At 49.8% G+C, this 123830-nt stretch overlaps 10 protein-coding genes and 4 long non-coding RNA genes across 37 annotated transcripts; 10 read left to right on the top strand and 4 right to left on the bottom strand.

The window, feature by feature from the left end:
• Positions 1 to 5126: 5126 nt before the first annotated feature.
• Positions 5127 to 10779, top strand: LOC308184009 (keratin, type II cytoskeletal 79-like). The gene is made up of 8 exons (XM_080570675.1): positions 5127 to 6100; positions 7143 to 7360; positions 8025 to 8085; positions 8391 to 8486; positions 8833 to 8997; positions 9098 to 9223; positions 9926 to 9954; positions 10639 to 10779. The coding sequence occupies exons 1-8, from the start codon at positions 5540 to 5542 to the stop codon at positions 10646 to 10648; spliced, it is 1266 nt and encodes a 421-aa protein (XP_080426801.1). The 5' UTR covers positions 5127 to 5539; the 3' UTR covers positions 10649 to 10779.
• A 662-nt stretch (positions 10780 to 11441) lies between these two features.
• LOC308183988 (uncharacterized protein) lies at positions 11442 to 18519 on the top strand. Of its 19 annotated transcripts, XM_080570601.1 has the most exons (9): positions 11442 to 12216; positions 12466 to 12615; positions 13330 to 13401; positions 13519 to 13632; positions 13888 to 14403; positions 14536 to 14703; positions 14833 to 15195; positions 15319 to 15783; positions 17560 to 18360. In XM_080570601.1, the coding sequence occupies exons 1-9, from the start codon at positions 11590 to 11592 to the stop codon at positions 18226 to 18228; spliced, it is 3144 nt and encodes a 1047-aa protein (XP_080426727.1). In that variant the 5' UTR covers positions 11442 to 11589; the 3' UTR covers positions 18229 to 18360. The 19 variants fall into 19 exon arrangements, 17 of the variants coding, with proteins under 17 accessions (XP_080426727.1, XP_080426741.1, XP_080426736.1 ...); XR_013942542.1 differs by lacking the exons at positions 13330 to 13401; positions 13519 to 13632 and adding an exon at positions 18403 to 18519 and having other exon boundaries at positions 12466 to 12924; positions 17560 to 18279; XM_080570615.1 differs by lacking the exons at positions 13330 to 13401; positions 13519 to 13632 and having other exon boundaries at positions 12466 to 12924; positions 14833 to 14967; positions 15088 to 15195.
• Positions 18520 to 19574: 1055 nt separating this feature from the next.
• Positions 19575 to 31019, bottom strand: LOC308184028. The gene is made up of 3 exons (XR_013942557.1): positions 30914 to 31019; positions 20949 to 22485; positions 19575 to 20815 (listed from the first exon to the last, which is right to left on the bottom strand). It is a non-coding gene; the product is annotated as an uncharacterized lncRNA (long non-coding RNA).
• On the top strand, positions 22981 to 30587 carry LOC308184010 (keratin, type II cytoskeletal 71-like). Its single transcript, XM_080570676.1, has 10 exons — positions 22981 to 23024; positions 23246 to 23393; positions 24035 to 24246; positions 24426 to 24486; positions 24772 to 24867; positions 25154 to 25318; positions 25590 to 25715; positions 26396 to 26616; positions 26746 to 26774; positions 30520 to 30587. The coding sequence occupies exons 1-10, from the start codon at positions 22996 to 22998 to the stop codon at positions 30570 to 30572; spliced, it is 1140 nt and encodes a 379-aa protein (XP_080426802.1). The 5' UTR covers positions 22981 to 22995; the 3' UTR covers positions 30573 to 30587.
• Positions 30867 to 39406, top strand: LOC308183998 (keratin, type II cytoskeletal 4-like). Of its 3 annotated transcripts, none has more exons than XM_080570653.1 (10): positions 30867 to 30936; positions 31015 to 33549; positions 34368 to 34582; positions 34885 to 34945; positions 35603 to 35698; positions 36293 to 36457; positions 36543 to 36668; positions 37053 to 37273; positions 37599 to 37627; positions 38145 to 39406. In XM_080570653.1, exons 2-10 carry the CDS (start codon positions 33091 to 33093, stop codon positions 38621 to 38623), a joined length of 1851 nt encoding a protein of 616 aa, XP_080426779.1. In that variant the 5' UTR covers positions 30867 to 30936; positions 31015 to 33090; the 3' UTR covers positions 38624 to 39406. The 3 variants fall into 3 exon arrangements, with proteins under 3 accessions (XP_080426779.1, XP_080426781.1, XP_080426780.1); XM_080570655.1 differs by lacking the exon at positions 30867 to 30936 and having other exon boundaries at positions 32298 to 32424; positions 33045 to 33549; XM_080570654.1 differs by lacking the exon at positions 30867 to 30936 and having other exon boundaries at positions 32300 to 32424; positions 33048 to 33549.
• A 153-nt stretch (positions 39407 to 39559) lies between these two features.
• LOC308184025 lies at positions 39560 to 76134 on the bottom strand. Of its 3 annotated transcripts, none has more exons than XR_013942552.1 (5): positions 74549 to 76134; positions 60158 to 60260; positions 42575 to 42802; positions 41135 to 41245; positions 39560 to 40410 (listed from the first exon to the last, which is right to left on the bottom strand). It is a non-coding gene; the product is annotated as an uncharacterized lncRNA (long non-coding RNA). The 3 variants fall into 3 exon arrangements; XR_013942553.1 differs by having other exon boundaries at positions 42575 to 42805; XR_013942554.1 differs by lacking the exons at positions 39560 to 40410; positions 41135 to 41245; positions 42575 to 42802; positions 60158 to 60260 and adding exons at positions 68163 to 68300; positions 69862 to 69885.
• Positions 52409 to 58961, bottom strand: LOC308184027. Its single transcript, XR_013942556.1, has 2 exons — positions 58842 to 58961; positions 52409 to 57565 (listed from the first exon to the last, which is right to left on the bottom strand). It is a non-coding gene; the product is annotated as an uncharacterized lncRNA (long non-coding RNA).
• On the top strand, positions 52563 to 59988 carry LOC308183993 (keratin, type II cytoskeletal 74-like; the record flags this gene model as incomplete). The annotated part of the gene is made up of 9 exons (XM_080570633.1): positions 52563 to 53225; positions 54370 to 54584; positions 55720 to 55780; positions 56105 to 56200; positions 56918 to 57082; positions 57524 to 57649; positions 58063 to 58283; positions 58759 to 58787; positions 58896 to 59988. The coding sequence occupies 9 exons, from the start codon at positions 52563 to 52565 to the stop codon at positions 59288 to 59290; spliced, it is 1971 nt and encodes a 656-aa protein (XP_080426759.1). The 3' UTR covers positions 59291 to 59988.
• On the top strand, positions 60269 to 69883 carry LOC308184021 (keratin, type II cytoskeletal cochleal-like). The gene is made up of 9 exons (XM_080570697.1): positions 60269 to 64395; positions 65206 to 65426; positions 65917 to 65977; positions 66323 to 66418; positions 66536 to 66700; positions 66831 to 66956; positions 67270 to 67490; positions 67611 to 67645; positions 67890 to 69883. Exons 1-9 carry the CDS (start codon positions 63748 to 63750, stop codon positions 68408 to 68410), a joined length of 2094 nt encoding a protein of 697 aa, XP_080426823.1. The 5' UTR covers positions 60269 to 63747; the 3' UTR covers positions 68411 to 69883.
• On the top strand, positions 72903 to 79993 carry LOC308183999 (keratin, type II cytoskeletal cochleal-like). Its single transcript, XM_080570656.1, has 9 exons — positions 72903 to 73608; positions 74193 to 74407; positions 76142 to 76202; positions 76730 to 76825; positions 77120 to 77284; positions 77722 to 77847; positions 78272 to 78492; positions 78850 to 78884; positions 79010 to 79993. Exons 1-9 carry the CDS (start codon positions 73024 to 73026, stop codon positions 79318 to 79320), a joined length of 1815 nt encoding a protein of 604 aa, XP_080426782.1. The 5' UTR covers positions 72903 to 73023; the 3' UTR covers positions 79321 to 79993.
• Positions 79994 to 86041: 6048 nt separating this feature from the next.
• LOC308183956 (uncharacterized protein) lies at positions 86042 to 99461 on the top strand. The gene is made up of 18 exons (XM_080570564.1): positions 86042 to 87242; positions 88255 to 88469; positions 89033 to 89093; positions 89288 to 89383; positions 89631 to 89795; positions 90030 to 90155; positions 90394 to 90614; positions 90897 to 90928; positions 91037 to 91228; positions 95409 to 96016; positions 96476 to 96690; positions 96994 to 97054; positions 97178 to 97273; positions 97547 to 97711; positions 97914 to 98039; positions 98408 to 98628; positions 98901 to 98935; positions 99041 to 99461. The coding sequence occupies exons 1-18, from the start codon at positions 86733 to 86735 to the stop codon at positions 99256 to 99258; spliced, it is 3363 nt and encodes a 1120-aa protein (XP_080426690.1). The 5' UTR covers positions 86042 to 86732; the 3' UTR covers positions 99259 to 99461.
• Positions 99462 to 99858: 397 nt separating this feature from the next.
• Positions 99859 to 113532, top strand: LOC308184005 (keratin, type II cytoskeletal 75-like). 2 transcript variants are annotated; one of them, XM_080570669.1, is made up of 9 exons: positions 99864 to 101669; positions 102083 to 102291; positions 104802 to 104862; positions 105438 to 105533; positions 105725 to 105889; positions 106239 to 106364; positions 106490 to 106710; positions 107303 to 107337; positions 107765 to 108991. In XM_080570669.1, the coding sequence occupies exons 1-9, from the start codon at positions 101283 to 101285 to the stop codon at positions 107962 to 107964; spliced, it is 1500 nt and encodes a 499-aa protein (XP_080426795.1). In that variant the 5' UTR covers positions 99864 to 101282; the 3' UTR covers positions 107965 to 108991. The 2 variants fall into 2 exon arrangements, with proteins under 2 accessions (XP_080426796.1, XP_080426795.1); XM_080570670.1 differs by lacking the exons at positions 107303 to 107337; positions 107765 to 108991 and adding an exon at positions 113243 to 113532 and having other exon boundaries at positions 99859 to 101669; positions 106490 to 106724.
• LOC308184029 lies at positions 109125 to 113160 on the bottom strand. Its single transcript, XR_013942558.1, has 3 exons — positions 113099 to 113160; positions 111413 to 111519; positions 109125 to 109783 (listed from the first exon to the last, which is right to left on the bottom strand). It is a non-coding gene; the product is annotated as an uncharacterized lncRNA (long non-coding RNA).
• A 1794-nt stretch (positions 113533 to 115326) lies between the features above and the next one.
• Positions 115327 to 118886, top strand: LOC308183957 (keratin, type II cuticular Hb4-like; the record flags this gene model as incomplete). The annotated part of the gene is made up of 7 exons (XM_080570565.1): positions 115327 to 115779; positions 116296 to 116504; positions 116995 to 117055; positions 117320 to 117415; positions 117684 to 117848; positions 117994 to 118119; positions 118519 to 118886. The coding sequence occupies 7 exons, from the start codon at positions 115327 to 115329 to the stop codon at positions 118741 to 118743; spliced, it is 1335 nt and encodes a 444-aa protein (XP_080426691.1). The 3' UTR covers positions 118744 to 118886.
• Positions 118887 to 123830: the final 4944 nt, after the last annotated feature.

Raw genomic sequence — 123830 nt, forward strand, 5'->3', positions numbered from 1 at the left:
CCTTGCCTCATCTTTAGAGGGCTTGACGTGTGTCTAGATTCAGCTGAAGCTGGAGCTGGTCTTTGTTCCAGGCACAGACCTCGTGCTGGTCCTGGGGGTCCCCAGAACAGCCCGCCTCCCTCCTCCCCCAAAAAGCACTCTCTGAAGTCCCTCCAGTAAGGCATTTGTGTTGTCTGCGCCTCCGCAGGTGCTGGAAACCTGCTGGAGCAGAAGCTGGGCTGGCAGCCAAGGAGCCAAGCCCGTCAGCTGGCCTGGATCGCTCCCTTCTTGCCTCTCCAGTCAAGTCCAGCTCCTTGCAGACACAGAAAAGGGAACGAAAGGGCCCCCGTGGCAGGTATTTCTCCCGTGATGGGGGGACGGCAGTGTTAGAGGTTCTCAGCCGGGAGGGTGCTTTGGTTGTATGGCAAATTTCTGGTGAAAACGTTGTTTGTTGGGAAAAGAGAGGCCAGATCCCCTCCGCCACCTCTGCTGCCGTGCACAAAGTCACCGTGGTCCAATGTTTCCTGGCACCCCGCAGCCTCAGTGTCAAACCCAGGGCTCAGAAGGTGCCGATGCTGGGGAAGGAGCAAATCGAGACCTCAGCAAAACCCTTGCCTCTTGTTGGCAAGGTGGGAGCCGTGACTTTTCCCTTGTGAAGACTCATGGTGGGCTGTGGCAGCCTGCGGCAGGTCGCCAGGTCCTTTTTCTGGGCATGGGGGGTATTTCGTGGTGGGGCTGTGATGGGTGGTAGCACCAGGCTAGCAGAGCATCAGCAGTAAGTGCAGCGGGGTGCTTCAGGCCTGGGGCATCCTCTGGCCATGCTGAGGACTCAGTGAATTGCACTGAGCTGTGCAATTCATAGCTCTGAGAGGATTTCAAAGCAGAGACTGTGGCAGGTGCCACTAGAGGGCTCAGAAAAGACATTAAGTGCATTGTAGAAAACATACGTACACACACATCTCAGTTACTCCTTACTGCCCAGAGTTAGCTGCCCATCTCCCTGCAATGTGCAGCAGGAGAAAGCCAAAATGGCTGGGGCTTGGGAGGTGAGCCGTTCAGTGACAATGTGTGAACGGAGAAGAAAGCAGGAGAGGATGCTTCCTGGGAAGCTCCTCTTGATAAAGGACAGCTCTGAGCAGCAGCTCAGCATGGCAAGATTAGACAAAATAGGGACAAAGCAGACAAAATGCCTTTAGAGCTGGGCATCACAAGGTGCTTACACTACGTGACCTTTTGATGGAGCCTTCCCTTGCTGGGCTTAGGTCTAGTCTAAGAAGAACCAAAATTCTGGTGCTTGGTGTTGCTTTGCCTGTTCTCCACCTGTGTTGTTGTCCTGTGGGTGCTGTTATTGCTCCCGCAGAGCTAATGACAGCAATTGAGGTTCCAATAACTCAAAAGAGTGATTTACTCAATTGATCAAAGTCTGACCTTGATTAGACTAATTATCAGCTCTAACCACTCGGGAGGCCAGCCCAGGTGGGACGTAGGCATGATGGTGTGGGTGTGGTGACCTTCCCAGCTGTAATGACACTCCGCACAACGAAGGCAACACTGGGACCCACTTCTTTTACCGGCTGCTAATCACATTGTTTACTGGATTCTGAACATCTGCCAGAATTATTTCCAGCTGTTTCAACTTCCTACTGGGGTGGGAAGGATGTTATTAAAATTGCTCCCATCACAAGCAGTGCCTTTGGGTGCTTGCTGTGACTCTTTCAGCATGTTCTCTCCCTCTGCTCTCTGACCAGGAGAACTGTTGATCCCCCGCCCAGCTGGGCAGGACAGGTCCACTGAGCAGATTTCCAGCATTTTCTGGGTTTCCTTGGATTTTATGAGAGTCCTGCCAGGCATGGCATGGGGTCATGGCTCAGACTGGGCTCACTTTGGCTGCTCACCCTGGGGAGCTGCTGGAAGCCAGCCCCAAGACTGGGGGGCTGTGACTTCTGGGGGGCTGCTCCTGTGTGTGCTGAGTGCTGGTGTTAGCTCTAGTAGCTCTCTGTCCTTATTCCTATTGTGGATTCAGACTATGAAGCTGCCCTTATCTTTTTCCTTTATTTGTGCCATGGATGCCTTTTACATTGGTATTTTCCTACTGAGGAGCAGCTGCACACAGAAAGAAGTCATGTTTTCTCATGGCACTTGGCACATTTAACCTAGAGTTCAACCCAAGTTTCCTCCTCATGCCCATTTTTCCTTTTATTTTTTTTTATTTTTTTTTATTCTGCAGCTCATCTCTATTTCTCCTGAAACCCTTTGGAGATTTCATCTCTGCAAGGCTCCAGCACAGCGCGCCCCAGCTCCAGGGCATCAGAGTGGCCCTGTGCTACCTCCTCATGAGTGCAGCTGCATAAAATAAAGTAATGAAAGCAACAAACCTCTGCCTCATCCACTCACTGCAGTTAGTAACAGCAATAGAAAAAACTGCTTCATTCTTTTCACACATTGTGTTAAGTTGGTACTTTCACATTCCTTGTAGGGGAAGTAAGAGATTAAGAGATATTATAATTAAGATTAGTATTTTCTGAATAGATCATTTAATATTATAGGTGGTTAAAATTAAGTTATAGACTTGTTTACCTTCCTGTTACCCTGGAATAATTAGTCATTAGTCACTTGTTAACGGGTCTGCAAGGCGAAGCAATGCTGCATGTGTACCAGAAGAATACCTGCTGGTCCAGACCTGAGGCTAAAAGGGAGCCCTAGCGCTGCCCACCCTGTGCAAAGTTGCTCCTGCAGGTGAGAGGAGGTAGGGAAGTGACACGGAGAGGCTCCATCCCGCAGAGCTTTGGCTTTTTTGGAGCCGAGCACCCATTCTGAAGCCATGGGGAGGGATGATGCTCCTGGAGCCCTTGGCCTGGCTGACACTGTCCTCGTGAGCCGAACGTTGGTTCCAGCCTCCTACAGGCTGGTGCCCTGGTGTCTTGGTCTCCACCCAATCTCATTTGCTGGCCTTCTTCAGCCTAAAAGGTAACTGCCCACGTGCCAGTGGAGATGCAGGGCTGTCCCCGAGCTGTCGTGGTCCCCAGGTTGCTTCTGTGCATTCGCACCATGGAGCAGCTCCCGGTGGGGAGGCCAACGGCAGGCACGGCACCTGGTTCCTGCCCATCTGCCCACTGAGTTTGCGCTGTTGGGCTCCATCGTCTCCCACCCTGGTTCTGCGCAACGGAACCGGTGTGTTTCCACAAAGCACTTCTGTTTACTGAGGCAAATGAGTGTTTTCCCCAGAAAAACCATTCCTGGCCTGCAGGAACCGGTGCCAGCCTCCGTCAGTCTCAAAGCCCTTCCACCTTAGGGGGCACCCAGACCTCTCCAACTTTCCTCTCCAGGAAGCTTCGCAACCTTGGTGTGCTGGGCTGGCAATTTGCCTGGCTCTGCACTTGCCCTGATGTGGGGCCCTTTTGCTTCTCCTCCTCCTCCTCTTCCTCCCTTCCAGTCTCTTTGTGGCTGTCATTGGTGCTGACAATGGAAGGTGGGGGAAAACAAAAGTCTGTGGGATGAGAGGCATTTTTATAGGTGTGCCTATGCGACCCCAGTCCCATTTCCTGGGTGTCTGAGGGCCCTACTTACACAGGTATTTAGGCAATCAGTGATCAAGATCTGCAATTTCAGTCCTGTGTATGAACGTCTATCTCTTCCATCTGCACCGCTATTAAATTTAAGTACTGTATTTATTAATGGACTACTGTACCACACTGCTGTGTGTCCAGCGGCTGCCAACTTCCTTGCAGTGCTCATTGGACATGGCTTGTAAAGGGCATTGGTTTGTGTCCCTAGGTGACCAGAAGATTTTTGCACGGTTTTCTTCCCTGCCCTATTTTAGCCATTTAAGCTTTCTATTTTGAGTGGATTAGACGGTCCTGTGCAAGTGTAGATCCATTCCCTTGAGCGCAAGAAGCAGCCTAGGCAGTAAATTAGATGCCTTTTGGATACCATTTTAATTTGCTTCAACCCCCCACCCAAAGAACCAGGGGGACTTGCGTGGCCCCTAAAGGACCCCACTCCCTGACAGACTCAATGTTGGCCACCCCCATGGGAAGGACGTGTTGGGCCTGTGGTCCTTGTGGTGCATGTGTGGTGGGACCTCTCCTGCTGTTTCTTTCTGGTCCATGTTTGCTGGGACCTCTTTTACTGTTTCTTTTTGGTCCACATGTGTCTTGCTGTTCCCTGTGAAGTGTCAGAGCTACTCGGAGGCGTCTGAGAGCGATGCCAACTGGCTGCAGGGCGCAGGAGGCATCTCCTTCCTCCGCAGGATGCACGAGCATCTCTGAGCCCGGATGCGTCGCTGCTTCTGCAGCCAGCTCAGCAGGTCCAGGCGTGGCTGGGGCCACTGTGCCAAGGTTGATTCGTGCCAAGGCTGATTTGTGTTGAGGCTGAGCCATGCCGAGGCTGAGCTGTTTTGAGGCCGTGCAGTGCCAGCACCGTCCCAGCAGCAGCCCAGTTTATGTGGCACACGGGGCAGGATGGCTGCTACTCCTGTGGGGTTTGCAGGGTGCTGGTGCCTCATAGAGCAGTGCAGAGCTTGTGTGTGCTCCAGCAGCCACGTGGTTTGCTTCATGCGGGGAGCTGGTGCATGAGTTTAGGGCACTGGTTTTTATGCAGCACTTCCTTGCGAGGTGCCTGTGGTGGTTTGGTGCAGCTGGCAGCAAATCTGGCATTGTGCTAATCCCCTCCTGAGCCTAACGATGCCCTGAGATCTCAGCCCACCCACTCGTAGGTACATCAGCTCTCCCTACAAGCCTCCCATTCAGGGGGTTCTGAGTCTCTTCCCAAGGGACCCAGGGTGAGGGCTGCAAAGCCCTGGCCACGTAACACACGCACCTGGGGAGCTCGGCCCAGCACCCTTGGGAAGAAGTGCATCCTCTCGAGGCGCAGCCCAGCACATCCGAAAGCTGTGCGAGGGACCAGGGAGAGGAGCTTGCCCCATGGAAATTGTTCCACCAGTGGTTCTGGGGATGCGGGATTGGACTTTGGTTGCTTTTCTGAGATATTAGTCAAAGCTGGAGGCTTTCAGTGGTGTCAGCAGCAGGATGCAGCCTGCTTTGTGTAGCACATGCTTCGGGTGATGGCACGAAGCAAGGTGGGTCGCCCCCAGCCCAAGTCACTATGAGGACAATACCAAGACATCGCATCTCATAAAATGAAGTGCCCAAAGAGGTGGGGAAATTCAAGAGAGGACAAACCATGGTAATGCATATGGATAACTGTGCGAGTTGTAATTAATGATGGAGGGCAGGCTAATGAGATAAGGAAATCTCATCTGAGCAAAGCTCATGAGTCAAGCAGGATTTGGAGAGTTTCACAATTCCTCCACTGGTGTGTGGTGTTTACTCCGTCCCCTATTCAAGCACCCATTAATTGCTGCATGATGAACCAATCCAATAACAATATTAACAGACCTGCTAATTACCACGGAATGGAGGCTAACTCCTCCAGATCATATAAAGGAGAACTTCTGTCACCCCCAGCAGAGGAGCTGAGGATCCTTCACTCGTTTCTCCTCCCGTTTTGCACTGTCCCCACCTGCTCTCTCGTCTTGTCCTAACACTCCGAAAGCAACGACATGAGCCACCAGTTCTCCAGATTTGGGGATGGGTACTTCAGCTCTTCTTCTGCTCACTGTGGCACACTGGGGAGCGGGAGGAGCGCGGCTGCCATGAGCCATTGGGAAGGCGACAGAGAAGAGAGATGGGGTGGGTATGGGTATGGCAGCAGGAGTCTCCACAGCCTCGGAGGGTTTAGGAACATTTCTCCCAGTGGAGGCTATGGAGAAGAAGGAGGATATGGCAGGTGCCTGGGGTTCGGTGGTGGGAGATATCTTGATAGGGGCTTTGGAAGAAGAGGGTATTTTGTGGGAGATTTTCACGGTGGTGGTAGTGTGTACAGAGGAGGACCAGGCGGAGGGGCACGTGGTGGATGTCTTGGCCTTGCCTTTAGCGAGCAAGGGGCTGGACGGAGCTTTGGGCACGCTGGTGTCAGCAGAGGCATCGAGGAGGTCCATGTCAACACCAGCCTGCTGAGGCCGATACAAGTACAAGTTGACCCCGAGTTCCAGAGGATGCGGTCAGATGAGAAAGAGCAGATTAAGACTCTCAACAACAAATTTGCATCATTCATCGATAAGGTAAGTCCCTGTTCTTTTTGGACTTCTTATCCAGGATAGAGGGAATAGCAGGGGTGCTTCAGTGCCCACGAGACATGGGGACACACCTGATTCGGGCATCTGATCCCCCTTTACATTGCATCCTCTGCCCCAAAAATATCAGCATTGGCTGGATTCCCTTACGCTGGTGTGAAGTTGTTAATAGCTTGCTATAAATGCTGCTGCATGAATCACATTTAGCCCTGGGATAAGTATCTCTAAGTCGTCTTTTGTGGCAAGACAATAACAAACTGCTGGGATGTCACCGACATCATAACTCATTTCCTTTTAGAGGAAAAGGGTACGTGCATGGCTAGTCGTGTCCTGGGGCTTGAGAATTGTTTGTGCTAGCAAGAGAAATGGGTGGTGGACTTGGACATCCTTGGTATGTTCTGTTTCTTTTTCCCAAGCAAAGCAAAAGTCACATTTCTACCAACCACAAAGCAGAAAGTGACTCCTTTGCTTGGAGACCTGAGACTCTTCCCAGTGGCCGATGGCTCCCACGTTGTTCTTCACCTTTCTTTGTGTTATGCCCAATGCTTCCGCCTCTACGTGCAGTCTTATCTTCCCAGCCATTCCTACTCACAGGCACGGGAGAAAAACATCCAGAAAAACACTTCCACCCACACGGACCTGGCATGTGCCTCTGTTTGGGTGTTCACATGTGTCTCTGCACGGTGTGGAAGCTGGTGTTATTTGTCCCACGTGAAGACATAAGGGCTTCCTGTATCACCTTACAGAAACTCGTTGGTTACACCCAGCTATTTTAAGCATGCTTAGTGCTGAAAAAATGGGAGCACCTTTGACTCTTTTTTTTGGAACCTTCTGGATGTCAGCTCCCAGCTCACAACCTTTTTTGCTGTCCCTTTAGTTTTCCAAAAATGCCAGCTCTGCACGGTGTAGGTCTTTCTGACCTCCTTCTCTAAGGCGAGAGATATTTATGGAGTGGTCCTATGTGGTCTGGGAAGGGGCTGGCTCTTCTCGCCCATATGTTGCTGCCAAGCTCCTCTGCTTTGCCTTCCAGGTTCAATGTCTTGAGCGGCAGAACCAGGCCCTGATGACCAAGTGGGAACTTCTGCAGCAGCAGAGCTCCAACCCGGAGGAGAGAAGGAACATTGCCACGTTCTTCCAGTCGTACATCAGCAACCTGCAGAGGCAGCTAGAGATGCTCCAGAGCCAGAAGGAGCAGCTGGATCCAGAAGCCTATAATATGCTTCAGCTTGTTGAAGACTACAAAAAGAGGTGAATAGTCTCAAGACTGGGAAAAGGCAGACTGTAGAGCTGGGATTTTCCAAAGTGGTGATAATTGTGCTCTGGGATGGCACGGCTTAGCTTCTTGCCTTCAAGCGGTTTGCAGCCGTTGTAGCACTACTCTGCGGCAGGTTCACTGTGGGACGCTGAAGCTGGAAGAGCAAACCGGATCCAGTGGGGATAGAACCCAGTGCAGTGACAGGAAAAATCTGTGGATTTATTGTTTTGGTACTCCTTCATGCCCTGCCTCCCCCAGGCAGCGAGCAGCCCTGGATTCCTCACCCCTGCTTCCCTGGCAGGGGTTTGGTAAACCTGGAGGCAGGAGGAGGAGGGACAGAGCTGAGACGGGGGGCAAGTCGAGAAGAGTCGCTTCTTCTGGCTCAGCAGCATCCAAGAGACGTAACACTTTTCTACATGAAACGAGTTCAGAGTCACAAGGGCATTGTAGCTGATCTATAGCATGTTCTGTCTGCTGATGTAGCTTATGCCTTTGCAGAGGGTTTGCCATTGGTTTTGCAGCTGCTAGAAATTAAATGAAGTTAAACGAAAGCTTGACACATTCACTGTTTGGGCGATTCCCTTTGCTTTCTGAGCCACTTAACTGAAAAATTAAGACAGGCGATGAGCTACATATTTCTTTTCTCTGCTGCGACAGATTCGAGGATGAAATCAACAAGCGCACGTCCAAGGAAGAGGAGTTTGTGGAGCTTAAAAAGGTGAAGTAATGCGGGACATTGAGTTAACTTAAAGCCTCAGAAATAAAACAGCAACTGGATGGTTGCTAAGGTTTGCAAAAGTGGGGGTTTTGCCTAACTGAACTCCTCTAACTGGAGTAATCTAAAACCTGATCTTTTCACTGCAAGCAGGGAGAGAAATTTCCAAATGAAAGCTGAGATTCTCAGGCCATTATCTGACTCCGGGAATGAGGGCTTAATTAAATATTATCAAGTCTTGCAAGAATTGCATTTCGGTGGAGAGTTTGCCATCAAAGACACATAACGGTCTGTGGATTTCCTTGCAGGAGCTGGACAGTGCCTACATGGGGAAGATGGAGTTTGAAGTTCGGGTGGAAATACTGAAGCAGGAGCTTGAGTTCCTCAGATGCTTGCATGATGCTGTGAGTATGCCTCTGGTTAAAAACTTCCCCTCGGGTCAGGAAGCACACGCATCTTTGGAGGCTCCAGGAAAATTCTCCCTTGTGTGTATGGTGGTGTTGCAGAGTGGGTCATCCTTGGCCTTGCATCTAATAAAATTGGTTTTTATCTGTGAGTGAGGAAGGGGGCTGGTGTGTCATGAAGGCTGGAAGAGACACTTGACAATTACAGCTGGTGGTGGAGCGATAGGACCTGGGGTGTGCAGGGGAATTCTGTTGGTAGCTGTCCTGAGGTCCCGTTTCGTTCCTCCTAACAGGGCCTGAACTGCTCAGTTGGCTGTTGAAATCCTAAATCTTGTTTTCCTTGCAGGAGCTGTCCCAGCTGCAAACAGTAGCTGGCAACACCAACGTTGTTCTGTCCATGGACAACAACAGGGAGCTGAACATGGATGGTGTCATTGAGGAAGTCAGGCAGGAGTATGAGGCAATTGCTCAGAAAAGCAAAGCTGAAGTAGATGCCATGTACCAAGGCAGGGTGAGTAGGCATCACCGAGGCAGAGAGATAAGTCTGTGCCTGGCTTGGGGTTCATTGGCCCAGAAACTAAAAATTCTGTTCTCTTCTTGCTGCACATCAGTACCAGGACCTTCAGAACATGTGGGTAAATCAACGGGAGCAACTGAGGAACAGTTACCAGGAAATCCAGGAACTTACCAGGCAGATCCAAAGACTCCAACCGGAAATTGAAATCATAAGGAAAAAGGTAAAGCTGATACTTTCCAACAAGACTAAACTATTCAGGTTATTCTTACACGGGGACTAAGCGCAGCCTGCCCTGCACTCAGCCCAGTGCAGCCTGTCCTTTGGAGGCAAACCTAGAGATGATATTTGCTCTTCAAACTGAAGCAGATTTAGATTTTGGTTGTCTACACTGGGTTGTAATTTGAGTTGATTAACCCAGTCAGGTGTTGTATTGTTTGAGTTCTGTCACTGAGGTGGGAAAGCTGGAAAATCCCTGTTCTGTTGGAGGGCTACAGATGCATTCTATCTGTGCCCTCCACAGAATGCTGGACATGAAGAAGCCATTAAGGATGCTGAGCAGCATGGGAGCTCTGCTGTCAGAGACGGCCAGAAAAAGCTTCAGGATCTGGAGAATGCCCTGCAGCAGGCCAAAGATGACCTGGCTCGAATTCTTCATGATTATCAGGAGCTCCTGAATGTGAAATTGGCCCTAGATATTGAAATTGCCATGTACAGGTCACTGCTTGAGGAGGAGGAGACCAGGTAGGTACAGGTTATTCCCCCTGGGTGGGAGCAGCCGTGCTGTGCACTGTCCCATCCTCTCACCCATCACTTAGAAGAATTGCTACCTTGAAGGGGTGAGATTTTTCAGCCTAGTGATAGAGCCTAGGCTTACTTTTATATTTATTGGCTGCATCGTCTTAATGCTGCTTTTCATCCACAGGATACAAGAAGGCGCACCAGCCACAATCTGTAAGTATCTTGAGGTTTTGCTTTGCTTTCTTAAGGGCACTGTTATCATTCTGCTGTCAGCAGCACCTAACACCTAGCACCAGAACAACCCCATGTGCTTCTAGATTAGTTTCCTAGGGAAACAAAGTAAATGGTACTCCCTTCTGAGAGGGTGTGTGCATACATGTGTATACGCATTTATATGCTAATGTATGTGTCAATCTTGATCTACTAAATTTTGAACTTAACAGTTAAATTGAACCAAATCTCTAGGAAGTGGGAAATATATCACTTAGTCAGAATGTCCATATGGTGCCTGTCAGAACTAAATGAAAAAAAAGTCCTCAGATCTATGGAAATAGGAGCTAAAGGAGAGACTGACAAGTGCTTTTCTTCCTAAAAGAAAAGGCTGCACTGTATGTTCACCTGCAGTGTAAGACACAGATCATGTAAAACATAGGCTGGTCAAGCCATAAGACCCAGAACCAGATGAGGCAAAATTTCATTACTATATTGCTAAACGAAGAACCTTCCTGACAATACTAACTGATACCATTATTAGTACTAGAGAAGCTCTGGTGACAGCCATAAAAAAAAATATATATACATATGCACATTATATATATATATACATATATGTATATTAATTTTGCTTATAATGGTTACCACTAAAAAATAAGGTGGATATGCTTTCATTCCTTGCAGGTATTGTTAAACACACTACAAGTTCTGCTGGTGGCTTTGAAAGAAACTCTGGGGATGTGAAAACAGGGAAGGGAGGGATGAACTCTGGTGGTAGAATAAACTCTGGAAGGAAAGGGTCAATGTCAGAAAAGGGAGGAGTGGGTGCAAGCTCAGGACCTGGGGGTGTAAACTATGGCAGTGGAGGGTCCATCTGTGGCGGAGGAGGGGGAGGAGGCTCTGCCTCTGGAGGAAGCTCTGGAGGTGGTGGGTCGAAATATGGAGGCTCTGGAAGCTCAGCTCATGGTGGGTCAAGCTATGGCAGTGGAGGGTCCATCTGTGGAGGAGGAGGAGGAGGCTCTGGAGTGCGAGGAAGCTCTGGAGGTGGTGGGTCGAAGTATGGGAGCTCTGGAAGCTCAGGTCATGGTGGATCGAGCTATGGCAGTGGAGGGCCCATCTGTAAAGGAGGAGGGTCTGGGTCTGGAGTAGGGGGGAGCTCCGGAGGTGGTGGATCCAAGTACGGGAGCTCTGGAAGCTCAGGTCATGGTGGATCGAGCTATGGCAGTGGAGGGCCCATCTGTAAAGGAGGAAAGTCTGGGTCTGGAGTAGGGGGAAGCTCCGGAGGTGGTGGATCCAAGTACGGGAGCTCTGGAAGTTCAGGACATGGTGGATCAAGCTATGGCAGTGGAAGGTCGATATGTGGAGGAGGAGGAGGAGGCGGCACTGGAGGAAGCTATGGAGGTGGTGAGTCTATGACTGGAGGCTCCGGAAGCTCAGGTCATGGTGGATCGAGCTATGGAAGTGGAGGGTCCATCTGTGGAGGAGGAGGAGTATCTGGAGTCAGCAGTGGCAGGAGAGAGTCCATGTCGGGCAAAGGTGGAAGCTCAGGTCACGGTGGATCGAGCTATGGCAGTGGAGGGTCCATCTGTAGTGGAGAAGGAGGAGGAGGCTCTGAGTCTGGCACAGTAGGAAGTTATGGAGGTGGTGGGTCTATTTCTGGAGGCTCTGGAAGCTCAGGTCATGATGGATCAAGCTATGGCAGTGGAGGGTCCATCTGTGGAGGAGGAGGAGGAGGAGGAGGCTCTGGCTCTGGAGGCAGCAGTGGCAGGAGGGGGTCCATTTCTGGAGGCTCTGGAAGCTCAGGTCATGGTGGATCGAGCTATGGCAGTGGAGGGTCCATCTGTGGAGGAGGAGGAGGAGGCTCTGGCTCAGGTGGCAGCAGTGGCAGGAGGGGGTCTATCTCTGGAGGCTCTGGAAGCCCAAGTCATGGTGGATCGAGCTATGGCAGTGGAGGGTCCATCTGTGGAGGAGGAGGAGGCTCTGGAGGCAGCAGTGGCAAGAGGGGGTCCATTTCTGGAGGCTCTGGAAGCTCAAGTCATGGCGGATCGAGCTGTGGCAGTGGAGGGTCCATCTGTGGAGGAGGAGGAGGAGGCTCTGGAGGCAGCAGTGGCAGGAGAGGGTCCATTTCTGGAGGCTCTGGAAGCTCAGGTCATGGTGGATCGAGCTATGGCAGTGGAGGGTCCATCTGTGGAGGAGGAGGCTCTGGCTCTGGAGGCAGCAGTGGCAGAAGGGGGTCCATTTCTGGAGGCTCTGGAAGCTCAGGTCATGGTGGATCGAGCTATGGCAGTGGAGGGTCCATCTGTGGAGGAGGAGGAGGAGGCGGCTCTGGTTCTGCCATAGGAGGAAGTTATGGAGGTGGTGGGTCTACGTCTGGAGGCTCTGGAAGCTCAGGTCATGGTGGATCAAGCTATGGCAGTGGAGGGTCCATCTGTCGAGGAGGAGGAGGAGGCTCTGGCTCTGGAGGCAGCAGTGGCAGGAGAGGTTCCATTTCTGGAGACTCTGGAAGCTCAGGTCATGGTGGATCAAGCTATGGCAGTGGAGGGTCCATCTGTGGAGGAAGCTCTGGCTCAGGTGGCAGCAGTTGCAGGAGGGGGTCCATTTCTGGAGGCTCTGGAAGCCCAAGCCATGGTGGATCGAGCTATGGCAGTGGAGGGTCCATCTGTGGAGGAGGAGGCTCTGGCTCTGGAGGCAGCAGTGGCAGGAGAGGGTCCATTTCTGGAGGCTCTGGAAGCTCAGGTCATGGTGGATCGAGCTATGGCAGTGGAGGGTCCATCTGTGGAGGAGGAGGAGGAGGAGGAGGCTCTGGAGGCAGCAGTGGCAGGAGAGGGTCCATTTCTGGAGGCTCTGGAAGCTCAGGTCATGGTGGATCGAGCTATGGAAGTGGAGGGTCCATCTGTGGAGGAGGAGGCTCTGGGTCTGGAGGCAGCAGTGGCAGGAGAGGTTCCATTTCTGCAGGCTCTGGGAGCGCAGGTCATGGTGGATCAAGCTATGGCAGTGGAGGGTCCGTCTGTGGAGGAGGAGGAGGCTCTGGGTGTGGCATAGGAGGAAGTTCTGGAGGTGGTGGGTCTATGTCTGGAGGCTCTGGAAGCTCAGGTCATGGTGGGTCGAGCTATGGCAGTGGAGGGTCCATCTGTAGTGGAGAAGGAGGAGGAGGCTCTGGCTCTGGAGGGAGCAGTGGCAGGAGGGGGTCCATGTCGGGCGAAGGTGGAAGCTCCGGTCATGGTGGATCGAGCTATGGCAGTGGAGGGTCCGTCTGTGGAGGAGGAGGCTCTGGAGGCAGCAGTGGCAGGGGAGGGTCCATTTCTGGAGGCTCTGGAAGCTCCGGTCATGGTGGATCAAGTTATGGCAGTGGAGGGTCCATCTGTGGAGGAGGAGGAGGAGGAGGCTCTGGCTCAGGTGGCAGCAGTGGCAGGAGGGGGTCTATCTCTGGAGGCTCTGGAAGCCCAAGTCATGGTGGATCGAGCTGTGGCAGTGGAGGGTCAATCTGTGGAGGAGAAGGAGGAGGAGGCTCTGGTGGCTGCAGTGGCAGGAGAGGGTCCATTTCTGGAGGCTCTGGAAGCTCAGGTCATGGTGGATCGAGCTGTGGCAGTGGAGGGTCCATCTGTGGAGGAGGAGGCTCTGGCTCTGGAGGCAGCAGTGGCAGGAGGGGGTCCATTTCTCGAGGCTCTGGAAGCTCAGGTCATGGTGGATCGAGCTATGGCAGTGGAGGGTCCATCTGTGGAGGAGGAGGAGGCGGCTCTGGTTCTGCCATAGGAGGAAGTTCTGGAGGTGGTGGGTCTATCTCTGGAGGTTCTGGAAGCTCAAGTCATGGTGGATCGTGCTATGGCAGTGGAGGGTCTATCTGTGGAGGAGGAGGAGGAGGCGGCTCTGGTTCTGCCATAGGAGGAAGTTCTGGAGGTGGTGGGTCTATGTCTGGAGGCTCTGGAAGCTCAGGTCATGGTGGATCGAGCTATGGCAGTGGAGGGTCCATCTGTGGAGGAGGAGGAGGAGGCTCTGGCTCTGGAGGGAGCAGTGGCAGGAGGGGGTCCATGTCGGGCGAAGGTGGAAGCTCCGGTCATGGTGGATCGAGCTATGGCAGTGGAGGGTCCATCTGTGGAGGAGGAGGCTCTGGAGGCAGCACTGGCAGGAGAGGGTCCATTTCTGGAGGCTCTGGAAGCTCCGGTCATGGTGGATCAAGTTATGGCAGTGGAGGGTCCATCTGTGGAGGAGGAGGAGGAGGCTCAGGCTCAGGTGGCAGCAGTGGCAGGAGGGGGTCTATCTCTGGAGGCTCTGGAAGCCCAAGTCATGGTGGATCAAGCTATGGCAGTGGAGGGTCCATCTGTGAAGGAGGAGGAGGCTCTGGAGGCAGCAGTGGCAGGAGGGGGTCCATTTCTGGAGGCTCTGGAAGCCCAAGTCATGGTGGATCGAGCTATGGCAGTGGAGGGTCCATCTGTGGAGGAGGAGGAGGCGGCTCTGGCTCTGGTTCTGCCATAGGAGGAAGTTCTGGAGTTGGTGGGTCTATCTCTGGAGGCTCTGGTAGCTCAGGACATGGTGGGTCGAGCTATGGCAGTGGAGGGTCCATCTGTGGAGGAGGAGGAGGAGGCTCTGGCTCTGGAGGCAGCAGTGGCAGGAGAGGGTCCATTTCTGGAGGTTCTGGAATCTCAGGTCATGGTGGATCGAGCTATGGCAGTGGAGGGTCCATCTGTGGGGGAGGAGGAGGATGCTCTGGCTCAGGTGGCAGCAGTGGCAGGAGGGGGTCTATCTCTGGAGGTTCTGGAAGCTCAAGTCATGGTGGATCGAGCTATGGCAGTGGAGGGTCGATCTGTGGAGGAGGAGGAGGAGGCGGCTCTGGTTCTGCCATAGGAGGAAGTTATGGAGGTGGTGGGTCTATGTCTGGAGGCTCCGGAAGCTCAGGTCATGGTGGATCGAGCTATGGCATTGGAGGGTCCATCTGTGGTGGAGGAGGAGGAGGCTCTGGCTCTGGAGGCAGCAGTGGCAGGAGGGGGTCCATTTCTGGAGGCTCTGGAAGCTCAGGTCATGGTGGATCGAGCTATGGCAGTGGAGGGTCCATCTGTGGAGGAGGAGGAGGCGGCTCTGGCTCTGGAGGCAGCAGTGGTAGGAGACGGTCCATGTCGGGCGAAGGTGGATGCTCAGGTCATGGTGGATCGAGCTATGGCAGTGGAGGGTCCATCTGTGGAGGTGGAGGCTATGAAGGCAGCAGTGGCAGGAGAGGGTCCATTTCTGGAGGCTCTGGGAGCGCAGGTCATGGTGGATCAAGCTATGGCAGTGGAGGGTCCATCTGTGGAGGAGGAGGAGGCTCTGGGTGTGGCATAGGAGGAAGTTCTGGAGGTGGTGGGTCTATGTCTGGAGGCTCTGGAAGCTCAGGTCATGGTGGATCGAGCTATGGCAGTGGAGGGTCCATCTGTGGAGGAGGAGGAGGAGGCTCTGGCTCTGGAGGGAGCAGTGGCAGGAGGGGGTCCATGTCGGGCGAAGGTGGAAGCTCCGGTCATGGTGGATCGAGCTATGGCAGTGGAGGGTCCGTCTGTGGAGGAGGAGGCTCTGGAGGCAGCACTGGCAGGAGAGGGTCCATTTCTGGAGGCTCTGGAAGCTCCGGTCATGGTGGATCAAGTTATGGCAGTGGAGGGTCCATCTGTGGAGGAGGAGGAGGAGGCTATGGCTCCGGTGGCAGCAGTGGCAGGAGGGGGTCCATTTCTGGAGGCTCTGGAAGCCCAAGTCATGGTGGATCTAGCTATGGCAGTGGAGGGTCAATCTGTGGAGGAGAAGGAGGAGGAGGCTCTGGTGGCTGCAGTGGCAGGAGAGGGTCCATTTCTGGAGGCTCTGGAAGCTCAGGTCATGGTGGATCGAGCTGTGGCAGTGGAGGGTCCATCTGTGGAGGAGGAGGCTCTGGCTCTGGAGGCAGCAGTGGCAGGAGGGGGTCGATTTCTGGAGGCTCTGGAAGCTCAGGTCATGGTGGATCGAGCTATGGCAGTGGAGGGTCCATCTGTGGAGGAGGAGGAGGAGGCGGCTCTGGTTCTGCCATAGGAGGAAGTTCTGGAGGTGGTGGGTCTATGTCTGGAGGCTCCGGAAGCTCAGGTCATGGTGGATCGAGCTATGGCAGTGGAGGGTCCATCTGTGGAGGAGGAGGAGGAGGCTCTGGCTCTGGAGGCAGCAGTGGCAGGAGAGGGTCCATTTCTGGAGGTTCTGGAATCTCAGGTCATGGTGGATCGAGCTATGGCAGTGGAGGGTCCATCTGTGGAGGAGGAGGAGGAGGCTCTGGCTCAGGTGGCAGCAGTGGCAGGAGGGGGTCTATCTCTGGAGGTTCTGGAAGCTCAAGTCATGGTGGATCGAGGTATGGCAGTGGAGGGTCTATCTGTGGAGGAGGAATAGGAGGCGGCTCTGGTTCTGCCATAGGAGGAAGTTATGGAGGTGGTGGGTCTATGTCTGGAGGCTCTGGAAGCTCAGGTCATGGTGGATCGAGCTATGGCATTGGAGGGTCCATCTGTGGAGGAGGAGGAGGAGGCTCTGGCTCTGGAGGCAGCAGTGGCAGGAGAGGGTCCATTTCTGGAGGTTCTGGAATCTCAGGTCATGGTGGATCGAGCTATGGAAGTGGAGGGTCCATCTGTGGAGGAGGAGGAGGAGGAGGCTCTAGAGGCAGCAGTGGTAGGAGAGGGTCCATGTCGGGCGAAGGTGGAAGCTCCGGTCATGGTGGATCGAGCTATGGCAGTGGAAGGTCCATCTGTGGAGGTGGAGGCTATGAAGGCAGCAGTGGTAGGAGAGGGTCCATGTCTGGAGGCTCTGGAAGCTCAGGTCATGGTGGATCGAGCTATGGCAGTGGAGGGTCCATCTGTGGAGGAAGCTCTGGCTCAGGTGGCAGCAGTGGCAGGAGAGGGTCCATTTCTGGAGGCTCTGGAAGCTCAGGTCATGGTGGATCGAGCTATGGCAGTGGAGGGTCCATCTGTGGAGGAGGAGGCTCTGGGTCTGGAGGCAGCAGTGGCAGGAGGGGGTCTATTTCTGCAGGCTCTGGAAGCTCAGGTCATGGTGGATCGAGCTATGGCAGTGGAGGGTCCGTCTGTGGAGGAGGCTCTGGAGGCAGCAGTGGCAGGAGAGGGTCCATTTCTGGAGGCTCTGGAAGCTCAGGTCATGGTGGATCAAGTTATGGCAGTGGAGGGTCCATCTGTGGAGGAGGAGGAGGAGGAGGCTCTGGGTCCGGCATAGGAGGAAGCTATGGAGGTGGTGGGTCTATGTCTGGAGGCTCCGGAAGCTCAGGTCATGGTGGATCGAGCTATGGCAGTGGAGGGTCCATCTGTGGAGGAGGAGGAGGAGGCTCTGGGTCCGGCATAGGAGGAAGCTATGGAGGTGGTGGGTCTATTTCTGCAGGCTCTGGGAGCCCAAGTCATGGTGGATCGAGCTATGGCAGTGGAGGGTCCATCTGTGGAGGAGGAGGAGGCTCTGGAGGCAGCAGTGGCAGGAGGGGGTCCATTTCTGGAGGCTCCGGAAGCTCAGCTCATGGTGGATCGAGCTATGGCAGTGGAGGGTCCATCTGTGGAGGAGGAGGAGGAGGCGGCTCTGGCTCTGGAGGCATCAGTGGCAGGAGAGGGTCCATGTCGGGCGAAGGTGGAAGCTCAGGTCATGGTGGATCGAGCTATGGCAGTGGAGGGTCCATCTGTGGAGGAGGAGGAGGAGGAGGAAGCTCTGGAGGCAGCAGTGGTAGGAGAGGGTCCATTTCTGGAGGCTCTGGAAGCTCAGGACATGGTGGATCGAGCTATGGCAGTGGAGGGTCCATCTGTGGAGGAGGAGGAGGAGGCTCAGGCTCAGGTGGCAGCAGTAGCAGGAGGGGGTCTATTTCTGCAGGCTCTGGGAGCCCAAGTCATGGTGGATCGAGCTATGGCAGTGGAGGGTCCATCTGTGGAGGAGGAGGAGGCTCTGGAGGCAGCAGTGGCAGGAGGGGGTCCATTTCTGGAGGCTCTGGAAGCTCAGCTCATGGTGGATCGAGCTATGGCAGTGGAGGGTCCATCTGTGGAGGAGGAGGAGGAGGCGGCTCTGGCTCTGGAGGCATCAGTGGCAGGAGAGGGTCCATGTCGGGCGAAGGTGGAAGCTCAGGTCATGGTGGATCGAGCTATGGCAGTGGAGGGTCCATCTGTGGAGGAGGAGGAGAAGGAGGCTCTGGAGGCAGCAGTGGCAGGAGAGGATCCATTTCTGGAGGATCTGGAAGCTCAGGTCATGGTGGATCGAGCTATGGCAGTGGAGGGTCCATCTGTGGAGGAGGAGGAGGCGGCGGCTCTGGTTCTGCCATAGGAGGAAGTTATGGAGGTGGTGGGTCTATGTCTGGAGGCTCTGGAAGCTCAGGTCATGGTGGATTGAGCTATGGCAGTGGAGGGTCCATCTGTGGAGGAGGAGGAGGAGGCGGCTCTGGCTCTGGAGGCAGCAGTGGCAGGAGAGGGTCCATGTCAGGCGAAGGTGGAAGCTCAGGTCATGGTGGATCGAGCTATGGCAGTGGAGGGTCCATCTGTGGAGGAGGAGGAGGAGGAGGAAGCTCTGGAGGCAGCAGTGGTAGGAGAGGGTCCATTTCTGGAGGCTCCGGAAGCTCAGGACATGGTGGATCGAGCTATGGCAGTGGAGGGTCCATCTGTGGAGGAGGAGGAGGAGGCTCAGGCTCAGGTGGCAGCAGTGGCAGGAGGGGGTCCATTTCTGGAGGCTCTGGAAGCTCAGGTCATGGTGGATCGAGCTATGGCAGTGGAGGGTCCATCTGTGGAGGAGGAGGAGGCTCTGGAGGCAGCAGTGGCAGGAGGGGGTCCATTTCTGGGGGCTCTGGAAGCTCAGCTCATGGTGGATCGAGCTATGGCAGTGGAGGGTCCATCTGTGGAGGAGGAGGAGGAGGCGGCTCTGGCTCTGGAGGCATCAGTGGCAGGAGAGGGTCCATGTCGGGCGAAGGTGGAAGCTCAGGTCATGGTGGATCGAGCTATGGCAGTGGAGGGTCCATCTGTGGAGGAGGAGGAGGAGGAGGAAGCTCTGGAGGCAGCAGTGGTAGGAGAGGGTCCATTTCTGGAGGATCTGGAAGCTCAGGTCATGGTGGATCGAGCTATGGCAGTGGAGGGTCCATCTGTGGAGGAGGAGGAGGCGGCGGCTCTGGTTCTGCCATAGGAGGAAGTTATGGAGGTGGTGGGTCTATGTCTGGAGGCTCTGGAAGCTCAGGTCATGGTGGATTGAGCTATGGCAGTGGAGGGTCCATCTGTGGAGGAGGAGGAGGCTCTGGCTCTGGAGGCAGCAGTGGCAGGAGAGGGTCCATGTCGGGCGAAGGTGGAAGCTCCGGTCATGGTGGATCGAGCTATGGCAGTGGAGGGTTGATCTGTGGACGAGGAGGAGAAGTGTCTGGCTGTGGTTCTGGAGGAAGTATTGGTAGGAGAGGGTCCATGTCTGTATGTTGTGGAAGCTCAGCCTCTGGTTCTTGTACGTTTGCTGTTGGGGAAGGGTCTCCTTGTGAGGGATCCAGCTCTTGGGGTTCCTTCAGTTCCGTCTTTGAAGGGTACAGCTCTTCTGCTCTGGGGTCAAGGTCTGGGGGCGTCTCTGATTCTGGCCGAGTTGGGTCTGGCTTTGGATGTGGGAGCTGCTCCGGGGAGGAGGAATACCAGTGAGGCATTTTGGGTTGTGGCAGACTTGAACCATTTGGTCCTGAGGATGGGACTGGGAATGGGACTGATGGAGGGTGTGCTCACAGGGGGGGATGCTTGTCTGCCTGGGGATTTGGTCAGGGACCCACCCTTCTTCCAGAGATCCCTACCACAGAAACATCTGCATGCAAAAATCTGCAATGGCATTGCCTCTTTTTTGGAGGCAGTGGTGCCTTTCCTGCCCAGCACCCCGTCACCGCTGGTCCAGCCACGTCACCCGCAGCCCTGGGCACTCTTCTCCCTGCACCCCCATGTGCCGAATGCTCCAACCTGCCCACTGTGCATGGGCTCACCTCTGTTTTACGACTGTATCGCGATGGTTGCTATCGTTTCTGTAGACTTTCTTTGTATTGCTCTGAGGCCTTCCACTGAGGCCGTTTGGGACCTTTTTCTTTGGCAACTAAAAGCTTGAAACCCTCCCTGGTGTGTGTGTGTTGGTCTGTTCAGGGCATACCCTGACGTGCACGAGAGGTGCAAACCTGGGGGTACAAACTCGTAGGAAATCTCACCTTCTGGCACGGTTGAGGACCTTGTTGTCCCCATGCCTTCTAAATATTGCCCTCTACAGGTGCGAGCCAGCTCCTGCTAGCTGGGAGCGTTGGACTGGGTGCGAACGGGCTCACGCCACCAGGAGCATCACCACGGCCGGGTGGAGATGCTCAGGGTGCGCTCGATGCCACCACCTGGTGGGAGAAAGGAGCTGGGCCAAGGCCGTGCGGAGCTGGCCCTCGGGCACCATCCTGGGTGAGGGAGATTCGGACTCCAGCCCTCTGCCGTGCAGAGGTGGCAGGAACAAAAAGTTCCCTCCCTTGCTTTACTTTGGCAAAAAGCTGTGACATTAGGCATGGCACCATTGTAGCACCACAAGAATTATGGGCCTCCTGTTCTCGCTGCTGGGCCTCTTTCCAAAATTCTTGGCGGTTAGAGGATCGATGAGCTGTGGTTGCCCTGGTAGCTGTTCCCCTTGCTACTTCCTCAGTGCTCACAAACACGTACAGCCCCCTCTGCTCAGAGGCAAACGAAGTGCCAGCAGCCAGATGGAAGTGGGCAGATCTGGTGGGTTTTAAACCCAGAGTGCCCCCATGAGCAGATGGTGTGCACAAGTACTGCCTCTGGTGGCATCTTCTGCCGTCTGGGGACCCAGGGCCATCGGGGACACCGGGACTGGGGGTCAAAGGTGAGGCTGGTCCAGACAGAGGAACCTTTTCCTACATCTGGGAGTACACAAAAAACCGAGTTCGTGAGTTTTGCTCATCAAAGCATATGCAGGGGAAGAAAACTTTCCAAAGCAGAAGCCGTAACCCCGTAGGCTCCAAACACAGCGAGGGAGCAGGACCCAGCACTCACCCTGCCTGCCTGGAAGGCTCAGCCTTTCCTTGCTGGGTGGAGCGGGCGAGCTTGCCACCCGGGAGGTGTGGGAGGACACGGGTGTCCCAATGCCCACCCATGGGTGCAGCAACGGGCTTCGGTGGGAAACTGGGGAGGGCTGGGCTGGAAGCACAAAATGGGTGCAGAGCACCCGGTGCAGCTCCGGGCCAAGCGTCCTCCTTGTGGGCTCCGATCCTGCTCTTCCAGCTGGGGTTGCCACAGACTCTGTCTGCATTTAAGCGGGCGGTGAGGCACCCTGGGCTTCAATCACTGCTGCTCCTTGGCATGTGGGTGTAATTGATAGTGCTGTCAAGAACCTGCAGTTAAGCCGGTTGTCTTTCCAGCTACTGCATACCATCGATTGTCTCTCTTGCTGGGCTAAGGGCAAACTGTTCCAGTGCAGAGCATTTGCAAATAATGAGGTACGAGAAAACCTTGGGCACCAGCCGCTCCTGCAGCCAGAATACCAGCAAGGTTTCTGGTAACCCGTTTTGCTTTTCATCAGCCTTCTTGCGAAAGATGGTGAAAAAACCCTCCAATGAAACCAGGAAGTGAGAAAATAATTAAAAAAAAAAAATCCCTGCAAAGCCCAGGGAAGAAATGAGCAATTGAAATGCTTTTTTTTTTTTTTTTTTTTTTTCAATTGAAACATATAAACATTTAATTGCCAAAAAAAAGGCCAACTAAAAGTTACGGATTAAGATGGCATAATAGCAGGGGAAAACCTTTTCTTTCAAGCCTTCTGAAATGAAACCATTTGCCTTTCTGTTTTGAAAGAGGCTTTGGAAAGGAGCCACAAGGACAGAGAGGTAATCCTGGCCCCACCTCTGAGGCATTGTGAGGCTCTCAGCAAATATATTAAACGTATCAGCCTTTTCTTTCCCAGCTGTCAAGCAACTCTAATAAATCATTTTTATTTGCCTTGAGGTATCCTGAGAGTTTTAATTACAAGCTCAAATATAAAGGATAGTAACAGAGAGCAGCCATACAGCAGCCCTATTAATAAGGTGCATGTTTTTGCCTGGTACTGGTTGCTGGTGCATTCGTAGTCTTCACACCAGGGCTAAGCCTACTGCTGTTACCAATTAAATGGTTAACGAGCACCCAGCTAACAGCTTTGTGGCTAAGCCTCCTATCTAGGGTCTTTGTCATCTTCAAGGAAGTCTCGTTTTTTTTGTGTCTTTCATAAAATCCAGGCTGAAAACTTAATGAGAAGATAGAGCTGCTCTAATTTATGCTTCCAAAAGCTGGGCGTCTAAGCCTGAGCTTGTCAGCTTAGACTTTTGTTGGAGTCGATGAAGAAGAGAGAGGCTGCTGGTGAGGAGCCTCAGCACAGGGATGGTGTCCGGAGGGCTGTTTGTAAAAAGAAATATTTCACCCTTCTGTACCAATTGGTGCGTCACATCCACGCTGTGTTTCCCAGCTTCCAGGTGCGGGGCTGCCTGCGGCTGTGGCTGGTGGACACGTGCTGTCTTTGCTCTTGGGTGAGAAGCCTCAGAGACTCCCAAGGGAGTGACTGGGGAAATAATAGATAATGCAAGAATCAGTTTTGATTTGCTGTTCAACAGAACATTCCTCTACAGGGTTTCTTTGACAGAGTGGGAGATACTCTTAAGGGTACGTCCCTCTCGCTAAGCTGTAATTAATGGAAGGAAGGAGGACAAGCTGAAAAAAGAATCCTTATAAAACCCAAGACACAGTGTCCTCCAAGCTTGGAATGCAAGCAAAGCAATTCAAAACCAGCAAAATTCCATAGGATTTCACAAATGTTCAGTGTTATGCATTGTTTTGCATATTTAGACCTACGAATTGCCGCCAGGCAAGGCAAACCCCATGAAAACCCCAAATTATTCATCTGCATCAACCAAGCCCCGCTTCTGGGATGTATATAAAGGAGGCTCTCAGGGGTGTCAGAGCAGAGGGGCCCCTTTTTAGCTGCTCTCTTCCAGCAGCCCCACATCCCTGATCCTGTCCCTGGTCACGTCTGCCAGCATGAGCCAGCAGCTGTTAGCTGGGAGGTGTCTTCATGGGAGGAATTTCTCAGCATCTTCAGCTGTGAGTGGTGTGAGCCACTGCCAGAGCAGCACCTTCTCCTCTGCTGCACCACTGGGCAGAGGGCACGGAGCCTGGAGCAGCCAAAGCCTCCGTGACGTGGGGGGCTGGAAGTGGATTTCTGCTGGCCACAGCCTGGCACGGGCAGGCTGTGGAGGGTGGGGGTGCAGGGGTGTATACTCCTGCAGTGAAAGGGGGGGTCAGGGGAGTGCCTTCATCTGCAGAAGTGAAGGTATTCATGTGGTGCATGTCAACGAGAGCCTGCTGCAGCCTCTTGATGTGAAGATTGACCCCGAAATGCAGCACATCCGAAGGCAGGAGCGAGAGCAGCTGAAGAGCCTCAACAACCAGTTCGCCTGCTTGATTGACAAGGTGAGAGCTGAGGCAAGATTAAAGGAATGATGGGCTTTAAGTATAAAGGAACCCTTTTTTGTGTTCAGGTCTTTGATTCCTCTCCTTTTTCTGTCCCATTACATGGCCCTGATGCTGGTTTAACATGCATGGCTCCAGCACCGTGAGATGCAAGTGCAGATCTAGCTGATAATGTTATTTTAACTTGATTGTTTATGCGTTGACAAGCTGAAGCTGTATGCATTATTAATAGCTGAAGGGAGCTGTTGTTCCAAGGTACCTTGCTGCGCTTCTGCACTCTTGCCCTCTCTGTGCAGGTAGACCTTGTAAAGCTGCATTGTTGACAGCCAAAAGATGGTTTCTGCTACCAGCCAGTTGGCCTGCAGAGGTGTTTAAATAGCCCATGGTTTCTGTAGCAGCCACAAAGGCTGCGGGGCTTCCTTGGAGACTGGGAAAGCAGCACGCCCCGTTTGCTCTCATATTCTTGGGTTATGAAGGTTGCAATGCTCCCCTTTTGTCCTCTTGTCCCCTTTGAACCATAATGAGCCCCTGGAGCATTAACTTGAAAGAGAAGCTGCCTTGTTCCCCCCACCTTCATTGGGTCCCTGTATGATGCACCAAAGTAGGTGCCCAACGAGGGTGGCTTTGCCTTCTGAATGCAGGTGCAGCGTCTGGAGCAGCGGAACAGGCTGCTGGCCACCAAATGGGACCTCCTCCAAAAGCAGGTCCTGCCATCCCAGAAGAACTTCAGGCAGGTCTTCGACAACTTCATCTGCAGCCTACAGAGGCGGCTGGACTCGCTGCTCCATGAGAGGGAGAGGATGGAGCCTGACCTGAACAACACGGAGAAGCTTGTTGAAGAGTTCAAATGCAAGTAAGTTCACAGGGCAGGGAGCTAGACAGATTTTCTAATGGACTTTTACTTTTGTACATATCGACAGACTTCACTCTAACAAAAGGCTGAGGTCCAAAGGCACCCTGAGCCCTAAATACCCAGGAAAGGTCTCCAGCACCAGCATGACCCAGCAACCAGTCCCTTCTGTTCCCCAACAGATACGAGCAGGAAGCAAGCAGACGCACAGCTGCTGAGAATGAGTTCGTGTTACTGAAGAAGGTAAGGAATTGGGATGAATGGAAGCATTGGATTCAGACATCTGAGAAGTTTCCTCTGCTCTGGCATAATATTTTGAGGATGTTGTAAGTCACTGGACAGTTATGGCTGCAGAGTATTGCCAGGGAACATAAGAACTCAGCAATATTCTATAAGCCTCTGGCACCCCTCAGAGGTGAACAATTACATCTCCTAAACAAAATTTCCTGTGCTAAAAACTCAGTGAAGTTACCTTAGGTCTCCACGTAGCCACCATTTTGACTTCTAAATGGCTGGGAACTCTTTTAGGATGCGGACTGTGTCTATCTGACCAAGGCAAAGCTGGAAGCAAAGCTGGAAACCCTAAAGCAGGAGAGAGAGTTCCGGAAGTGTGTGTCGGCTCAGGTATGGATGCTCCTCTCCCATTCTTGTTGATGGCAGCTATTCTTACCAGCCTCTCCTTGTCTACACTGATTTAGTCCCAATTAAATCAATCCATCAGGGTCACTCTGAGAGGCAGTGGGAATAAGGAAGATCTCCAAAAGCCCCAAACCTTCAAGCTGCATGCATGACCAACTCTAGCCACAACTCAAGGGCTGTGGCTCAAGACAATCTCTCAGGGGTGGTGGTACGGCCACTGGGCTGCGAGATAGGAAACCCAGTGCTGACAGCCACTTCATACGGCTTCTAGGAAATTGCTGAGCTGGAGACAAGCCTCTGTGATAACTCCATTGTTGTGAAAATGGACAGCAGCCGAGGTCTGGACATGGAAGGCATCCTCAGGAGTGTTGAGTGCTGGTATGAGGATGCAGCTCAGAAAAGCAAGACAGAGTTGGATGCATTGTACAGAACAAGGGTAAGTTGCAGCAAACAGTAACATATCCTTCATGTAGCTGCCAGAAGGCAGCAGTTCAGATGCAAGGACTTCTTTCATTCTGTCTTGACTATGTAACTTATGGACCTACTTTTCTGCTAAACTTGGTGAAGTCCCCAAGTCGGGAGAACATCCCCAAAGCAAAAGCATTAGGACTTCTCTAAAGTTAGTTTACTTTGGAAACAGAGGCAAGGCTCCTATGTTGCCTACACTACCCGTATTGATTGCCAGCTCTGTCTTTTCTTCCTGTCAGTACCAAGAGCTTGAGGAGGCAAAGAGGAGTCATTGCAATCAACTCAAGTCCCACCAGCAACAGATTGAAGAGCTGAGTTTTGTGATCCAGAGATGGCAGTGTGACCTTGAAAACGTGAAGAAGCAGGTATCATGGGCCATATTTACTCATTGAATCTCCTAGATGGGAGATCCCAAGTCTGGTTTTCTACTTCTCTTGCATTTATTTTGTCTTTACCGAAGAGCAGTGCCTCACGCTGGTCCCACTGCTCTAGAGAAGATCTTACCCCTGTGGAGCAGGGAAAAAGGGTTATCTGCTTTGCTGCCCTGTTTTCTGGTGGATCATTTTGATTATTGAAAAAAAAATTGTGCCGTATTAGATCATTGGATTTACTATGGCACACAGACAATTGCTCCAGCAAGAATTCTGGCAGGAGACAATGCTTCTGACACAGGTTCAAAGCATCCAGTAAGTAGGGTAGAATTATGAGTCACCAGTAATTCACCACCCATAGGAACTGGTATAATTTTCAGACCATCTGATTCATTATATATTTTATAACGGGAAGTAATGGAAAACCTTAATTATCAGTTCCAATTAGAACTATTAGAAGTAGTAGTATCCTCAAAACAAGGCTTAACACAGCCTCACAGTACAGAGATATACTCTGTAGTGTTTCAAAACTGAGATTTGATTTTGGAAATATTTGCCTTTCCTAAAAGCAACATTGATACTTCATTTCAAAAGAAGACAGAATTTCTCTTTTAAAGGAAAATATGGAAAAAGATTGGGCAGGGAAAGTGAGGAATTCTGTGCCTCCAATACAGGTATTCTCTCTGCAAACATCAGTTAGGGATACTGAGCAGCGCAGGGACTGTGCCCTGAAGGATGCGCAGAAGAAACACACGGAGCTGCAGAACGCCCTCCAGAAGGCCAAGAACAAGCTGGCTTCCATGCTGCGGGGTTACCAGGAGCTGCTGAACGTCAAGCTGGCCCTGGACATTGAGATCGCGACCTATAAGACTTTACTGGAGGGTGAAGAGAGCAGGTGGGTACCTCTGCAACAGTATGCGTGTAGTGCTCAGTCTCGGGACACTTCAGCAGAGACACGGAGACTGGAAAATGCTAGAAATGCTAGTTATATGATGAATAACCTTATGACTTTCTTCCCCTTCAGGATATGCATTTGGAGCCCCGTGAGAGTGTGTAAGTAAGCTTGAAGTTTTCTGTTTTCCTTATGACATTAAAAAAGCCAGTGCTGGTTTGCAGGGGGAGCAGGGAGGCTGCACTATCCCCATGGGAATCGCTCCCCGAGTGATTCAGCCTGTGTTTTCCCACAACAGTGATCACCACACCTTGCAACAGCTCCTCTGGCTGCAAAGCCAGCCTGGGCTGTGGACCTGGTCCACAGTGCAGAAGACGCGGGTCCTTCTGTGGTGCCAGGAGAGCATCCCAGCCGGGAGATGCTGCAGCCTGCCATGGGGGGTTCACCTCGAGAAGCGCCGCCAACTCAGCAGGGAGGTGCTGGGTCCCTGGTGCTACCAGTTGTGGCTGCTTCCCCAGGAGTAGCTCTGGATGTGGGGGCCATTCGTGCCAGAGCTTGGCCCCCATGGGTGCTGGTGGGCTCTGCAAAGGGGCTGGCAGATGGTGTGGGGAGAGCTGCGGAGCTGCACAGAGCTCGGGAAACCCGACTTGCTCACAAGCGGTGCACTGGCCAGGGAAGGGGATCCCAATTGGGCCTCTGTGCCCCGGGAATACCTGCATCTGAGCACCCACTCTGCCAGGCAGGATAAGCAGGAGGCAAGAGCTAAAGCAGAAAAACGCAGCCCTGCTCCACCCGCAGCAGCAAAATGTCCCCCACCCCACCCTACACGAGGGGAAGAGGCATCCTGGGTAGAAAAACATCAGGAAACCACATCAGAGGAACTCCACCAGGATCGCATCAAAAAAGAGATGCTTAACACATATTCTTCTTGCTCTATGCTGCTTCTTTAAAGGTCTGGAGGTTGGGTTGGGGCACTTGTCATGTTATCACTCAATTCCCACTTCCCACCAGCCTTATCTTCCCTTTTTTTCATGATTAAGCCTTTGCTTTCTATGAAACAAGTTGAGATATTTAATTCCAAACCCTTTCCCTAACATGCCTCTGGAAGTTTTCCTGGAAATGAGCCCGTAGGACTCTCCGTTTCATCAAAGTCTGCCCGACTTAATTTTAGGCAAGTTGGCGGAGTTGTGCTGGTGACGCAGGGTCATGGAGAGGAGGGGCAGGACTTCAGGGGCTCTTTGTTCGCTGTCTTGGAGCTGCTGGGTCATCCATATGCAGGCAGGCAAGTCATAAAGGAAATCTCAATTAAAAAAAAAGGATACATTTCACCTTCTGTAGTCAGCAAAGAGTAATTGCATTGCTTGTGCTTCTATTAGCTTCCTTCCTTAGCGTCCTGACAGGCGGTCTGCACTTTGACATCTGCATGAATTACAGCACCCTCGCTTGTATCTTGGTGACTACAGAGCTCTGCACTTTTTGCTCTTTTTTTCCAATAAAGTGCATGGAGATGAATGTGTTGCTGCTTGGGTTTTAGTGTTTTTGAAGACTACAGAAAAGCCCCGTTCAGGCGTATCTGTTGATGAGAAGCCTTAACAGCTAAGCTGAGGTAGCAGGGCTGCCCAGAGAGTGTTGTGCAGCACCAAATTTGCTTGGTGTAATTTATTGAAACCTTTTAAAGTCAGCTTATTTATGCCAATTTGCAGCAAATTTGGCTCCTGCCCAATGCTATTCAATGGGTGTTACAAGATTCACAGAGAACTCATCTCAGTTGCTTTGCATTTTTATAGCATGTCTACTACAGAGGTGTGATGATAAAACACATTTAATAGCTGTTCAAAAGCTTCTGCAATAGGGTCATTATAGGAAAGAACTCAGGAATATGCTTGGTTGCTTTTTTCAGCATCATTTTGAAGATCCTATGACTACCAGTTTAGGATTTCAGAACTGATCAGAGGGAGACATTTTATTGTTCGCTTGAGCAGATTAAAAAAGAAGCCAACAAATTAGTGCCATAAACCAACCACAAAGGACTAAACTGTTTTGCAATTGAACTGATGAAAGCTAACTAGCAGAGCAAAGAAACGAACCATGTAGGTGCCAGCCAGCCAGATAAGTGTTTTACAAAAGGGGGAATCCAGAGGGAAGTTCTTTCCTATCGGAAGCCATTATCGTGATTCAGAACTGGAAGCACTGTCTCTCCCTCCGTAATTCCCGTGTGATAAGATGCCCTTTCCCAATCATGTACAAAGAGAACAATCAGGAGCACAAAAGAAAACAGTCACAATCTTTAATGAAGAAAACCACAGGAAAGATTTGACAACAAAAGAAAATGGAGCAGCTGTAAATATTCATAAGAGGGGTTTAAGTATCTCAAAAAGGTTATGGTGTTTCCACTGAAAATAGATGATTCTGCCACAAGAGAAGAGTAAGTCAGGGAGATGACACAGAATTAGCGTTGCTTTCTCACCTCCAGCCTCCCCCCTCACCATTTCAAGATGCTGGCTGATCTGATAAGTTAATTTAGGAAGTGCTTTTCTTTAAAGCTGTGACCAGTCTCTCTGAACATCAGTGCTTCATGAATCAGCCAGGCGCTTCGTCAGGAATTCAGCAGCACATCACAAAGCTACATGAATCAAGTCGAACAAGGGCTTGGGCACTGGTGCCTTAGCATAACAAAAGGCAGAGGTATCTCCTGCCACCTGAACACGCTTCCCAGGAGGATCTGGCCCACCTTCTGTGGGCAATTCCTTCCTCTGCAGGGCTCACGGAATCCCTTCCGCCCAAGCAAACAGCTTCAATGGTAAGGGAGAAGAGTTCCTCCAGCTTTACAGGGAGGCTGCCATAGCCTAGTAATAGCCACAATGTTTTCCTTTCCTTTTCTGATTTTATTGCTTTAACAGGCAGTGTGATTCCATCCCATTCAAGGGCCTGGGTTCCCATACATCCCACACTTATTTCCACTGTGCAGTTCTGTGGGAGGAAGATATCAGTGTGGAAAAAGATCAAACCAATCCTTTGCTTTGTTGCGAGCCTCAGATTTACAGGTGCTAATCACCATGCAGAGATATGACATACGCGTACAGCAGGAACCGAGCAGATCTAGAGAGCGTGTGATGTTGTGTACTCTCATTAAGGCTTCAAAGGTGCTGAAGAAATTCGGCGCCCAAAGGGTGGGACTAATTTCGCCTAACTTTAACCATCCAGAAGTTGGGCGCCTGGTCTGGTTGTCTGGTTGTCTAGACTGCCTCTGGTAGTCAATAAAGAGCAAGGCAAGTGCCTCCAGAGGCTGCTTCCTCCCACCTATCCTAGCTGCCTATTTTAGGATGTGATGAATCACTGTCTGGAGATGCCTATCTCATTACATTAGCCATAGAGGGAGTCTCAAAGATGAAATTAGAATACACGGCCAGTTTGATGGCTGAAGCTGGGAGGGAGGCAAATCCAGGCCCAGTGTTTGATGAATTTTATGAGGAACATCCTTTGAAAATCCCAGCCTTGGCTTCTAACATAGAGCAGACAGAGGCTAATGAGAGGAAAAAATACATTACCACACTGAATTCTCATGGATGACCTTGGATTTAGGATACAAGAGAATGAGGATGCACTAACCAAGTCAATTCTTTAACACCTTGTGAATGTAGTGGACAGGAGTCTATATAGTCCATGAAGCTGTGCGTGTGTAAAAATGCATATTATGACCAAATCTTATGCCTATCAAATGCTGTTATTGCCATTGTCCTATCTGAATGCAAGGAGTTTTCTATGGCTGTCTAATTACAGAGATGGAGCATGGTTCTTTGAGACTATCGCATAAAATATATTTTAAGAGCTAGTTGAGATTCATCTCCAGAGGCAACAAACAAATTAGTGAACTTCACATGTTCTCATAATGAATTCCATTTTCAGCAGCACATACAGGGAGAAGAACGCTGACAAAGGGAGAGATTGCAAGTCGTTAAAATGATTCATTCAACCCCTCATCAAAATATTTTTCTTCTTTCCTTCCTCTGTCCCCCCTTCTCCCTCAAAAAAGATGTAAGTATGATGAATTACCTTTTTTTAAAAAATGCAGTTTTTGCTTCTCCCATTTGCCATGTCCTTACTCACAACAAGTTGTTGGTTCCTGAGATCTTATGTGCCAACAGATGAAACACTCGGTGTTCCTTGGAAAGACTTAGAAGACATTAAGTGAACCTCCTGCAATGCTGCCTTCTCACCGTGGTTCACGAGCAACAGCAAGAGTTTGGCTAACACAGAAATTTTGCCCAGTACTGGACAACTTATGGCCAAAATCTCTTACCTTGCATGAAGCGGGCAGCTCTGGTGAGACGTTTTGGAAGTGGGGCTGATGCAGTGCGGTTGGTTTGCAGACGTTTAATTGCAGTCTGTGATATGTTCCAGGTGTCTCTCACGCAGCCGACGTGTATAATGGGGTGCAGAAAGGGAGCGGCGGCACAGCAGCTCCCAGCCCGACTTCTGATTCAGGACGCAGCCTTCCCATGTAGAATGCGTGGTAGCTCTAGCTGAGTGAAAGAGCTAAAACAATTGCCTTTTGTACTGTTCTTTGGATTCAAATGTGCATTTCAGTTCCGATCAACCTTTGTTTAGAATTTAAAGGATCATGGAAGTTGCAAGCTTTAGCTTGAAGTCTCTCGTATTTGCCAGTGGTATGTTTTAACTGATATTGCCGATTGTGCTGGCAACCCAGCATGAACTGTGAGCCTAAAATATTACAGACAAAGGTGTAATCTGAAAGTCATGCTATAAATATGTTGAATTATTCCAGTTGTATAAGGCAAGAGCATCAGTTTACGCAACTAATTTACACCACCAGACCCTCAAACTCATGTAAGTTGCAATTACGCATTCAATTAATAGCCTCGTGAATCTCAGCATTGTAGTCACGTCCTATGGCTTTCTGAGTTTCGATGCGTGTATCCTTTTCAGAGAGCTTGATATTAGAAGGCTTAACATTTTAAGGAGGTTTAGCATTGGTTTTGTGATTTGCAATGAAAATGCCTTCAAACGGGTTAAAGAGGGTGAGGGAACATGGCTACTGTCTGCCTCCAGATACCCTCACGTCTATAGGCAGCAGCAGCCTTCTCGGAGCACAGATCCCCTTCAGTGAGGAAGGGCTGAGGGCTATCAGTTGCATGCATGGTAATGTCTTGTCTCCCAAGGGCTTTATGCCCAAAGAGCTGGAAAAGCCCGATTGCTCTGACTTTCTGAGGTTCAGTTTGTTGAAGGCCCAGAGATGGTTGTTTCAGTGTCTCACCTCCCTGGGCTGGTGATTAGGAGAGAGGGATTCTCTGGCCAATGTGAGTCAAAACCATCTCAGGTGCCCGTCTAATCTACTCATTAAGGCTTCCTCTGTTGATGGAGAAAGACCAATGCCTGTGGAGAGTGAATCACCCTGGTTCCCCCAGACACCGGCCCAGGGGCTGTTGTCTCTCTCTGAGTGCATCCCCATTGAGTCAAGGACGTGCCTGGCAAAGTCACCCAACCTTCAGCTGTTGCTTCTTGAATGTGGTGGATCTCACTAGCCTGAAACGCGCAGCCAATCCTTTTTTGCTACCTGCAGGGACTGCCAGAAGATGAAGCAAAAGGTCTCTGACGTCCAGATGGGTAGGAACTTCTATATAGCGAGGGACAAAGTTTTAACCGTGTCAAATGGACCTCAGGTTAAGAATTTGCAGCACTGCTTGAGTGAAAAACGTCACTGGGATGTCACAGAACATAAATCTAGTGACCAACTGAAAGGTGCCTCAGTTTCTGGATGAATCTGCTCTGTTTTGATGGTGTTTTGTAATGGTAAGTGAAGGTTGGTGTGAAATGCTGCAAGGGAAGGTTTTTTTGGGGGGGCACTCTGAGTCATTGCATATGAATCCAGACCCATAACTCAGTAAATTTATCAGTGTTTCAGGCATCATAGCACAACTTCCATCGTTTTTCCACAGCTGCTTTCTTTTGTGATGTTATTACTTTTCCGTACCCAAAATGAGCCTGGTGAGAGAAAAAAGGAGAGATTGTGAAATTAACCCCCCAAACTGCAAGTCTGCAAAATATGCCATCATACACAAAACCCCATGAGACACAAAACCCCAAACGACACACTGCAAATAAATCACAAAGAGTTTCTTCAAAAATGTTTGCTAAACTATAATTAGCGTAAGTTAGGGGAGCACTTCAAACCGTAATGTATTCTAAGCCAACTTGCAAACAGAGCACTTTTAGATTCCTTTTTATTTCCTCAGTAGTTAGTATTTGCTGGGCTGTTTTGCATTTTGAGGAGCATTCATTGCTGCCAGGCAAACCAAACCCTCAAGCGCTTTAAATTAATGTCCTGATCCTATCAAGGCCAGCTTCCCAAATATATATAAGGGGTAGTGTCAAGGTGTCACTGCAGCGGGATCTCCGTTCCTCTCCTGCAGCAGAGCTTCCCCCGAACCTCCACATTCTGCCTCCACGGGAGCCACGATGAGCAGACAGGCGCCCACGGTGAGATCCGTGCTGGGACGGAGAGGTTTCAGCTCAGCCTCGGAGATCTGCGGCCGAAGCTTCGCCGCCTCCGCCTGCCAGCCCGCCCGCTGCGGGGCTGGTGCCTACAGCAGCAGGAGCGTCTGCAACCTGGGTGGAAGCAGGAGAATTTCCTACGTGAACGGGGTCTGTGGTACTGGATGTTTCGGAGACTTCGGCTTCGGAGGTGTAGGCTACGGTGGTGTCGGAGGAAGGGTCGGCCTTTGCGGCCCCAGGGGATACAGCATCATCAGAGGCTACCCCGATCGCAAGGCTGACGGCATCCAAGGCATCTGCATCGATGAGCGGCTTCTGAAGCCCCTCTGCGTTGGGGTCGACCCACTGGAGCACGAAATACGCTGCCAGGAGAAGGAGCAGATAAAGACCCTCAACACCCAGTTTGCCTGCTTCATCGACAAGGTGAGTGCAAGGCTGCTCCCTACCCACGTTTCTTGGTGAAAAAAAGGGAAAACAACCCAACCCCTCCCCAAAACGCCAGTCCTGCCTGTGCCCTGTGCTGCTGAGCTGGGTCCATGCAAGGGTCCAGATCCCACTGAGCCGTATTTGTTCAGACCGGGATCTCCACTGCTGGAGAAGGGCTCACTGCAGCCTGAGTATTTGCTGGGGTCTGCACCCTGTCTGTGGCAGCACTGGACTTCCCTGCAGTTGTCCCCTCTCTGGATGGCCTCAGTCCAAGGCTGATTTCTTGTTGCAGCCTTGTTCTGTCTCAGAAGTTAGAGCTCAGATGGGCTCATCTTTCTGCCCCATGTTAGACTTTCTATTCCCCTTTTGTCTTTACATGGAGTGCCTGTTCCAAAACCGTTCCTGAAGGTAGAGAAAGCTGATCTCGATTCAGGCATCCAAATGTTAGATGTTTAAGGCTGAGCTGCCACGGTAGGATCCCTCTGTAGGGGGGACAAACAGGTCCCTCCAGCTGGGGACGTTGTCTCGTCCTATGGCACATCAGAGGCAGCTTCTGGAGGAGCTTCATTGGCAGTCATCGGTGAGAAACAGAGTTAGCAGAGATTCAGACATGTGACTTCTAGATTCCTAAATAGGGGCTAGATTTCATGATAATTTCATGAATATTATGGCGTATTGCCCCACGCTTTCCTAAAGTCCTATTCATATGCCTGCAGGACCAGCTCTGGTTTCAAAGTGGGAGCAGACAGCTAAATCAGGTGTTGGTTATTGCCTTCCCTTCTTTCTTTGAAGAACTGCTACTTTTTGGCCCTCAGGTCCGCTTCCTGGAGCAGCAGAACAAGGTGCTGGAGACCAAATGGGGCCTCCTGCAGCAGTACGTGCTACCAAAGAAAGGGAAGAACCTCGAGCTGTACTTTGAGAACTACATCTGCGACCTGCGGAAGCGCCTGGACTGCTTGCTGTGCGAAAAGCAAAAGCTGGGCAGCGAAGAGTGTGCCACGAGCCAACTGGTGGAGGAGTTCAAGTGCAAGTAAGGGCCCTCGGGTCTCCTGCTGCTGCTGGCGCTGCTCTCCTGCAGGCAACCGCTCCCAGCCCAGCAGCGCAGCCCCTTCAGGGATGGCGCATTCTTCTGCCTCGCTTGCAGGCTCTTTGCATTGGTAATGTCATGACGAGGCTTCCGATCTCTGGTCGGTCTAATGCTCGGTTTCCAGACACTGCTCTTACAGTGCCTGATGGCAGTCTCTGGGCAAGTGAAGGCTGTTATTGCTCGTGATGGCTGCTGTCTGTTTGAGTGTTGCTTGCCTCAGCCTTTTTCTTCTCCTTTTTCAACAGATATGAAGAGGAAATCAACAGGCGTACAACTGTAGAGAACGAGTTTGTAGCACTCAAAAAGGTGAGAAGCTCAAAATAAATGGAACGTTATACCTCTAACGGGCTTATTTGGTGTAAAGCTTGGCTGCAATAGTGCACTGCTAGCAAATGCCTGGCAAGAGTGAGCAGGAAGAGGGAGGCCTGTAAAGAAGCACAGTCAGAAACAGAGACAATGGGAGTAGAAAGCAAGAATAATATACCCTCAAAGTCCACATCATCAGCACTAATGCAATAGTTTTCTTAGCCCAAACATATTCTCAAGTTGTCACGGGAGGGTGTATTCATGGAAGGGGTCAGAGCGGGAGAGGCCGCACTGGCACACTTGATGTTGAAGAGGCTGGTTATTTCCTGACAGTCTCTTCACATCCTTTATACTTGGACATCAGAAAAGGAGAAATCATTTGAACAATATTAAAAATTATGTTTATGTACTCATTAGTCAATTCTGAGTTTGTAGCTAAGACCTAAGTAATAAATAAACTAATTCCTGTAAGTCATGTTGGAATGGCTTTGTTTTCCTTGAGGAGACACTGGGGCATCTTGACTCATCCTCTCACACCTTTCTGCTCTTGAGATCTTGTTGAAACATGCATCTGTTTTATTGGCGCTGCCTCTGTCTTCTCTGAACTTCCCCAATGTTTCAGTGAGATCGGGCTGGAGCACATCTCATCTCTTTCAGGACGCAGACTGTATCTTCTTGAACAAGGAAGAGCTGGAGGTGAAGGTGGATCTGCTTAGAAGGCAATTGGAGCTGCTGAAATGTGTGTTCGAGGAGGTGAGTTCCTTTGGTCTGCCCCAGAGACGGTGCTGTGTCACCCTTTGGGTACCCCCAACTTCTATAGCTTCCAGTCTCTCTTGGACTGCTCTCGTCCCAAGCCCTGAATACTTGAAACACGGATCTACAAGGTCGATGTAATATTAGCATGATTATGTTGGAGGTAGGGTGGCTCCCCCTCTCTTAATGCAGCTCCAGGTATGAATTGGCTGTCCTAACTCTACCTCTGAGAAAAGAGATGCGTCTGTCTCGTTACTCCGGATTGCAGCTGGCTGATTAGAGCTCAAGAAACTCCCAAATTAATCCTGTCATTAACATCACTAAAGCAGCCGAAGATGACAGGATACCAGGGGTTAAGTCACCTGCATTCCTTGCCCTTGATGTGGACAGAATTACTGCAGGTCAGCACGTAGGTCAGCAGCTGACGTGCTCATCCAGCAGGGAGGATTTTCTGCTGAGCTAACTGGAGGGACATTTCTTGACTCGTGCCTGTAGCTGGGCAGTGTGGCTCTTTGTTCCAGCCCTCCCTCACTCCAAAGTCTGAGTACTGCCAACAGCTAACATTGCTAACAGCTGCCATTCCCCACCGTGTAGGAACGAGCTCAGGTAGATCGCCAGTTATGCGACACCTCGGTCATTGTGAAAATGGACAACAACCGAGACCTGGACATGGAAAGCATCATTAAGAATGTGGAGTGCTGGTACCAAGAAATAGCCCAGAAGAGCAAAGAAGAAGTGGATGCCTTCTACCAAACCCGGGTGAGTACAAAGCAACCTGGGTGTCTGACAGCAACTCAGGGGGCTGCAGATCAGAAATGGCAACTGTCCTGGTTTTGTTTTCCAGTTTCAGGAGCTTCAGGATAAAAGGGGCAAGTATTGCGACGATCTGCAGAGCAACAAGTGTGAGATTTCGGAACTAACCCGGATGATACAGAAGTTGCAGTGTGAGCTGGAGAATGTGAAGAAGCAGGTAGGTGAGGCCCGGAGGTGCTGTTGGCAGGAAGGGCAATGCCTTGGAGGACAGATGAGACACGAGGGAAGATGATGCATTGGCCTTCAGTAGTCTTAAGACCTGCTCTAGGCTAAGTCCCAAATCCAGCCTTCAGTGGTGACCAGCACTGAAATGAAACAGTGAGAAATTTGGGGGCCAAGCAGTCTTTTTAAAGAGGGCGTTGTTTTAGTCATGCACTGTACAACGTAGTATAAAAATAGACTGAGGGAAGAAACCCCCCAGGGAAGCTGTTGTCTTTCCCTGTTTGCAATTGGAAGAGCTGATTAATCCAAGTGCAGATTAACCAAGGATTAGGAAGCACAGCCCCAAACACACCTACACTGTCATCCTCTCCTCTGACAGGTCTCCTGCCTGCAAACTTCCATCTGTGATGTTGAGCAGCGCGGGGACTGTGCCCTGAAAGATGCACGGGAGAAGCATGTTGAGCTGCAGAACGCCCTCCAGAAGGCCAAGGATGAGCTGGCTTGCATGCTGCGGGATTACCAGGAGCTGCTGAATGTCAAACTGGCCCTGGACATTGAGATTGCAACCTATAAGACTTTACTGGAGGGTGAAGAGAGCAGGTGGGTGGCCGAGGGTTTGTCCTTTTCCTCCTTGATTTTGGAGCTACAGGCCAGATGATTCCAGCTCCTAAGTGAAGTTAGCAGCTCCAGGATCCTCCCAGCTCACAGAAACTGGGGGCTGGAGAGATGGCTGGAGGCCATACAGGCCACCCTTGTGCCAGCAAAAACAGTTCCTGTCCTAGGGATAGTCAGACGTGTTGCAACAAGGGATTAGGAGACAAGTGGGTTGGATGTGTGGTTGGAAGTTATGAGTAACGTCAAGTTTCTAGATGTGCATGCAACTGGTTAATGGGATAACATGCATTTCTCTTCTTTCCCCTAACAGAATATGTGTGGGGAACCCGGTGAGCGTGTGTAAGTAACCTGAAGATTTACAGCCTTGAGGGTTTCTCACGGTAGGAAGGGCACTTTATGGAACAGCAATGTCTGTCTGTCCTGGCTCCCTCCTCCTTTGTCTCCCTTTTCCAGTCCAGCCCAGGCTGTCAGGGAAAAGCTTTTGTCCCAGAAACCTCAAATGCCTCTGAATTTCCAGAAAATCATCATTTGGATGGAGGGGGGGAAGGTCAAATTCATGCCCCTTTTCTACTCTTGGAGGTGACAGCAAGCTGTCCTGGCCGGCCCAGCAGGCAACGGGCTGGCGTGCGTTGGGTCTGGGTGAGAACAAGCCTCCAGCTTGGAAAGAAGCGTGGGAGGCAGGAGGATCTGCGAGGGTTGTGCGGGGACCTGGGGGAGGAGGAGGAAGGAGCAGGGGCTCAGGCTGGTCGGATCAGTGCAGCAGCAATCAGGTTTGGTCGGTTCTGTCCCTCACGAAGTGACTTGCCTGTGAGCGTCTTCCAGCTCCAAATAATTAATCCCACGGGCTATCTTGCAGCTGTGGTCAGCAGCGGCTACAATATCCCTGAAGACTGCGGGATGCTGGCTGCGAACGCAGCCGCGTGTGGCTACGGCTCCCTGGGGAGGCGGTCCGGACGCCACAGCTCCCAGAACGGAGGGTTCAGCTCCCGGAGCGCCGGGATCCATCCCAAGAGAGTCATGAGCTCGGTGGCGAAGCAGTGCGTCCCAGAGGTGTACTGCCAAGCCGGGGGCGTCAGCTGCAAAAACGGGGGATTCAGCTCCCGGAGCGGCGGGTACCCAGCCCGCACCGTCATCAGCACGGGAAACCCGGGCTTGGATGCCAGGATCGGGGCTTGCCAAGCTGGTGGTGTGGTCAGCTTTGGAAACCAAGGCTGTGTCATCAGGCAGCTGGGGGGCTCCCCGGTCGTTGTTGCAAATGGCCCCGAAGTTGTGGGGTGCAACAATGGCGTGGTGGGAAATTTCGGGGTTGTCAGAGACCCCTGTGTTGTTCCATAGGGACATCCACAGGGGTGGCGCAGCCAGGACCATCAGAGCACAGTTCCTATCACTGAGATGATGCAGAATTGTTTCTCTGCCCACAAATAGCACCATTGTCACCAAGTCCATTCCCAAACTCATTAGCATCAGACATATACCCCATCAGGTAACATTTTCAAAGTCCCCAACCCTAAAGTCACATCTAGCAAGCTTCTCCAGCAGGTGCTCAACATGGTGTTGTTTCCCTGAGTTTATACTGCCTAGGTTAGTGCAGCTTTTAGGTTTTGTTTGTTCCACTGCCTTCCCTCCCTGGCTTTCCCATAACGAGCAGATTCATTAGTGATGTTCTTCCTTACAAGACACCTCTTCTTCTTACAGCACCTCCCAAAGCATTTCAGAAAAGAGGATGATGGTTTAACTTTCCCAGGAGGCACTGCAAAGCGCACGTTCCTTTTCTCGTCAAAAAATAAACCCTGAGCTGCAAATCTGAGCTTAAATTTTAAACTGGGCAATTGCAACTTTCAAAGCACCTGCTATTTACACTGCAGCCATAGGCTTTTTGTGGAATTTGCTTACAGATGAATACGTAGTACTTTCATTTGCTTCTGCATGTTAGGGGTGGCTAGTTCAAAGCGTGCTGATTTTTAGAAGAGCTCACCCCCATCCCCACCCCTTAAACACCAAGGAAGTTCCAAGGCTTCTGAGTCTGACATCTTTTACTCACGTAAACTGAGCTTCCTTCACTGACTGCTCGAAATTCCCAGCTTTCCACTGTGCCTTCAATAAACTGCATTGAAAGTACATGTTTTGTCCCTGAATTTTTCCATAGCTGGTGTTTAATGAAAGTACACAGTGGGGGAAGAAGTGCTCTTTTGCTGCCTATGTGTCCACGGGCAGAGAAAGGGCCAAAAAGATCTTTGGATTCTCTGCAGAGAGCTTGGGGTGTGGTGGGACTCAGATGCCAGGAGTCCAGTGGTGTTTATTCTAGTTACCCCCTTAATGACGTCGCCCTTAGGTATTTTATAGCCCAAGGTGCCCTTTGCTTAAGTACCAACTGATCTCAAAGCTTGCCAGAATCCCCCCAAATGCTTCTGAGCATTGCACAGCCTCCTGCATGACAAGGGTGCCAGCCCGAAGCTTCACTCCCCACCGAGACCTCCTCTTGCTTGGTCCTCCCAGGTCACCGCATGGAACGAGGACAGATGCCCATGCTGACCTTGTCCTATGTGGGCTCAGTAGGACTGCAATCAGGGCTGTGCTCTGCCAGATCCGTATCTATTCCAGATATAAACTACCTCTGCTCTGATGGCACTAGGGCTGGCAAAGGGTGACGCTGCCCCATATGGTTCAGAGGCAAAGGGATGAGTTCTAAACTCTCTTGGCCATAACGGGGTGGATCGACTTTGTCTCAGTTCTGAAGTCTCCCACGCAGAGCTCATGTGAGCTGGTTGCTGGGGGCTCATTTCATGGAAAGAAACCAACATTTCCATTGGGTGATTCATCTGACCAAACACAGACGCCTAATTTAGCATGAAATGCATCAAGCGCTAGACTCTACTGACTGCATCAATTAGCTCTCTCCTGGCTCTACAGGCAGCCCGGGGCAGGGATATTAGCGCAAATGGAGACATCGCCATGCAAGACGCCTGCATACACTCAGACGAATACACCCTGCCTGTCATCCCCAGGATTTGCAGACACTATTATCACACTGAATTTCTTCCTGTCTCCAGCACATGAAGAATTACAGGTCACACGGCGCCACTGATCTCTGCGCTCTCATGGGGCACAATTCTAATAGCAACCTAAAAAAAAAAAAAAAAAAAAAAAAAAAAAAGCAAATATTAAAAGACTGATGCAAAGAAAAAAGATAAGTGCCTTTGGGGAAGGGCATGAGCTGTCATTTCCTTGCTAAAAGTGGAAAACGTCTCATCTAAGCTTGGCCACCTGTCAGACCCAGGTTAGGTGGGATGGACAGCCCTCCATCCGAGCCCCAATCTCTAGCGAGGAAACCCAGTTTGGTGGTTTATCTGAAGTGGCTAAAATTAGATGAGACAGAGCCCACCTCATCAGCTAGTTTTGCATCTGAGCATAATGCATTCACCACTGCGTGCCTGTAAATGCAATTTGGAAGGAAGGCCCGCCCAATGCCTCAAGCCCCTGCCAAGATGTGAGGCAGCTCCAGGGTCCTCCTTGGGGCACTTGCGATCCACAGCCAGAGCAACTCTGCTCAGCCTTCTTTTGGAGGCTGAGTGGAGGCCACCACGTTGTCCAGGGCTTTCCCGTCCTGGCCATGACAGTGATGAGACCAAGGTTTGGCATCCCCTGACAGCAAGGCCAAGGAAGAGGCAAGAGCTTGGGATATGGGGGAGCAAAGGGAAGCATCCCCCCCACTGCACCTCTCTCTGGCTTCAGGGGTGAACAGGAGCCTAAACCTGTTCAAAACCCTGACGTCAGCCAGGGTGACTTCTCCCACCTCAACCAAGGAAGCAGTAGGCGACTGCCTAATTGCAGCAGGAGAATAATTACCTTTTAGTGGACTGAATAATAGCGAGAAGAAAGGAAGGTGATACTGCCTCTTCCAGAAGTCGGGAAACACCGCTCCCCCTCGTGTTTGAGCCAACACCCAGGTGTTCTCAGCTATAATTTCAGAAAACCAAAGAGGAAAATGAAGGCTGCATTTATTTTTTTTCTGTGTGGCTATGGCTGAATGGGTTAGCTGTAAAGATTTTGTCACAGTAACAAAGGGGAAAGGTTCATCTCAAATGGTTTGCAAACTATTCATTAAGCCGTATATTACAAGCTTTGAGAGGCTGGGAACATTTCCAGATAAGTGATTACTATTTTTCCTTCCTACTCTTTTTTGTGACTATTTGTTTTAAGAATCGAAAAAACGTTCCCATTTTGAATCATGGCAAAATAGAAAAACCCACATAATTATATTTGTGAACTTTTGCCAGCTATACAGTTTCATTGCAAAAATTTCAAAGGACTGTTTTGACTATTTTTCAAAAAAAGATTTTTGCTCTTTTTCTAATTGAAGTTATCTAAAACAAACTGCTGTTTCAGGCTGGGCATCTGGATTTTCTGTCATGTAAATATACCCAGAGAAGGCATTCTAATAACTGGAAAAAGCTTCTGTTCAGTTCTTTTAGCAGTTAATAACTTAAAAATGCCATTCCGTAAATTTCATCTTGTGAAATGTTTTGGTTTTGGTGTTTTGCCTGACCAATACAAGCACTCTAATCCAAAGCTTACCACAGTCAAGGAGACGAAGAAGAAAGTGGGAAGAAGCAAAGCCTCTGGGCTAAGAGCATGGTTCAGGTCCCCTCCAACACCCACAGGAACAGACAGGCAGCGTGGAGGGTGTTGTGCCCCCTCCAAAAAATGATCCTGGCCTTGGCCTACAGCAATTTGAAGGCAGGGTTGACTCCATTCTTGCATCATGCAAACTCCTTCAAATGTCTCATCCCACTTTATAACCAGCATTTTCCATTTCTACTAACCTGGGCAGGGTGGACCTCTTCTGACATAAATTAATCTTCAAAAAAAGACGGCCCTACCCCACTGACCTGCTCACCCTGAACCTCATTTATAGCCCCCGAAGGGTGACTCACGCCTCCCAGGGCAGCTCTGCGATAAATACATCCAGATAAGAACGTGGGAAGAGGAGGAAGAGGTGGGTCTGTTACGGGAACAGACCAAGGGAGAAAGTCATCCCCACGGTGCCCGTGTCAGGCTGCACAGCCCCGCAGCACCAGGCGGACGAGGTGGCACAACCACAGCAGACAACTCAAAAAACACACTTTGCAGCAAATATTTGAGCAGGAAAACTGAGCGCCAGGCGTTACACAAGGAAGTCCTCCAGACCAAGCTTGTTAGTCAAGCATTTTCACTTGCTTACTATTCTGCATGTGCATGTGATAGCAACTGTAATGTTTTTTCATGTCATAACCAAACATTGCTTACCTCTAGCCAAACCAAACCACGCAGGTTCAAAGCCATTTATCTCGTCCAACTGTGCCCAATGTAAGGGCTGTTTTCAAAGCATGCCACCGGCTGGGCTCTTTCCCTTCCTGCTCTGCCCTTTGCCCACAAGCAAGATGACGTTTTCTTCTCTCCTTGCCTGGAACGAGCTGAAGATGCAGCCCTGGAGGTCCAGCACTGAACAATGGGTCTTTGTTTCTGCCTTTTCTGCTGCTGGTGAGATAAAGGGACTTCAAACTCATGCAGCAACAGTAGCAACAGCAACAAGTATATAAGTGAAAGATATAATATACAATACAATACAACACAATACAATACTATAAAATAAAATAAAATAAAATAAAATAAAATAAAATAAAATAAAATAAAATAAAATAAAATAAAATAAAATAAAATATAAAATAAAATAAAATAAAATAAAATAAAACAAAATAAATATTCAATAGCTTTTCTGAAATAAGAGCTCTCCTTTGGTCTCCGTTCAAGTCTATGGAGGTCTCAGTGGTGGACAACACATGGGCTGCAGAAGGTGTGGGAGCATCACAGGATTGGCTTTAAAGATCCCAGAGGTTGTAGGGACCCTGGTGAGTGCAGAAAATTTGGATTTTATAGCTGTGGAGGAGCCTGCAGGGTGAGTCACAGTGAGGGTGATCCTGTAGGTCCCATGAGAACAGCCAATGCACCAGTGTAGATGAAAGTTCCCAGTATTGGAGAAGCTTCAGTGCCAAATGAGAGGACTATGAAACACGCAGCTAAAGAAACCTCAGCAGCCAATCCGCCTGCTACGCTGATAAGGTGGGAGCAGGAATTTTGCTTTATTCTGTTGTGAATACCTTACACAGCCAAACTGGGAAGTCCCCAGCCACATCAGAAAGAAATGGTTTGAAATATCTCACTTCAAAAAAAACAGTTGACTTGTGTAATTTCACCTTTTTATCCCAGGTGTGAAAAAAACAATGTTTACACAGCTCAGAATTTCCTTGGGGGATAGAAGTTGCGTTTTTGTGGTCTGACAAAGCAGACGCAGATTTATTGCATTTTTTAACCATTACTGAGGGAATCATTATCAGGGATCATTTGCATTTTTTTTTTTTTTTATTTTTTTGCTTCAGTTACCCAATTTTCACACAAGAGGTTTCCTTTCTCTTTTCTGCACCAAATGGGATGGCCTAGCTGTCTTCCTGATACGTTGCTTTCTCTTCTTTAATGAACATGCCACTGCCTATAATTATTACTACGTTATTATTACTGCTAGCACACGGGGCTGGCTGCCATGGGGTGCCTCGTGGCTGCACACACGGGAAATCCAAGGCCGTGCTTTCAGCCCCAGGAAGCGGATAGACACTTTGCGCAGCAGGTGGGAACAAACGATACCCAAAGAGCCTGCCACAAAGCAGATTGTGGATAAATACAGGTAAGAAATTAGCCAGTAATTAGTCCCTCCTGTGAACACTCATTCCTCACAGCCAGACGGCTCCACAATCCACACTATATTCAAAAGCAAGTTGTTTCTTGTGATGTGGTCAGTGTTACTAACAGGAGGGAGAGGAAGCTGGAAGTCAGAGATGTCGCTTGGAAAGGGATGGCTCAGGGTGGCAGTGAGATGTCCTGGGCCACGCTCAGCCCGGGGCTGGAGGATCCCCCAGCTCCGCGGGTGCAAGCAGTGCAGGGCCCTGCCGGGCTTTTTCCTGCCTCTGCTTAATCAAACTGCTTTCCTTTTAAGCTGCTGTTGATAGAAAACAGTTCATTTTCTTTTACTTCAGCTCAGCAGTACCAGAGCAATGTGAATGGTGACCCTTTCTGCTTGGTGGCTGAACCAAACTCCCAGGTGTGTTTTCACCTGGCTGCCCCAAACTGTGTTTTGCTGCCTTTGGTCAGGATTTCTCTTCTACCACCCATGAGATGCAAACAGCAAATGAGGAAATTCTCAGAGGCAGGGACTGTTTGTGGTGGAGCAGTGTGAAGAAGGAGAATACGCAGTCATGTACGAGGCTGTTCCTTTTTCCTCCTGAAGTGTATTCAGGCCAGAGCAGCACAATAATATCTCCTTGCTATCAGCACACCAGCATTGCTCTCGTTATTAATTTATCTTATTAGGAGGCCAGATAATGCTTAAAAATTACTGCAGTCTCTTCAGGAGATCTGCTCATCTCCAAACACAGGCCAACAAGAGGTTGAGCTTTCCTTCTCCACTTTTTTGGTGTCACTGAGGCAGCCGGAGGAAGCTCCTAACCTCAGGCACCTCCGCCTGCAAGCCCAATTAAAGGAAGCACAGGGAAATGAAGGTTTCATCCATCCTGGAAACATCCTCATCTTTAGCACGGCCCGGTTTGGCATAGATAGAATTGGGTTTCAGAGCTGGAACGGCTACATATCCAAACTAGGCACTCACAGGGCTTGTGTTGCATGTGGGAACCAAAATCCCACAGACGTTCTCCAGGGCTCGGGTGGGTCGAGGCGCTGCCCACGCGCTGCGGTGGGGAATCCTCCGTCTCCACCCAGCGCTCGCTGGCTGTGCTCCAGTTCAGCAGGTTGGTTTTTATCCTTTTTCTGGATTAAAGGCAGCTCGGTCTGTTCCTCAGCAGTGAGTCACTCCAGGTTGGACTTCAGTTGCAGGAAGAGGACTCACATTATACAATTAGTTCTGCATTTCCCCAAAAGTGATGCAAATAAGGGGGAATTGCTCCGGACTGCAACTTTTTGCAAACCTTTGGGCACAAGCTTCACAACACCTCCATCACTGTGGAAATGGACAAGTGATGGGAGATGGGCACCATAAGAAACGCCAGCACTGAGCAGGGCTCAGAGCAGAGCGGACAAAGGGCTTTGCACCATGCACGAAGGACACACCAGCTACCAAATATCAGCACACAAGCATGACTGACAGCGCTGGAGGAGCCCAGATGTCGACCTTGGATAGGTCCTTAAATCCTGCCAGATTTCTTGAAATGAGCTATTTTGCACAGCAGAAGACAAATTAGCACTGCTATTATTCCTGGGCAGTGACAGGTTGAAAATGCAAAGACAGCAGATAGGTGGAAGGGTAAAGCATGGAAATATTTTGCATTCAAGGGTGCTTTTTCAGCTCTGGGGTGAAGGCAAGGGGACTCGGCATACCTGAGGAGCAGGGCCTGACCACTCAGCACCCGAGACCTCCGGCGCTGGAGACGAGCCCATGCAGTGCCCTGCAGCGCTCGGCTGGTGGCAGTGATGAAGGGCGCGGGTGGGAAGGAGGTGCTGAAGCTCAGCAGAGCAACAGGCAATTATGCCAAACCCAGTAGCCATCTCATAAGCAACTGCTTCTCTTTATCATATACTCTTGGAATAACTTGAAAGAAAGCCACTGGGAAGGGGGATGACGTTTTGGGGACAGTCCGCCTCTGGTGTTTGTCAATCCATAATTGAAATGAGGACAAGGAAGCCACAGTTGTCACGCTCAGTAATTAGAGGGAAAGTTGAGCCACCCGTCCATCCTCTGCCAGGTGGCCTGTCTGCAGACAGGTATTTGCGATGCTGAGCAGCATGGTGACAGTGCTTGCAAAACTGCCCAGGGGAGAAACACCAACTGCTCTCTGCAGGAAGCCAAGGAGGAGCTGGGAGGCCAGGTGTGCAATTACTGGGATGTCCTGAGCACCAAGCTAGCTTCTGGTCATTGAGATTTCCACACGCAAGCCATTTCTGGATGGAGAACAAGAGAGACAGGTGCTAAACACTCCCTGGTATCACACACAGCGCCCAGCAGGTGGATTACCCCATAGGATATTCAAGGAGAAAAAGCAACCACATAATAACAAGAACAAAGAGGATAACAAGGCAACACACCAATGCATGGACGTGGCTTCAAGAAATTACACTGGAGTTCCCCAAATGAATCTTCCTCAGTGTGTGCAACCCCACTGAGCTCAGGAGGCGCCTGGGTGCCTGATTCATGCAGTATTGTGGGGCACAGAGTCAGCCTGGCTGTGAAATGCAACCTGAACTTCTCAGGTCCCACTCCATGCAGCTTCTTCTGAAAGCAGCAGGTTCACCTTAATAATGTGTTTCCTTTTATCCTCCAACAGAGAATGGCCAGGGTGTCCCTTTGGCACAGCCAAATAAAACGTGATTCACAGCAAGGCTTGCTCTTTTCCATTTTTCTCTGCTTTTTCTAGCTTTCTTTTCCAGTTACTTAATGCTGGGTTTTCTTGCAGTGCAGGTTCCCAAGTGCAGGGCAGTGGTCGGTGACAGATGCCCAGCTGGATTTCCAACTCAGTATGGACACGTGGAAGAAACCGCTTCCTAGAGCAGGAGATTTCAGTGAAGAGGTTTAGGAACCCATCCCAGAAGCAGACTGAATCAAAGCATGGCTTTGCCTCTCTGAAGGCACGGTGACCTGGCTCACCGAGGACGTAGCTGCGAGCTCAGCTTTGGCAGGAAGGGATTGCCAGTCCAGAGCGATAATCACTACCGTTGCTTGTCTTTATCTCCCTGGATGTGTGGTTTGCTAGCAATTCAAAGCGCTCATCTCTGGAAATGGAGGTTATGAGCCCGTAGGCTGCTCAGTGGGGAAATGAAGGCTGTGGTGTCCAATGCTGCAGCTGGCTGCTCTGCGGGGCAGAGCGCTGCAGCTTCAGGTACTCCTGGAGCAGGTGATGCTGAGCACTAGGGCAGTGATGAATAGAAGCTGGCTGCGGATTCCTCTAGGACAAATACTTCTCTTTATCATGCTTAGCCCAGTGGAGACAACCATAATACAGAGCTTATGCACCCAGCCACCATCTCTGGAATGACACATTGTGAGTTTTTTGCATGCTGGTGGCAAAATGAATCACAAAAGTGACTCTAACCATTCATTAAGATAATAGGTACATCTTCTAGAAACTATACCTTCTGTAATCTCCTTAATCTGAGTGTCCATCTGGAAGGCTTTATGAATAGCTGGGTGCTTGTAAACACAGCATTGTTGTTCCTCCTGGTTCATATTTCTCCTTTTATTCTGCTGAGGCTGGCAGCCACGCAGGAACACAACCTCTGCTCCCGGATCATGCCCCTGTGGCCCTGAAAAGCGTGACTCCAAGTTTTTGTGCTGGTGACTTTAGAAAACAATCTTTTGCTTGATAATACCAAGCTCTCTCATTGACTATTCATGGAGTCCATGCCTCTAGCTCCAGCTCGGTGACTTGTGAGTTCAGGTAAGAGGTCTCCCATGCCAAAAGCGTGTTGCTTCTTCCACGTTATCTCACCAGCCACATCATTCTTACCAGGCCATCGAGGGGGTTTGCTCTCTGCTGAACATGCTCCATGTCCCTCCCTGTAGAGCGATGCCTCCTGATTCGACACAGCACACAGAGATCGCACTGCTGATAAAAGCCTTGTCTTTTCTGCCGTGCTGCCAGTAAGCTGCACGCAATGTTTCTGTATCGGCTGTATTTCATTTTTCTGAAGAAACCTGTCTGTAAGTTTGCAAAATTAACTCTACTACATTAACCACACACACTGAACAGCTACCTTCTATGGTCATTATAGTCTATGTGCGCACACAGATTTACAGAGCTATTGATGGGAACTAGTTGAAATTCCATGGCTGGATTTCCCTCCTCCCACACCCTCCCCTTTCACTCAGCTGCTGGAGGGCATCTCTGGAGTCCCTGGTTGGCTCCGTGCGTGAAGGAACATGCTTTCTAGTTAGAAAAGTTGGTATCGTAGAAGAGACAACTGTCCCATGACACAGCAGGGCAGCATTTCCAACCCCAGCACAGCTGGTTTTCACCAGGAAGGCCCACCTTTCCCCAGAAGAACACTTTTGGTGCCAAACTCACGCCCTGCTCTTGGCATGCGGTTGCTCTCCCTCTGCAGGGGCAATTCCCAATGCTACTCCTGGCTGGTGCGCTTTCATCATGACCCTGCCATACCAATTCCACCCCATTACTCAGAGTCCTAATGATCCACCGGGCCCTGAGTGTTAGCACAAGGTTGGTTAGATGATGCAAAAGGGCCTCACGAATTCCTATGCAAAAGAGGAAAGTTACAAAGGAAGAGGGTGGACACCCGTGGTGTTTGGTACAAAACCTATTTGTCTCTTACAAAATTAAATGGTAAATAAGAACTATGAAGGAGAGTTTCTCAGCTTAGGTCACCCGGTAGCACCATCAAAACGGAGATTTTCAAAATCCATACAGGCTGCTGTGTGCTGCTGCTGGCTGGCTGTTGAGTCGCTGCTGCAACATTTCCAGCAAACACCCAGAAGTCACACAAGCCGTGTCTGACAACTGCGTCCTGTGCCCAGGTTTCCCACCACGTAAACAAAAACTTGCCCAGCACATGCTGAAGTTGGCCCGAACCAACCACCTGCTCTGCCCAGCAGGTTGCTCTCCATGGGGTCAGACATCACCCTTGGGAGCAATGCTCTCTTTTGCTTTGCTTGCTGCCACAAGACCCCAGCATCTTCCGAGCAACACCAGTGACACAGGTGTTTATCACTGCTCATGTCCTCTTTCCAGCAGAAAGGCTGCAGAAGGAAGGTAAAGGTTTTGGAAAGTTTCTATTTGGCAGCATGGCAAATAAAGATGGTGCACATGGACAATGACCACCATTGGCCTGCAAAGTATCTCCGGAATTACCTTGTCCATCTTTTTGCAGCAAAAATGCTATGCAATGGCCAGGGAAAAGCTAGGCTGAGGGCAAATAGCTGTTGCAGAGCAAGGTCAGGAGGATTGCTCCGATGCCCGGTGGCGATGGAAGATGCTCAGACCATTGCCTCTACCCGGGTCCCCACAAATCCACTGCCTGCTTTGATGTGGGAGCAGAATCAAGCTGCAGTTAAGTGAATGGGAACAGCCATCTTCGGAGGACTGGACCCATGAAACCAGAGGGAGATGTCCCAGGGGCCTCATTAGCCACCTTAATGGTGACTTCAATGTCCCTTTCGCAGGGAGCCACAAAAACTGCCCAGCTTGAAGGCAGGGAGGGAGGGCACCAGCTGACAACACTGAGAGCATGGCCCAGCCCTGCCGGCCCCATTTTATCAGGAAAGGGTCTTAAAAAATTTGTTTTCTCACTGGTGTAAAGCAAGCTTGGATGGCTGGGTCGTTACAGCTGGAATCACACCAGGAGGTTGGAAAACCCCTTAGGCTCTCCTTACCCACACGGATGGCTTAACAGATCCCATTTTAGCAAGGCACTTAAACAGAACTAATTTATCCTAATGCTGGGTACATGTAAATCTCAAAGCCTTCAGTGTTATGGAAGCCACCACAGTTCAAGGCATGTTTAGGGCCGAGGACCTCAGGGGTTTCCCCTGTGTAAATTTAGGTGTAAGATGCTGCTTTAAAGCCTTGCTGAATCCCATCAGCCTGAAAACTGCGGTTTCGTCTCTGCCTTGTATCTTTACATGCATCTTTTTTTGTTTAGGCGGGTTAGTCCCTCCCTGCAGCCCCTCCAATGTCACCAGACCCACACTCAGCCAGGACAAAGCATGCAGACGAGGGGGAAAAAAAAAGTCTCTGCGAAGACAGCATTTGCATCCGATTTCAGCTAGTGCTTGTGCGTGTGTGTGGCCGATGGAATGAAGGCGATTGCAATCCTGCTCTTCAGAAGACCAAATCACATCAGAGCGCTTCCTCCTTTGAAGTTTATGTAACCGGTGCTCAGGGCTTCCACCATGTGACTGCGCAGCAGCTTTGTGAAAGCTCAGCAGCTGCAAACCACAAGCACTGCCCCGAACCGTCTCTCTCTGATGTGCAAGGCTGGGCACCTGGAAGCAGCCACTTCTTAGGGTGCGAGGAGGAGCTGAGGGTTGGAGCGCAGGTTTGGTGCTTTCCATCCGTGGGGAAGCAGCCTGGCAGCTCCTCGTGTGCAGGGAAGGATCTCAGGGCTGGCAGCTGGGGGAGGAAGGTGGATGGTTGTCCCACGAGCGGCATTTTCCCTGCTTTCCAACAAGACCGGGAGCACCGAGGGTCCATAGCTCTCAAACAGCGTGCACATCTCCATGCAGCACAATGCGCCCTGCGGAGGATCCGAACCGGATCCAAGTTTCTCACAGCTGGAAAAACTGGCAAGTCGCTGCCCTCCGGGATTAAGGGCCCCGTCTTTCTTGCTGTGCAAAGAAGCCGGAGCCTCCCTCTGCACTCCTGCTGGATGGAGAGCTCCAAGCAGTGGCGGCACCCCAGTACCTCCGTCAGCACCCCAATGCCCCACCTCTGCCCCGCTGCAGCATCACCCAGCCAGCGTTCGGGGCATGCAAGACGCAAACCCCTTGTACCAGGGGCTTGATGGCCCGACTTCTGCCTATTTTGCAGCTTGCCCATGGTTATGCCCACCTAAGGTCACTTTGCATAGACCTACCTATGGCCAAGTGATGCTTTAGCCCAGCCACGGGTGCCCTGTTTCCAGGCAGTGCTCCAGGTTTGGCTTCAGACCACACACCCAGTTCCCTCCACAATGCTTTCACCAAAACTTCAGCACAAAATATGTTTATGAAATAATTCCCCTTTTCACTTACTAGCAAGAGGTTCAGGTGCTTGGATTACCTTGGGCTGAATGACATGAAGACTGCAGTGCCCAAAAAGCTCATCTGCTTTCTCCAACTCATTCAATCTCATGAATGAAATTACATCTCATTGCAAGACTTGAATCCTAGTATACTCAGACCAATACAGCAATGACGGAACTAGTACACGATTAAAAGTTCATATGGTATTTTATAGTTCATTTCAACACCTCCAAGACCTGTAAATAAATAGGAAGACCTTTACCCGGGGAGACCCTACAAATATTATAAAACCAACCTATTGCTTTTGTGTTATTTTTCATTCAAGAAAATCCGTTTCAAGTTTCCAATACCATTGCCTAGGAATCCTCCCAGAACCAGATAACTTTGTCCTAGCAAAGATGCAAAACCTTCTGAAGGCAAGCTATGCAATCACTTGTGATTCTGTGATTAGACCCCTTTGTTAAGGCAAAAAAAAAGCACTTTATTTGTTTCCAAGCAAATTCAAAAATCTTTTAAAGAATTTTAATTAAGAAGGTATGGTTCCTTCTCATTAACAGATATTACTAGAATAATTTAACGTCGAATAGGTGTGTCACAGGAATAAGAGGAAAAAAGTTCACTCCGGCTAACATTTCTTAACCTGTTTGTAACACTTCGCTTCACTTCTTTGTTGCATCTCCAGCTATCGCTTGCGTGAATTCGCCGTGCGCGCCACTCACATCACACCCAGATACTAAACAAAATTATCCCCTTCCCTACGCACATAATTCGGCAATAAACACTCTGCAGCGAAGCATTTCCCAGAAATGCTGCATTTCTGTTCCATGTATTCTAAGGGGCACATCCCAGCCCAGCTGGACCAGTGCCCCAACTTCATGAACCCCATTCCCTGGAGCATCCCCCCCCGAATTCAGCCTCGGCACCATCCCGCGCGTGCTCCACCGGTATGGCCACCGCCAGCCCCACGCGGCTCCGCTCCTCTTATTTGCTTGCCAGCACACGGGGCTTCAACCAAGTCGTCTGCGAGAGCCACAGCCATACCCACGGCAGGAAGAAACAAATGCTTACACGAACGCTCCCAACAGCGTCAGCGCCGCGCTGGGACAGATCCGCCTTCCTGCTCCCCGCCGTTGCTCAAGAGCCTGCCCTGAGCTGGCGAGAGACCCTGGAAGAGGCGGCATCGCCGCGACATTTTGCAGGAGGTCCCGAAACATAATTAAACGCTGTGGTGAAACCGAACCGTAAACAAGCCATGAATAAAAACTCCTTGAATTATTTTGCTAAACTATAATTACACAATAAGGAAGCAGATTAATTAAGTAAAATATAAGTCCTGAAACTGAAGCTTGCAAGCAAAGCAGTTTATTTTAATTTCCACATTATTTCATATGAGATAGAAGTGTTTGCTGTGGGTTTAAAATGTTGGAAGCCATTCCTTGCTGCCAGGCAGACCAAACCCAGTGGATAAATTAAATTTTTGCATCTCAGGCACCTCCTGAAATGTATATAAGGAGACGGGCCATGCCTCAGAGAAGCCAAAGGAGAGCTCCTTCCTGCACCCTCTGCTCCTCTCTCGCTCCGCTGCGTCGCTGTGTCCGCTCCCCGGCCGCCATGAGTCGGCAGTGCTACACCTCCAGCTCCCTCCTGGGCAGACGGGGCTTCTCCTCCGCCTCCGCTGTCTGCGGCCTCGGCAGGGCCAACAGCAGCTCGGCCTCCGTCTGCCAGCCGGCAGGACGGCGGTGCGGGATCGGTGGCTTCAGCAGCCGGAGCGTCTGCGACCTGGGGAGAGGGCAAAGGATTTCCTTCGGCGGCAGCTGCCGCAGCGGGGTCTATGGCGGCGCCGGCGTGGGACGTTGCGGCGTGGCTTACGGCGGAGGCCGCTTTGGCGTGGGCACGGTCGTGGGGTTTGGTAACTGCGGAGGCTACGGGGGCCTGGGCAGCTTCAGAGGCCTTGGGGACGGCGTGGCGATCGGAGGCTACGGTGGCGGCATCAGCATCGGCCTCGGCGGAGGCCGCTCAGAGGGGATTCGGGGCGTCAGCATCCACCCGGAGCTCCTCAAGCCCCTCTGTGTGGGGGTCGACCCTGAGGAGTGCCAAGTGCGGACCCACGAGAAAGAGCAGATCAAGAACCTCAACAACCAGTTCGCCTGCTTCATCGACAAGGTGAGCCCCCACTCTCCGGGCTGTCTCTAGGGACAAGCCAGCGGCTGCTTTGCCCGGCGCCCCCGTGTCTTGCAATGGCTCTGGTAGACCACGCTCCCGATGTGGAGACTGCTTGGATGTAAGCCTTGCCCCAAGGCAACCGCAGCGGTATCTGACCTCCCGGTGGTCACCAGCCTGCTAAATAGCTAGAGCAGGAGCAGCTCCAACAGTAAGCCAAAGCCTGGGAGAGGAGGGACGGAGACGCTGAAATGGTCTTGAAGGTTGTTTCCAGCCAATATGATGCTGTGCTTCTAGGACGTGTCATCTTCAGTTCCTATCCTACTTCTATAAACTCCAGGGGACTTTTATTTTTTTACAGTTCACTTCATCTCACAGAAGTAGAAAGATAGATATTTTGGTAAAATGAGATGAACAACTTTATTTTTTCTGTCCCTCCACTCTGTGGGCGAAAGAGTTTGGTGATTTCCTAAACAAATGTAATTTCTCGTTGTTACCTTAGCTAAGCCTAAGGGTTTTTCATTGCTGTTTAGAGATGCATTATAGAAAATGATTTTTCAAAGAGCAGAGGAACCTTTGCTCCATCTGATCTTGATTTTCTTTGTGAGCTGTTCTGCAGCTGAAACAACCAAGCCCATGTAAGAGGAGCCACCCTACTTCCTCCCATTGAAAATGACTTATTCATGATACATAAAGGTTCCCAAGTACTAGAGAGCTCTTTAATCTAGAAGTGAAAGGCATGATAAGTATCCGTGGTTAGAGCTTAAATCAGATACATTCAAATGAGCTCCTGGATGGTGCTTTTAGCACCAGGAAAGACTCATTACTGTAATCAGCCCATCAGAGGAGGCAGATGATCCTCCTCCAGCCAGTTGTCACAGGGAGGAGGCAGAGTTTGGCTGAAGCTTGCTTTGGTCAGAGATGATCGGGCTCAACACAGAGCGAATGCACGGATGTCGTTCAGCCTCAGGAGTCCTGGGTGGCACCGGGCTTAACTGAGAGAAGATGCTCTTCTCACTCAGGCTGCTGAGAAATCAGCGCTTAACCTTTGGCATTTTTATTTTTTCCTCCTGGAAGTGGAGGGACCTGAAGTGCCTTTGCCCAGGACGAGAGGGGTGGATGACTCTTGCATCTCTTCCTTCCCCAGGTCCGGCTGCTGGAGCAGCAGAACAAAGTGCTGACCACCAAGTGGGAGCTGCTGCAGCAGTACGTCCTGCCGGCCTCCAGGAGAAACCTGGAGCCTGTTTTCGAGAATTTCATCTGCAACCTGAGGAAGCAGCTGGAGTGTGTGCTGGGGGAGCGAGAGAGGCTGGAAAATGAGGAGCGGTGCCTGAGGGACCTGGTGCAAGAGTACAAGTGCAAGTAAGTAGCATGCAGAGAGAAGATGGAGGCGGGGGTGTTGGCTGGACTGGAGCAGACTTTTGGAGCGTGAAGCCAATGCAGCAGCAGCAGCAGACAGCTCAAAAACTGGAGTACAGGGAGGGAGCAAGGCAGGGCACACCAGCACTGGGCTGGATTCTGTGCTGGGGTCCCACTGCTGCATCTCAGGTGCAGGTGATGCACTGGGAGAGCCCCCCCTGCAGTATTTCCTTAGGGTGAGGGACAGGGAACCTCTTTTCCTCTCCCTAGCACTCCTGCACGCCCCTGTGTTTACTGTATCAAATCTCCCACATCATCTGTGGCTCCCTCAAATCTCCTGCCTCTGGTGCCATCCATTCCCACAGATCCCTCAGCCCATTTGTCTTCACTCCACACTTTATCCACATCGTCTCCACTGGGGTTCATTCCCTCTTCCCAGAGGAAATGTGGGAATTGTTTTTTTTAATCTGAGATGCAGATGTTCCTTAATAGTTCCCTGTGTGCTACACTAAGCTGTGAACCAGGACATACAGTGGCTGGTGATGCACAACAAGCATATAAGAGTAGTCTTCTCCAAAGACCTTACAGACAAGTGTCTCAGACGTTTTCTCTCACTGAGACACCACCAAGGAGGTCAGACTCATCTTGTGAAAGTTCTTCCAGGTCCCAATTACTTGGTCATTACACACCGGCTTTCCTTTTCATGGCACCTAGGAGTTTCACAGGTTGCTCAAGCTCCTGACCTCCCTTGGGGCATTTTGGCCACAGTCTCCCCATAAAGCTCAGAGCAGAGTCCTGGATGCTTCCAAAAAACCTCACACGCAGCAGCAGGGCTAGAAGCAGCAAAGCAAGCCTTCAGCTTGGTACATGGTTTGGCATTTCTAGTGGTTTGGCCTGATTTACTGCCATCTCACACCAGCCACCGATACTGCTGGCGTGGGCTATTTAAAACTGCTGAATAAAGCTCAGCACAGAGGAAAAAAAATAACAACAAAGCAAAACTCTAATAGGAAGTACAAAGCAAATAGGGAGAGGCCCTGGTTTCAGTCATGCTTCCCATGCTCTGTGCTGGCTGCTTCAGTGGTGGGGATGGGACCACCGGGACTCAGCAGCCCACCCCTCTCCTTTCCTCCTGCAGATATGAAGATGAGATCAACAAGCGCACGGCTGCTGAGAACGAATTTGTGGTGCTGAAGAAGGTGAGCTGTGCTATGGACAACACCAGCGAGCTCAGCTGAGGGTGGCTGGCGTGTTTGCAGAACCCGGGTGTGGGGCCAAGGAGTGAAATGGAAAGCCACGGCACCATGGCACTGCCTGAACCCTCGCTGTGTAGCCCCAAAATTGAGGCGACCCCCCTGGGTCACCTGAAGAACCATGCCAGGTTGTAAGCTCACATAAAACAAAGCCAGGCAGCCTTAGGGGCTGGCCGTGGGGAGGCTTCTCCAAATCTAACAGAGAAAAGGGGCTTTGCCACAGCTGTTTTTCCTTCACCTCTTTTCACCAAATCCGCGGTGTCTCTCCAGGATGTGGACTGTCTCTACCTGACCAAGGAGGAGCTGGAGGTGAGGGTGGGTCTCCTGAGGCAGCAGCTGGAGTTCCTGAAGTGCATCTACGCTGAGGTAAGAGCACGCTCATTTACTGCAGCAGACTCAACACGGGGAAAGGTGTCTTTTCTGAAAATCCTACAGGTGCATCCAAAAAATCTATATCTCTTTATATGTTTGGTAGCAATGCTGTTACATACGCTTTGGGCAGGCACAGGGTGGATTTGGTGGTCTCCTGACTGCAAAGGGAGGACTTTTGCATGAAAAAAGCCCCTAAAATTCTCATCCAAACCATGCCTGGAGCCATGGAAACATCTCACTCTTGAAAACACAGATATTTTTAGCATTAACTTTTTTAGCTTCTTAAGTCAAAATATATTGGCGAAAGTAACGCTTTTGTCTAAAACATTCCTAACAGAACACACAGGGGACACCGTGTTTGCTTTCCACCTTTTCTAACCAAACACTTCCCGGGAGTCTGCAGTGCCCAAAGCACTCACCTGGAGGGATGCACAGCCCACAGAACTGCTGACGCAGCTGGCAACACTGGGCTGCATCCAAGCGAGTTGCTCCACCAGGGCTCCCCACTCTCCTTGGGGAATTACATGCAGCAATCCCATATTGTGCCAACAACAGGTCCCAGCTGCCAGCTCTTGCTGGAAACCAGCCAGCCGTCTGGAGGACCCCATGCCCCAGCTGGGTATTCATGGGACAACCTTCCCCAGCCATACATTTTCTCTCCAGACCCCCCCCACCCTTTGCTGGGTCACTGACCTGTGATGGATCTTGCAGGAGAGAGCTCAGCTGGATTGCCAGCTGTGTGACACCTCGGTCATCGTGCAAATGGACAACAGCCGTGACCTGGACATGGAGGGCATCATCAAAAGTGTTGAGTGCTGCTATGAGGAGATTGCCCAGAAGAGCAAGGCTGAAGTGGAGGCTTTCTACCAAACCAGAGTGAGTATCCACACCACCGGCACAGATGACAATGAAATCCCCTGGCCAACAAAACCCCGAGGACCGTTTCTGTCCTCCGTGAACCAACTTAAACCCACCCCACAGTGTGCGCGCACTCTAGTTTGCTCAAGAGAATCATGCCAAAAGAAAACCCCCCAAACCACCTAAAAAATGTGTTTTACAAATTCTCCATCAAAACAGAACCTAGCAGATCATGATGCTGCTTCAGAGAGCTCTCCTCTGTGCACACCCATCAGGAACACCATCCCCTTCCCAAAGGGCAAGTGCTCAGGGCCCACACGAGGCTGTCGCCTTGTCCAGGCTGAGGTCATGTCTGGGTGCTTCCCTGGAGCACCAGCGTTGGTGCAGCTCCGGAGCATCCCCATCTTCCCTGGAAGGGGCGATTTGGGTGCTTAACATCACCGTCTTCCCGCACAATAGCTGGAGGAGCTCCACAGCAGCCGTGGCAAGTTCTGTGATGACCTGAGAAACAACCAGAGCGAGATAGCTGAGCTGAACAGGATGATCCAGAAGCTGCAGTGCGAGTCGGATAACGTGAAGAAACAGGTAGGACAAAGGGCTGAACGCTGCATGGGAGGCGAGGTGTGCATCAAAGGGCTTCGTCCTCACCAGCTCCTAGCCTGAAAGGCTGCACAGAACCCCCTGCCCCCGCCAGAGTTTGCATTTGTAGCTTCTCATCTCGAGGCTGAAGGTAGGCAAGGAGGCAGATTTATTTCCACCTAGCAGAAGCCACTTATCTTGGCTACAGCAGAAATGATGTTGGCTGCGTGCTTCCTACGGGGTGCAGCCAACACATCCCTTCCCTGTCATCGCAAAGAGCTTGGCCATAGCAGGGGTCCAGCCAAAATCTAGTCTCTCTGGCAGTTCCTAACTGAGAAACAAAGGGGATCAATGTGCAACCCTGTGGAGATGCTCTCCATGTCACAGCCGAGCACCCTCTCATCTGTCACTGTTCACAGATCGCAGCGCTGCAGACAGCCATCTGCGACGCTGAGCAGCGGGGTGACTGTGCCCTCAAGGACGCCCGGCAGAAGCTGATCGACCTGCAGACTGCACTGCAGCAGGCCAAGGACAAGATGGCATGCTTGCTGAGGGACTACCAGGAGCTGCTGAACGTCAAGCTGGCCCTGGACATTGAGATTGCCACTTACAGGACGCTGCTGGAAGGAGAAGAGAGCAGGTAGGCGCCTCCTCAGCTGCAGCTTGCAGCAATACCTGGCGAAACCCAGCAGGGGAGGAATGAGAAATGCTGGGTGGCTGCGGCTCCCCATGGGTGCAGAGCAGAACAACGTCCTTTTTCTCTCCCCATGAGTGCAGGGAGGAACAGAATCCCTTTTCTCTCCCCATGGGTGCAGAGGGGAGCATTGCTCCCTCCTAATCCTCCCAAGGCAGCTGGATCACAGCACACCAGGCATGCCATTCGGATCCCCCTTTTGCAGGACAAATGGATAGGGATGGGATATTCAGACATCCACAGGATTTAGGGGTCCAACCCCACAGTCGTTCAGTGGGCAATAGGGACACCTGGGTGCACAGAAAAGCTGAAAGACTTGCAGGGTTTCTAAGAAAGCAATGACTGGGTGGCATCTCCATTTGCTCATGTGTTTGGGGAGCATTTCCCTAGGCACATCTTTGAGATATTTCTTTTCTGACAGGATATGCACTGGCAACCCGGTGAGCGTAGGTAAGCCAACAAAGCATCCCCTGCCTTCCCCTCTAAGCTTGTAAATTTCCTTACGAGCCGGGCTTGAGCTGCTCCGGGAGTGACGCGGGACCTGTTTTTCTCTCGCAGCTGTGGTCAGCGGCGGTGGCACGGTCGGGGAGTGCCGATCCCTATCTGGAATCGGAGGCAAATGCGCCGTCAAGACGGGAGGAGCCGGCGCGGGCTTGGGGGTGGTCTCCTCCTTCGGCGTCAGCAACGCCGGCTTTAGCACCCGCAGCGTGGACTGTCTCCCTCGGGTGGGGGGCGGCTTCGGGGCCAGGAGCGCGGTCAGCTGCGTGGGGCGGGAGGTGATCACCGGTGCCGAGGGGGTGCAGTGCGCTCCCGGCGTGGCCAACCTGGGGAACGTGGTGTGTGCCGGCGTGGAGCAGTGCAGCCCGGGAGCCGTCATCATCCCCGGCCCGGGGGTGTGCGGCGCCGGGAGCAGGTACAGCACAGCCGTGCGCGTGGTCAGAACAACCCGGTAGAGGTCCGGAAGGGCGACGCCGCAGCGCATTTTAAAATAATCAGCATTTCTGCAATAAAACAGTATTCCCCTTCCTCCTGACAGCTGAAGCACACAACCGCACGCTGCCCACACACACGCAATTAGGTTGGTAGCTCTGCCGAAAACGGTTTGCATGATCACAACCCACCTTCTCTTTCACAGTCCTCCGGGGGGGAACCGACCCCCCGAGGCCTCAGCCAGGTGAGATTTTCATTTCAGACGGGCTAGAGCTGTCTGCTTGCATCGTCCTGGCTCTTCTCTGCTCGACCCCTTTTCCACAGGGATTTTCTTTCCCTAACTCAGCTATTGCAAAAGGATTAAAAATTTGGTCATCCTGATTTCAGAAAGAGAAGCCACATCTTAAATTGTCCGAGATGGAGCTGCAGCTATTATTTTAGCTTCTTTAATGACACCAGAAAATCCAATTTTTCCTGTTTACGAGAGGGTTGGTAATGGTTATGTAAATTGGTCCAAGTTGCTACACCAGGTTTGGTAGAGCAGATTTTAATTACACACCGACGAGCACCTTATATTTCTGTAGTTAAATGCATGCGTTGTTTTTCCTGTGTGTGTACTAGATAGACGGATTTAACGCTTTTAATGTGTAAGTGAACAGTTGATTATCCTTCGCTTACTCCAAACTTTCAGCTGTACCTTCAATAAACTACATGCATAATTCATGCTCTGCTTCATGGGTTTTATTTCCCTCCCTGCCCTTATAAAAGCAGGGATGTTTTCTCAAACATGAACCTCTGCATGGGTGGGGATTGTAGCTCACAAGACATGGAGCTTTAACAAAGTTTTCAGAGAGTTTGTCTGCTCTCCTTCCTGATGCACTTTTGCATACCTTTATTCCATCCAGAGACGAGCGTGGTCACAGGGAAGTCTGGAAGCTCAGCATTAACCAGGGAATGTAACCTCTCATGGGATGTGCAGCTCCCTTGGGATCTCTGGAGGCAGAACAAAAAGCAGCCAGGCCCTCATTTAAAGCAATCAGTGAGAACGAGCTCAGATGGAAGCAAAAAAAACCAAACCAAACCAAAACAAAAAACCCTCTCGCAAGAGTAGGTTAATTTTCAAATGAAACAAAACTCTGCCTTTCCAAAATACAGCACCAGGCCCTCTCTCCTCGAACACCCACCTTCTCGCAAACACCCAAGCCTACACAAACATCAGGGCCATGGGCTGTAGACAGGTGTCACCCACTGACACCAAGGAGGGCAGAGCCCTCGCCCACCCTTAGGTGAGGTCAGGTTGCCCCACCCTTCTTCTGCATGAGGGTCCACAGTTTCCAAGGTGTGGGGACCCACAGGAAGGTCTCCGCATCACGGCTGAAAAGGGTTCACTGTGGTGGCTCTCACCACAGCTGGATGCACAGCTGCATACCAAGAAAACCATCCGTCCCCGACGGCTGCTTCCCTCCCACAGCTCACCCGGGCACCACCAAAAGCCTCTGAGACATCTTCGCTCTGAATTGCCCTTTGGAGAAATCTGTCTCTCCTCTCCCAGTCTCGAAGCAGTGCAGGGTGTGGGCAGGTTAATTTACCCCCTGAAACATGGACTGAGGAGTGGGTGTTGCAATTTATTTCCCGACTTCCCGCTCCGCTTCCTAGACTTCGCAGCTGACTCACAGCTCGTCTGCCCCATCCGACCACGTCTCGCTCCCTGATGGAGGAGCTCAGCCATCCTGCTGGGCTCAGCCTGCCCATGCCAGCACGAAGGGGATGCACCCACCGCCGGTTCCTACCAGCTGAGCATCCACCCCAGCTGCTCTCGTGGTGGGTTTGGGCTCCCTGCATCTGCAGGACTTTTCGGACAGAAAGCACAAAGCTTTATGGGGTGTGGTCTCCTTGGAGCAGATTGCTAATTATGTTTTAACAAACAACATGGCTTAGCAGCACTGTCTGGGTTGGTGGGTGGTGAAATCCAAATAGATCATCCCTTGCCGAGAAGGCAAAACCCACCCACCTAACAAGGATGTCTTCCGAAACGGTTATCTTCAGCTTTTCTCTCTCATTATATATGACTCGGACCTCATCTCATTTGTATGTAAATAACAAGCTGAAACACCCACCAAGAAGCTGCTGGTGCCCTAACAGCTCATAACTTAATCTGATCACCTCCCTGCAAAACAGTGAGTGCACACCAATAACCAGATGGCTCCCCAGGGTACCAAAGTGGCCCAGCAGCTCTTGCATTTCTGGGAGAATACCTTTAATCGTCCCTGCCTTTCTCAACCTCCCAGAATTGCAAAACTCATGATTTTTGCCACCTGCCTGGAGACATTCAAGTAGAACAGGTTGTTTTGGAGAAAAAAAAAGGCCAGCAGTCCAGATTGAGGACATTTTGGGGGTGGTTGGGGCTAAATCCGGCTCAGTGTCATTTGGGACGTGCACCTCTGCTGTTTGGTGGAGACTCGCAGAGCTGATCCAAATGGACAGATGTGAAAAGCCACATCTGTCCCTGGGTACAGAGCCCACAAACGCCAGCTCCTGCACACAATAAACAAGCCCAGTAAAGAACTGGTGCATCTCCCCCAGCCTCGCATACCTTGTGGACAGCAGGCTGAAGGAAGACAAGTGTGGGAGCCTAAAATGACAATTCCCTCTTTCTTCTGGCAGCCCCACCCTTAATGCCATTATATTCATTCACCTCTAATATCTGATCAGAACCCGTTTGTCAGCTTCAGGACAATCTGCCCTTACTGGGGTCAAGAAAGCATGAAGACAATCTCATTTTCCCATCGCACCCGGGCTTTGAATTTTATGCAAATAATGAAGATGTTCACGAATTTCAGTTAACATCCCAGGCAGCTTCAGCCCAACATTTTTCCAGAGAGAAGCGAGATGATGTGCACCAACCAGGAATTTCACACTGCAATGGGAAATTCAGTTTGAGTGACCCAACTCTCCTGGTTTGAGCCTGACTGGCAGCATTTCTCCAGGGATCATCAGACATTTGATCTTCTGTAGTCGGTAGGACACGAAGCACCTGCTTAATTTTTCTTCCAGAGATGCCAGTGGGACTTTAGCTCATACTTAATGGTTTTGTGCCACAGAGGCACATGAGTATATTTCAAAGGGCATGCGGAGTCCTGTCCTGCAAACATGGAGACAGATGTTTAAGTCCCAGTCATGCGCACAGCACGGGCAATGCCAGCAGGAGAACAATGTGCTGAAAACAAACAGAATTCTTAAACACGAAGAATAAAATACTGTAAACATTGCAGTTCCACACAGACTGAGAGGCCAGAAAATGCCACCACACCCTATTGACTTTGCTCTTTTTCCCAAGGATTTCAGGAAGTAAAATCAACAGAATTTGTGGGAGTATTTTTCATGCTGGTTAAATCTTTGCTTTTAGCTGCATTTTGAATAGAAAGGTTCAAAGATTTCAAAAAGAAATCGCACCTGTAAAGAGCTAGAAATTCAAGACTGATTGCACCCTAATGTTAAACATGCAAATAATACAATTCCACAAAGCTGGGCAAAATATTTTTTTCAGAAAATCTGCCTCTTTCATTGAAATGTTTTTTAGATCAAGATGGAAATATATCAGCCACATCATCAGATGACTGGAGGCAGTGCAAGGGCCGCCTCTGGGTGGGATGCAGTTGTCCTCTGGAGATGCCAATATGTCTAGAAAGGCAGCCTAGAAAACCTGCCATAGACTAAACACCTAATATTAAATAGTCAAAATTCGAGATGACACCTAAATATAGTGTCTCAGAGGCAAATCATGGATCAGGGCCTCTCTGTGATTGGTACTGAGTCAGCTCAAAAGATGGTCTCTGCCCAACAAGTGTGAACAGTCAAGGGCAACTGGATAAATCAGAGCCCTGAACAAGATGTCAGGCTTCATGAACATCACACCTGCACTTTGCCTTTGGGCAAAGAAATGAAATATTTTTCATTCAGATGAAATCTCTTTGTTCAGTTTTAGCTATTTTAGTTTTACTATGTTTCATTCAAGTTACTTCAGAGGAGCCTGCACTAAGCTCCACGCTGATCTACTACATCTTGTAAGTAGGGTAGGAGTATCAGGGTAGCTATTTTTCACCCTTTTTTGTTTCATTTATTTTGCTTTGCAGAAAGGAAATTAAATAATGCACCTCTGCAAGCACACAGCAGCTTTGCACTAGGGCTGAGCAATTCCTGCCAGAAATCACAGTTAGATAACTCTTCTAGCTGAGCAGATTCAGGCTGGCTCCAAGAGGTGTGTTTGAGTGCAATCACCGTTTAACAAGTTTCAAGAAGACAGCTGGCTGCTTGGCACGTCAAAACCATGAAGGCACTAAATTGATCTCTGGACTTCCATGCAACCAAGCCCAGATCCCCAGAGGGATAAAAAGGGCATCCCGCACCCCCTTCCATCAGAGAGCTGCACTCTCCCAGCTTGCTGCTTTGTGCCTGTGCCGGGCCGTGATCTCCTGCTGCGATGAACCGGCAGACGTACAGCATGAGAGCCGGCGGTGGAGGCAGATCTTACAGCGCTGCCTCAGCTGTCATTCCCAGTGGCAACAGGGCTGGCTTCAGTTCGATGTCTGTCGCACGATCTGGAGGAGGTGGAGGAGGTTTTGGAAGGCTCATTGGAGGAGGTGGTGGTGGCGGTGGGTTCGGCAGCAGGAGCCTCTACAACCTTGGTGGTACCAAGAGGATATCCATCGGGGTTGGAAGCAGCTACAGGACTGTTTTCGGGGGTGGAGCCGGTGGTGGCGGTGGACTTGGTGGCGGCGGAGCTGGTGGTGGTTTTGGACTTGGTCTCGGTGGTGGAGGTGGTGGATATAGCTTGGGTGGAGGTGCTGGTGGGCTTGGCTTTGGTGGGGGACAGGGAGGTGGTGGAGGGTTTGGCTTTGGTGGAGCAGGGGGCCTGGGAGGACTTGGCGGAGGGCTGGGTGGCGGCAGGAGTCCGGCAGGATTTGGTGGTGGCCCACCGGGAGTCGGTACCATCCAAGAAGTGACAGTCAACCAGAGTCTCCTGGCACCCCTGAACCTGGAGATTGATCCGAACATCCAGCAGGTGCGGAAAGACGAGAAGGAGCAAATCAAGACCCTCAACAACAAATTTGCTTCTTTCATTGACAAGGTGAGATTTCATCAAGCACCGCGGACCTGTGCTAGGGAGCAAGACAGTCTTGTATCTACAAAAATATAGCTTCAGAAATCTTCAGTCTAGTGCATATTTCCTATCTGCATGTTTTTAATAAAGTAATCAAAAAAGAACCTACTTCTAAACAGTTACAAGGCAGAAAGCTAGACATTGAAAACTAGTAACGAGGATTCAGGTTTTGTGCCTGAGAAATAAGATATATTATCTCAAATTAGAGTAAGCCAGTTGCTTAAGCTAGCTGTCTTTGCGAGGTATCACAGCAGAGGTGCTGCCTCTTTTGTCCAGCTTTATTGTCTGAAAGCTAAGGTCCTTCTTATATAGACTCAACATAAGTCCTTTCTCAGCTTTTCTTTCTCTAAATACCTTATATGTAGTACACATGAGCAAGAGAAAAGGCAATTAAGTACCTGTCTTTTAACCTGTAGTACTCAGATATTAGCATTAATTAAGGAAGATAAATATCACTTGCGAAGAAGGAAAAAAACGAAGGATGTTAAAGAAAGCAAGTGACAAAAGAGCTGAACCCACATTTTCTAATGATTACTCATTGGCTTCCTGAATTAAATTGTCTCTAATTAGAATTGTCCACCAGTGGCAAATTTGCTTAGCTACTGAATGGGCAAACATAGCGCTGGATAATCTGGATGATATTCACAGCTGGATTTAACACTCCTGGTTTGGGATTCACTTGGTTTGTGCTATTCATCAGTCCCAGTTACTGTCCCTTGGCCATCAGCACACTCACAGGCTTCTTATGCTAACCTTCTTCTGCTTCCCAATGCTCAGGTCCGCTTCCTGGAGCAGCAGAACAAGGTGCTTGAGACCAAATGGACCCTCCTGCAGGACCAGGGTCAAAAAACCAGTGCAGGCAAAAACAACCTGGACCCACTCTTCGAGGCTTACATCAACAACCTGAAAAAGCAGCTGGCCAACCTGCTCAACGAGAGAGGACGCATGGATGGGGAGCTGAAGAACATGCAAGACCTTGTTGAGGATTTCAAGAACAAGTGAGTGCCTGTTCAGTGGCACATCCAGGCAGCCTGGGGTGAAATGGGATGCAAATGGTTCAGTTTAGCATTAGGCAGTAGGATTCGTCTCACTTAAACCTAGCTTTCTCAAGGACAAACACCTAGCCTGAGATATTCATCAAACTTTCTATGAGAAAGGGAAAAAAAGGATCTCCAGTCTGTGCTCTAGTCCATAACACGGCACCTGATGAATCTCCCTCTAATAAACAGCTCTCATGAGGGACCTCTCCCTGCAAAGCCCCTGCCTTCTGGCACAACAGGAGAAAAATGGTCCATCAATTTTTTCCAATCAGAAAATGCAGGCTCAGCCAGGACATGACAACTTGTGATGAGACTTGCAAAGGAAAATCCTCTGTAACTGCTTTACTTAAAATGTCACACCCAGCCCAAATAATCTTGCAGTCCTCCCTGTACAACTTTTCTGTTTATTGAGACATGATCCAGCACACCTTTCCCTTTACCCCTCTAGATATGAAGAGGAAATCAACCGACGCACAGCAGCAGAGAATGAATTTGTGGTGCTGAAGAAGGTGGGTGAGACAGGAGTTCTAACGGATGCTGAGCATTGCGTAGGCTGGGAGAGCTCTAAAGGGTGGGAGATCTCATGAAGCTGCATCCTTGTCCTTTAAAAGCTGACAGTTGGGTTATGGTTTTGGGGGAAAGGAATGAAGGGGGTTGAAAGAGGATGGAAGTAAATTCTTGTCCCACAACATACACACAGTCGCCTGGGCTGAACAGACCACATAGAAATAAAGATGCTTGGCAGTGCCAGGAATCCCAGGTCCCAAGCCCATCTCTGGGCTTGGTCAGTCCTTGGCTGAGCTAAAGAAGAGGTACCAGGTGCTGCAGATGGGCCCATAGTTGTTCTTTTCCAGGATGTGGATGCTGCTTACATGAATAAGGTGGAGCTGGAGGCCAAGGTGGATGCGCTGACCGATGAACTCAACTTCCTTCGAGCCCTCTATGATGCGGTACAAACACCCCCCTCCCCTGATTTCTGTCCTGCTGCCACCCTGGGCAGTGACTGCCATTCCGTGGCATGTGAAGAGGTAAGTACAGCTGCCACGGGACCATGTGCTTCCCCACAGGAGCTGGCTCAGCTCAGCGCACAAGTGTCCGACACCGCTGTCATTCTGTCAATGGACAACAACCGGGACCTGGACCTCAGCAGCATCATAGCCGAAGTCAAATCTCAGTACGAAGACATTGCCAACAGGAGCCGGGCTGAGGCAGAGGCTTGGTACCAAACCAAGGTGAGCAGAACCATGGATGCCGTGGATGTATTTCTGGGAAAAGTCACTGCTGTCCCTGTGTGAGGCTGTTTAAGCCACCTCTTGCCCACTTGGAGGGCTCAGACTATTCACTCTTCCTCCTGAACCTCAGTATGAAGAGCTGCAGGCCACAGCTGGGAAGCATGGGGATGATCTGCGCAACACGAAGGGGGAAATCTCTGAGCTCAACCGGCTCATCCAGAGGATCCGGGCAGAGATAGAGAACACGAGGAACCAGGTAGGAATGGCAAAAGATGCCCATGGAGCCCTGTTCTGTGATCCCTTAGCAGCTCTCTGCTGTCTGCCACCATGCTGCTGATTGGAGAGACATCAGCAACTGCAGAGCATGAGGTACCGGAAAGGGTACTGCACCACACACAAAATCATCCTTGTAGGCTGGCATTTCAACTCCAGCAATGTTAAATATGGTAGAATGACCTCAGTCTTAACCATTGCTCATAAACACCCTGGCCAGAACGGTTTTCTTCCTTGGCTGAGTCTTACCCAAAGAGACAAGCAGCACTCAGGAGTTCCAATCCCTCCCCTTGCAGTGTGCCACGCTGCAAACGGCCATCGGAGACTCTGAGGAGCGTGGGGAGCTGGCCCTCAAGGATGCCAAGGCAAAGATAACAGAGCTGGAAGATGCCCTACAGAAAGCCAAAGCCGACATGGCCCGGCAGCTGCGCGAGTACCAGGAGCTGATGAACGTCAAGCTGGCCCTGGACATCGAGATCGCGACCTACAGGAAGCTGCTGGAGGGCGAGGAGAGCAGGTGGGAACAAAATCCCTGCAGAAGGAATAGTGAATGTCACTGTTCCCCTGCCAGCAGGTTGGTTCCCCCACCTGCTTCTGTACTTTGTCTCTGACCTCCCCTTTGTCTGCCCTCCAACAGGCTGAGCGGCGAGGGACTCAACCCCATCAGCTACTGTAAGTATCACTGTGCTCATTTTCCCTTGGGGCCACTGGGAGCAGAACATTTGAGCAACCCTGGGAAAAGGGAGGTTTTACCCAATTGCTCCATGTAAGACATTCAGAGCCTACCAGAACCATTAGCGTGTGGGGACAGAAGTTGGGTTCAAGTCCCATGGGTCCAAGTCCCAATGATGGTGCTTCCTGCAACTGGGGGGTTGCCAGAGCAGATGTTCAACCCTCTGGTTGTATTTTCCTGCAGCGGTGATCAGCTCCAGCTCTGGACCAGCTGGTGGAGGTGGCCTGGGAGGAGGATTTGGTGGACTGAGCCTAAGTGGAGGAGGCGGCGGAAGCGGTTTTGGTCTTGGAGGAGGCGGTGGAAGCGGTTTTGGTCTTGGAGGAGGTGGTGGAAGTGGTTTTGGTCTTGGAGGAGGTGGTGGAAGCAGCTTTGGCCTTGGAGGAGGTGGTGGAAGCAGTTTTGGTCTTGGAGGAGGCAGTGGCCGTGGAGGCTACAGCTTTGGAAATGGAGGAGGACTTGGACTCGGCGGTGGTGGTGGTCTCGGAGGTGGATTTGGAGGAGGCAGCAGTCTCGGCATCTCTAGCGGTCTTGGCTACGGAGGAGGTGGTAGCGGCGGCAGCAGTGGGCTGAGCACTGGAGGGGGGAATTTCAGCTCTGGAAGTGCAAAAGGCACCAACCCAGGTGTGAAAATCGTCTCCAAAACCTCCTCCAGCAAAAAGAGCATAAAAAGCCAAAGCCTGAAGAATGCTATGCAGCCTGAGTAAAACCAACACCGGACCCTCCCTGAAACCATCGCTTCTGCCTTGCTCCCGCATCGCCCCTGCACACCACCACCCCTCCATCTGCTCTGCCCTGGCTCCTCGCACCATAGTTCTTAAGCATTTGGGTCCCACCTCAAGAAAAACAGCGGAGCACGAGCTAACCAGATCTCTCAAAATACCTGGAACAGGTTTAAAAGACAAACACGGGTCTAAGTGATTTTCTGAATTGGGAATTGTCTTTTGGGGGTTTGGTTTGTTTTTTAATGAGTCTGAGCAGTTTGTAATTGCAGCTAGTTGACAGCCATCAGCCAACACAGATCAAAAAGCGGTGCAGATGCAATAACTGGGGTTTTTAGCTTGGTTTTGCATTCACGGTTCTGGCCTGCAGAAGACCGGGGACAGGCTGGGACCTTGGCTTCAATCCAGCCTGCTTTGCCCTCCCTGCTGGGATGAACCAAACTCACCCCTTCAAGTTAAGCAACTTGTTTTCATACACACGTGAGGGATTTTTTTTCTGCTATGTAGAAATACCCAGGAGGTTGCTGAAAGATCCCAGGCAGTGATTTGCAAGCTCGTTGCCCCTCTTAAAATATCTCTTATTATGGGAGCACAGAGCCAATTAGGAGTGATTTCTGAGTCACTGCAAAACCAGCCTGAAGGGCCACGTCCATGCTGCTCCTTGGGGTATTTCGGCTGTTCACCGTGTGTGGGTTTCTCTGCCAAAAGAGATGCATTTGGGAAACCAAAAAGTGAAGTCAGGTCTCAGCCCATGCCATGGGAAACATGGCAATTGGGAGCAGGCGCCCAAAGGGACACCAGTGCCCCCCTTCTGATAGAATTTGCCCCTCTAGGACTCCACTCTTGTCTTTTTTTATTTTTGTGAAAATACCATTAAAAAGAAAATTGCAGCTTTTTATACTTCAGTGATAGCGAAATGATGCTGTGTTTTCCTTCCCTTCTCTTTTGGGAACATGTCCAATAAAACTGGATTGTAATTTATTTGTTCCTACATGTTTTTGCTCTAAACCAGCAGCATGAAATACTTCCAACCTTCAGCGGGGTGAATGGGAGGAGGCTTTCGTTTCACTTTTGGGGAAAAAGTTTCAAAATTCTGATTAAAATAAATACTGAAAAGCTTGAAATGAGGTGCATGCTGTCACGAAACAAACTGAAGAACGTGGAAAAAGAGAAGGAGGGGGGTGGTTTATCCATCAAGCAACAAAAAAATTAGTCACCATTCATTTCTTAGCCCATTACTGTTGTTAATCCAAAAGCCTTTCTTTTTGGCAGGGAGGTTTTTGCACGGCTCTACTAGCTCAGACAGAAAAAAAAAAAAAAGCATTCAATTTTTGCTTTCTCAAAAGACACAGCAAAACCTAGCATCTGGGGGAGGAATTTATCGGGACAATCTAGAGTGAGGATGGGTTTCGGTGAGCTGGAACAGAGCAACTTACCACATGATGCAGGTGTTTTGGTCACTGCAAAAGGAGAAAAAAAAGAAAAGGGAAAAAAAAGAAAACCTCAGACAAACACTCATGCCTTATTGCATTTCAAAGAGTCAGACGCTTTGCTTTCCCCTGACCTCTCAACATCCCAGCTTTTCATAACCCTGCACAGCAAATGGGCAGGAGCGAGTGAGCACACACCAGCCCCGCGGGTTTGCAGCAGACGCTCACAAGCTCCCCAGCAAAACCTCGCTGAAACCCAGACGCACTCAAACACAGAAGCATCCAGTTTCCCTTCACTCAGAAAATCAAGGGAGCCGCAGTAAAAGAGACCAAAGTCTGGGGACAAAACTCCTCAGCCCCTGCTGCCACAGAGGATGCTAATTTTTGGACAGATTGGTCAGAAATTAGCAAAGGTTAAAAATAAACTGTGAGTCATCTTGATTTCTGTACTTGCCTGTGCTAATGCTGACTTACACAGCGCGGCATGAATCAATGCAGCTAAAGACAACCTAACCTTAACTAACCCTACCACTTCTGAATGTCTTTCTTCCCAGTTTGGGGTGGAAAAAAAAAAAGCAAATAACAGCCCAAAAGAGAGGCGGTGATGCTGAAAGGCAGCCAGACTCCTGCAAACATCTCAAACCTCTCAGCTGGCCCCGTTCCCCGTCCCCAGGACATGATTCCTCCAGAAGTGCCCTCCCCCAGCAGGCAACCCCTGCACAAATCCTGCCTCCCAAACTGGCACCCGCTGTGCGAGCAGCCTTCCCTTCCGAGGGGGCAAATTCGAGGAGGACAGTGCATGTGAGTGACAAAACCACGCAAGGGAATTTTGTGGGACTGAGAGATACTGCAAGAATTTTCCGTGTTTTTTTTTTTTTTTGTGCCTAAACCATCATTTGCTTTGCCCTTTGTAATATTCCACTTAATTACCGTAGTCTGCAGCAACAGGCTTTCCTAGAAGAGCTGGGGAGGTAATGACTACCTTAAACATGAATCCTTTCTCTTTTCTTTAATTAAAGCATTTGCAGCCTGTGCTCTGGTTCCCAGGTGTGACTTTGCATAGCTCTTTGGAAGTCAAAGGCAGGCTCCCGGCCACTGCTGCCTGGCCCCCTTCCACCATATCCAGCTCACATGTGCCAACTCCCATCTGCAGGCTTAGGAAACCAAATCTCTGTACATCTGCCACGTTTCCAACACAATTTATTTAGTTTCAATACCAGTATAAGCCTGGTAACATTCCTGGGATTGCTGCTGATCCAAACCAGCAGCAGTTACTGGAGTTACTTGCAGCACCCATGAAATCAGGGCCCAGGGCTGGCTACAGCAGCTTCAGGATGTGCGAGTGTGAGCGCAGTTTTCCTGGGAATTTTGGCATTTCCAGCACATTGCACAGCACCCGGCGGGTTCCTGGTCTCCACTCCCGAGGCGAGAGCACCCCCTTGCTACCGCCCGGCTTGCTCCCGTGCAGCACGCCCGGTGATCGGCTCCCCGATAGCTCGCCCGAACGCGCTTCGGGTGCTCGTGACTCACGCTATTGGCAATAGGCGGTGACAGGAGCGCTTGCAGGAGATGATAGTTGTGAGCGCCGGCTTTTATGATTGCAATAAGGAAAACAAATAAAAAATCCCTCCTGCTCAGGTTCTTTCAAGTTCCCAGACAGAGAAAACGGCAGTTGGAAGCACATCAACAGAAACAAGCTATGAGATGCTGCAGATACCCTTAAGCAACTCATTTTGGATTAAGTTCCCGTACTTATTGCTCACGTAGCCAATTTCAAAAAATCTTTTTGATTCAGTTTTATCTCTCCACTGTGCACTATTAGTTCATCTGACACACAACCCGATGGAGGTCGGTGGCCCTCGCAGCACAAGGATGTGGCTGGGCTGAGTTCACTTTGCAGACTTGCTTTGGGTGGGAAGGAGGGGACATCTCTTGTAACCGACATCCAGCTCTTCGTGGGCATGAGGGAAGAGGTCCTGGCTTTCCTGTCATTGCACCATCCCAAAACACGACCCAGCCCCATCGCAGCTCCTGGGTTCACCTGAGAGCTCAAGATCAAGGGGCCAAAGATGTTTTAGAAAATCATCCGACTGCATGATCTCAGCAGAGTGAAGGAGGGGTGGGAGGAAGCTGGAAGGAAAGTGGGTGAATTCCCCTACAGAGAACGTCTTGAGGAGCCAGCAGTGACGTGGAAACTGCTGGTTAGAGGGTAAATATGGGGGGGAGTGATAAAAATACCACTTCACAAAGAGCTTTTGAACCCTCAGCCTGACGAGAAGACTCAAAACAAATGCAACCCTTTCAATCATCTCTTTAATATCTATTTTAGAAGTGCCAGAGTACTATTTAACGCAGTTTCACATTATTTTGGAAGGGCGATTCCCTTGCTGTCTTTGAAAGCCACGATAAGTAATTTCTCAGTTCCTCCTGCAAAGAGGAGAGGCAACTTTTTGGTAAGATCCCAGAAAATACTACCAGGAGACAACTTCCACCCAGCTCCTCTCCACCAGCCTGCAACCCTTTAGAGCCCTTTTCCAAAAGAAATCAAAATAGCAGTGCTGAGAAGTAAAATCACCTCCAGCCTCAGCTTTCCCAAGCCAACAACAGGGCATGCACACCGCGACAGGGCAGTCTTGGAAAGATCAGCCCCTGTCTGTGCTGCCCTGTTCGCCGTGTGATGTGTTGAACCCTAAACTGCACCGCACCTTGCAAAGGCTTCAGCTCAAGGAAGCTCACTGCAATGGGTGAGCCCTGGCTGGCATAAGGAAAACTGGCTCCCAGGGTCTCGGGAGAATCATGTTGCGTCCTGCTCGTGAGCGCAAACCTCGGCGAGTCGTCCCATTCAATTCTCATTTCATGACTCAGAGCGCCAGGCTTTGGGGGTGGGGGGAGCTCCCTCACTCCGTTACTTTCTTGCCTGCAAACAATGCATTTTTCAGCGCCTCGCTGTAGCCTAGGTGTGTTTGACAAGGCAAGTTGCTGCAAGGCACGTCAAGTTCTGAATTCCCGTGCCAAGTTTTCCAAGCAGATAAAAGAGGAGGCTCCCGAGCTCCCCCATTACAGGGGTTTCTGTCTCCGTTGCCCTCTGCTCCTTTCCTGCTGCTCAGCTTTTATTCACCAGCTTTTTTTTCCCTCCTGCTCTTTGCATTTCCAATTGAACAAGCCACCATGAGTCGGATCTCTTACAGATCATCAACTGGAGGGGGCATGAGGGGCTTTAGCTCAGGCTCTGCTATCGTAGGAGGTGGCAGTGGTACCAGAAGCAGTTTTAGCTCCGTCTCTGTCTCCAGAGTTGGAGGAGGAAGAGCTGGAGGTGGAGGAGGCTTCGGAGCTGGTGGTGGCTTCGGCAGCAGAAGTCTCTATAACTTAGGTGGAAGTAAAAGAATTTCCTACAGCTCGGTCGGCGGAGGTCTACGGAGCGGAGCTGGTGGTGGATACGGCTTTGGTGGAGGAGCTGGCTTTGGTCTTGGCTATGGTGGTGGAGCAGGCGCTGGTTTTGGCTTAGGAGGAGCTGGTGGTGGTGGCGGCTATGGGATGGGTGGTGGATTTGGACTGGGAGGTCCTGGATTTGGTGGTCGAGGTGGCCCCGGGTTCCCTGTTTGCCCACCCGGTGGCATCCACGAAGTGACCGTCAACCAGAGCCTCCTGGCACCCCTCAAGCTGGATATTGACCCAGAAATCCAGAAGGTGCGAACACACGAGCGGGAGCAGATCAAGACCCTCAACAACAAATTTGCCTCCTTCATCGACAAGGTGAGAGTTCGGTCTTAAACACCAGCCCGTGCATATTCTCAGTTGCCTCGGGAAAGAAGAACAGGAAGAAACTTCTTTTGGAGTTGGGGGCTTGCCTGAACTAATCCCAGCCGACAAACAGCACAGGTTTGGCTGAAAACTAAGAATTGTCTTATGCTCTTTGCAAGGATGAGTTTTACAGCACCTCATTTTGCTAAATTGGAAATCCCCCCTTCCCCATAAAAAATTTACTGGGCACTGGATGGATCTTGCACTGGTTGTAAAATTGCAAAGCTCCACACCTCTCGATGGGATACTACCAGTTTAAACCAGTAAGGTGGGCTGAGCATCCAGTGGGGGGAGAAACAGCTAAAGCTGCAATTACAGGTGCTTGGCCTGCTTAACTGCTCTTGAAAATTCTCCCCAAGCATATCAGCTTCTTGTGCTACTTTGGAGAATTCGGTGCCCTAAATTCCTGCGGGAAGATCCTAATTCCAATCTCTTTGCCATCTCTTTCCGTGTTGAATGATCCCTCCTTTCCCTGGCAGGGGACTTTGTGCGCCGTTCGGATGGGTTTCAGCGCGTGCCTGCTTTTGTTTTCTCAGGTGCGATTTTTGGAGCAGCAGAACAAAGTGCTGGAGACCAAATGGAGCCTCCTGCAAGAGCAGGGCCACACAGTCACCAGGAAGTCCCTGGAGCCCCTTTTCGAAGCCTACATCAACAACCTCAGGCGGCAGCTAGACAGTCTTATGGGAGAGAGGGGACGGTTGGACTCTGAGCTGAGGAACATGCAGGACATGGTGGAAGACTTTAAGAACAAGTAAGAGATTGCGGTCTGTAGATTAATAGATGTGAAAATCAGGGCAGGCGGTTCGTGCTCCCTGGCGCTTGCCTTGCATTTGCACTGGGCTCCTCTTCCCAGCAAAATGAACATACAAAACCGAAATTTGGTCGCAGTTACCTCTAGCTATGTCGGTTGCATGCAGGCTCAGAATTTAGGACAGGATTCATTCACCCACAGAAGAAGCTCCATTGTATGGAGGTCCTGGTCAGATCCCTCGGGCTTCCCAAAACAATACCTGAAAATAGCAAAATGTGTAGCTCATGAGTATGAATGACATGCAAAAGGGGATGAAACATAGCCATAAACAGCCAGCTCCAAAAATCCCCAATTTTCTCTTTTTGCAAAGGAAGTTCCTAGCTTCCAGAGGGGCCCAGGCAACCCGCATGTGCTCGGCCTCGCTCACCTCTGATCACGTGGAAGATGCTCAGCTCTTTTTTTTTGCCCATTGCCTCAGCTCCCCCTCAAGTAAACCAGAGGAAAGAATTTTCCCGGGGTGGCAATTAGTCCCAGCCTGAGATAAGGCATCCAGCAGAGGCGGGATGAATCATTTTAAGGGCATGCCAGCCGGTGTCTGCTGACTATGAGGGACATTTAGGTGTTTTTTTTAGGTGAAGCAGTTCAATTTTCTTTGGCTGGAGTCTGGAGAGAACAATATCTTCCTTATGCAACCAGATGGCCAAGTGCAAACTTGAGAAAAACACCCTGGAGGACTGAGATATGTTTATGCTAGAGAGCTAAGCATGTGAATAGATTTTTGGGGTGGGGGGTATGTATCGGCATTTAGAGCTGACAGGATGGGCTGACATGAATTAGCTTCTGTTATGTTGTCCTTGGGTACATTTCAGGTCTCGGTATGCATTATAGGCTTTTAGAAACCCTGATTAGTCCAAAAATGACAAATTATATTGTCTGGATTTTGGAGCTACTACCTGGGCAAGAGAATGCATTTTGTTTCAAGTCTGGAGCTAGATCCCAGTCCATGGGCTCATGTTCACTTTGTCTCCTGTCCACCCGGAGATCCAGGTGCAGGGATATCTCTGCCAGTGGGAGTTAAAGGACTGGCATAAACCTGCCTTTCAAATCCAGGTCTTAGCCGCAACAGCCTCCACATTCTGTCTACTTTCTAGCTAAGCCCTGCCCTGATTATCTGATGAGAGGATGTTGCTCAGAGCCATAAAAAGTTCCCCAGAAACATAATCTGAGGCTTACTTAATGATCTGCTCTTGCACAACCATGGTTAAAGAATCACAGAACTTTTTTTTTTTTTTTAATTAAATGCTGCAGCAGGTTATTCAGAGCCATTAGCATTATTAAAATATCAAATATCAAACTATTACATTATTAGCTATTGCAGTCCAGGCTGAAAGCTTTTGCATAACTTTGCTTTGGTCAAAGGTCACCATGAATACTTGCTGCTGCTTCTTACTGCAAAGGGCTCTGATCCTGCTCACATCTACGCATGAGCTTGACTTTAAGGGCAGTGATTGGATTCTTTTAATTTTAGCTGGGACTACTCACACCACGGAGTCCCTGCAGGTTCAGAGTAAGTGACCATTTGCTCTGCATCTGCTCTGGACTGTAAACAGCTGGGAATAAGGAATATATCTGTGAGCCAGAATTAATGATTTAGGACTGGAGTGGTCCCACCCCTGCTTCTCTGCCTCGGCTCTTCATTTCCACCCAAACTCTCTCCCTTATTTATCCTTACAGATATGAAGATGAGATTAACCGCCGCACCGGTGCAGAGAACGAGTTCGTGGTTCTCAAGAAGGTGAGTGAAGTGGGAGCCGGGGGGAGGGCAATGAAATGAGCTCAGCACACAGAGCCAAAGCAAAGCTGATGGGAGCTGGGGGTCTTCCAACCCCACGGTTGGGTCAGGCATTAGGATATGGTGCTGGCACGGCTAGGACTAGGTACTGGGCTGGGTACTCCTCCATATACCCCTACAAATGGGCACAACCTGCTCCAAGCCAAGGGTGCAGCACCTTTTGGCACAGTCGGAGGAGCTGCCCTGCTTTCTGGAGGTAGCTCCTCCGGCTGCAGTGCCAAACTTCGGCTGCTTGCTGTTCAGTCCCACTCGAACTCCAGCCACATCCCCATGAGTCTGAGCTTTGCCCTCTGCCCAAAACCTCATTGTGGCTCATAACCAGTGTCTGGCATTATGTTAGAAAATGCCTTGATCATAGTGATCTAAAAACAAGCCTAAAGATTAACGAACCTGGAAGCAGAGAGAGGGTCCTCCTGGTGTCCTTTTGTTTTGAGGTTTCACCCAGAAGTCTTTGGTTTTCTTTTCTTTAGGATGTGGATGGAGCTTACATGAACAAGGTTGAGCTGCAGGCCAAAGCAGATGCACTGGCAGATGAAATTAACTTCCTGAGAGCTCTCTACGAAGCGGTAAGCGGTCAGCCCTCCCTACGATAACATCCTCCACAGCTCCACACCGTACAGTTTCCTGTGTCCCGGAGCTCCGTCCATCACACTTGATGCTGTACAGCAGTAAAAGAGGAAGCAGTCACCACCTTTTTGAAATTATAATGTAGGCATAAGATAGAAATGGTAGATAAGGAGAGGCAGAGTACAGAGAAATGCAAGAAAATGGCTTGGCAGAGAGGGCTCTGAAGCCATCTCGCATCGACATGGTTTCCACCCCTGAGACCAGACAACTCACTTTTTTTGCATCTTCTGCAGGAATTGTCCCAGATGCAGCAGCAAGTGTCCGACACCTCTGTGGTCCTGTCCATGGACAACAACCGCAACTTGGACCTCAACAGCATCATCGCAGAGGTCAAGGCGCAGTACGAGGACATCGCCAACCGGAGCCGGGCAGAGGCTGAGGCCTGGTACCAAAACAAGGTGGGTAAGCGGAATAACAGACTGATTTCTGTGCATGTTGCAATGGGCTCTTGCATACAGATTGCCGTTCTTTGCTTGTTAACTGCTACGCTGGATCCACCTTACTTTCCCTGCTGTGAAACCAGGGGACAAGATGCTTAAATGCTTTGATCCTGGGCTCACACCGAGTCACTGGTGGATCTGGCCTTAGATACAGAGCATTCCTCTTTTCCTTTCAGGTTCCTAATATTACGTGACAACCCGTAGCAATGCAATAGCTGACTTTGTGGTGTATTTTAGCAACTATGGGCTGAGCTGCTATTCCATGGGCAGGTTGCTCCAAGGGCTGTAGTCCCCCTAGATCTGCACTTCGTGCCCTGAAGGCCCCTCACCCTTCCCAGCCCCACTCAGCCTCCCCACGGCTCCTAACCAGCGCTCTCCTCCTTTCTGCATCTCAGTACGAGGAGCTTCAGGTCTCCGCCGGGCGACACGGTGACGACCTGCGTAACACCAAGATAGAAATTTCAGAGATCAACCGGATGGTCCAGAGGCTGCGGAATGAGATTGAGAGTGTGAAGAAGCAGGTATGGTGGGGATGCTCCTGCATGGTGGATGGCAGACTCCAGACATGGAAGGAGCCAGCTCCTGGCTTCACAGCAGGGCTGGAAGGCCAGGGGTCCCCCCTGCACTGAAGAGGGCAGGGCCATCTCTGTCTCTCCCTACTGGAGAAGGTCCCGTAATGTGAGGATGTGCTGTGATAGCTCCTTCCTTGCTGGGGAAGTGAGTTGTGAGCTTTCAGGTCACCCCATCAAAGCAAAGAGCTGCAGATGTTTCTCCTTTTTGTGGGAAACTGGACTATGGCTGCAGCTCCCCAGTGACACCTTTCTGACAGCCCCGAGGACTTCTCAGTGCCATGCTGGGAGTCACCGGCCGGTATCCACAATACCACAGCAATACTCAGCTTTGGGTAGGCCAAGATAAACCATTATTGGCTTCCCTTTCTTTTAGTGTGCCAGCCTCCAAGCAGCCATCGCCGAAGCGGAGGAGCGCGGGGAGATGGCCCTCAAGGATGCCAAAGCCAAACTGGCCGAGCTGGAGGATGCTCTGCAGAAAGCCAAGGCAGACCTGGCCCGGCAGCTGCGCGAGTACCAGGAGCTGATGAACGTCAAGCTGGCCCTGGACATCGAGATCGCGACCTACAGGAAGCTGCTGGAGGGCGAGGAGAGCAGGTGAGGACAAGCACGGGGTCCCATTGCGTGCTGCTCTTCAGAGTAGAGCGCGTTTCTTTGGGTCCAAAGACAGAGCTCACCCCAAGGGCCTGAAGCATCAAGAGACTTAAAAAGAGCGTAGAGAGAGGGGATATTTTAAAATGTGAGGTTTCTTGGAAAAGCTGGGTTTCTCCAGCTCTTGGCACCCGATGCACTAAGAAAAGCGAGCATTGTCACCTTTCACCTGTGATGCAGCCATACCCCACCAGAGGACCCTCTCTGCTGAAGGCCACAAAGTCTAATTTGCTGGTCCCAGTGGCCAGCGCTGTATCTTGCCTGTGCTTTCGCATTCTCACTTACGTCCCCCTTCCCCAACAGGCTTGCCGGAGAGGGAGTCGGAGCCGTGAGCGTCTGTGAGTACCTTCCCCCCTTCCAGCCCTGGTCACCCATTCCCCTGCCGTGGGGGCGATGGGCCAGGTACCCCCGCCTCGGGGACCTGCGGGTCCCTAAGGTGGGCACGCACCGTGTTCCCCTGCAGCTGTGGTGAGCAGCTCCAGCGGGATGGGCTACGGCGGCGGCGGCAGCTGCCTGGGCATGGGCGGAGGTCTCGGCATGGGCGGAGGTCTCGGCATGGGCGGAGGTCTCAGCATGGGAGGCGGCGGCGGCAGCTACAGCATGAGCAGCAGCGGCGGCGGCTTCGGAGGTGGAAGCGGAGGCTTCGGCGGGGGGCTCAGCTACGGCGGAGGCAGCAGCTTCAGCTCCAACAGCAGCCGAGGCGTCAGCTCCAGCACGGGAGGCAGCGTGCGGATCGTTTCCAAGACCACCACCAGCAAAAAGACCATCAGATAAGGATGGTGAGCCTGGCATTCTCCGTGCAGACGACGGTGTGTTTCCTGCCTTCTGAAAGCAAGTGCTGCCCTACAAATCAATGGTGTAAATAGCTGAGCTGAACCCTCTCCTCCCTCTGGCCTCATCCACTGGGGCAGTGGTGGGAGGCTAGGACCCCACTGCCAGAATATGAAGCACTTTTGGCTAAAGCATAGGTTGTAACAGGTCACCAACAGGGCTTTGGAGAGCCGTCACAGTCCCCAGCGGTGGCCCTCTTCCAGCACAGTCCTCATTATTCTCTTGTTCTCCCCACGGAGTCACAAATTTAAAGCAAAGTGGAAGCACTTTGCTGAATGGGGAAAGCCACGCTTGGCCACACGCATTCGTTTCATTCACCCTAAAACGACGGGACAGCCTTGTGAAACCACTGTCCTGGGTCTTCAGCAAGGAAAAGAGCTCCAAGATGTTCTAAAAGCCTCTGCCCGCAACACGTGTTACAACCTCCAAATGTTTCATCTGCAACTAAAGATTTTTCCAGCCCCTTCTGTTTTCTCAGGCACCTGTGGGAAAGGTTACTGCTTTCTGTGTATATGAATTGCCACACTGATTTCTAACTCCTTGTGCCCATGGCTATAGCCTCTTCGTTTCCTACCATACTGTATTGTCCAATAAAGAGCATCTGTCATTTTTAAAATTTGCTGCTTCATTCTATTCTCTGCTGGGAATTGGGTATTGATGCGTGCTGTGCCCCAGCTGCAGAAAGGACTCTCTGTAGGCACTTCATGAGAAAGGACCTTGAGGAGACTGAGCTCAGGTTTAGGACCCAGACTCCCACATGGCTCTGGGGAGGATGGAGAGGAGGGTGGGATGGATGGTCAGCCTGGCCACAGGTTCACACCGCAAACAGGAGCAAACCTCCAGAACTGCAGCAAGGACATGGCGAGAACAGCATCAAACGGGGGTGAGGGGTGGGAAGTTCTGCATTTGAGCCCCCAGGAGGGGAATGGAGCAGTCAGACATCACCATAACTGCGAAGGGAGGGAGGGCTGCACTAGCAAAGAGGGGCAGACACAGGGCGAAGCGCCCAATATCCCACCACGTGCAGTCTTTGGGCATCGAGGTTGCCTTTGCACCCATGAGCATCTTGCTAAATGTTCCTTTGCAAGAGCTGTTCCGGCGCCTCAGATTCGTTTTTGACTGAACCTGAGGTCTTCCAAGCTGCCTGTAGCACCCAGCTGCCCAATTCCCAGCCACCCCCCCCAGGAGGTTTCTGAGACCTGCTGGGACGAGGGTTTCAGCCAGGCTCCCGCGCTGTTCCTGGGCTCCCCCCTGTGGCTCCGAGGGCATCTCCTGGCTCTTGCTGCCTGCGAGGCTGCAAGGCCAGGCACCAGTCCGGGCAGCTGGGGAAGCACGGGGTGAGCTGGGAACCTAGCCCGAAAGGACCGAGGAGCTGGAGCATGAAGCGAGGGGAGCAAAGGAGGGGTCTGCAGCCCTTTGGGGATGTCGTGCCCAAAGGACGAGCATCCCACCTTGCTCCCTGGCTCCATCAACCCACCCCTCGTCCCCTGTAAAATCCAACCGGGGGTACCCCCAGGGAGGGAGAGGAGAAGGGGCAGCACTCATGGCTGCAAAGCAAAAACATCTCGTGCACAGTGTGCCGAAGCGCTCACCGCAGGGAAACACTTCCGAGCTCCTGAGCCCCCCCGGACCCCAGGCACCCACTGTGCCGCGCAGAGATGTCTGAGCACCAGACAAGCCAGCCTGGTGTCTCCAGCAGGTGGGGACCCAGAGCAAGAGAAAGGCAGGGAGCTGCCCTGCAAGGGCTGGAAGCTGTGACAGGTCCTACTATGGGGCTTGGGGCTCACACCCATGGGCATCCCCTCCAGGACACGGGAAGGGGAAACAGCACCTTTAGAAAGCTGGGGCAGCCCGTTTGCACCCGGGGAGGCTTTGTGGAAAGGTGGGTGGTTGGGCTTCATCCGTTTAACTGTCTGCATCAGTCTGCAAGCATCTGACCACGTTTCTTAGACTTAAGGAAATAGAGTGAAGCTGGCAAAGCAGTCTTCTTTGTAACAGGCAGGGCATCCCAACTGGGCTTTTATTATCAAACCACATATATATATAAGAATAATTGAAAATTTCAAAAAATTCTTTTGTGTTTTACAGAAGCATACATAACACTTTGCTGTGCCATCAGCTGCATCGACATGTAGGCAACAACCAACACCACACCTGAATCTTGGTTGTGAGCCACTCTGCCAAGCCCTTCCCCAACCCCACGGTACCTGGGCATCTCTGCAGCCTCCATCAGTCTGCTGCCGCAGGCTGTTATTGGCTCCTTCTCCTGCAATCTGAGCATTGAAGATGCTACCAAGAGGAAAAAAAAAAAAAAGCAGCAAGCAGCTATCAGTCACTCTTTTGTCTCCATGGGGTGGGTTTTGTAGCCCCCCCCCCCCCCCCCGCCTCGGCACTTCTCCAAGAAAGCAGATGCAAGAAGTCATCCAGTTGCCATCTTCTAGTTTGCAGAAACCTGGAGAACACACAAATTCAAGTTAGACTTGACAAGTAATTTGAGCTGGCAACTTAAATATTAGGGGAAAAAAATAAACTAACATCTAATTTTTCTTACGGGAACAATTCTGTTTGTGGAATGCTGAAATATCTCCCCTTAGCATTTCCCAAATGAAACACTGCAGCTTTTTGACTCAAACGGAGATTTTCCATCCAAAAAAATTATTTTTTTTTTAATTTGCAAATAGTTTACATGGTCTAGAAACAAAGTACAATGTGAAATGGCTGCAGGGAAGGTAACGCAGGATGCAGCAAAACCAGCAGCGGAGCAATATTCCCAGCTCCCATCTGCAAGGCATGTTCAGCCTGAGCGTCATTGTTTAACCAGGGCAGCGACATCCCGGCCGGAGGTTGGAGTCCGGCAGGTGAGCCGGGCTGCAGGCAATGCCACGCGCCGCAGGACAGCACCAGGGACCTCGGGGCTCACGCGCGGTGCAATGCGGCACTGCACCGTGAATAAACATAAGGCCCCAGCAACTTGGTGCACTGGGACTGGGTGCGCTTTCCAGGACATGTGAATAATGCTTGTTTATCTTACTGGGTCTGAGAATAGTGCTGTTTGTTTTAATTGGGAGAAATTAAACTTCACACGAGCGCTATGGCTCTCTGCAAGGAACCTTGAACCAGGAGCAGTCTCAGTGCAGGACAGAGCTGGGGGGTGTGCCACGTGCCTGCACAGAGCTGATCCGAAATAACGGGGCTTTCCAGCAGCAGTGCTTCAGTGCATGGGCTTCTTTATCAGGAGAAAATTTACACCCTAGGGCCACAAGAAAAGAGGAGATGTTACAATACTGCTGCGATAACCTCCAACACATGGAGCTTGGTGGAGATCAGAGCCCCAGCAGCCCTACTCAGGGATTAAAATTACTCAACAAGCGTTACAACACAGCTTGGGATGTTTAGGATTCTTCAGGTACCACCATGTAAGCACCAGTGTTGCATGCAGAGCAGGAGAAAGGAGGTATCAGCTAATACCAACCTAAGGTCAGAGGCTCTTTTAAGTGCAACAAAGCATGGGGTGAAACGAGACTTCCCTGGTCTGCATAAAGCATCTGGTAACAACAACAATAATGAAGGCAAAGTTATTCCAAAACCCTGGGCTGCATCGGAGTCTCTGCGCTAGCAGAGAAAACAATTATCTGGGGAAAGCAGGTCACACCTACACTTCAAAGTCATGCAGTAGTTACAGCTGACTGGCCTCCAGATACTGCCGGGAACAGGCTCAAAGGACTGCAACGCCCATCACGGGGCAACACCTATGGGAAAGCTTCTGAGGAGTTCATCCTAATTCATCCCTTGGGGAAATGAGATTCACGGACACTTGCCTCCCGCTCAGGAGCTCTTGGAGGTTCCCGTCCCCACAGAGCAGGGACCCTGCAAGTCGTGTGGTCCACCGTGGAAAAAGCTCAGGGCAACCAGTGGGACTTCATTAAGTCAGGATGATATAGTAAATTATGGTCAAAATGAATAGGGTTTGAATTTAGGTTAGCAGCCCAAGTTTAACCCAAAGGCTTTAATTTAAGCAATTAACGTAAATTACAGCCTTGACTTTACTGATAATTAAACTGAGATTAGGTAGCACAGGTGAACCAACACAAGTTAGTAAGACATGCTCTGATTTTATAAATGCGTGTGTTTTTGCAAAGAAGACACATGGAGGCATTCCGAAGGATTTATTTCAGCCTCGTCTGAGAAAGGGCATCCATCACCGGACCAAGGCTTCCAGGGTGGTTACTGGAGAGAGGCCGAGATGGACAGGAGCTGATGAAAAACTGCTGGAGATACCTGCTTCTTGCTGGCTGGGTACATGGAAAACAGTTCAAATTTCTCACTAGAGGGGCCTGAGTTGCATTTATTGCCCTGATGTAGCCAGAATGCACTTTTTTACCCTCAAAGGAGCATTATTACCTTGCTGTCAGCATGATGCCAGAACCAAACTCAGCCAAGACTTCACTCCCAGGTTTACAGCATGGCATAAAGAGATGTCCTGCCTCTGGGCTGGGGACTCGCACTGCTGCCTGACCCCTCTGCTCAGCCTGGGAGGAAGAAACAAGGAGGGGAAGGGATGGAAAAGGCTTTGGAGCCTGCTCAGCCTCGCAGCCTGCCTCCGCCACGTCATGGGGGCTCTCAGCCGGCAGGACCTGCCCAAACACAGCTCCCTTTGTTTGATTAGGAGGAAGAACTACAGAACAGCTTGAGTGAGAGCGAGCATTATGCTCTGGTGGAGGAGGAAAAGTCCATATCAGGGCAAGCTATCTTCATCGGAGCAGCAAATTCATTTACATGCCCGGAGCTGCAGTGTGCACGGGAGACACTCCCCCAGGAGCTACCTGGAAACCCAGTGTTTCATCAACAGAGAAGGGTGGGGGCCCCCTTGCCATCACCCCATACCCCAAACCTGTAGCTACAGCTCCTTGTGCTCACAGTTCTGCCTTTTGTAATTACCTCTCAAATTCCTTCCAGATGAGTGACAACCGCATCACCTCCACCCTAGTGCAAATGTGAAATGGAAAGAAATTAATTTCTTTTTATTTGGTTGGAGGAGCTGTATTATTACTATTATTAACAATGGACTCCAACGCAGTTGGAGTATTCTTTAGCCAAAAAAGACAAGTTTCATATGTAAAGGGAGCCTGAGGGGAAAAAGGAAAGTACTGACGCATCATGCTGTTAGTAACCAAGGGTGGGTTTCAGCCTGGCTAACTCTGCACACCCTGAGTCAGCCTCCTGGTCTCCCCACATGGTGCTGGGGAAGGTGGAAAGCCATCTCCAGGGGCCTCTCCTTCCATCCACCTTCGGATGGGAGAATCCACCATTTGGCAGTGATCTCCCCTGACTACACAAGAATAAAAAGAAAAGCTTTTAGATAGAGTTACATGGGATGGATAGCACCCCAGACAGCAATTCCCAAAGGAGTCTTAGCCATTTAAGGTCTCTGGCAACCTGTATCTGCCTTCAAGTATCTTGTGCCTCATATGAACCAAGCACACCATGGGGGATCAACCTCACGCTTGTACGTCATGACATTCACCAACTGGTGGGCAAAGCCCCAAGGCGGATCAATCATCCACAACCTTTAGGGTGTAGATTTGCTGCTCGCGATCCGTTTACTCCAGTTCCCATGTGTGCAAAGTGTGCCAACAGTCAGACCTAAGGAACAGACCCGCTGGGCAAAATTTACAAGATCGAGCTCTTGCTTACAATAAAAGCTCAGTCTTGCAATAGGCACCACAATAAAATAATTGCTGCTTCTTCCCCTCCACCATTTCAAAACACCAATGTAAATGCAAACTATTTTGAAGGCAAGTTGTTGTGGAAGCAACGGGGACCCAATGCACTCGTGGGGGTTTCCTTTGCCTTGCAAGGCGGGGGCGGCTCACAGCACACCCCCTGCTCGGCGATGATTCCTCAGCGTTACGTTATTCCTGCTCTGCAGCCAGCAGCTGCTCAGCCTCGCAGATGACACAAGAAGAAGCTGTTCGGGGGGATGTGGTTGCAAGTTCACTTTCTTGTATAAATAAATTACATATGAATCATCTTTTCCTGAACTACCTGAAACAAAGCGAAGGCCAGAAACACTCGCCGTGCCTCAGAATGAAGTTATTTTTCACATTTTCTCTTCAACTTGTTACTCAAACTGCCCACAGTGCTACAGGCAAAGCAAAGACCTGCACTGGTACCTGTGGCTGAGAAAGGCCAGGTCCAGGATGTCTTTGTGTGCAGACCGCTGTGGATCTGGGCAGAGGGAATCCTGTGGAGCACTCTTCTAGTGGATTCATGCAGGCAGGATCACACTTTCAGATGTGCAGTGCTGAAAGAGCTGATTAAATCTTTGGGAATCTACTTCGTGTTTATAAATGAGGAGTTGGGAACAAGCCCGGAGCACTCCATTTCCATAGAGCCAGTGGATTCAAAGCAGCTCCCATTCCTACACTCTTTCCTCCTCCTCGAAAATTTTGTTTTGTTACTTTGTTTCCATCCTCCTAAAACACCAAAATTGAAATAGAGGACTAGAACAGCTATTTGTGCTAGAGATCAATGGCAGCTGTGAATATCACTGCCAAAATACACTTGTGAACAAAAGACCCTAACAAAATGTTTCATTTTCATTCCTACGTTAATTTTATTTTATTCCTTTTAAGAGTGACAGAAGAATTAGTCCACAGGAGCAGGAGTTTCAGAAGAGATCAGCCCTGGGAGCTGAGCCTACATAGAGACAGAAGCAGAAGCATTTCTGCAGATACATTGCAGAAGGGGACCATGCAGTATGTATCACAAAATAAAACATAAAACAATATACTGCAGGGCATGCTGTAAAGCACTGCTCTGCCTGACACAGATTCCTTTCCCTAAAACACACGGGACTGTAATTTTTAAAAACCCTACTCATGAACAGAAAAGGGGCAAAAGCAATCCTGAGGGATGAAATTTTCAAGCAAGAGGTGTTGAGTGACAGGCATTTTGAACGGTGTTTTCCTCCCTGTGCCCAAAGTGACTCAACTGCAACTTTCAAATGCTTTGATATGGCGAAGAGTCTGGCTGTCTACAAAGACAGCAGAAGGCGACAGTTATTCCCAAACAATACCACTGTTGCTCAGAACCTGGCTATATTATTTCAGAAGGGCGTGTGTGCGGAGTGAGTTCTTTCTCCAGAATGCTGTTGGACATGCCAAGCCTAATTAATCAGAAAGATGATCCACCTCATCAAACCCATCCCAGTCTCATAAATGCATAAAAGGGCTCTCCTGAGCTCGTGAAAAGCACAGGTTCATCTTTCTTCTTTTCCTCCTACTCCTTGCTCCAGGCCAGCACCTTTGCTCCTTTGCTCTTGCTGTAGCATCCATCCCAACCCAAAGCCAACAATGTCTCGCCAGTCCACCGTGAGGATTCAGAGGGGAAGAAGTGGCTTCAGCGCTGCTTCAGCCATCGTCCCAAACACCTGCCGCACCAGCTTCAGTTCACGCTCCGTCACCCGGGTCGGAAGCTGCAATGCTGGCAGTGGGTTTTCTAGGGTCGGTGGTGGCTTTGGAAGCAAAAGCCTCTACAATGTTGGAGGATGCAAGAGGATCTCCGTGGCTGGAAGGGGTGGTGGCTTCTACGGACCTGCAGGTTTTGGTGGTGGCGCTGGTAGCGTGTATGGTTGTGGTGGTGGCTTTGGCATGCCAGCTAACCTTGGCTATGGATATGGTGCCTTTGGTGGTGGCATGGGTGGCCCTGGATTCCCTGCTGGGGGCATCCATGAAGTCTCCGTCAACCAGAGCCTTCTGAAACCTCTCAACCTGGAGATTGACCCCAGCATCCAGAGGATCCGAAAGGAGGAGAAGGAACAAATCAAAACCCTCAACAACAAATTTGCCTCCTTCATTGACAAGGTGAGACATGAGCTTCCCTAAATATCTTGCCCTCATTTTTTGATGGGGACTCTTAGCTGCGTTATGAGCACATAAGCTGATCAAGACGGAATGAAAATCAGGAATGAGACTGAAAGATGCCTCAGTCCCTGGAAATTCCAGGCAATGGTACCTGCTGCATAGTGGTTGCTATGAATTAATCATCCAGTATTCGAGGTCCTCCTTGTTTGCTGCTTAACATCTCGTAGGCAGTGGAGAATTTAAGCTCTTAGAGACAACCTCATCCTTGTGGAGGTGTTGGGCTCTCTGCACTGAGCACTGCAAGAGCCTTGATAACAGGTTTTTAGATGGTTCAAGTGAAATGAGAGCAACCCATCCAAAACAACGAAGAAAGGAAGCGCATAATTGGCCCTAGGGAGAAGTAAGCTTCTCGCTGATTGAATTTTCCTCAAAGGCATTTAAAGCTCTGAGTGAAACAGTACCAGCATGTTTGGACTGTTAGTTCAAAAGAGCAAAATCTGATCCGACTCTGTCTGAACCACTTCATTTCCTTGTTAACTGTATTAGATGCACAAGAGCACCTGCTTGATTTCTCTTGGTTGAGCAGCTCCTCTTTGATTTCAAGGAAAATGCAACATTATTTTGGAGATTTTGTGGGGTGTAGGAGCTATGCTGAAGGGAGGGGAAACTGACACTTCATTATTCTTTTCTTAATAAGTGTGCAAACCCTGTTTTATTCCTTATCTGTTTTTGCATGCACTATTCACACAAGATGTATGCACCTTGCATGCTTTATCAAAGGAAAGAAGGGGAAGCACGTGCAAGGAAATCCGTGGTTGTTCCAGAGTTTTTTTGCAATATTGACCAGGGTCCCTGCAGTCAAATAGCAAATTCCTGCTTCTATCAGAGAAGAATTTGGCTATGACAACCAGTTGGAAAGGGTACTTCACCCACTGCGATCCCACATTTGTAAGGGAAGCTCTCTTAGAATCTCTGCTCTTTCAAAACATCTTCAGCATATTTCTGCTTGCAGGTCCGATTCCTTGAGCAACAAAACAAAGTGCTGGAAACCAAGTGGAGCCTGCTTCAGGAGCAGGGGATGAAAACAGTTAAAAACAACTTGGAGCCGCTGTTTGAGACGTACATCAACAACCTCAGGATGCAGCTGAACAGTTTGCTGAGCGACAAGGGAAGGCTGGAGGGAGAGCTCGTCAACACTCAGTACCTGGTTGAGGACTTCAAGAAGAAGTAAGTGTATCGAGCGAGTGCTCTACCTACCTAGGTAGGTGCAGCCTTTCTCCATTTGACATCCTTAAGCCAAGCGGGGGATCCAGACAAGTCCTCTAACGAATAGACCGGGACACAGGAATTCCCGACAGCGAAGGCTGTGCCGTTTTCTCAAGATAAACGGTAACGGAGCAACAGATCCAAATACACAAACATTTTGGGAATAATTTAGAATATGATCAAAGACTTATTAACTAAATTACCTACTGAGGAAAAAAAATTACATGGTAGGTCTGAAAGTTTCAGGACAGCATGCTTAATTTGCTTAAGACAAGCAGGAGGAGTATGACTAAGGGCCAGAAAGAGGGGAAAAAGGAACAGCAGAGATTCTTTAAAAAAATTTAGATGTACTTGTTTTAACTAGTTTAGCCTAGGAACATGCTCATGGTCTCTTATTCAGATGCTCTGCAAAAGAAAAGAACATTGTATGCAAAATGCTCTTAAGGAAGTTCATTCCAGCAAACTAAAATCACCTCTGTCTGTTACTTGCCTAAACAAATGCTTCTTCTGCCTCCCTCCATTAGGTATGAAGATGAAATCAACAGGCGTACAGTTGCAGAGAATGAATTTGTGACACTTAAGAAGGTGAGAGCAAATTGCAGAACACCGTCTGATGATTACTTGTAGAGCTCTAATCACCTATTCATTCACAAATCCATCCATTCATATTCTGATTTTTTTTAATGCCTTCTTCCCTGGCCTGTTATTGCGGAGATAAGCACATCCCTGACTTGCGAACAAGAGTTTAAAATGTATTACCTAATTCTCTCGTCCTCCAGGATGTAGATGCTTCCTATATGAACAAGGTTGAACTACAAGCCAAGGTAGATGCGCTGACTGAAGAAATTAATTTCCTGAGAGCCCTCTACGAAGCAGTGAGTACAATCACCTCCCAAGACATTTCAGTCCTCAGTTCGGAGCTCCCGTCCCTCCGTTCCTCTGAAAGCCTTTAATTTCTCCCCCCAGGAGATGCTAAATCCTTTACCTCTTTAGAGTTACACCAACTGTCTTAGCTCCTTAGATAACAATCTGTAGCCTCTCCCAGGTCTGCATGCTCATCTGTAAGGATGAAAAGGCATCTCCCAAGTGAGTGAGCTCACCTAGTCACTGCGCACTTTGCAGGAGCTGTCTCAGATGCAGACCCAGATCTCCGACACCTCCGTCGTTCTCACCATGGACAACAACCGAAACCTGGACCTGGACAGCATCATCTCGGAGGTCAAAGCTCAGTACGAGGACATCGCCAACAGGAGCCGGGCTGAAGCCGAGTCGTGGTACCAAACCAAGGTGAAGGAATTGGGGTTTTCCGTGCTGTTATCTTCATGTCTTGTCTTGAACAGAAAAGGACTGACTCTTCCAAGAAAACTTTATCCAGTACTGCACATTGCACAGCAGCAACTCAGCTGCTAGAGTGGGCTTGGGGAGGCACCCAATGCTTTCAAGCACCCACCTTGCCACACACTGTGTTACTGAAAAAACGACGGATTTTACCTTGACCGGTTGCTCCTCTCTCCACGACAGTACGAGGAGCTGCAGGCTACCGCAGGCAGGCACGGGGACGACCTCCGCAACACCAAGCAGGAGATCTCCGAGCTCAACCGCCACGTCCAGAGGCTGCGGTCTGAAATTGACAGCGTGAAGAAACAGGTAAAAAGCAGGAAACCCTATCCTTTTAACCAATTTACCTCCCAGACTGGCAGGGAGGAAGGAAAACATCAAAAGCAACCTAAGCGAGTTCTGCTCAGCTTGACCCTTTTTCTCTCAAAAAGAGAATTGCTGCTAAAACTGCTTAAATTGGTGGTACTGTAGTAAGACCTTGTGGTTTCAGGGTAGAACAACCCAATGGCCCATACAAGCAATATGACCAGAGCTTTCTCCTTCCTAGTGTGCAAACCTGAAAGCAGCCATCGCAGATGCTGAGGAGCGTGGGGAGCTGGCCCTCAAGGATGCCAAAGCCAAACTGGCCGAGCTGGAGGATGCCCTGCAACAGGCCAAGGCAGACCTGGCCCGGCAGCTGCGCGAGTACCAGGAGCTGATGAACGTCAAGCTGGCCCTGGACATCGAGATCGCGACCTACAGGAAGCTGCTGGAGGGCGAGGAGTGCAGGTGGGTGGGAAACACGACCCTTCTAGTCCTGGTGTTGGAGGATCCAACACAAGTGCTGGTGATGCTCGGCATTTCTGAAATGCACATGCTAAATGGGGTATCTAGAGGCAGAGGGAAAGGTTGTCTGGTTAATTCAGCAACATTGTGAGAAGCATCCACAAATTATGCGACATATTCATTTTTCACCCCAGGGGTCTCTAAAAAACATCCCATATATTTTCTCATGCTATCGCCTGGCTTCTTTCTTACGGTCTTACATTGCTGTGTTTTGTTCCCTATCAGGCTGGCCGGAGATGGCGTCCCAGTGAATATCTGTAAGTCTCTAAAATATACGCAATTACCTGATTTGAGCATTATTGTGTTTCTGTACTGAGAAGCCAATACCCAGAGAGACTGAAAGCTTTTCCTTCTCCTTCTTGCAGCTGTGACCAGAACAACTGTGGGAACAGGATATGGAGGAGGAAGCAACCTCAGCATGGGAGGGGGAATCTGTAACATGGGGAACAGCTTCAGCTGCGGGAGCGGTCCTGGGGTGAGCAGCACCACCTTCGGAGGTGGCAGCAGCTCCAGCGTGAAGTTTGTCTCGACCTCCTCCACCAGAAGAAGTTACAGAAGCTAAAGGTTTCCTTTCAGACGCCTTCACTCGCCAGAAAACACCTTAACACTGGTCCTTTATTAAAGCATAGTTGGGGTGAACGGAACGAGGGCCACCTAAACCCTATGTCTTGTCGCACAGGAGCCTCACTTTAGGAACCCTCTCTCAGCCGTGTTGTCTAGCACATGTCGTGTAGGGCTCTGCTATTGAACATGAGTCCAACTGTTTTAAATTTGCAACTTGCTTGTTACAGCTCAGCATTTTTGGCCGGATTTTGTATATAAAATGTGTCCCATGACTGTTTGTCTCTCTTCACTTTCTGGTGTTTGTCTAATAAAAATGCATATGTAATTTATTCTATTGCGTGGACCTTTTAATTAAAGACGTGGAACAGCAAATGCAAATGCAGATAACAAGCACTTTTCCTAGGGCCTTGCCCAGTTAAAGGCACAGATTTTTACTCCTCATCCACATTTCCTGCATCTCCGCAGCAGCAGCCAAAACACAGGTACAGCGTAGCACCAAGGGGAGGTCTGCTGTTGGTTTCAATGCACTAGTTCTCCCCTTTGTGCACGTAAAACACCTGGAAGCTAAACACAGGGCACGCCAAGGCAAGAGTGGGGCACAGGGGAAAAGGTCTAAGATTCATTTGCTATGCAGCTCCCAGCCAGTACAACAGCCAACAGCCCGGCTCCCAGGGGGTGCAAAGGGCAGTGCCAAGTGTGTGATGTACCTGCATAAACTTCTAACAATAGGGAACTAATTACCAGGGGAGTCAGAGCAACCACCCGACTTGTTCAAGAATATCAGTCCATCTCAAAACCCCATTTACTGTGAGCTGTCTCATCTAAGTGTAAGTGCCAGCGTGCAAACACCTGAGAGCTCTCCCCTCCTGTTCCGAGCACTGGCCACCCTGTCTGAGGAGTTCATCTCAGGCCTTGGGTGCTCTCGTTCCATCTCCTTCGACTATAAGTGCTGGAGAGTCCAGTCTACAAATATTCATATGCTACTCTGAAGGGAGTTGTCTCCCATTCAACAGCCAAAAACAAACAACAACAAAAAAAGAACAGGATACCTGTCAGAAGTAGCAAGTCAGAGAATCATAGAATCATTAAGGTTGGAAAAGACCTCCAAGATCATCTGGTCCAACCATCCCCCTACCACCAATGCCACCCACTAAACCATGTCCCTAAGCTTTTTCCCCTTTCCTTGAACACCCCCAGGGACAGTGACTCCACCACCTCCCTGGGCAACCCGTCCCAATGCCTGACCACTCTTTCTGAGAAGAAACGTCTCCTACTTCCAACCTGAACCTCCCCTGGCACAACTTGAGGCCATTCCCTCTAGTCCTATCTCTAGTTATTTGTGAGAAGAGGCTGACCCTCAGCTCCCCACAGCTTCCTTTCAGGGAGCCGTAGGGAGCAATAAGGTGTCCCCTGAGCCTCCTCTTCTCCAGACCAAACAACCCTTCAAGATCCAATTTAGATGTGGTTCTGTGACTAGTCAGGAGAGATTAACTGCGAAGTAAAAGCAGGGCATTATCTGGCTGAAAGCTACAACGGAGTGACAGATCTACTGCTGGAAGATGAGTTGAAGAAATGTGTGACAAAAAAAGAGTCCCAACCCGCTGTGTATTTCAGTAAGATCAGGAAACGTGCAGAGATGTATTAGGAAAATACTCAGCGATGGGTTAATAGAGGAGAACCAGCAGTCCCCGAATGACAGACTGTATTCTGGTTTTCCTTCAAGACCAGCAGTTTCCCATAATTTTCTAGGATGCTCTGAACTCAGCACATTCCTCTCCATATCCCCCAGGAAATCTTCCCAACTTGCGGGTTGGTTATAGGTCCGCTGCAGCTCTCCGCTCCTGCTCCACCACCTCTCCAGGCATTTCTTCCCACTAAATACTCCTTCCTGGGAAGGAGCAACCTCCTCCCTCCAAACAGCAGCCTGGGCAAGGCTTAGTAATGGTCTTCCTCACTGCTGCCCAAACACTCTCCCTAACCGAACAGGATGCAATGTATATAGCCAACAGGCACATCAGATGGATGCCATCCATTGCATCATCGCCTGGGTCATAACATAGAGATTACAAAGCTCTTCACCTAGCATGGGAAAGGCTGGGGCCAGGATTCATTTTCCCCAGGCATCCCTTTTTGAGCAAGATACCTCCCCCCCCCCAAAAAAAAAAGAAAAGAAAAAAAAAGAAAAATAAAAAAAAGAAAAAAGGTTCTCATTTCTGGGTACAGGGCCAAGCTGTCCTGGCCAGGGACAGCTGGCTCTGCCAGGGCTCTGATCTCCAGGTACACAACCTCCTGTTTCCCCTCCAGCGGGACCTGTCAAATAGATGCAGAGATGACCTGGGGCTGTATTCCAGCAGGGGAGGACAGCCCTCATTAATATGAGTGCAGCCCAGATTAAAACCTTAGTCATAACACAAGGAATGGTGCTTGTACTCAGGGGCTCGAATTTGCAATGCGCGGACAGAACTCTGCCTCCAAATACCCTGATTGCTAATTGCTACCCATAACGTTTTGACAGAGTTCTTCAGGACAGACGTGATCGGTGGCTTAGTCACAGAAGCTCCTCTGTGACTGTCTTAAAAAGTGCTGCGTGTTGTAACTCACAGTAGCCAAAACACTCCCAGGACAGTTATTTTAGCTTCATTCCAGGGTGTGTAAGGGAAACATTAGAAGAACAGAGAGGAAAAACGTGAAAAAAAAATAGAGAAAAGCATGGCTGAAAGGCAAAAAGAGATGACAGGCATCCACAAATCACCCTCAGTGGACCTTCTGGCCAAACTCACTTGACTGCCCAGCCTCCAAGTGTGAAATGGCAAGCACGAACGTGCACTTGAAAGATGCATCTGAGAACACCTGCTCCTATCCCAGAGCCTGCATGTGTCTTTTTAATGGCTGGGAAAGGCTACAGCTTCCCAGTAATGCTCTGCAGGTGTGCTGCTCCTCTGATGTTCAGCTTGGGCATGGGCACCCACAAGAGAGACGTACCTTGGCAAACTCCCGGGGCCGCAGGGTTCAAGAGAAGCATGTCCATCCTTGGAAAGTTATGGGCATCCAGACAAGATACTGGGAGTGACTTCTGAGCATCCCATCTTCTTCCGGGACAACTTTCCATGCGTACAGTGCTACAACACAGCATGCATAGGGCAAGTCAAGACAGCTTGTGCATCTCTCTCTGGAGAAATGCACCACTTGACATCTCCTGGGAGCTACGCGGCATAAGAGTAGAGGGAGTTGACTGTGAACAATGCTACAAGCCCAAATCCTAGGCACTCAACTTCCTTGTGAGTAAGAGTTATTGAAAAAGGAAGACAACAGATGTGGGGAGAGAAGCCTGTTCCCAGGCTTCCCACTGGGTCACCCCATGAGTCAGGAAACGGCACACAATCCGCAAAGGTGAAGCCCTGAGAAATCGCCAGCTCAGGTTTTGTGCCGTCACAGCCAGCGGTAACTCCCTCCCAAGTCATATTCTGATATTTCATCACTTGTTGTCAGTTTGAATCAGGATGAAACGTAGACACTTTTCACAGAAAGAAAAGGTCTGAAAATACCATTCACGAAACTACCTTTCATGTCTTTCCCATTGTCCAGCTGGTTTTTGATAGCTGATGGTCTAAGACTTCCATTAATGCCCCATCACTCCCCTGGCTTCCCTCCATCACCTCTTTCTCCCTCTTGTATCAGCTCCGGTTTAAATGCCTCGTTTGGGCATGAGAACAGGAGTCCAGAATTTCCAACGAGTTGGGGCCTGAGGTGCTGATGCCCTGCTGGGGTTTACTCAGAACCACAGCAACAGGAAACACGGACCCACAATAACAGATTTCTCAGACCTCGGACCACTGTAAAATGATAAAATGTGCTTTTACGCAAGAAAGGGAACGATTCATCTGTGAAATACAGATGAGTGAGCGCTTGCCCAATCTACTGCAGAGGTGAAAGGAGGGAGTGGGAAATGGATGGCCACGAACAAAAGTTGAGCAGGCAGCATTTAGCATTTTCACGGATATTTCAACAGCCAGACCATGACTGTCACAAAAAAATGCAACTCCTGCAACTTTCCAAGTGATTCGTAGGTGCGTGTGCTCACAATGAACTCACCGTTCGCATTGCTGCTAGGCGTGCCGAGCCCGGTTAATCAGTAAGATGAGCACCACACCAGACCCATCCCCAGCTTGTAAGGGTATAAAAGGGCCAGCCTGAGCCTGGGGAGCACAACTTCATCTTCCCTCCCTCATCCACTTCCTCACTGCTTTATTCTCCCTATTGCTCTCATCCTGTTCACATCAGCTGCCATGTCTCGCCAGTGTGTTGCAAGGAACCAGTGCAAAACTGGGTTCAGTGCCGCTTCTGCCTTCATCCCAAATGCCTGCAGCACCAGCTTCATCTCACGTTCAACTTCCCAAGGTGGAAGCTGCGGCACCGCTGCTGGGTATGGAAGATTTGGTGGAGGTTTTGGAAGCAGGAGCCTCTACAATGTCGGTGGATGCAATAGGATCTCAGTAGCTGGAAGGGGTGGTGGCTTCTATGGACCTGCAGGTTTTGGTGCTGGCACTGGAATTTCCTATGGTTTTGGTGGTGCATCTGGTGGTGCCTTTGGGTTTGGTGGTGGCATGGGTGGCCCTGGATTCCCTGCTGTTGCAACTGGGGGCATCCATGAAGTCTCCGTCAACCAGAGCCTTCTGAAACCTCTCAACCTGGAGATTGACCCCAACATCCAGAATATCCGTAAGGGTGAGAAGGAACAGATCCAAACCCTCAACAACAAATTCGCCTCCTTCATCGACAAGGTGAGACATGAGATTTATTGGATATGCTGTGCTGATTCTTCAGTGGAGAAGCACAAATAAGAGCAAGTTCTATCTTTATCAGCAATTTTACTCTTCATGTGCTGCCATATCTAACAGCAGCAGCCAGGGAATAAAACATGAGGGGTGCTGGGTTTGAGACCATTCGTCCCACACATTCATGCTGAGAGAAGACCGTCCAGCAGAGGGGAAATGGTGATATAGGATGTAAGGAAGCAGAACTTGCCATATAGTCAGGAATGTTAACATCAGATCTGTAATGCTTGCTTCCGTCTATTTGTCTTTCAGCAATCTGTGCTACTGCCCAATCTTTGAGTATGAAGTGACAGCTGTTTCCCACAGGCTGAGAGCTTCCCCCCTTTCAGCAGGATGGTACCTGGCCTCTCTTACGGAAACCATCCTGAAGCCACTGTTTCTGAAATATCTGTTTTCTCTTTTCAGGTCCGATTCCTTGAGCAACAAAACAAGGTCTTGGAGACCAAGTGGGCCATTCTGCAAGAACAGGGGAACAAAACCGTTAGAAACAACATTGAGCCCCTCTTCGAGACCTACATCAGCAACCTCAGGAGACAGCTGAACAGCTTGCTGGCAGACAGGGAGAACCTGGGAGGTGAACTGAACAAGGTGCAAAGCCTTGCTGAGGACTTCAAGAACAAGTAAGTCTGTTCATTTGTGGTCTGTCTGGCAAGCAAGTGGGCTGCAACAGATGACAGCTCTGTTGCACCGGTGCAGTCAGACAAGGAAAGAAGGCCTTTTTTGCTAATATAATCTTCTGAAAAAGGCCCAGGATTAAGTTTGCATATGCGACATAGAGAGTCTCAGTGCCTCGTGTCTGAAAGTCACAGGCAGAAAGCCATAGAGCTAAGAGACCAAGGTACAAAACTGCACATATAAAAACAAGTTATTAACAAAACGACTTCTGCATAAGCCTAGACCAACCCTCCATTTCCATCCTGCAGATATGAAGAAGAGATCAACAAGCGCACAGCTGTCGAGAACGAATTTGTGATCCTGAAGAAGGTGGGTGCATGCACGCTCCACCTCCCAGGCCTGCGAGCTGTCTGCATGACCGCAGCAAGAAACACATCCTGCAGCTTCTCCTCTGAAAACTGCTTCATTTTTGTGATGTGTTTCCTCTTCTAGGAGGTGGATGCTGCCTACATGAACAAGACCGAGCTGCAAGCCAGGCTGGACTCCCTCATGGAGGAGATAAATTTCCTCAGAGCCCTTTATGAAGCAGTAAGCACCTGTGTTCATGCCCTTCTAGTTTCTAATGCCCTTGCTTCCCTTTCCCACCTCAGAAGCTCAGGACAGATTATTTTTTTACTCTGTTGCACTAAAAAGTCAATGCTTTTCCCATTTCACCTGCTGTATTAACCCTTCCTGAAAGTTTCTTGGAAAAATCCCTTTGGACAGCCAGCTCTACCCTCTACTTGGAGCATTTCTGCCCCTTGAGCAAGAGGGGAAGAGTCTCATGCCTGCAACTCACCCAAATGCCCGCTGCCTCTGCAGGAATTGTCTCAGATGCAGACCCAGATCTCTGACACCTCTGTCATCCTGACCATGGACAACAACCGCAGCCTGGACATGGACAGCATCATTGCAGAGGTCAAAGCTCAGTACGAGGAGATCGCCAACAGGAGCCGAGAGGAGGCCGAGTCTTGGTACCAGTCCAGGGTGAGTGCCCAGGAAGGCTTCTGGGCAAACCATGCCCCCTGCCCCAGATCCTTCAGATTTAAAAATCCTACAAAGCTCTAAGTGCTTATTCGGGATTGAGAACAGATGCATGCTTTGAGCACAAACACCCACATTTCCCCATGCTGCTTCGCACTAAACTGATGGACTTTACCTTGACCGGTTGTTCCTCTCTCCACGACAGTACGAGGAGCTGCAGGCTACCGCAGGCAGGCACGGGGACGACCTCCGCAACACCAAGCAGGAGATCTCCGAGCTCAACCGCCACGTCCAGAGGCTGCGGTCTGAAATTGACAGCGTGAAGAAACAGGTAAAGGGAGAGGAGATGCACTTTTACTGTGGCCTAACCTTGGCTGCCCAGCCAAATCCAGCGAATAAAAATAAATGCATCTCAGTGAGTTCTGCTGGATCAGGAGTGAATGACAGCATTTATCTCAGTGCAGTAACTTCACAAAGAGTGACAATTTTAATAAACCTGAAGAGATACAAAGGGGTGTGGAATTAGATTAAATCCAGGCTGTGACCTGGCCCAGAACATGGATCAAGTCAGTGATCGTTAAGAAGCCCTACGTCATAATTCAGCATCTTCTGCATCTAGGCCAGCCATCATGAGGCCAGGGTACAAAGAACTGGTCTATGCTCTGGATGGGGAATTCAACCACTGTTTGTCCCCCCCAGTGCGCCAGTCTGCAGACAGCCATTGCGGATGCCGAGCAGCGTGGGGAGATGGCCGTCAAGGATGCCAGAGCCAAACTGGCCGAGCTGGAGGATGCTCTGCAGAAAGCCAAGGCAGACCTGGCCCGGCAGCTGCGCGAGTACCAGGAGCTGATGAACGTCAAGCTGGCCCTGGACATCGAGATCGCGACCTACAGGAAGCTGCTGGAGGGCGAGGAGTGCAGGTGGGTGCAGTTTTTTCCAGCTTCCAGCAGTGCAATGGGGTCACAGACCCTTGTCAGGTTTAGAAAAGGCCCCTGGGCTTCCCACATTCAGAGGGCTCAGAACCTGTTTAGAGACAAGCAATTGCTCAAGAAGATGAGCCGTTCAGGAATATGGCAGCTTTTTGTGCAAACTTCCACCAAAAACATTTCAAAGAAGTTCCGCTGCTTTTTCAACCAGCTCCTGTTCATGGGCTCCCCTTAAATGCTTACCTTCTCCTTTTGCTCCCTAACAGGCTCTCTGGAGAAGGTGCTGGTGCAGTGAATATCTGTAAGTAACTTTTAAAGACGATTTTGTGACTTTTACATTGGTCTGCCTGCCACTCAGGGGTCACTGTTTGTGGATGCCTCTAACAAGGGTGCTTTCCTCTTGCAGCTGTGACCAGAACCACTGTAGGATCAGGATATGGAAGTGGAAACTCTCACAGCTTTGGGGGTAGCAGCAGTATTGGAGGTGGGGTCTGTGCTGGAGGAATGGGCTTCGGCTCATTTGGCTCAAGCGGACAAGGCATGGCTGGGTCATGCGTGGTTGGTGGAAGCAGTTCCAGCATGAAGTACGTCTCCACCACCTCTTCAAGCAAGAGATGCTACTAAACTCAGACATCAGCACTGCTAGCCTGCGTGTGCCAAGCTTCCTCTCGTGTTGTGTGCAATCTTTACTCTGTTACTTGCAAAAGGTTTGGAAGTCAAAGCCGTCTGTCCTTATTTATATAAACATGTCATGCTCCTGTTTGTTCTTTGACTCTCTGAAAGCCTCATTTCCCAGAATTTGTCTAATAAAAGGCACGTGAAATTCATTCTGTTGCATTCTCCTTTCAATTTCAATTACTTTATAGTGCCACAGGGGAAAAAGCACCTGACAGAGCAGAGCAGAGCTGAAGGGAAACACAACTCACACACACAACAGTTGAGACCTTTCCTTCCTCTGCTCTCACTGTAACTCCACAGGTACCACTTATATCTCAGAGGAACAAGGAATGTGATGTTCCATTGCCATTTGCATAAACAAGATTTTTTGGCATCAGTACCCACCATGGAAAAGGAAAATATCTACTTTCCTTACCAGGCATTAGCGAAAATGTCCTTCTATCTTCATTTCTCCATTACAGCATCTCAGCAGTTTCAGGTCACCTTGATCACACCCAAACCCCTGTAATCTTTCAAGGTTTTAAGTTATGAGTCATGTAGGGATATAAAGCCATTTTTTCCCCAACAAGCAAGTAGTTCAGCTCTTGCATTCTGTACACACAATAGCTGTAGGATTTAATAAAATGCCATCATTGACATTACCAGAATTTGAAATGGAAAAGACACCTTAAACCCCAAAACTCAACCTCTTTGGGAAGAATCAAGTTCTTAGACATAGGCTGAAGATGTGTTGGATTCTGAGAGTAAGGAAGGTTTAGTTTCCCTCTCCTGAACAGCAGAAATGAGAGGCTAACTACAAAAGCACCAAAGACCATATTAAGAAACAACCCCTGTGCTGAGGTTACCGCAGCAGATTGTGCTGGTTCAGTCTCTGACACAACCCTGCTGAGTGACTAAAGCGCTAGAGGTAAACGTGACGCACATTAAGGGCACGCCAACTCCTAGCCTAAAGAGAAGGCGATACAATAAACCCCTGATTTTCATTAATCCTCCAGATCTAAGCACAATAACAAACTACCTGAAAGGAAATAGCTTGTCCTTGTTAACACCTGCCCGTCTTTCTTTGGCATCTCTGCACCATATTTCTCCTGACACCAGCAGAACAGGTTTGCTGGAGGCTATTCCAACGCTATCCAACAGCAAACAGGTATCTGATGGCCTGGAGTTTCACATGGCAACCTGTTCTCTCTCTGGGGGAACATCTGCTTTCAGCTATGTCATCATTCAGCCTTTTAGCTAAGCAAAGCATCCAGGCTCCCCCTGTAGCAAACAGAAAGGCACAGGTGCCTCCCAAATTATCTTTATCAGAAGTACCAGTGTGCAGATGAAGTCTTGCTTGCAAAGCTGAGGAGCACAGACCGAGACATCTAACTTCTCCTTGCCTAGGTCAAGACAGGTCACTCCTACCCCAGGAGCAATTCAGGGGCAAATTCAGATTTTTCTTCAGTGAAGCACATCAAATTGACATTTTCAACATCTCTAAATTCCCTCTTGTGGAAAATTCAGTCCCGTCAGCTTTAAACTAAATGGGCACTGACACCAAGCTAAAAGCAAGCTCAAAGGGAACTTTCAGACACACAGATATATTTTATATATATATATATACATATATATATTCCCACCAGTAAAGTAATCACCACTCTGAAAAACACAGGTTAGAAATTTCAGTTAGTTTTATGAGCCTGAAGGTTGCCAACCAGTTGCATTAGTGAGCCAGGTGATTAACGGGCTGGGAAAGGTGGCCACGTGCCAGCATACCAAGCTGATTAGCTCAGTCAACTGGGCTGCAGCCCTCTCCAAAAGGATATAAGGCAGGGGGGTACTCCAGCTCCCAACTCTGGAAGATCTCTGCCCATCTGCCATCTCACCTCATCATCCTCTGCTCTTGCCACCAGCAAACAATCACACAGAAGTCAGTTGGCACTAGGTCAGGAGGACTCGCTAAGGGTGTTGGTGCTGCTTCTGCCACTATGCCTGTAAACCAAAGCAGCTTCAGCTCCATGTCCATGTCCTGCAGCAGTGGTGGAGGCATAGGACAGATAAGTGGTGGTTTTGGCAGCAGGAGCCTTCACAACCTAAGGAGAAGCAAGAGGATTTCCATGAGCGGAGAGTATTGCTCTGTTAAACCAGGATACAGTTACGGGTTAGGTCATGGTGGGTTTGCTTACAGGGCTGGTGGAGCTGGGTTTGGATTTGGAGGAGGATGCGGCCCTGGAGGTATTCAAGGGGTCACAGTCAACCAAAACCTCCTGGCACCTCTTAACTTGGAGATTGACACCAACATGCAGAGAGTGCGTCAGGAGGAGAAGGACCAGATCAAATCCCTCAACAACAAATTTGCGTCCTTCATTGACAAGGTAAGATGTGTTTCTCTTCATCCAGCCTGGCATGTTTGTCACTGCAAGTACAGTGGGATCAGGATTGATCTCCATGTTATAAGCTAGCTTCTAAAACCTCAGTTCTAAATCTTAATGCTCAGGAATTTGTTTGGCTCACTACCTCCGTAAACATAACGTCACTCTGTCAGAGCTTGTAGATAGTCTGGGTATAGAGCACACTATATTTGCAGGTTTCTTTGCAGTTGAATACTGTTCCTGGTTTCCAAATTTTCCTATCAGTGATATCACTATCTAAAGTCCACTTTACATTACATGAAATAGAATGAAAACAACAACAAAACCCCTCGCATTAAAGCTCACTTCTCATGAAAAGTGAGGCAGTTTTTAAGCTGATGGTTCTGAATGCTTTAAACTGCTACGATGGGTTTCAGGTGCGGTTCCTGGAGCAACAAAACAAGGTACTGGAAACCAAATGGAGCCTCCTGAAAGACCAAAAAGTTGTGAAAAATAACATTGAGCCTATGTTTGAAGTGTACATCAGCAACATGAGGAGACAGCTTGAGGCTCTAGGAGGGGACAGGCTGCGGCTCAGCTCTGAGCTGAAGGCTATGCAGGATGCTGTTGAAGACTTCAAGATCAGGTAAGCAACACACACAAAAGAAAGAAACCCATCCAGTTTTTCTTCATTCTGTCCTCTTTCTGGATGAGCTAAAAGACCCAAGGCAACCAAAAACTGTGAAACCTCAGAAAGGACTAACATGACTTAGTTCCCCTCACTTTAGCTGCATATAAATAGCAGCAGCAGCACTCTACACATTACATGACATATGCTTTTTTTTTTTTAATATCCAAGCACTCTGAATACTCACTTTTCTCATTGATGTGAGTTCCTTTCCAGGAGAGAAAATCTTCCGAAAAAGAAAGATCAATTTTAAGTGTGTGCTTAATTGTTTCTTTGTCTCTCTTTTATTAAAAAAATAATAATAATGCTAATTAATATGGATGTACTGGGTAGTTCTAGCACTCCTGAAAGCCAGGAGTTAATTTCCACCCTGTGGAAAGTCACTGAAGTCTCTGCTGAGGGATTCAGCTCAGCTCATTAACTCTTTAGGCTGTTTGGATGAGAGGGAACACCTCCTCCTCTCTTTGCACTTTGGAAAAACATCTATCAAGCTTTAGTGTCTGCTACCATGCCCACGAGGGATACACTGCTTAATGGACGTGAATAAGTAAGGAGCTTAAATTGTCAATCTGGAACCAGAAAAACGAGAGGCAGAGCTAGGAGCAGGCTGCAATTCAAAACAAGGACGCACATTCTGCCAAAAACCCTCTGCTCTGCCCTTCTTGGGAGATCACGCGTCTGACACTTTCTGCCACCTTTACCAATAGTGCCTCTAGCCTAAAACAAGCATTGGAACAGAAATGACTGCCTTGGGGCAGAGAAATCATCCGGCACGGTCTACTTTCAGGCCTCTTTTATGGTTCCCTGTGACTTCAGAAACGAAACGCTTAGTAGAGAAAAATTCTGTCCTATGTCAGTTTGGCCATTCTAGACCTCAGAGTCTGCTAGAAATTAGCCAGCTGGAATACATTTTAGGATGGGATAAGTATCTTTTTCCATCAGCTACAGAAGGAAAACCCAAAACATCCAATTTCCAGGTAGCTGAGCAGGGAAGAATCCCTGCCATAAGCACAATAATGCTGTTGATTACATGGGTCAGAGAGTTTCCTCCTTCCATTCTCCTCTCAGGACCACGGTGAAAGCAATGTTAAACTTTGAAAAGCAATGCCTAACATTAGCACAGTCTGCAGCAGCAGAGATTGCTCAGACGAGAGAAGATCTTTGTGCTCACCATGGCTTCAGACAAGAAATTCTTTGAAAAGTAAAGGTCACGTCTTGGAAGAGGCTCAGGCTTTCATGTTCTACCTGCATTTGACATAAAGTGGCAAGTATTCCTTCTGGCTCTAGATCAGGGAATCTCTGGGCAAAAGCTCAATTACATCACACACCTCAGCACTTAGCTGAGGTCATCATCACCTTGCATTGTGGCAACAACACCTGCACCTACCAGGGGGATGTCACTGCTTCTGTCCCCTAGCAAAAAAACAAATTTGCTAGGCATTTGTTCTCCTTGCCTGTAAATTTTTTTTATTTTATTTTTTTACACTTTGTGGATCCTAAATTATTCTTTCTAATGCCTTACTCTTTGGAGTCAAATATTAATCAATTCAGTAATTAGAAATTAGACATATGCCAAATTAATTTTCTTTTTCTACATGGCTAAGAGCTCAGAGACCCACAAATCTATACAGAGGCTAGCACTTAATGGCAATGATTTTAAGGGTTGGACATTCCTGAGAAGAAATCTGAAGCCCTTCCCCCACAAAAGGGTCATGAAAGGCTAATGTTTTTATGAGCTGCACAGACTCCTTCCTTTGAACTCTTGCCTTTCATCTCCCGTACCTAATTCACTTCGTTTGAGCCGGGCACCACTCCATGGCCAGCGCCGGTTCTCATCCTTCCCCAGGAGCGGGATGCACGGCGCTGCCGAACCCAACCTCAGCTCTCAGCCGTCCCCAGCCCTCCCGAAGCTACCCCGGGAGCTGGCGTCAGAGATCCCCCGATCCCGATCTCGGCTCTCCACACCCCGGCCCTCCCGAAGCCACTGCGGGAGCTGGCGTCGGAGATCCCAGCTCTTCTGACTAAGGCAGGCGCGGCAGCGAGCTCAGCTCCGGCTCCACCCAGCCCTCCCGGCCTGAGAAAATTTGGGGAGTACAAGGCTCCCATTCACAGCGAAAACGTCAGGGAGGATAAAACGTGCCTTTAATGAAGGCCTGCAGCTTTTCTAGATGGCCTCCTTCCACCACCTAGCCCAAGGGTGCTGTCTTTCTATCACAATCGGTGATATATATATATAATAATAGACATAATATATGCACCGACACAGCAAGGACAGACGTGCATTACCAGGTAGCTATTTATGTTGTTTTCTCCCAAGATCTACGCACGGGCTCTAAAAGCCCCTGGGAACAGACTCTATTCTCTCCACCAGCGCCCTACATGAATGGGTGGAGGAGGGATTTCCATACCCCCGTGGCAGACAGGGAGGTTGGGAGCTGTAAAGCAATGCTCGTCTCCCCTTCCAACAGGTACGAGGAGGAGGTCAACAAGCGCACGACTGCGGAGAACGACTTCATGTTACTCAAGAAGGTGAGGCCAACAACAAAGAAGGGACACAATTTTTAAAGACAAAATGCATTTGAATGCAAATGACCCTTTTTAGCCAGCAATGCCAAGCTGGGCAAAGCACTTAGCAAATGTGTAGTCATCCCTCCTTGAAGATGAAACACCCAATTGTGCCAGTGTGTCAGTCCTTGGCAATAGCTGATTCTTGTTTCAGGCCCCTCATCCAAAATCCATGTGAGCTGTGATCTCCAAGATACAAGATCAAACCTGGGTCATCCATACCTTGCAGTCACTCTGCTGGATGCTCTGCCCCTTTGCACAGGCCAAGTATGGGAAATCCAGTGGCTTCTGATATGTCAAAAACTGCTTAGGTCTATGGATATCCCCATTCTCAGAGGAAATGTAGAATGCAAGAAAAAAAAAGGGGGGGAAGAAATCAGTTTGATCAGTTTGCTCTTTGCTCTGTTTAAAGGCACAGAGGTCAAGAAACTCCCAGTCCTGGTTTGTCCCCTGAGGTTTGCATGAATTGACAACTGGTCTTTGTGCAAGGGAGCAGGTAGGCAAGGTGTGGTTTTCCATCTCCATTGTCATGGTTCCAGGATGCAGACGCTGCCTACATGAGCAAGGTGGACCTGGGAACCAGGGTGGATGCACTGACGGATGAGATTAACTTCCTGCGAGCTCTCTATGAAGCAGTAAGACTTTGTCAGATTTCCTTTTTCTGCTATTTCCCCATTTTCCTGCTACCAACAGCATCAAACAGGTCCAAAAGAGATACTCAGAGCTGCAGTTCCCTCCCACCCCTACCACTCTACTATGCATAATCTCTAGGACAAGCACTGGGGTCAATATTTGGGCCTGAGTGCAGATGTTGTTGGACTTACAGGAGCTGTCTCAGACGCAGTCACAAATCTCCGACACCTCCGTGGTTCTGTCCATGGACAACAACCGGAGCCTGGACCTGGACAGCATCATCGCAGAGGTCAAGGCGCAGTACGAGGACATCGCCAACCGGAGCCGGGCAGAGGCCGAATCCTGGTACCAGAGCAAGGTGAGGATGTGAAAATTAATCAGGTGAGCTAGAAAATTATTGCTTAGCATTTCCCAAAGGCTATTTTATATGGGAGAGTGCAAGCAGATAGAACTGTGGAGTAGGGTGCAAAATCAAGTCAATTTGGATAAGATTTTGAGGTTTTTGTATATGCCATTTTGAGGAGAGGTAGAGGAGAATAAAGAGAGATGGAGGGAGGAAGGCAATATGCTGAAGTTCATAAGGACGAGCTTTTACTGAGTACAGAAAGAGACAGAAGACCCAGTCGAGAGAGGATCAGAGCAGGGTCAGCCCCTACCAATGAGTTCAATGACTTTTCGTTGGTGTCTCATGTCCCTGCCCTTCTCAGTATGAAGAACTGCAGCTCACTGCTGGCCAGCATGGGGCTGACCTGCACAACACCAAGGTAGAGATCTCAGAGATGAAACGCGTGGTCCAGCGGCTCCACTCGGAAATTGACAGTGTGAGGAAACAGGTACGGTGTGCAGCACCCCTCCAAATGTGGGAGCACCTCCACCACTTTGTGCTCTTGCGAGGATGCCTGGATATTGGGGTCCAAACCCACCGAGGGGTCACCAGACACACTTCTACTTCTTGCAGTGTGCCAGTCTGCAGACAGCCATCGCAGATGCTGAGCAGCGTGGGGAGCTGGCCCTCAAGGATGCCAAAGCCAAACTGGCTGAGCTGGAGGATGCTCTGCAGAAAGCCAAGGCAGACCTGGCCCAGCAGCTGCGCGAGTACCAGGAGCTGATGAACGTCAAGCTGGCCCTGGACATCGAGATCGCGACCTACAGGAAGCTGCTGGAGGGCGAGGAGAGCAGGTGGGTGGCTCCTCGTGCCCCTGCAAACCAAATAACGTCTAAACCCATAGATATTTTCACATTTATCTGCAACAAGAAAGGGAAGGGCTACAAAACTCCAGGAGCAGTGAGCTTTAGGGAGGGCTGCACTCCCACACATTGCAGCTTTGCCAGCAGAAGACATAAGCAAAGTCAAACACCTTTATTTATACCAGCTGGTTCCACAGAAGAGGGATGGGAAAATCCCATCCTTGGAAGCTCAGTATTTTGCACTGAGTAATTTTTGCTTCCTTTCTGCAGCAGCTGCAGCTTAATGCACTGCAAGGATATCTCAACTGATTTAATTACTACTGGATATTCATTAGTCTGTGTTTGATACCTTAAGCGGTGGTTAAACTTTAACTCTCGCTGTTTCCTAAGAAGTGAATATTACTCTCAGGGTTTGATCTCTGAAAGGGGTATATGTTGCTTCAGCTCCACGAGCAGGTCTGTGCCATTTTGCATCAATGAGAATGAGTCCCAGACCACTCTGCTATTTAACAGCACTGATGCCAAACTGTTGTTTGAACCTGTCCTAAATAACGAGCCCTTTCTTCTCTGTCCTCTCTTCTAGGCTGGCTGGAGAAGGCATTGGTGCAGTGAATATTTGTAAGTAATCTGGCTCTTAATAGATTGAATAGATTGAGTATTCATCGAGTTGTGCCTTAGATGTACCTGGGCCTGGCGATAACGCAATGAGAATAAGTTATGCAGCTATTAGCTACCAGCACAAAAATGGAGTATATGGGTTTTGCAACTCTTTGCAAGGCTGAGGTGGCCAAGGAGCCTGATGCATCTTTTCTCTGGCCAGCTCTGAACTTGAAAGGTTTTATACGTTAAGACTGCTCCAGGACACTCCAGAGTCTAAGGCCATCTCTGCTAAAGGATAGAAAGAAAAGCTAAAGAATAAGATATGTGAAATACAGGCAGTGGTAGACTGTGCAAGGAAAACCATCCATACATAACTGCAGACGTTGAAGTTCCCTCGTACTATCCCAAACAAACTAACCTTCTCCCCTGTGGTTTCCCATCACAGCCGTGGTCTCATCCGGGAGCAGCTACGGAGGTGGGACCACACTGGGGCCAGGCTTCAACAGCAGGCTTGGCCTGGGGGTCGGCAGTGCCAGTGCCAGCAGCGGGAGCTGCCTGGCTGCAGGATTCAGCTCTGGTGCTGGAAGCAGCTCCAGCATGAGGTTTGTGTCGAAAACCACCACCAAGAAGAGCTATCGGAGCTAAGTCACAGCAGCACCCAGCTCCCCTGGAGCAGAAGAGGTTGAGCACCACCTCCTGCTGCCAGCACAGAGCTATTAACAGCATCCAAAGAGCCGTGCTTATCGCATTCCCACTAGGGGAAACCATACTCCCAGCACTACTTCCTGGATCGGCAGAGAGACATCTCCAAGTCCACTTAATTCCTTTGCAGAAACTCTCCCCCAGCTGACCAGAAGCCCAGCACTGCTTGGCAATGAGTAATCAGCCTTCATATTAATGGGTGCCATTGTTAGAGCTCAGCTTGCAGCGTCCCTCAGGTCCCCTTGGCTCTGGTGCCCTGGTGTAAATCCGGAGATGATGAAGGACTTGGATTTACACCAGTGTACATGAAAGCAGAACCAGTCTCTTCACCTGCTCACGACAGAAACCAGGAGGTGTGCCGAGACCACAGTCTCTTATGTTCCCTCCTGATCAACCCTGCTCCCTGCTGTTGTGCTTGCTCTCCCCAGGGGCTTGCAGAACTGAGAACAAAGCATCTTTCAGCAAGAAGCAGTTGCTCCATTTCCCAACTTTCTTGCTCTGCTGTCACTTCTCTATCTGCTCCAGGGCTCTCCAGCTCTACCCACATCCAACAACGCAACCTTCATTTTCCAGAGGTGAAAGGGCTCTTCATAGTAATTCCTCACCCACCCAGTACGTGTAACTCGAGCCAGAAGAGCACGAAACCCACAGGCTGCTATATGCTGCACATAACCCACTTGTCTCAGCAGCAAATCAACCCCTCCACCAGTCAGGGAACTCAGCCTAGAGACAATAACAGCACAAGGGTTAAAAACGCAAGAAAACATCTGTTGTAGTGCCTTTGTTCTTAGCTTCCCCCCCAACTTTTTATGGAAGGGGGAGGGAGGCAAAGAAGAGGGTTAGAGGATTACATGCCAAAATGTAACCAGCCAGTTTCCTCTCAGCTTCTGCTCCTGCTGAACTGTTTTGAGTTTTATGAAATTTCTCCAATAAACTGCAATCAGCCTTACTGTGAACAGTGTGGGTTTTATCTGTCCTTGTAAAATTCACTTAAAAGTACAGTTTTAAAATAAGGTTTAAAGACGCGCCATAGGCACCCTCTGCCTCTCAGTGCCTTCCCTTATCCTGTTCCCTGGTTCAGTCCTGGGGCGGGGGGGACAGGGACGGGATGCTAAGTGCATTGGAGAGGGGTCACAGCGCAGCAATACCCAAGTGCTTTGGGAGGTTTTCCAAGCTGCACAGCCAAACAGAGCAAGACCAGAAGGTGGGGCTGGTTTCGCCTGGCTGTAAATACCTACATCAGATCCAATCAAAGGACAGAAACAGACACTTTGGGGTCAGATGAATCGTCCCCCACCACCTCCTTCCATAGGACCGAAAGGGCTCTAGGCAGTTGGCTGATGATGCCATTGCAGGAACGCTCCAAAGAGCTGTTTTAAAGTTGGGAAAGATGGATCCCACGCACACGAGCTAAACTTCTGGAAAGGCTGGTTCCACACCTGCAGCTTGTGCTGTGTGTTAGCATCGCTGCGTGCTCCCACAGCCAGAGCTGTGCCTTTGCCCAGCTACACTGACCTGCAGAACGCAGGCAATGCAGAGCTCCTGCTGCTCATTCCTAGTGCCCTGCATGGAAAACAGGAGGGATTTAGCTCCAACCCCTCCATGGAATGGCCAAAAGAGTTGCCAGGCCATGGGCTAAATGAGGATGCGATCCCAGGACAGTGCGATGCTCTGGAGCTGAGGTTTCTGTTGGGTCAGCAGATCGAAGCCGGGCTGGCTCAGACAAGCTGGTGGTTCTGAGCTCAGGTCTGTAATTAAAAACCTGAGAGAGAAAGCAAGAAAAGAAGCCAACATCACTTCTTCCATTTCATGGTAGATGCCAACGATCACATACAGCAGCTGTTCTCCAGCATCCAGGGCCCAATCATGAGAGATGCTGAGCTCTCTCAACCCCTTTTAGGCTGACACCCAAAGAGTGCTTAGCACATACAACTCCCACACAGCTTTACCCTAAAATGTTGCCCGGCTAAATAAGGCAGGCCAGCTTTCAGGCTTGCATGCATGAACTTCTCTCTGATCCTCTCCATGGAGCAGAACACGTTCTCAGGCCATGATGAATGCCAAGAAAATCAGATAAAAGCAAACGCACCTTTAGAAAAGGCTGAGAAATTCAGGGCTAAGCCCTCACTGTTATCCTACTGGAGGCAAAAGAATTAAGAAGGTTTCCACCCATGGCACACAGCCCTTCAATATTTTGGGGAAGATGGGACTGAAAATACCCTATTTCATTTTATAGAAGAGACTTGCATGCTTTTCTTTTGTCCTCATCACTCTGCACTGCACCCACCTCCTTTGCTAATATATGTATATTCCAAAATTATATTCACGGGGGTTTGCCAAGCAAATTCACAAGAAAGCAGTAGCCAAACCCAGTTCTGCTGTAAGCTAATCCGTACATAGGACACTTCTCTTGGCGGGATCAGTGCACTCACTCCACCACCATCTCAATGTATTCAGCCTTTGTCTTTGGTTTCTCTGGCTGGTACAAAGGTCTGAGCTGGAAAATTTTTCATCCATGGCTCTCTCCTGCTCTCACACCCATCTTTGCTGCAGCTACTTTCTCCCTGTAGTCACAGGCCAGCAGAACCCTAGCACAGGTCCATCTCCTGTTCCAAGGGAATTAAAAGATTGTTCTTGAGGCTAACAAAATCACAGAGGTCAAAGGATAGAAATAGAAGCGTAAATTATAGAATTAGGTTCAAAAAAGGTGCAACTCTGGCTAAAGGTTGATGTAATAGCAAACTGAGTTGGCCCGTCTTTAGATACCTACGACATTCCCAAGAGTTCAACTCAAATTCTTCTTTCCCCTGATGTAAAACAAAGCAGTGCTCCTTTTTGTACTCCTAGTGCCCTGCACGCATCAAATGATTGGTTAAGCTTCTCTCTTTCATGCTTACTATTAAAAAAGAGGTTTGCAAATGCAGTTTTTATGGGATCAAGGATTCCTCCCTTTCAAATTAGAAACACAGCCTATAACTGAACAATAGGGGTGCGTTTAAAAGCAGCTCAAGTCACTAGTCTGCAAACCTATGACTTGTGTCAACAGTTGGTTTCCATGGGGAGGTTGAGCATTTGGAGGTGGTGGAGGAGGATTAGATCCATATTCTTGCTTAGGCTGAATAACCAGGAGCAAAACTATTGGTTTTCTTCCCCTCGAAAGTATGAAGAGGAAACTAATAGGCAAACGTGTGCAGGGAATGAGTTTGTTATGCTCAAAAAGGTAAAAGCATTTCAGACCAACTCAATCTCTTCTTCCAGGCTTTTGGTATGAACAGCAGCCAATATTGCTAGAAAGACAGCAGGTGAGAGACTGCCTCTCCCTCTCCAGAGACTCTAGAGGGACCTAAAGGCCAACTTTTGTGAAGATTTAATTAGAAGAGTTGAATCCCACCTTAAGTGAGTCAGTTCCAGTTCAGCGTGGTCTTCTGGGATGTTTGTATACCCCAGCTGGTCAAGACCTTTCCTTTTCTTCTCTGTCTAGCAATTTTTATCTTGTGCCTACGATGATGAGAGAAGCAATCAATTTAATAACATGGTAAAACTTATGTCCTTGAAAAGAACAGCACTAGGAGTTTGTAATGCCATCGCGTGCTGGCATTAAAGAGAATCCTCTTTCAATTCATAAAACCTTCTCTGACGCGCTTCAGGACATGGATTGTGCCTACATGAACAAAGCTGAGCTGGAAGCCAAGGTGGAGTCCCTCTTCCAAGCGGTAATGGCTTTACTTTTTCCTTTTCCTCCACCTCATGTCTCTTGAGGAGGATCATGGAGTTCGGCTCCCACAACCCATCACTTAAGTTCAGGGAGATTTTTGGTGTTTCACGTTTCAAACTAACACTCCGGATTTCAAAGGCATTACTGTTGCATTGGGCAAAATCCTAAGGAATCTGTTTCAACTTGACGGCAGAGGCAGAAAACAGAGAGCTTAATGCAGAAAATCCTTTGGGTTTCTGCAGTGAGCCTCAAGTCAGGGTACACAGAGTAGACATCTCCTTGTATCCATGCCATGGAAATATACTGGGAAAGCACTTGTGGTGCAGACAATTGGTAATCTTCCTGTTGCCCCTAGGACACTGCTCAGGTTGTGCCATCCCAGATACCTCTGTTATTGTGCAAATGGACAACAGCCGAGGCCTGGACATCGGTAACATCAATGATGATGCCAAAGATCAATACATGGACATTGCCAAAAGGAGCTGGGCTGACACAGAGTCCTGGTCATACAGCAAGGCAAGTTGTGATGGATGCTCACAGAAGTATTTATGCCCCACTTCTGCTAAGAGCCATGCTTCTTCAGATTTCCTAATTTGGGTTGAACGGGATTTTTGAAGGTCTGTTTGTTTTCTTAGCCACCTGCTATGTTTTCCTAATGTGTGATACATCGTCTGCTAACACCTTCACACACAGAGCTGCTACTGGGTAAATGAGTCATTCGTGTCCACCAGTGACAAAAGTTTTGGCCTTAAAGCTCAAGATCCGGGACTGCGGTCCCAGAATCACATAGCAGTTTCATCTCTGACTCATCTCCCTACTCTGGTATTTATTTTCATTGCATTTTCTCTCTCCTCAGTATGAGGAACTGAGAGAAGCCACCAGCAAACATGACAACAGCTTGCGTAACTCAAAAAATGAAATTATGGAGCCGAATTGGGTGATTCAGAGACTAACTGGAGAATGTGAAAACACCAAAGCCCAGGTAAGGATGACTCAGGGACAATAATGTGCCAATCACAATTCCCAGGCTGTGGATTTCCAAAACTCCTCCGCTAGAGAAAGGGAGTAATTAACCCAGTTTTGATGAAATACATGTCAGCTGCTTGACTCTCAGACTTGCTGATAATACAGAGTACAGAACAAAACAGTCTATTACTGCTACTAATAATTGAACTACCATCTGTATGGACCTGCAGCAAGAAGACAACACACAAGCCAGAGAGAATTGTCCTAGAGTTGGAGGTTTATCTATAGAGTCTGAAAATATGACGAAGTGCGGGTGGATGAATGCACAGGCAGATTCAACATCTCTGAACTATTCAATGCACATGCAAGTAAATTGCACTAATGAAAATCTCCTACCTGCAGAGATGCAAACTGGAAGGAGCCATTGCCGAAGCTGAGGAGCAGGGGAAAGTGGCCTTCAAGGATACAGAATGCAAACTATCCAAGCTGAAGGCAATGCTGCATAAGGCGAAGCAGGGCATGGCCTGGCAGCTGTGCGAGTACCAGGAGCTGATGAACGTCAAGTTGGCCCTGGACATCGAGATCGCGACCTACGGGAAGCTGCTGGAGGGCGAGGAGAGCAGGTGGGTGCTGGCATAGCCCTGCAAGAGGCTTACAAGGAAGAAACAGTAATGCACCTAAGTCCACCAGTCCACCACCACCTTTCACAGTCTGCTTGATGAGCTGCCACCATCTCCGTAATTGCAGCAAACCCCCCTGAAACCCAATGTACCTGGAGGTGACACTTCCCAAAGTACTTTGCAGCCTTTATGGGCCCAAATGCCTTGCAAAGTCAAAAGCTCCCAAAGCACTCAGGCACTTACCTTTGCCCCCAAGACCTTGTGTGAATAAGGATGATAACATCATATCCCTAATCCCATAAAAAACAGGAAGAAAGAGAAGACAAAAACCTGTAGATTTGTTTCCCCAGGGAATCACCCAAACATCTAATTCTAAACCTGCTCAAGCCAATTTGCACTACTTGGTTTAATTGAGCTAGCTCAAAACATCTCATTTTTTTGTTGTTGTTGTTGTTATTTTGTTCTTGGTTTTGAGTAAATTCAACAACATTTCAATTGCTTTTTCCTTTTGTACTGGAGAATCTGTAACTTTATCCAGTGCCCCTCTCTCCTTTTGGGATGGGCAGCCTGTGAGGCCAGCCCTCCCACAACCCCTGTCCTCAGATTTCTGACCAAAAGTGCTCTAAGTTGCATTCAGTGCTACTTGTCTCACTAAAATGAGAAAGTGTTTCCTGGGATGTGGGAAAAAGTGGTATTCAGACAATGGAGAGAGAAGAGATGCCACCATGGAGCCATTAAATACATCCACAGTCTAAACTGGCAATCTAAACTGGAGCAACGAGGTCTGGCACAGGAGGATTGAGGACAGCCTAGAATCGTAAGATTCCCTCTAGATCTCCTCATGCACCATCCTTGTAAAGACCTCTCTGGGCTCTGGAGTCGAGCTGTCCAGCAAGGATAGTAATTTTGGCTTGCAATTGCAACCAACCACTGAATAGGGAAGGGGAAAAATGCAGTAAACAAAACTAAACCATTCGTTTGAAACTTCCACCCTGCCCCTACCAAACACGCCGCCCTCCCACACGGTGACGCCGGCCCTGACGCTATCCCTGTCCTTCCAAGGCCTTGGACACGATGCACATGCGTGTGAGCAGCAAAACCAGGAAGAATCTGAGCCCTGACGCCACAATGAGGGCGCTCACCCAACGTAGGAGGCAAAGGACCAAGCCTGGCCCTGCCCCAAAGCAGGTGGGAATCCAACCTCAAAGCTGAGCAACGAGGGGAGGAGAGGTTGGGTTGCTGAGGATTTGGCCAACAAGAGCATCTGCTAAAGTTACCACGTTCCAAACACAGGTCTCAGTTTCAACTGATCAGCAATCCCCCCCCAATAAATCACCAGGTTGGATGATTTGCAACAACCCGCAGAAAAGTCACCTCTTCTGAGAAATACAGTTTGTCCCAAAGATCTTTGTCTGGCATCGTGTTACCTTTTTACAGGCAAACCCAACAAAACATAGTTGTTTACCACTAACCTGCCTGCAAGATTTTGTTCATTAATTCTCAATGAATTCAAATTTATTACTGATATTATTTAGCAAACATCTGGTTGAATCACATTCTCCTTCAAAGCTCTTACTTGCAAGCTGAGGTACCAGCAAAATGTAAATATCTCCTTTGACAGGGAAACACTTTACATTTTGAAAGGTACATTTTAAACCTATAAAAAGGCGAAGGCGGAATTTTTACACCTCCAGGAAACATCCAGCAGAACTTGCCTGCTTTTTACCGCTCTTACACAAGACCTAAATATGGCCCCTCTGACTTAACACCACTCTTCAGACCTCGATGGGGCAAATATGCTGCTTTCTCTGCTGGTAAGCACAACGTATGCTAAGTAGCTCAAACTCATTGCATCGTAAACATTTTGTGGAAGTTTCATGTAGCCTCGCCCCATTTTCCGCCCAAATAAAAGGAAGAAGGTGCTCCGCTGCGGTCAGAGGGAACTGCACCTGGGAATCTGCTGCCAGCACATTGCCTGCACCCATCCCTCTCCCACCAGTGACCATGTCCTGCCGCTCCTACGGCATCAACTCCAGCCGCGCCGCTCGGAATTTCAGCTCGTCCTCCACCGCTCTGCCCCGGCATCGACGCGGCTTCAGCAGTGCCTCATGGCACTGGGGTGGTGGTGCGGACCCCCGCGGGCTAGGTTACTTCAGCACCAGGAGTCTCAATGGCGCGGCATCCTCCAGGCCCAGGATAGCTGTTGGAAGATGTCCTCCTCCGAGATGTGGATATGGCTTTGGTGCAGCCAGCGTGGGATTTGGCTACCGAGGTGCCGGCTTTGGCTACAAGGTCAGTGGAGTCTCCAGGCCGCGCTCCATCACACCCATCACCATTAATGAGCAACTGCTGCAGCCACTCAAATTGGAATTTGATCCCAACATGCAAACAGTGAAGTATCAAGAGAAGGAGCAGATCAAGACCCTCAACAACAAATTTGCTTCTTTCATTGACAAGGTGAGCAGAGAAACCCTCCCCAGCTCCAGTTTGCAGGCACAATGGTCCAAGGGCGGTGTCTAGCATGTAATGGGCAAGAAATCTTTGTAACACAACTCTTTATAGATATTGAGGGCAACTTTCAAAGTTGAACACCAAGGTGTTCAACAAGCCATATAGTCTTACTGCCATCAGGGAAGCTTTGATGTACTGGCACTATTGATCTGATCTCTAGGCCTGACTGCAGGGAGGGAACAAGCTGAGAATGGCTTCATCAGCCTTCCAATTCCTTCCCATGTGCCTCCACATTTTCCTAATTCGTTGCAAATTTTCCCTTTCTGGAAGCATTTAGGTTTTTGTGCATCTCCACATCAGTTACCCAGAAAAAGCACATGCACAAAAGAACACTGGAGTAGGATACACTGCATTCAAGTGTACCAGGAGCAGGACCATGCATTTCACGGCTGTTGCGTGGACACTGGCTCTCACAAGCACTTAACCCTCATCTCGTTTCCTGTTTTGCTTTCTGGGATTCAGGTTCGACTACTGGAGCAACAGAATGAGGTGCTGGAGACCAAGTGGAGCTTTCTGCAGGGTCAAAAACAATGCAGGAATATCATCATGCCCATGCTTGAGGCTTATATTGGTAACTCAAGGAAGCAGTTGGAAGCACTGGGGCGCAACAGAGTCCTGTTAGAAACAGACCTGAAAGCAGCGCAAGAGGCTTTGGAAACCAACAAGAAAATGTAAGTGAAAAACAGAAATATGAGTGTAAGGCTCAAAATGTTATTCTAGGTTCATAAGCAGGCAGAGATCATGAACTTTTCATGATAGTACATAGTTCCCAGAGAACCTGTAGGTAGGCGGAGAGATCTGACAGCATCCTAGTATATAAAACAAAGTCCCAGTTTATGGAGATGGAGAAAACAGGATGTGTCTCTTCCAGGTTCTCTGTCTCTTTCCTAATTCAAGGAATTAACATGTAGAATAGTTAAGCAACTGTTTTCTGGTGCAGAAGTTGAACCAAAACAGTTCTGCTGCAAATCTGTAAAAACACCGAAACCTCTCTGAAAACGTTTGCTTTCCCATGGGCTAAGAAACAAGAACAAAGCATCCCAAATCATCTAGGGAAAAGTTTAAAAAAATAGGAGGAGTTTCATTTCTTGAAATAAGGCCTGCAGAATCCCAAACAAGGATGTAATTGCACTGAACTCAATCTCCCATTTTCCCACGCAGGTATGAAGATGAATGCAGCCAGCGGATCTGCGCTGAGAAAGAGTTTATTGCCCTGAAGAAGGTGAGCAAGGGGCCATTTGAACCTTCCTCCCCAGGTTTGAGTCTTTGGGATGCACGCAGAGATTTATTTCCCAAAAACAGCACACAAAACAAGTACAAACAGGAGCTGGTGCTCAGGTTTGCTTGAACTCAAATCAGCAGCAACTGTGTAATTGGGAGCTGGCGCACCGTCATGGTACCGGCACCATGGTCCCTTACCCCAAGGGTAGCCCCGAGTCTGCTCTCACTAACGAACTTCCTTCTTCTCTCCCCAACACAACTTCAGGACGCGGACTGTTTTTTCTTAAACAAAGCAGAGCTGGAGGCCAAGGTGGAAAGCCTGAAAGAAGAGGTTGACTTTCTGAGAATGCTCTACGAAGAGGTAAGAAGCCTCCCTACTGCTGCCGTTGTTTGCCAAGAAGCCACTGCTTGCATTTCACAGTCCGATCTTGAACCTGTTTGTCCCATCAGAAAGGGGAAGAAAGGGTAATGCAGGGCAGAGGTCATTCCTCGCAGTGAACGGGGAGACCCAGAAATTCATCTCTGCTTGGTCACCACAAAGGGGGAGCAAGTTGCATGATGTGCATGACACACCAGTGAGGGGCTGCACTGGGAGCACAGCAGAACCAGCATCTCACTGTCACCACCAGGAAACCCACCAGCTGCAGACTCAGATCTCAGATACTCAGGTGGTTGTACAGATGGACAACAGCCGAGATCTCAACCTGGACAGCATCATTGCTGATGTCAAGGCTCAGTACGAGGACACTGCCTGCAGGAGCCGGGCAGAAGCAGAAGCCTGGTACAAAAGCAAGGTGAGAAAAACTGCCAGAGGGAGGGTTCGGATGCGATTTCTCTCTTAAAAACCAGAGAAACACCCCCAGGCTCCTAATATGGTCTTATTTAACTCAAAGTATGTGTTTTCTGAGACACACAACAATGTCTTTGGGACTTTTTTAGTTTGAGGAGCTCCGAGTCACTGCAGGCAGAAACGCTGATAGCCTGCGAGAGACGAAAAAAGAAATAACTGAGCTGACACGGATAATCCAGAAAATGAACGGAGAAGTCAGGAGTGCCAAGGACCAGGTGAGCACACCCAGGTGTTTGTTTCACCAGGGCAGGGCTTAGTGATGACGAATTGCTGTTCCAAGTGGGCTCCTGGCACAAAATTAAATGGTGCTGTAACACCCTGCAAAGGATGCTCAGTAGCCAGGACTTCGCTGTTCTGGCTGGGGCTGCATTAAAGCCCAACTCAGGCACTGCCTGAAGGCAGCTACAGTTACAGCATCCCATCCCCTGCGAGCAGCACAAGGAAGCATTGAAACTGCACATCCAGCTCCCTCAAACCTCTGCCGGGGAGGACTGCGTGTCCATCTTACTGCTGGGCTGAATGCACAACCAGACTTTAAATACACCTCTAGATAATTCATTATGTTTGAAAATACCAAGAGACGTTGAAGACTGACCGTGTCTCGCTCCTTGCAGCGCTGCAAACTGGAAACTGCCGTGGCCAATGCTAAGCAGTGTGGAGAAACATCCATCAAGGATGCAAAGTGCAAACTCTCTGAGCTGGAGATAGCTCTGCAGCAAACCAAGGCAGACCTGGCCCGGCACCTGCGCGAGTACCAGGAGCTGATGAACGTCAAGCTGGCCCTGGACATCGAGATCACGACCTACAGGAAGCTGCTGGAGGGAGAGGAGAGCAGGTGAGTGACAGACACCAGCAGGGCTGGACAAGCTACTTTAGACCCATGTGTCAAAAGGGGCGGGAAAAAAAAAAAGCAATGGTCAGAGCTATTTTGCTATTTCAGAGCTGCCGTGCTGCAAGTCAGCCTCGCAGCCCCAGTGCAGCTCTTCCCATCAGTCCTACCGCACCTCCACTGGTGCAGAGAGAGTCCTGCTGCCTCCGCACCGCAGGAGAGGATAAGGAGGGTCAGGCTCACAGGTGAGGCTAACAGGGCTTTGCATCTGAAGACAGGTCAATAATGGATAACCTTTTCCCACTCTCTACAGGCTTCGTGCAGAAGAAGGCCTCCCCGTCAACATCTGTAAGTTGGAGCATTCAACTTCTGCCTTTCCTCCAGGAATCCCCTAGGCTGAAATTTAGTTTTGCTTTGCCTTTTGCAGCTGTCTGCCATTCCCAGGGAGGTCTCGCCTACAGCCCAGAACCCAGTTTTGCCGGCACCCAAGTGTCTGCCAAGAGAAGCTCGTGCAGGAACGGCAGTGTGAGCCGCAGCGCAGGGGTCTGTGGTGCAGCAGTGGGCTGCGGTGAAGCTGTACGGAGTGGGAGCACAAGGAGCTCCCACGTGAAGCTCATGTCCATGACCAAGTCAGCCAGGAGCAACATGTAAAGAGCTGCAGACGAATGGCAAGGCTGGAAACAAAGCGACATGCACGGCAAGAGCCGGCCAGCGCCGGAGCACGTGCACCCAGCTCCCCCACTCCGCACACCCATTTTCTATGCACGATACAAAAGGCAAAGAGGGCTTTTCTGTGCTCAGGAATCATTCCCATTATGCAGTTCAAACACGATGCCTTTGGGGTAGTTCCCTGGTCTTCCCACAGATTCCAGGATCAAAATGAAGTGTGAGACAGGACAGCTTCTACCTATGAGCATTTTCATTAGGGCTTTACTCAGCTTTATTCACTTGTTTTAGCAGCTCCCACCCTAGATCAACCCAGTTATATCAGCTGGCCTTTTAGCTTACAGATACACCCCTGGCATCAGCAGAACTCACCCAAAACTGCCTGGCTTGCATATTCCCTACACATTGTACCAATCCCATTCAACATTTGCCCCAGAGGATAGATTTCAGTGGCTGCTGCTATTTGGAGGCAGTTTGCTTCATCCTCGCATTACATATTTTGAAACTAATCCTCAACTTTCCTTTTCCTTCTGTTTTTCTAAATGGTATGGCTCATCTGATGCCGTAAATACCATCTTAACTGAAGGGCCTGGGCACCAGAGTTTGCTATCAGGTATGAAAGGGGCTGATCCATCACAAGGTCTGGTCCTCCTCTGTGATCTTGTTCATGGGATTCAGACCCAATCTCAAACACATCAGACTGGTTTCAATCACCTTTCCAATCTTTCAATACGTAGCAAAGGAGACTGCCTGTGTAAGTATATTTACCCCGCTTGAAATTTGGGAAAGAAAGAGGATGCAGTGAATTATTTCTAATACCATGCATTTAGTCAGCAATGCTCGTTAATGGCTTTTATCCTAGTTTTAGTCTCGCATCTCCAATAAATTGACATAGCAACAACCAGCACGTGACTGCTTCTTTTTGGGGAGAAGAAGGGTTAATTTTGTCTCTACTCCAAGTTCTCAAATGAAGGATGTTGATCTGTTAGCATGGGTCCAGAGGAGGGCCGTGAAGATGATCAGAGGGCTGGAGCACCTCTCCTATGAAGTAAGGCTGAGAGAGCTGGGGCTGTTCAGCCTCCAGAAGAGGAGGCTCCGGGGTGACCTCCTTGCAGCTTTTCAGTACTTAAAGGAGGCTTATGAAAAGGATTGGGAGCAACTCTGATCAATCTCTGATCAATTTGATCAATCTGATCAAAATGATCATTACAGGACAAGGGGGAATGGTTTTAAACTAAAAGAGGGGACATTTAGATTAGAGGTTAGGAGGAAATTCTTCACTCAGAGGGAGGTGAGGCACTGGAACAGGTTGCCCAGAGAGGCTGTGGATGCCCCATCCCTGGAGGTGTTCAAGGCCAGGTTGGATGAGGCCCTGGGCAACCTAATTTAGTGGGTGGCATCCCTACCTAGGGCAGGGGGATTGGAACCAGATGATCCTTGAGGTCCCTTCCAACACGAGCCATTCTATAACTCTATGAAATGTCAAAACTTAGAAGGGTCTCAAGCAGGCAGAGGTCAACCCCTCCATCCTCTGGTAAAACCCTCCCAGCCCCCCTCCATCCTCTGGTAAAACCCTCCCAGCCCTTCCTTCCAAACCCAGGGACTGCACATCGCTGCTCTCCCGTAACCCTCAATGCGCCAATTCTCCATGCACAGCTGCAGCTACGCAGGGAGGAGGCTTAGAAACCTCTCTCCAAAGCACCACTGAGAGAAAGGCAGAGATCTCTTCTTCCCTGTGCCCACATGCAAGGAGCGAGAGCCATTCCACCCAACGCTGAGTGTTTACGATCCAGCTGGCTGCCAGCAAGGCACAAGACACGGGCGCTTCCTGGGTTAGATGTCTTCATTAAGGCAGGGTGGAGCACCAAACAATTTTCCTCCCAGGAACTCCCCAGGTGAAAATAAAACAAAAACACCACCGTTTAGAGGGCACTGACTAAGCAAAGACGCTCTAGCAGTTTGTATAAAGCTAATTGAAAACTTTTCATTACTACTATCAGTTCCTAAATCCCCTTAAACCCATCACTGATTGCCCCGAGGTGCCCAGGAACACTTCAAAGCCAGATACCAGCAGCTGCTGGGTGGTTTTACACCTCCTTGTCCTCCCTCTCCTCCTGGGAGCAGTCCAGGCCCTGCTCAGCTCTCCATCAGCACACAGCATCATTGCAGCAACCCCCAAGCTGAGCAGAAACAGCTCCCAGGCCACACTACACACATCTCCCCAGGCTGCAGGTGCTCCAGTGCTAGAGCACAGAGCCCCCACCACCTCCAGGGAGAGCCTGGAAAGCCTCTTAGCCTCACTGCTGTGTGGGGGGTTGACCTTTATAACCTCATTAAGCCATTTAGGCTCCCAGTCAATCCAACGAGGCTTCCCAGGCGCACCAAAGTCTCCCCAGGATGAGAGCCCCCACCTCACCCCTCCGTGCCTGGTGGAGCTACAGACTCAGCCCAGCCCATAATGATTTTGTGCCATTTAATTCCCTTTAAACACGAGGTAAAAATTTCAATCAACCTCAGAACAGGGTTTTAGCTTTTGTAGTTGCTGAAAAGCTGATGGAAAATGGGAAGCAAATGCAACTTAAATGCTGGGGAACTTGAGAAAGCTCCCCACCACCTGCAGCCTTCTTCCCAAGCCCTATTGTATCCAAATCCTCACCCTTCCCCTGCTTCAGTTTCCGTAAAGACAATAACAGAACTTACCTCCTCTGTAAAACCCCCGACATCTGTGGACAGACCGCATCACTGACGATCTCAGTCCCGTTATTGCAGCGACACATCCACAATCACATCCCGGTGGTGCAGCAGCACTGCACGGGGTAGGCGGACGGTGGGAGGCTGTGTCCTGCAACACAGCCCCGAAGGAAACCCCCGGATGGGGAAACACGGCGTTCAGCTGGGCCTCTGAACTGGAGAGGGAACATCAGGGCAGCTCACTAGGAGAGGAGAAATGCAGAGGCTGAGAGCAAGCAGAGGTGGCAGAAGCACTCAAAGGAGCATTTGCATAAAGTATTAGATAAAAAAAAGTGTAAAGTATGCTTAAATATTGTAAATATATTTAAATATTATGCATTTTGCCCTGCAGAGAGCAAGAGACAGAGGCTGAAGCACTCTCAGCCTTAGCAGAGATAGCTGGGCTTTATAACTGCACAGAAACCAGCAACACTGTAAGAAGGAAAAAAGCCATTTCACTGCTTTTGTGAGCTCAGAAAGCTGCCAGATGCTGTTGTACGACTGGAAAGAGAAACTACGACTGACTGCCCACATGAAATCAGCTGGGCATCTTTCAGATCAGTGAGTAAAGCACATGCACGGAGCAACCTCCCCAGCCGTTAACGTCCTTGCAGCAGGGCAGAGCTTTTAATCACAGAATCATAGAATATGCTGAGTTGGAAGGGACCCGTAAGGATTATCGAGTCTAACTCCCAGATGTTTAACAGACAGGACAATCACTGCAAAGGGCTTTGAGGTGTTTCAGCTACGGAGCTGTACTGTGGAAATCACACAGCCGAGTATAAAAAGGCAGATGGGATCCTTGATCGTGTCGCATTACCTGCCCTAATCACAGCAGCAGGGAAAGCAGGCGAGGAGGGATGTCTTGGCTGCACCCTACCCCAGGGCACAAGCAGAATGCCCTGAAATGGCACCTCGATGGTAGGAGGACTCGCTCATTTGAGGAGGACTTTTGCCCTCTGCAGTTGTCTTTTGCGCTCTGTTGGGCCCCATCTTTGCTTTGACTCATCTATTTGCAAAGTTAAACAAACTTTAGCTTTTCCTGAGTTCCCCGAGCCCCGATTCACAGCACCTCTGTGAACCACAGCAGCTTGCTGGGGCCACTCCAACATCCGGACCAGGCACGTTCCCAACCTCGCAGCCCCACACCAACAGGAACACCCTTTGTGCATGATTTTATGCACATTTCAGGTGCTCATTATCCTTCTTAATCACTGCTGCAAAACAGCGAGGCCAAAAAAATCCTTCTTTGTGGGTCATGTGTTGCTCAGCCTGGCAGCGGCAGCGCTGCTACTGGCTCCTTGGCAGAGGGCTCTGCCATGGGGGGGGTGCCAGCAGTTCGTGGGTGACCTCTGTCTCCTTCTGGAAGTGCAGAAAACCTCACTTGTTGCAAAGCTGCTTCTCAAGCAGAATTATTTCTTCTGAATCCAACAAGAGACTCAGGAGACACCAGGTTTTGCACTAACTCGCGGCATGCCAGCATCCCCTCTGAATAAGAGATTAAACTTGGACCAGCTCCTCTTGCGACTCCAGACTGAGCCAAGGCCAGACCCACAGAATGAGCAAAAAGCACAACGTGCATCCATCTCCACAGACTCACACTTCACAGCATTTTCTTGAGCATGCAGATGCCCTTTTCCCCAGCACTACTGTGCAGCAGGTGTCGTTCTGCAACAGAGATGGAGCCCTGCTAATCTCCTG

Source organism: Anser brachyrhynchus, assembly GCF_964034855.1.
Source record: "Anser brachyrhynchus genome assembly, chromosome: 29".
Taxonomy (NCBI): domain Eukaryota; kingdom Metazoa; phylum Chordata; class Aves; order Anseriformes; family Anatidae; genus Anser; species Anser brachyrhynchus.

Coding starts and splice junctions, on each gene's coding strand:
- LOC308183998 (XM_080570653.1), top strand. CDS start 33,091: ATGAGCAGACAGGCGCCCACGGTGAGATCCGTGCTGGGACGGAGAGGT. Junction 34,583..34,884: donor GTGGAGGAGTTCAAGTGCAA/GTAAGGGCCCTC, acceptor CTTTTTCAACAG/ATATGAAGAGGAAATCAACA. Junction 37,274..37,598: donor CTGGAGGGTGAAGAGAGCAG/GTGGGTGGCCGA, acceptor TTCCCCTAACAG/AATATGTGTGGGGAACCCGG.
- LOC308183956 (XM_080570564.1), top strand. CDS start 86,733: ATGTCTCGCCAGTCCACCGTGAGGATTCAGAGGGGAAGAAGTGGCTTC. Junction 90,156..90,393: donor TTGACAGCGTGAAGAAACAG/GTAAAAAGCAGG, acceptor TCTCCTTCCTAG/TGTGCAAACCTGAAAGCAGC. Junction 91,229..95,408: donor CACCAGAAGAAGTTACAGAA/GCTAAAGGTTTC, acceptor CCAGCTTGTAAG/GGTATAAAAGGGCCAGCCTG.
- LOC308184005 (XM_080570669.1), top strand. CDS start 101,283: ATGCCTGTAAACCAAAGCAGCTTCAGCTCCATGTCCATGTCCTGCAGC. Junction 101,670..102,082: donor TTGCGTCCTTCATTGACAAG/GTAAGATGTGTT, acceptor GATGGGTTTCAG/GTGCGGTTCCTGGAGCAACA. Junction 106,711..107,302: donor CTGGAGGGCGAGGAGAGCAG/GTGGGTGGCTCC, acceptor CCTCTCTTCTAG/GCTGGCTGGAGAAGGCATTG.
- LOC308184010 (XM_080570676.1), top strand. CDS start 22,996: ATGGGAGGAATTTCTCAGCATCTTCAGCT. Junction 24,487..24,771: donor AGTTCGTGTTACTGAAGAAG/GTAAGGAATTGG, acceptor GAACTCTTTTAG/GATGCGGACTGTGTCTATCT. Junction 26,775..30,519: donor TTGGAGCCCCGTGAGAGTGT/GTAAGTAAGCTT, acceptor TTCCATTTTCAG/CAGCACATACAGGGAGAAGA.
- LOC308184021 (XM_080570697.1), top strand. CDS start 63,748: ATGAACCGGCAGACGTACAGCATGAGAGCCGGCGGTGGAGGCAGATCT. Junction 66,957..67,269: donor TAGAGAACACGAGGAACCAG/GTAGGAATGGCA, acceptor CTCCCCTTGCAG/TGTGCCACGCTGCAAACGGC. Junction 67,491..67,610: donor CTGGAGGGCGAGGAGAGCAG/GTGGGAACAAAA, acceptor GCCCTCCAACAG/GCTGAGCGGCGAGGGACTCA.
- LOC308183999 (XM_080570656.1), top strand. CDS start 73,024: ATGAGTCGGATCTCTTACAGATCATCAACTGGAGGGGGCATGAGGGGC. Junction 73,609..74,192: donor TTGCCTCCTTCATCGACAAG/GTGAGAGTTCGG, acceptor TTGTTTTCTCAG/GTGCGATTTTTGGAGCAGCA. Junction 77,285..77,721: donor AGGCCTGGTACCAAAACAAG/GTGGGTAAGCGG, acceptor TCTGCATCTCAG/TACGAGGAGCTTCAGGTCTC.
- LOC308184009 (XM_080570675.1), top strand. CDS start 5,540: ATGAGCCACCAGTTCTCCAGATTTGGGGATGGGTACTTCAGCTCTTCT. Junction 7,361..8,024: donor GTTGAAGACTACAAAAAGAG/GTGAATAGTCTC, acceptor CTGCTGCGACAG/ATTCGAGGATGAAATCAACA. Junction 8,487..8,832: donor TCAGATGCTTGCATGATGCT/GTGAGTATGCCT, acceptor TTTTCCTTGCAG/GAGCTGTCCCAGCTGCAAAC.
- LOC308183988 (XM_080570600.1), top strand. CDS start 11,590: ATGGAGGTGGTGGGTCTATTTCTGGAGGCTCTGGAAGCTCAGGTCATG. Junction 14,404..14,535: donor CTGTGGAGGAGGAGGAGGCG/GCTCTGGCTCTG, acceptor GAGGAGGAGGAG/GCTCTGGCTCTGGAGGCAGC. Junction 14,704..14,832: donor GAGGGGGTCTATCTCTGGAG/GTTCTGGAAGCT, acceptor CTATGTCTGGAG/GCTCCGGAAGCTCAGGTCAT.